This window comes from Carassius auratus, unplaced genomic scaffold (assembly GCF_003368295.1).
Source record: "Carassius auratus strain Wakin unplaced genomic scaffold, ASM336829v1 scaf_tig00217025, whole genome shotgun sequence".
NCBI lineage: Eukaryota > Metazoa > Chordata > Actinopteri > Cypriniformes > Cyprinidae > Carassius > Carassius auratus.
In genome coordinates this window covers 315,229-459,407 of record NW_020528858.1, presented here as the reverse complement: position 1 = coordinate 459,407, position 144,179 = coordinate 315,229, and the positions used below count along the sequence as shown (strand labels likewise).

The 144,179-nt window shown below is 36.0% G+C and overlaps 4 protein-coding genes and 2 pseudogenes across 4 annotated transcripts; 2 read left to right on the top strand and 4 right to left on the bottom strand.

Moving 5' to 3' along the window:
• Positions 1-8,017, bottom strand: part of LOC113099739 (alpha-1,6-mannosylglycoprotein 6-beta-N-acetylglucosaminyltransferase A-like) — a 59,708-nt pseudogene extending 51,691 nt beyond the window's left edge.
• A 9,833-nt stretch (positions 8,018-17,850) lies between these two features.
• Positions 17,851-40,690, top strand: LOC113099723 (parathyroid hormone 2 receptor-like; annotated as a pseudogene).
• A 15,160-nt stretch (positions 40,691-55,850) lies between these two features.
• Positions 55,851-64,235, bottom strand: LOC113099721 (ras-related protein M-Ras-like). The gene is made up of 6 exons (XM_026264654.1): positions 64,078-64,235; positions 59,773-59,979; positions 57,803-57,956; positions 57,628-57,727; positions 56,812-56,891; positions 55,851-56,728 (listed from the first exon to the last, which is right to left on the bottom strand). The coding sequence occupies exons 2-6, from the start codon at positions 59,963-59,965 to the stop codon at positions 56,629-56,631; spliced, it is 627 nt and encodes a 208-aa protein (XP_026120439.1). The 5' UTR covers positions 59,966-59,979; positions 64,078-64,235; the 3' UTR covers positions 55,851-56,628.
• A 5,440-nt stretch (positions 64,236-69,675) lies between these two features.
• LOC113099716 (tyrosine-protein phosphatase non-receptor type 4-like) lies at positions 69,676-109,575 on the top strand. The gene is made up of 27 exons (XM_026264647.1): positions 69,676-70,001; positions 76,329-76,483; positions 79,886-79,993; positions 80,445-80,487; positions 80,581-80,659; positions 81,507-81,551; positions 81,643-81,695; positions 88,877-88,997; positions 89,191-89,278; positions 90,087-90,175; positions 90,315-90,378; positions 90,696-90,868; positions 92,353-92,421; positions 97,487-97,621; positions 97,722-97,880; positions 103,780-103,939; positions 104,016-104,096; positions 104,908-104,964; positions 105,083-105,239; positions 105,337-105,509; positions 106,789-106,879; positions 106,957-107,018; positions 107,116-107,262; positions 107,868-107,996; positions 108,078-108,226; positions 108,339-108,474; positions 109,129-109,575. Exons 2-27 carry the CDS (start codon positions 76,346-76,348, stop codon positions 109,225-109,227), a joined length of 2,805 nt encoding a protein of 934 aa, XP_026120432.1. The 5' UTR covers positions 69,676-70,001; positions 76,329-76,345; the 3' UTR covers positions 109,228-109,575.
• Positions 109,576-111,537: 1,962 nt separating this feature from the next.
• LOC113099738 (keratin, type I cytoskeletal 19-like) lies at positions 111,538-114,728 on the bottom strand. The gene is made up of 8 exons (XM_026264666.1): positions 114,283-114,728; positions 113,836-113,918; positions 113,018-113,174; positions 112,482-112,646; positions 112,277-112,402; positions 111,941-112,161; positions 111,812-111,861; positions 111,538-111,644 (listed from the first exon to the last, which is right to left on the bottom strand). Exons 1-8 carry the CDS (start codon positions 114,691-114,693, stop codon positions 111,538-111,540), a joined length of 1,320 nt encoding a protein of 439 aa, XP_026120451.1. The 5' UTR covers positions 114,694-114,728.
• A 17,324-nt stretch (positions 114,729-132,052) lies between these two features.
• On the bottom strand, positions 132,053-135,092 carry LOC113099717 (keratin, type I cytoskeletal 19-like). The gene is made up of 8 exons (XM_026264648.1): positions 134,611-135,092; positions 134,160-134,242; positions 133,741-133,897; positions 133,080-133,244; positions 132,875-133,000; positions 132,535-132,755; positions 132,412-132,455; positions 132,053-132,255 (listed from the first exon to the last, which is right to left on the bottom strand). Exons 1-8 carry the CDS (start codon positions 135,031-135,033, stop codon positions 132,149-132,151), a joined length of 1,326 nt encoding a protein of 441 aa, XP_026120433.1. The 5' UTR covers positions 135,034-135,092; the 3' UTR covers positions 132,053-132,148.
• Positions 135,093-144,179: the final 9,087 nt, after the last annotated feature.

The following is a 144,179-nucleotide window of genomic DNA, read 5'->3' as shown; positions in this document are numbered from 1 at the left end:
AACCCCAAAAGCTTGATCCGATCACCACTAACTGTTCCCTTGAGAAAGACACCTCAGGTTACTGAGTAATAGCTACACATTTAAAGTATTGTGGTTATGGACCACACTGTAATATCATGATATTTCTATATAATTTTTTTCCACTTAACTAAATAATTAGCATATTCAAATACCACTGTGTTTACAGGAGGCAACTAAAAAAAATACAGTAGTAGGCTTCAACTTGATTTGCATTTACCATGCCATTCTAATGTAATGTACCATGGTATAGCCCGACATAAAAAGCACTAAATGGCACGGTTTGGACATAATATCATGTACTATCATGGCTTTTTAAACATGTACATTTGTAGTATCATGGTATTGTAGAAAGTACCTTGGAGTACAATGTCAATACCATGAATTTAATTCAGTACCATGGTATACATCAAAATGCTACCATCACTTTAAGACGGAAGAGCCACATTAGTGTTGCTGTAAGGCTTATCTGTAAATGTATAATAAAAACCAAGGATTAAACACATAACGCGTTTGTGAACGATAGATCTGAGTGCATAAATAACAAAAAAAATTAAAGCTGCAAGCAGCGATGAACGGGCCCTCGCACCCGGGCTCACCGGCAGCGAGTGGCTTTAGTAAATAGGTGAGCGGTGAGAAATATGCATTTAAACTCATAAATATAAGTGGAATATATCAAAGTTATTCCATATATGTGTCAATCTTCCTGTTGCCAGCAGGTGGCGCTATCATTATAATGGAATATTGGCATTCAGTTGTGTTCAGGGAAGGACTCTTATCGAACATGTGAAGTTTGGGGAAGATCGAACATTTTATGCCTGAGTTACAACAACTTCCTTTACTGTGGCGAGACATCAAATTTTGTCATGGCGCCATGGACACGCCCTTTAACAAAATCTAAAGATCTCCACAATTTAACATTGCACAGGCCTTTAGATTAGACTGACCACAAAAAACATTAATGTCATACTATTTCTAGGAGTAGTTTGTCGCAGCGTAAAACATGTCACTTCCTGTTGCCAGCAGGTGGCGCTATGACTATAACTGAATATGGGCATGTTGATCTGTTAAGAGCAGAAGTCTTATCTAACATGTGAAGTTTGGGGCAGATTGGACATTGTATGTCTGAGTTACAGCAACTTCCTTTTTCATGGCGAAACATCGAAATTTGTTAGGCCGCCATAGACACGCCCTTTAACGAAACCTCAAGATCTTCACAATTTAACATCGCAAAGGCCTTAAGATTTAACTGACCAATTTTGGCGTTGATCTGAATAAATCTCTAGGAGGAGTTCGTTAAAGTACAACCCCTGAAAATGGCAAAAACAACGCCAATTTCGCAGAGAAAATTCTAAATAACCAACTTCCTGTTGGGATTCGGATTTCGTACCAAGAGACTTTTTTGTAGGTATTGGTGTGTTACATGTGCGTACCTATTTTTGTACATGTAAGTGAAACATAGCCCGAAGCGCACTTTGTTGAATGTGTATAGGTGGCGCTATCGAGCCATTTTGCCACACCCGATGGAATATTGGCCTTCAGATGTGTTCAGGCCAGGACTCTTATCACACATGTGAAGTTTGGGGAAGATCGGACATTTTATGCCTGAGTTATAACATCTGTTATTCCCATGGCGAGACATCGAACTTCGTCACGGCGCCATGGACACGCCTTTTAACGAAAACTCAAGATCTTCACAACTTAACATCCCACAGGCCTTTAGATTAGACTGACCACAAAAAAGACATTGATGTCATAAAATTTCTATGAGTAGTTTGTCGCAGTGTAAAATATGTCACTTCCTGTTGCCAATAGGTGGCGCTATGACTATAACTGAATATGGGCATGTCAATCTGTTCAGGTTGGGAGTCTCATCAAACATGTGAAGTTTGAGGCAGATTTGACATTGTATGTCTGAGTTATAGCAACTTCATTTTTCATGGCGAATCATCGAAATTCGCCAGGCCGCCACAGACACGAACTTGAACAAAAACTCAAGATCTTCGCAATTTAACATCGCAAAGGCCTTTAGATTAGGCATACCAAATTTGGTGTTGATCTGAATTAATCTCTAGGAGGAGTTCGTTAAAATACAACGCATGGAAATGGCAAAAATGGCAAAAAATTTGCTCATAAAATAAAAAATAACTGACTTCCTGTTGGGTTTAGAATTTTGCTCCAAGAGTCTTTTTTGTAGGTCTTGGTGTGTTACATGTGTGTACCGATATTCATACATGTGCGTGAAACGTAGCTCGAGGCGCACACCGCTGAACGTGTATAGGTGGCGCTATCGAGCCATTTTGCCACGCCCACTTCTGAAACCCATATCAGATGTAAATTTTCGCCAGTTCGGAGGTGTGTGCAAATTTTCCTGACTTTTTGAGTATGTTTAGGCCTTCAAAAAGGCGATTCAGTTGGCACCGTAATAATAATAATAATAATAAATATAGCTGCAAGCAGCGATGGCGGGCTCAAGCCACCAATGCCATCGCCACCCCGGTGGCATCAGGTAAGCTGTGTCCAGCGGGCACATGCATTCACAATATCCCTCTGGCAGTGAGGTTTTAAGGGATATGGCAGTTAAAGGGTTAATCCGAATCATCTAGACTTTAAAATCACATTCACAGAACAATATATATATATATATAACTTTAGTAACACTTTACAATAAGATTCCATTTATAAACATTATGTTGACATGAACAATATTTATATAGCATTCATTCATGTCAGTTAATATTCCAAACTTAAACATTAAAACATTGTTTTATTGTGATTTTTTTCCAAGCACATTTTACCAATTCCAAACCATATCAATCTTAATAACTACCATTATTTTTTATTTAATCATTTATGAGTGCTATACAATAGTCCAGGAAAGCTGGAAGAGAAAAACTCCTTATATTCATGTGTGCAGAATTATTAGGCATGTTTTCTTTTACAGATGAAATGCGCTAAAAAAGAGTTTTAACTCAAACTGTAAAGTCGAAAATTATGAAATACCCATGATAAATATCAAACACAAATGCAATAACAGAAATGGATAAGTTAAGACTTGACCATTGTACAAAAAATGCTGACTGGGTCATGAGGTCAGAAAAGAAGAAGAAGAAAAACAGGTCAAGAAGAACTGACAAAAAGAATTGCAAAATAATTAGGAATTAATGTGAAGATTAATTTTTAGTCAATTCTGCAAGACAGACTTTTCAGGAAAGGAGGTGGAATAAAAATGAGCTCCTAAATCTTAATCCCGGATTCTGGAAGATATATTCCTCAAACCATCGAACAAGAGGAGGTGGCGCTGGTCCTTCACGAGTCACTCTAATCAGTTCATAAAGCCTATATATAAAGCCTTAATATTTAGTATTTCACAATACTTCATGGTATTCTAATTAAATCATTTTTTGGAATCTTAGATCTCTCAGAACCTGACACCGAGTAATTCTGAGACTCCAGGAAAGTGGCAGTTCTGTAAAATGTTGGCGCTGGAGACTAAATGCTCCCTGATAGTTTCACACCTAATTCACTTAACACACACACAAACAAACACGCACACACACACACACACACACACACTACCCACTGTGACAGAGGGACAGAGTGACATCAGATGTATGATAGTTTTTTAATTTTCTATCATCCATATAGTGTTGTATAGTCATGAAACTATGCATATTTCCTCAGAATGACTTGTCTTCTATGTGTAAATTTTTTAGAAGTGTTTAGAAGCTGCACTTTAAAAAAATAAAAGACATTTACTGGTTACTTTTTTACTGTTATTTCAAAAAATCACCATGACAAAACCATTCAAGCTATCCAAAATAAATTTGCATCTGTTCTGTAAGATAAATTCTTTAAAAAGTGGTAAAAGAGGATGTGGTGCTGATCCTTCAAGAGTCACTCAAAACGTGTCTGTCCATAAAGCCTATAAAGAATTATTCTTAATATACAGTTCACAATATTTCAGCTTGTTATTCTAATTAAGTGAGGGTCATTTTATCAGTAAAATACATAAAATTCATATTATTTTTCTTTGAAAGATTTCTATAAATGATTTAAATCATACTTGTTTCTACAATAATTATTTAAAAGTAATCCTATACCTCCATCTGGTGGCCATTATTGGTACTAAGAATCGCAAGCTTCATTTATAAGTTATGATAGTTTTAATTTTATGCTGGCTCTTGAAAATGATAAAGCTATGAAACTTACTGTGCTTCCTTCAAATGATGACTTCGACGTATATAAAAAATTATGAAGAGTTTGGAATGAAAAAATTTAAAGATATAGTAAAATAACTATTGTATTTTTTTATGTTACTTTAATAAATCGCTATGGCCACACCATTTAAGCTATCCTAAACCCATTCACAATTTAACATCTCAGTATATTGGCTTCATGTTAAAAAAAGTTTGGTGTGAACTACTTGTGTCTTCTTGGAGGAGTATGAAATCATTTACAGGCTGATTTTATCATAAATCCACAATAGAATTTCTGAGTTCTGTATCTATCTGTGTTGTTGTTTGTTTATTTTTATTTTTTTATTTTTCATAGGAAGATAACTGATCCTTTACTCTCCTTTTTAATAAATGTGCTTATAAACCAAAAACAAGCTATTTATAGCTGTATTTATAAACTGCTTATTACTGACTATTAATATTGGGACAAGGCTTTATAAAGCATGAACTGACTATTTACTTTTTGAGTTTGAAATTATTATTTGCAGCACAAATAAGGTTTTTTAGGATTTTTAAAAATCCCTAAAACTGTCAGAAAAGGATAAAGCCTATTTCTATGTGAGTGGCTACATTTATTTGTTTTCATAACTATAATGCATAAACTATGAAATTATACAAAATGTATAAAAAAGTACAACAGTTATTGTTTTCCAATGTTTTTTATTATTTTTTTATTTTTTTGGATTTACATTTAAAAAAATTAGCCTACTGCAATCATTCTAAACAGCTTGAATAAAACCTGTTAATATTTATTATAGACCACTGTAACTGTGTATAATCTAACAAACAAGTTTATTATGAAAATAAAAGTGTGTACACCAGATAAATTGGACGATAAAGAAATTGCTAAAAAATAGTATAATAGAGCATGTTTTATGTTTTTAGGCGTTTAGATGCAGAAATGGACAAATAAAATGTAAAATAAAATGTAATTGATTTAATTAAATATAGATTAATTCTTGTTAGAGCAAAATAATAAATAAATACGTACACACATTAAAAAAGCAGCCAAGATGAATGAATTTATTTTTTATATAGATTAAAATTGAAGACAGAAGCAGCTGGTATATGCGGTCACTTAATATTCAAATCCAGTAGATTCACTTCAGATATATTTCCCAACAGTTTATGTTCACGTGGCTGTTTTCGTTTATATTCGCTTAGCTATTATGTGTTTTGAAATAATCTTGTCCGTTATGTGTTCGTTCGTACGACGAAAGCCAGAATCCTGCAGCTCGAGAGATATGTTATTCTGCCAGTCGCGGTGTCAAATAGTCTTGCACACTTAAACGAGTCACAAACACCTGCATTTAGCTCTTGTAGTGTTACAATGGGTTTATTGTGTGCATTTGTGGTAATATTTTATTTAAAAAAGCTCTTAAACAAGAATAAATTCGTTTGTTTTGAGCTCGACACTGTACGCGCTGATCGGAGGCGTGATTTTAGATAGGCAGCCACAAATATTTCATTTTCACACAAACAGTTCAAAAACATCTGAATTTAGCTCTTGGTGTGTTCTAATTGGTTGATTGTGTGATATCGCTGTAATAATTTATTTTTAAAAGCTTTAAAACAGGAATAAATTCGTTTTCTCTGAGCTCTTTACTCCAGACGCTCGTGATCACAGCGGTGATTCATCTCTCCTATTTCTCACGTATCTCTGGCCAGAAATAATTTATCCATGAGCCCTGAACCGGTTATAATCAGATATGTTGGTTTAGCTTGTCAGTGTGAATTAAATCTAAGTATTTATTTGTATTTTTAACCGATTTAAAAGTGAAAGTAAAAATCCGGGAATTGAACCTGTAGGGGCGCTATTTCTCTCAGACAATGGAAGTCTGAAGCACATATACTCAAACAGAGGGACAGAGTGAGATGAGATGTCTGACAGTTTTTTAATTTTCTGTTATCCATACAGTGTTGTAAAGTCGTGAAACTATCCATATTTACTCAGAATGACTTTTTTTCTCTATGAAAAAAGGTTTTGAAGTGTTTGGAATTTAAAAATGCAGGACAATTAATAATTTCATTTTTACTGTCATTTAAAAAAATCACCACGACAAAACCGTTCAAGCTATCCGAAATCCATTGGCAATTTAAGTTGTTTAAAATGTTTTGGCATCATGTAGACAAAGTTTGGTGTGTATAGTGTTACTCTCCTCTGAGCAGTATGCATTAATTCACAGCTAAATGTAAAAAAAAATCCACATTCAAATCAAAATAGCTGACTTTCTGTTCATCGTAGCTGATGACTGTGAATTAGAAAGTTGTCCGTCTTGATAAGAACAATTTATGTACCAAGTTTGGTGTCTGTAGCTAAAACTAACCCCCCCACTTTTGACAAAAGGTGGCGCTATAGAGTGCCTCATTCACGCCCTTTTAAAAGCTTTTGCCATTGTCTAGCTATCACTAATACTGATATGTGTTTTGAGTTTCATGTAAATCTGAGCTTGTTGTCTGCCTCAAACTCACCATAACAGAACATTCAAGTTTGACACGTTGCCATGGCAACACTATATCAGATATCAATATCCCCACAACAGATTTACATCGGCCGTGTTTTGTCATTATTCTGATGAAGTTTTAAGTAAATCGAGTAAACATAAGATGCTGAATTCAAAGCATTTGGAAAATGACACACTTCCTGCTGCCAGTTGGTGGCGCTATAACGTTGACTCTTAATAGTCACATATATACAATCAGTATCATACAACGAACAAACCCATGAAGTTTGATCAAATTCAGGAAATGTATGTGGATGTTATTAGACATTTCCTGTTTCTCATTTCTCGCCATAAGTTCCACGCCTCGCCATGGGCAAACCGTTCGAGATATCAAAAATCCCCTCGCAATTTTTCATCCACAATGTCTTGAGATCATGCTCACCGAGTTTCGTGGCGAACGGGTTGAAAACCTCAGAGGAGTATTTCAAATTCCAGAGCATGCTTTTTTTAAACAGCCCTGAATAGCTGACTTCCTGTTGGGCGGAGCCTATGACATAAAGCGCGAAAGTTGTTCAGCTCAATGAGATCTACAAGTGTACTGAGTTTCATATAAATATATGCAAGTGTGTGTGAGCTATGGTTCAAGATTTCTGACTGTGTTCCAGGGGGCGCTGTAGAGCCCCTGTGCCACGCCCGGGTCCCAGCCTCTGCGGCATCCTGATGGCCGCAGATTCCAATGTGTGTGCCAATTTTCAAGAGTTTTTGAGCATGTTAAGGCCCCCAAAAACCCCCGGAAGGTTTAATAAAAAATAAAAAAAATAATAATAATAATAATAAGAATAATCCTTAGGGGAACAATAGGGCTCTTCGCCCCTTCGGGCTTGAGCCCTAATAATAAACGAAGCAGATACAATAGGGTCCTCACACCTTCGGTGCTCGGGCCCTAATAATAAACAAAGCAGATACAAGAGGGTCCTCACACCATCGGTGCTCGGGTCCTAATAAACGGAGCAATTCCAATAGGGTCCTCACACCATCGGTGCTCGGGCCCTAATAAAGAAGTAATAACATATATGCGCGTGTTCCGCAGTGAACTGCATCGCACCAACGCGCCCCGCTTTCATTCTGTACGCTTTTAGAAGGCAAACCAACCAAACACTAACCTGATTAAAGATTTAAGGTGGTGATATGGATGTTAAAGGCTGTAAAAAAGCCGGTGGTTGCGATGTGGTCGGCGTCGGTGTGATTCAAGGCACCTGACAACGGTCGGTGTGTGTCGTTTCGCTGTCTGATCACATTCAACACAAAGATCGCCGAGACGCGCAGGAGACCGCAGGGAGCGTGGCGATTTTACCCACGTCAATGAAAAGCGTTAAAACCCAACACGGCGCTCGCCAAGGGTCCCTAACGTTATAGAGCGTCTCAGGTGGTAATTTTTTTATTATTTAGTTATATTATTCTATAAATTGATACAATAAACGTAGATCTAAATTAATCTCACAAAATAAAACACCAAAAAATTAAGGAAAAAATGTTTAAGAATATATTTTCCGTTCAATAACAATTAAGTGAGTGACAAAATACCTAAAAAATGAAGAAAACCAGATATGTCAGAAACCAACTGGTCATAAATTTACATTATAAAACAGATAAAACAGATCCTTAAATCTAATTGGTTGAGCCGCGTTCGAATCTGTTGTAAATTATACTATAAAAATACACATTTGTTTAATTCTGTGTGTTCCACAGCAATCAAAACCAATAAGTCCCGCGAAGCTGTGGTTTAACGTGAATTTATAACAGATAAGGGGGGTTTAGGCACTCCAATTCACTGTAAAACCATGGCATCTTGGGGCTTATTGCATAGGTAGAATTCTGGCTGATTTCTCACAACTGATTCGTGAATGAATGATTCGTTTGAGTCGACTCTTTGCAGGAATCACTCGAGGCCTCAAGTTCAACGGTCAACCGCCCACTTGAAGGCAATATTATCAGAGAGTGTCAACGTAGGCCTAAATATCAGTTTGTTCCTCAAACAAAGCTATGGCGTGATTTCTGATAACGTGAAATATAGTCATAAGGACTGCTTTTATTGTGATTTCCTGGGCGTGACAAATTTATACTTTTGTATCCCGAAAAATAAAGAAAGTCATACGGACCTGTAACGTGATGGTAAGTAAACATTAACAGTGATTTTGAGGTGAGCTATGCTTTTAATGTTGAATTTGACAGAGAGTTGGACTACAATACGAAAGTATTGGTGTATTCTGACATCTATTGGACATTCAATGAACTTGCAGTTTAAAAGCTGTTTTGGTTTGTCGTTGACTTTCAAATATAAAGACTAAAGTAAATCTTGAAAAACTAATAAAATATTATGAGAGTAAAATTGGCTTTATAACAGTATAAAGATTTCACAAAAAAGATTGTTCTCATTTATTACTAATTCCAAAACCACTTTTCTTCATTTGTTTTGGTTGAAGGTAATGGGTAAGTAAACAGTGACTGAATATTTATTTTGGAGTTAAATTAACTCTGGAGTCCCTTTAAAACTGAATTTTGGACTTAAAATGAGGCCAGTTTGAATGTACATTTGTGCTTGGACAGGAAATGTAACCTGAACGACTGCTTCTCTGAGACAAAAAAAAACTGAACAGAAGTGTATTTAAAAAACAAAAACAAAAACAAAAAACCTACTAATAAAACATTTCTACTATGAAAAAGTACTTCATGGTCCAAAAATTCAGTCTTTTGTTCACAAATACAATGAAGGTATCCGGCGTTCCTTGATGAATGTCCTACAAGGACAAAAAGACGTTTGCTCAAAAATCATGCTCTCTAACTTCCTTTCAGGATGAAGAAATAGTCATATATATACAGGGGTGGCTTTATTGATTTGGGGGCCTCAGGCAAAATATATGAATGGGGCCATAAGTATTTGCACACATTTACAAATTTAGCCTTCAGGCTCCTTTTTTGTTGTGATGCATGCTGCTGCATAATGGTGTCCCACAGTTGTGGCCAGTGCTTCTACATTTCTCATGTACATGTTATAATGGCTTTCTTTCATTTTGTAGACCAAAATATAGCAATTGATTTAGGTTTTCACTTTCTTTCTATCTAACTATCTATATATATATATATATATATATCTATATATATATATATATATATATATATATATATATATATATATATATATATATATATATATATATATATATATATACACACACACAGTGGGGCTCGAAAGTTTGGGCACCCCTTACAGAATCTGTGAAAATATGAGTAATTTTCAAAAAATAAGAGAGATCATACTAAATGCATGTTATTTTTTATTTAGTACTGTCCTGAGTAAGATATTGTACATAAAAGATATTAACATTTAGTCCACAAGACAAAAAAATTGCTGAAATTATAAAAATAACCACCTCAAAAGTTTGGGAACCCTTGGTTCTTAGTACTGTGTTCTGTCACCTGATGATCCTCGGCTGTCTTTCTGTTTTGTGATGGTTGTGCATGAGTCCCTTGTTTGTTCTGAACAGTTAAACTGAGCAGCGTTCTTCAGAAAAATCTTTAAGGTCCTGCAGATTCTTCAGTTTTCCAGCATCTTTGCATATTTGAACCCTTTCCAGCAGTGACTTTATGATTTTGAGATGCATCTTTTCAGACTGACGACATTTGAGGGACTCAAACACAACTATTTAAAAAGATTCAAACATTCACTGATGCTCCAGAAGGAAACAAGATGCAGTAAGAGCTGGGGGTAAAAACTTTTGTAATTTGAATATCAAGGTAAATTGTACTTAATTTGTGTACCAGGAAACATACAAGCATCTTCTGTTGCTTACGAAGGGCAGAACTAAATTTTCAATAAAATAAGACAAATTTGGCCATCTTCATCGTGTTCAAAAGTTTTCACCCCCGGCTCTTAATGCATCTGGTTTCCTTCTGGAGCATCAGTGAATGTTTGAATCTTTTTAAATAGTTGTTTCAAATTCCAAATTCTGAATAATTTGTAATGTATATTTATTCACGGTATTTAGAAGGTGAGTTGGAAGTATGAATTATGATATTAATTTAAAACAGGGTTTTGTGGGTGGATTTTCACATTGGTCTGAACATAAACTGCAGATGTGATTATTGAAAATGCACATTGATTCTCTGCCAGCAGGAGGCGCTTTTGGAACATCAGAAATACAGTGGTTTCCCCAGTAACGACTGTAAACAAAGCAGCACTGTGCTCATAAATGCTGCTTTATCAGATAAAAAGAAAATGCAAATGTCATGGAAAGTTTTCTGAAGACAGTCGGTTCCCTCCGTTCATTCATATAAAAACTTGAATTAGTGAGAATGAGAAAGGATGAAAAATAAAGCCTATATGGAGGAGGAAAGTCCACTGATGACTGATGATTCACCAGCATGTACCTGTGTGCCAAAGGCTGTCTAATTCTAAACTTTAAAATACACTTATTTTAGTTATTTTTACTACAAATTGAAATAATAATAATAATAATAACAATGAAAAGGAAATTATACATTTACACACCTAAGGATTATATCAACCAAATGAACTGCGTATGCATCCTCTACTTGGGTTCTTATGAATAAGTATGCAGCATTTAAAACAATAAACATATAATATGCATTGTTGCTCAATATTTTATTACAGCTTCAGATGCATGATATTTTCACGTGCTACGAGCAGGGTACACTAGATCAAGTGTTCAGCTTGGACATGCTGACGGTTGTCGTTGTGATAAACATGGTAAAAAGCAACCATTCTCGTGTCAGTGCTTAATATGCATTTTAGGGGGCCCTTGGCTCTTGGGGGGCCCAAAGCAGTTGCCATCCTTTTCCTAATGGGTAAGTCTTACTTAGTCTTCCTCCAACTCTTAACAGGTTACCGTCTTAACGAGTTCTGCGATAGCATAATTACACATTTTTAGTTGAAATTACAGCCCCATTCCCAGACATCCCATAAGTCTGAGTGTAATACACTTAGAGCAGTAATTCTCAAAGTGTGGTCCGCGGACCACTAGTGGTCCGCCATCGCCCCCTAGTGGTCCGCGAAACGATTACCTAAACTAGGCAAGTGTTTGGAGCCAGACATTGATGTGTGATAAGCAGCACCACCCGTCTCATTAATATTCACGTTAAGTTTTAGATGGAAATCTCAAAATCTAGAATCCACAGATCTATTAGTTTTGTAATGTACTAGTTTTTGTTTCATGTGTGAAATCACAGTAATTTCAGTGATATTGGACATTAAGGGGAACATTCTTTTCATCATTTTATTGTTACCATAGTTACAACCATAGACTTCCTATACCCACCACCTCAGTTTTAAACTAATGGCTCTTTGGAATGGCATTAAGTGGGACCTAGGGTGTTACAGTATGTTTAATTGCAGTTTTTTTTCCCACATGTGCAGTTTGTTGCTCATATTAAGCTGCAACTCATTTCACATTTACTTTTTCAAATTAAATAAAAATGTATATAATAATTTCTGATCATATTATTGCATTTGTGTTTGAATAATTCGTTTTTGACTTGAAACAGTCACATATTAAACTTAAATGTAGCTTATCCTTCCTATTTTGTTGGTTTTTGGGGGCGTGTTAGAGTGGGATTCTGTTAGGTGGTCCTCAGAAAAAAATTGGAAGATAAAGTGGTCCTTGTGCTGAAAAAGTTTGAGAAACACTGACTTAGAGGGTGTCTTAGAGTAGATCTTCAACATGAATTCATTAACCTGAACAAGTTCGCACAGCGCTGCATCATTTTATATAACTGTGTGTATGTCACAATCAAATATGTAAAACATGGAAATTGCCTTTGAACTCTTGTTCACACGTCCTACTGAAACTCTCCTCCTGTATATTTCGGAAATTTCTGATCGGTGTGCATGTCCTCAAAGTGTGTCTGTGCATTTCAGATAAGCCTCCTGCATTGTTCACAGTAAGGAATGAAGGAGCTGGGCCATTTTTTGGTGGGTTTGTTGCTATGGAATTGGACAGTGAGCACTTGGGTGAGTCTACAAGTCAAGCAGACTTTAAACAGTAAGAGATCTCCTAAAAACTCTCAGAACATTTTCCTGAGGGTCATCTTACAGTTTGAATATCTTCATTCTATTTAAATACACAGATCATTCACATTTGAAGTCGGTCTCTCCTCCTTGGCTTTCTCTTGGCCCACTGAACACCCCTGAGGAGCATATTATTGCTCAAAGTTTGCTGTTTCAGTGCTCAGGAGACTTAATGAAGTTCTCTGTGAAAAGCAAATCAGCTTTATTTTTTATGTCCGAAAGTCCTCAGAAAAAATACAATTGTTGGCGCACAGTAAGAGTAAAAGACGCACTCATGAGAAAAAGATCATGATAGATGTGACAGCTTGATGTCTACAGAAACTCTTGCCACGTGTGAGTCTTTATCTCAGGAGAAATGTCTAAAAAGCAGGATTTACTGTAAGTAAACTCTCCATTTAATCTCATTACAGTGTTTGAGAAGAACTGACATATTATCATCTGTGTTTCCTTTCCCTGCAGAGTGGTGAAAATGAGCACCAAATTAATAACATCATATGAAAATGTTATTGCTTAAAAGTTGCTCTTTTGCAGCTCAGATGTCATGAAGATCTCATGTAAGTATCCACTTTGTTTTAGATCTTTCTCCTAAAATTCCTTTGTGGAGAAACAAAAATTGATCGATAGTGAGATGTCTGACTTTTGATTGTGGACTTTGGTCATTTGACTACTCGGAGCAAAAACAGAAACATCTAAGAAACAGGAAACTTCTTTGGAAATCTTCATTTGCCCTCCAATGAATCTCATTTCAATATGTAGATAATATAAAAGAGACATGGATCAGATATTGTTTATATCTCAGTTGCTTCTCGTATGATATTAATGATATCTCATTAATGTTTTTGGTCCCTATATTCTTTTGGAGAAATACAAATTGATCAAATGATTTGATGAGAACGAGTTCAGTGAGATCTGTGACTTTGGTACCTTGACAAATATTAAGATATTTCTGATGCTCTACAGGGAACCATCCAAGAAGCAGAAAACTTACTCTCAACTTGATTTGCCTTGCATTTATTCTCCTTGCAGTTGAAAAGCAACAACCGAAAGGTTCATGGGGTCTCATTCACGCTTATTTAATGGAAATTTCTTCTAAGTATCCTCTTCATTTTAGCTGTTTCTCCTGGCATTTTTTCAGTTTTCATGAGTTCATAGTGAGATTTAAACTTTATATGGTAGACTCTGGAACCTTGACAAATCTGAGCACAGTTTAAGATTATTGTTACTGTACAGGTGTTATTTCTACCTGAACTGATTTCTCCATGTGCTCTCCATCAGCTGAAGAACAGCAACCGAGATAAAGAGATCTCATTTATGTTTCTTTCCCCGCAGAGTGAAAAAATCAGCATCAGATGAATAATAAAACATGAAAATGCCGCTCAGAAGCTGCTCTTTTGTAGCACAGGAGCTGTGAGGTTAAGTACCCTTTTCATTTGAGATGTTTCTCCTAAAATGCATCAGGGAAATAAAATGAAATCAAATCAGTTATTAGTTCATAGTAAGGTCTCTGACTTTCTATTGCAGATTCTGGAACCTTGGAAAAATCTTTCCAAGTGTTATCTTTAGAAGAAACTCTCCATGTGCTCTTTGTTCAATCTCCTTGCAGTTGAAGAGCAACACTTGAGATATTAAACAGATATCGTTTGTGATTTTTCATTTCTGTGGGGCTGCAAACACAACCCTGAATGTTCATTAAGCAACCCCAAAAATGTAATATAGTAAGTCTGGCGTGAAGTGGAAAATGTGACTCTGATCTTTAGGAAAAAAATGTTGTTGGTTCCCATAACAACCCTTTTGTGAGGAAAATATATTCAGGTACCATGTCATGCTAACATTTCAGAAACAATTGCAAACAGTGAATCAACTTGACATATTCCATTGACGCTTTCGCGATTTTCATATGAATGTCATTTCACGTCACACATTTCTGTTCAGCTTGTGGTCTAATATGTGGCGGAAGGGATTCTTACACAACATCCTCTGTGCTCACGCTTGGTTTAGTGGAAGCAAAAGGTTGTTGAGCATGGGCATGTGGGCAGGCACACATTATTTCATCAAAACACTCACTTTTCCTTTTACAGCTACAAATGCACTGTTAATGCAGGTCTTGTTCTCTTGCTCTCTCTTTCTCTCTCTTTTTTTTGGCTCACAAGGGGCAGTACACTAACAAGGAATTTTGCTACTATTTTTGCAGTATGGATGTAGCATTGCATACTATTTTACAGACTATGAAAATATAAAAATGCAATTAAGAAAAATATATATATATATATTGAGAGAGAGAGAGAGTTTGATTAATATGGATGTAAATAAATTTGCCTTATTCTTAAAGGACTATTTAAATAAAAATACAAACTAATAAATAATGTTTTAATAAATATATATATATATATATATATATATATATATATATATATATATGTATGTATATGTATATGTATATATATGTATATTTAATATATTAAAAAATTAACAAATCTGAAGTAATTTCAATAAAAAAAATCTAAATAATGACAAATTAAAAGCTGTTTAAATAGAAAGTACTATTTTTATAGAATATTAAAACAAAAATGAACTTTTTAATGAAGAAAAATATTAAAATACAATTTTTGAAAACTTTAAAATAAAATACTATTTTAATAAACTGAAAATAATAACTTTTAATATATTTTAAATGCTTTTTAATATTTGTAACAAAATATAATAAAACAAAATAATAAAAATTAAAAATAAAATACAATTTTAATTAACAAAATAATATTTTAAACAAAAATTTGAAATATGTTTTAAAAAACCTTCATAAAAATAAAATGAAAAACAGTAAAAAAAAAAAAAATAGTGCACTTTTCGAAGGTATCCTAAAAATAATGTGTCCCTTACATGCAGTGGTCCAGCACTAAGCTGAGATGGATGGGTGACCCAAATGAACACGATTCAAATAAAACAATGACAACATGTGGTACTCTGCCCAGAATGCAGAGGAGGGTGAAAATCCCAGCACAAGAGTCCAACAGAAAAGAGGATTTAAACAGAGACAGGCAAGGGAGACAGAGAGAGGAACTTCTGAAGTTGTCATATTTTGAAAGTGGTCTGATAAAGCTCTTCACACGCACTCTGCCAAAAAACGGGCTGCCTTCAGGGCAGAGTTCTACTTCTTGCAAAGTCAGATTTGAAGTAGAAAAAGATTAATGATGAATATGAAACCACGTGAAGGGCAAGATGAAAGAGGAGAACATAGGCTAATAGAATGATGGGCTAGAACTGAATGGAATAGAAATAGTTCTGCTGAGGGTAGTTTTGATTACGTAAAAGCCCTGTATTTTCGTGAACAGAACAGAATAACCTCAGTGTAGTGAGGAGAATAAAAGATGTCTCTTTGAGACCCATAATCAAGGTAGTTTGAATTAAATCAGTGTTCAAATCAGTGAAATTGCTCTCAAATTGCTGTGTATTCTCTCATGTCTCCTAGATGCAGACGGTTATGGAAAGTGATGCTGTTCACCTATGAAACACTGAATGCACTAATAGAGTTGGCTCTATGTAACATATAAAATATGAGTCATCTGTGGTCAGAAGCTACTATTGTGTATTTCCCTCCAAAATGAACAGAGAAATAGCACACAAACACCCACACTAGACTTGGCTCATCTCACATGGACAGATCGAGATGAACAGAAGGAATACACAACTTTACGCTCTATTTTCACGAGAAAGATCAAGTTTTCTAATGCTTTGGAAATTGGAGAGGAAAAGTCTTCCATGTGGAACGATCCGTACGTTCTTGCATAATTGCAGCGCTTTGGTTAAGAGGATTCCTTTCAGCAACCATCCATTCATGAGGATGTTGTCACGGTGCAAATTATTCACCGATATAAGTGGAGCAACTGGAATCGGGAATTCAGGAATTTTCCGCCTCGTTATCTTTTAAGGTTCGCCTCACGCAATTCAGTCTGTCTTTTGGCGCCCTTTAACTGCCATTTAACCATCGACTATAAAGACGTTAGGCCTATAAACAAAATACTATACCATTATAGATTTTGTGATATATTTTTGATTTATAATAATACATAACAATGTGAATTCGAGTAGGTATGCTTATGGAACTGTTGCTACAACTTTTTTGTGCACAGCATTTGTTAATAACTAAAATAAATAAATAGTTAGCCTATATATGATTTGTTTGTGCAGCGTAAAAAGATTATCTTATCCGAAAGCATTTGAACGGTGTAGGCTACTGTAGCTAATACGGTACCTTCCTATTGAACGCAACTTAGCAAGCATAGGCAGTGATCCTGGACCAATTTAAATATAATCTGAAAATTGGCTGAATAGCCATTGATGTATGGTTTGTTAGCATACAGGAATATTTGTCTGAGTCTACAGCTATTTGAAAAATTGCAATCTGAGGGTGCAAAAAAGTCAAAATATTGAGAAAATCGCCTTTAAATTTGTCCAAATTAAGTTTATAGCAATGCATAGGTCTTTTAATAATCAAAATATAGTTTTTTGATATATTTACGGTAGGAAATTTTGAAAATATCTTAATGGAAGACTTATTAGGCTAATCATGATCCTAATGATTTTTGGGCATAAAAGAAAAATCGATGAATTGACCCTCAGTGTATTTTGAGCTATTGCTAATATACATGTGCTACTTATGACTGGTTTTGTGCTCCAGAATCACATATTTACTGCACTATGACTAACGTTAAGTCACAAAAGGCTACTTATAGGATTTAAATTGTGTAACGTTAGCGAAAAACAACAACATAGTGATTCTAACCGATTCCAACGACGTAGGCTACTGTTACTAGGCTACAGGTGGCCTATCTTATAGTTTCGGTCTTTTTTTATTATTGATATCAATTTACGGTTAACATTTCTATTCATATTTTTTAAGTAACTTTTGATGTTTTTGACGAGTTCAAGATAAACAAATGTAAGTGGGAAAAAAATAATACAGCTGGGCAGTTGTGATTATGTAAAGTTTAGCCTATTAATTTGAATTTTGCGTAGTCATTTCAAGAGGGGGTTCCACCCCACCAGTGGATTGGGCAGAGGTGCACCATCTCTCTTGTTTGTCTGAAGGAGTATTTCTGCAGTAGGTGCTGGTGTTCAATTCACTCCGCTTTCAGCAGATGCTGAGCTCATTTTCCAGGGTAAATATGGAGCTGGATAAAATCACCGGAGAGACAGGAAAGGCGCACATTGAGCTTCACGCGCTGAGGAAACACATCATCTGAGCAAATACAGTCAGTTTTCATGTATAAGTAATTTAAATGCTATTAAACCGTCCGAAATGTGGATAACACTACTGTGGATATTTGTCCAAGTTTTGCTTGGCACTTCAGTCGAAGCACAGGTAAGATGTATAAACAATTTATTGCATTTTTTTCGTCCTCGTTTCACCTCGATTTAGAGTTTTTATTTAAATTTGAAGCCCAACGCATTTATTAATTATTTTATCTTAACAACTCTGACATATCTAAATGTTTAGCTTCCTATCAGGTTCCTTGTGAAAACTGACAATAGGAAATGTTTCTATCGTATTTAACTTTTAAAATCCGTGACAACGACGCAACCTATCGTAGTTAATTCAGTCATTTGAAATCATATTTTTGACTTACATAAACCAGTTAATTTAGATTTTACCCCAGAAAACATTTGAAGCTTAACCGATTAACATTGTAAGGTCATGTATTATGTAAAGTCAGATGTTACAAATATGACAGAAATATACAAATACGACATAACTGTGTGAAATATTTCAGAAATATTCGAATCTGATGGCTTAATTGTTGGATTTAATGCTTCACGATGAAGCTTTGAAGGTCCAGCTGGTGGCTTTTGAAACTCCAAGACACCTCCAGATTGTCTGATTGGGTGGTTTCTAATCAAATCTTAAATACTTGAGTCCAACTGTCAGACAATCAATGTCCCTGTTTTTGTCTCCATGCAGCATGTGGACCCGGAAGTGGGCTTAACAGCTCAGGAACAAGTTCTCCTGCTTTACGACATCAAACTGCAGTGCCTTCTCCGAACACAATCCTGCTGGTAAGACCTCACCTCTGGAGTCTGTTTGGTCATCTGGACCTTTTTCTCTCTAATGAGATGTTAAGTGGGAGCCCAGAGGATAGATCATTTGCATAACTGATAGAAATATGAGGGATCAAGATGAAAGTCACTCGCACTGAAACACATTTATCTCATTAGTTAATTAGTTCATTCGTTTAAAAGCATGTGAATTCACATCTGACGCGTAATCCGCGGAACAGAATGTGACATTAGAATCTGCTTAGAGGACTTCTGTCGATATCTGCCTCAGAGAGATCCAAGATCCGTTTCAACTGATGAATCTCAGATCTCAGATCATTGGTTCGAGTGGTTTCTGTGCTTGAATCTGTCTTGGTCCTCCAGTCCAAGTGTCTTTGCTCTCTCTGCTTTGAAGCTTTATTTAGATACTGAAACACCTTACTGTCATATAACGTCTGTATCTGCCCACTCATATAAGCGTCTGAGCATATGCAGTGGAGTCCAATGGCACTAGTGGAAATGTGTCTGCTTTGCATTTGATTTAATGCAGATTCAAGGATATCGATCTCAGCTGTGATGGATTTGTTGCTATTCAAGTTTGAATTTTATTTTTTATTTTTTACAGTAAATTACATAAAGGGGACAGTTTCCCAGCTTAAATGCAAGTTGTTAAAAAGCTGGATTTGTAACCAGTAGGTTGTGGGTTTGAATCCCAACAGGATTGTTCATGCATCATCACCGCTGAGCAAGAATACACTGGCATAGGATTTACTTTGAAATATTTTACTCAGAATTTGCTAATAAATTTCAATAATCATTACAAAGAAATGACACATTGAATGAAATTTCAATTTCAACTGTCAAAAAAAAAAAGACTGAAATAAGATTTTCTTCTAAAACCTACTCCTAATAAAGGCTGCAAATGTACTGAAACTCTTAAGGGGTGCAATTACTTTTGGATGTGCCGCAGCAAAAATACTCCACTTATGTACATCCAATCTAGTCCTTTTTAAATCTGAAGGGAGTTTGTGATGTCACAGATTAATTGTGTAGTGCGGCCTGTGAGTCACCCTGCTGTTTACAGAAGCTGACGCACATTTATTGTTTTTCTTCCAATGTTCCCATTTTTTGCTGTTTTTTCTCCCTTTCTTCTTCATTTATACATGTTGGTTCTAGCATTAACCATGTGTTAGATGATTTTGTGACTAGGCATACCAAGTTAAGATTGCGAAAGGTTCCTGGTTACCTGCGTAATTCTGAATTAGGATGCTGAGGAAGGTATGATTTACGAACTTGATGAATTAAGTAGATGATTCAAGCATATGTGAATCATCCCAGAGACAAGAAACTCAGTGGTGGCCCCTCACACCTATTAAAAAATAATCTGAAAATAACTGAACTCTAAACGCTCTTGTGAATTGAGACTCTACCATTCAGCTGCACAGGATTATTCATGTTTTGAGCTCAAGTTCTGATATATTCGGCAGTTTCTCCCACAATTCTTCTTATAAACTAATGATCTAACACATGCCGGTGGCATAGCCAATAAAGATGAATATTTTTAAATCCAACAATCACAAATGGCATGTTAACAGATTTTGCTAATATGAAAATACATTGATGTCAATGGGTTTGTAAAGGTAATTAAATAATTACAGCAAGGATTTTCTGAAGAAAATTTGAAAGGTGTTTGCTTCTCCAAAACACCACCAAAATGCTGGCACGCAAAAATGGTGTAGGATTTACTTTGAAGCAGTTTTCTTTTAGAAATTGCCAGGAATCTCACAGATAGTTACAAAGAAACATCACGTAACACATTGAATTAAATGTCAAATGTTGAAGTAAAAAAGATGTACTCCAATAATCTTTGTTTTACTTGAAAACTGGGCTCCAAAAGATAAGCCACATTTATTCAACAGTTCAATAAACAAGACTTAAGTGCTATTTAAATATGCTTGAGGCTCAGTATTGTAAGCTACTTTTCCTTTCTAAAGTGTGTATTTATATATATATATATATATATATATATATATATATACATATATATATATATATATATATATATATATATATACATATATATATATATATATATATATATATATATATATATATATATAAAATGTATATATATTTAAGAAAAGTTTATGTGTGGTGTAAGAATTTGAACCTTAACCATTATTTTAAATAAGAAAGACCAGAATGAGTTGTGTTTATGAACAAATCATTTGTTTGAATGATTCACTGACTCGTTGAGTCAATGAATCATTCATACAAATGATTCATTCAGAACCACCATGTATTAATATCTGGTTTAAATGTTTAGTAATCAAAAGTAATCAATTGTAATCAATAAAAGTAATCAAATGTAATCAATTAAATGAATAAAGTAATTGAAATAGTTACAATATTTGGGGAAGTCGTGGCCTAGTGGTTAGAGAGTTTGACTCCTAACCCTAGGGTTGTGGGTTTGAATCTGGGGCCGGCAATATCACGACTTAAGGTGCCCTTGAGCAAGGCATTGCTCCCCCGGTGCCGCGGCGGCTGCCCACTGCTCCGGGTATGTGTTCATGTCACTTTCACTGATTACATTTTAAATATGGTAACTTGTAATCTGTAACCTATTAAATTTTTCAATACTGAAAAATACTGAATTGAAATAATGTAATACTACCAACAATATCAAGCAGCATAGTGCATTGTTTTTGTACAGGCAAAATAACTGGAAGTGAACGACACCGGAAGTGTCGCACATTTGCTCTTACATAAAAAAATACCTGGACAAGCGCTCTTGAAACGCCGCTCAGCTAATCATATTCAATGACCAGAATGAACTGTTGCATAAACAGCATAAACCTATATCTTTCATACAGACACACCAATTGTAGGGTACTTCATTTCCTAACCCAATTATAAAGCACCCACCCCATATTACATTTTAAAATCTCTAACCCGCTGTAAAAAGGGCTTTTATCAAAGGTTTTCCTTTGCAATCATTTTCTTTTCATTTGGATATTTGTGCTGCTGTTCAAAGGCACGGTAAACATGAAGGCTATACCAAAGTCTCCTTTGTTTGAAAACATTTGCTAATATTGGTTATTAGAGTTAATTATAGTGTAGCCGTCGTCATTTGCATTTTGTAGAAACGCTCTCGCTGAACCTTCATTTGCCATGGCAACTCTCAGAACGTTCTCAGAATGTTCAAGTTAATATCATTTATTATGTGTGGGCTCTGATATTACTGTTCTGTTTAAAGTTTATCCAGTCAGCTCAATGCCAAAAAGTAACCCAATTTACCTGAACTTACCCCATATGTGACCCTGCCTGGACCACGAAACCTGTTCTAAGTAGCACCGGTATATTTGTAGCAATAGCCAACAATAAATTGTATGGGTCAAAATTATAAATTTTTCTTTTACGCCAAAAATCATTAGTATATTAAGTAAAGAACATGTTCCATTAAGATATTTTGTATGTTTCTTACCATAAATACATCAAAACTAAAGGAATATGCATAGCTAAGGACTTCATCTGGTCAACTTTAAAGGCAGTTTTCTCAATATTAATATTATTTTTCACCCTCAGACTCCAGGGCCCGTATTCATAAAGAATCTTAATGCAAAAAGTAGCTCCTAGTGACAAAATTCTAAGAAAATTCTTAGAAATGAGGGCGTTTACTCTTAAAATTAAACAAAAAATCCTAGTAAAGAAAAAAGTAATTCAGAAAGCATCTTAACCCTTAAAAGAGGTCTTAAGGTCAAACTTAAAGTTTCTTTAGCAGAGGAGAAAATGGCAGAGAGACGAAGAGACAGAAGAAATGTGTTGCAGACAATGGATGACAGTGAGTTAATAAGTCGGTATAAATTATATAATCATTTATAATTTAATATATAAATTAAAGTAATCACTACATTACGATATTTGGCAACTGGGAAAATGCAACAATGCAATAGTGATGATTTGGGTCTGTCACAACCTTCTAGTGATCACACAAACAATTACAGCATTTTCAGAACATCTTATTGTGTCGCAGTTCATTTAGTTTCCACTGGACCTTCCCACCTTGCAGGCTCAAAAAACTGCATTTATGAATATAGCAGGCTTATAGGTGCGCATAAGCAGGGGGAATGAACCGTTAATAGTTTGTGCTATACGCTCCCATGTCTGCTTCTTGTCCCTTGCTGTGACATCCACTAACTGGGCTAACAGTAAACACTGTTCCTCTGTCCAGTTTGGCTTTCTCGCCCTTCTTGGTTTTGATTCCATGTTTGATACATTATTAAAACCAACATTCAAACCGCCACTTAAATAGGACAGCAATCACTGTAATTGGAAAGAGTGGAACAATTTTTATCATTCTAAGCCAATCAAATACCTTATAGGAAATTACAAGCATGGTAAATAAAAAAAGGATTTATATACACACATATAATGTGTGTGTGTGTGTGTGTGTGAGAGAGAACAGTCAAATAGGATAAATTACACATGAAAATTCAAAGTGAGAATTAGAATAGAGCCTATACTTAAAATCACTCTTTTTTTCCTTCTTGGACAACCAACCAATCACAGTCTTCGAAAGATTGTGTCATACATAGCAACGGGGTCAACCCCGCCTCCTCACTAAGATGAAAGTTTTTGTCTTTTCCTTACTCAGAGATGCTCTCAGATCGGTCCCGAATCGCTTTAAGCTAAGACTCCTACATAAAAGTTTTTAAGCTAAATTAGGAGTTTTCTGAGAAGATTCTTAGAATCTTTATGAATACGGGCCCAGATATTCAAATAGTTGTATCTCAGCGAAACATTGTCCTATCCTAACAAACCATATATCAACTGAAAGCTCATTTAATTATTTTTCGTATAATATATACATTTTCATTTCGAAAAATTGACCCTCATGACTGGTTTTGTGGTCCAAGGTCGCTGTACATATGAAGTCAGGACCTAAAAAAAACAGTAAATGTGAAAGTGTGAAAGACGACATCTCACCCCAGTGACCATAGGAATCTACAAATAAATATACTGCACAGTTTGTTGCTCTTTCTTTCTACCATTTTCAGCAAACCACCATGCTGAATCATTCACTCTGAATAAAGCTTCCAAATAGCATCATGCTCTTGTAGCACTGCAAACCCTCTCTTTTCTTTTCAAGAAATTGACCGGTTGGTGCTTCCAAACAGAGACTCTGCCCTTTTCCCACACTGATCTGCGGGGGTTTGGATCAATGTGTGACTGAATACTTGCACTTAGAACGAAGACATACAACAGCTTCAAATCAATGAGCCGGAAGGCAAGATAAACCGTATATGGTTTCGAGGATATTCCTTCCATAATACATCATGTTCACTTTGCAAGATTATAATGAATGTTCTTCTTCATTTTCTTGAAAGCGTTCTGTTTTCAAACGCAAAGTAGCACGACGTATTTGATTAATAATGCATCTTTTGTTGTGGAGCTTAGTTAGTTGTCATGAAAATGTGTGAAAATTGCTGAGGCAAATAGAGCTTTTATGCTTCGATGAAGAAATTGTTGTCGCAGTTTGAAAGTCTGAGAACGTGAGGTGACAAATCTCACTTAAGATGACCCTGTTATCTTCCGTTACTAAAGAAACTATAATTACATTAGACATTCCCAGAGAGACTCTTAACAGCTTTAATTAGGTTTTGCTTTGAGCGAGCAAGCAGACCAGCAATGAAACACATGCAGAATTAATTTCGAGAAACTATCAACGATTTCAGCTAGAATAGGGCTGGGTATACAGTTTACAGACTCGATTCATATACATATGTTATTGTAAGGGCCGTGTTTCGGACAGATTTATTTCAGATTAGTAATCAGTTGGAATTGGCGCTAAAAACAGCCGGTCAATTTGTTACAAAATCACTGTACAGTACACAAGTCCCACTGTGTATTTCTGATTAACTAAAAAGAACTAAAAGTCGATTGCTTTGGAATCTTCGTACATTGGTCCCCATGTATATTTTTGATTCACTTAAAAGAACCGACACATAAAGAGTCAGTTGCTTTGGATTCACCGTACCATATGCTTTTGATTCACTAAACAGAACTGGCTCCTAAGAGTCAACTTTTTCAGAATTGCCATATACTGGTCCTGTTGTATGTTTCTGATTTACTAAAAAGAATGTAGTGGTGCTTTGTGATTTTGTGTCACTAAAAAAGGTTGGTCACAAGAATCATTTGTTTGAGAATCAGACCTCAATTGTGGTGTTTGTTTTTGCAAGCAGCTTGTGAGGACAATTCAGTTCAACACAATTTCTTGCCATTCTTTTTCATTATGTGCCACTACTTAGATGTCTTAGATGTTTCTCCTTGTATGTTTTTCCATTCCTAGGAAGGAAACATACAGTATTAGAGTATTGTTGAGACTGTATTGTATATAAGTGTTGTGTGACAATATTTTCTCTTGACTGCTGACAAATCTGAGCTGATGTTGTTGAGATATTTTCTGAGAACCATGACTCGAGAAGGTTAAAAAGGTATACATATTTATTATCTCTCTGTACATTTTGACTCTATTTCTTTTTTGCATTTCTCATCTTCTCTAGCTTGCTTGCTAATTTAGTTACCTTGGCATTGTGTATTATGAATATATTTGGCTCTTATAACAATAAAGGCATCTGCTATGCATACATTTAATTGTTTTTATTACAATAATTTAATTATTTGGCAGTGGAATTGGATTTCTGTTTGTTTTTGGATTTCCTTCTCAACAGTATTAAAAGACTCGTTAATGGAACCATTAATGAAATGGAATCGTTTAGGGAAATTGGAACCAGAACCAAAATACAGAAACAGAAAATGTTTGCCAAACAAAATCCATCCACTCTCTTTTTAGTTTCACTGCTAGGAGAAACAGTTGAGATGTTAAAGCCGTTTCATCTGTGATTTGCATTTCCACCCTATGAAGTGTGATCGTGGTTTACACATTTTGTGCACAGATGAGGTCTGTTCTCCTGGATGGGACGGGTTGGTCTGCTGGCCTCAAGGTTCTCCAGGAACCGTCAGCAAAGTGGCGTGTCCCAGCTACGTGTACGACTTCAACCACAACGGTACATGCAAAACTTCTTCGAACAGATTTCCCTGTGTCTTCACAACAATGTCTAGTCAAAGTGTTCTGTTTCTTGGCTTTCGCAGGATTTGCATACCGTCATTGCAACTTGAATGGATCGTGGGTATCGGTGGAGAACAGAACTTGGGTCAATTATTCAGACTGTCTGCGGTTCTTGGCTCCAGGCATTGAAAAGGGCAAAGTAAGTACAATTAAACAGGCTGGAAGAGTTTGAGGAGTCTTATTGACAAGTTTCGAAATCATTCAAGAGTGACTTTTTGATAACAACGCCCCAATGAGATGTAGTTGGCTTGGTTTCTTCAAACGCAAAGCTGTAAAGCTGCATATATAGTTTCATATGCCACTGGTCTATCAAGTGAAACGTTTTTGGATATGTTTAGGATGTCTAGTTGCATTCATTGAGATGACTCAAGTGTTGTTGTGTTTCCAGAGGGACTTTTTCGAGCGGCTGCACATCATGTACACAGTCGGCTATGCGGTGTCCTTCAGCTCGCTGCTGGTGGCCATTTTCATCATTGGATACTTTCGGTAATTGAACATTGGTCCCAGAAGACTTTTGTCCCACACAGCAAGTTAAAGAAACACTAATAACTCCATGTGTTCATTGGGAAGTTGCACAGGAAGCAAACGTATTATTCTTGTTCCAAACAAGTGGCTGCTGTTGAGGGACTCATGCACGACAGTTCGCATCAGGCTTTCATCTTTAAAGACCCTCAGACATGAAATTAGCTTGAGAGTTCCCCATTGAGTTTCTGCTATGACTGAACAACTTGTACTTTACTTTTTCTAATTAAAAGCCTTCACTGAAGGATGTTATTGGGTCCACATTTATGCATAATTATTAGATTTGTTTTATTTTATTTTTTAAATAAACCTAGCAAAATTAAAACCACAGAAAACATTTTAATTAATTAAAAGAATATAAATATTAACTGAAATAATTCATAAAAAAAAAATTTTTCAGCCAAGGTGACAAAAGTACATAACACAATTACAAAAAATACTATAAATGAAAAATAATGTAAAAATTAGAATAAAAATAAAATCCAAAAATGTAATTGAAAGTACAATTTAAAAAACCTATAGTAAACCAAAGATACTAAAATAACACTAATATGAAGGTCAACTCGAAATTGTCTTGAAAACTTTTTACCATATTTTTTTATTTGTTTTATTCTGTTACTTTTTAAATGTCATTTTTTTTGCAATATTTTATTGCTACTGACCTTTTTCAGTCCCATAATCTCAATCTTAAAATATGAAAATCAATCATAAAAGTATTACTTATTAAATTGCTAAAATAAACAGAGTGAAATTAACATAACATATTTAAATATTTTTTTTATTTTATATAATTTTCTAAAAAAAAAGATAATAAGAAATCCATCACAACAAACTATATTTATTTGTTTGTTTGTTAATTCATTCAGGCAGATATGACATTTATTCATGCTGGTTTGAAGGGGAAAAAATGACAAAAAGTGTCCCCTGCGATTAGCTGAAATTTCTTTTTTTTTCGTCTTCCAGGCGTCTCCACTGCACCAGAAACTACATCCACATGCACCTCTTTGTGTCTTTCATGCTGCGCGCAGTCAGCATCTTCGTGAAAGACAGAGTGGTGTACGCTAATGGTGTGCTACAGGAGTACGACACCATGCTAATGGACAACATCAGCACCATCTCCATTTCCCCGCTTGACAAGACTCAGTATGTGAGTGCAGTGTATGAGCTACATTAATGAATCTGGCCAGGTTTAATTAATTTTTATTTACAGTTGAACTAGTTTTGGCTAAAATTACTTTAACTTTAGTTAAGTTACGTTAACTTTTCTCTTCTCTGGATGGGAATTTTTTTTTTCATCTCAAATGCAGCTAAATGAGCACTTCCGGTGAACTTCCAATGAACTTTGATATTTTTTTCATCAATAGTACACAAAATGCTAATTGAAATTTTTTTTTTTTTTCTAAAATATTGTTAATGTTTCATTGTGTCATTTTTCGTTATGTTTTCACCAACAACAAGTTTAAATAAAAGTTTTTACAAATCTACACAATGCGTCTTCTTGGCGCCTTTGTTTCTGTAGATGAAATTGAAAAATGTGTTTTTTTTTTTGTTAACGAGATTAACATTTAAAGTGTGGCTATATTTACTGCTTTTCTGCTAATTTTCATTGACGAAATCCAGTCCTTTCAACAGGAATCCACAAGTTATGGAATTTTGCGTTTGGGCGAAAGATTTCCTAGCATGAATTTTACAACGGGTTTAAGTTGTTCAAGTGAATTCAGCATTTTTAATAACAGACTTTGATTTGTATATTGCTGAATTATTAATTACATTACCACTAAATGTTTTTTGCAAAAATCTAAAAACTCAGAATACAGTGGTGTGAAAAAGGTTTTGACCCATCCTGTTTTTTTATTTTATTTAGCATATTTGTAACACTTGAATGATTCAGATAATCAAACCAATTGTAATATTACTCAGAGATAAATACAAAATGCGGTTTTGAAATACTGATTTTTAATTTATTAAAGGAAAAAAGCTGTTCAAACCTGCCTGGCACAATGTGAAAAAGTAATTTTCCACTATATCTAATAACTGGTAGTGCCATCCTTGGAAGCAACAACTGTAGTCAAGCGTTTGCAATAACTGCCAATGAGTCGTTCACATACTGTGGAGGAATTTTGGCCCACTCCTCTTTGCAGAATTGTTTTAATTCAGCCACGTTGGAGGGTTTCGATTGTTTGCATGATGTATTGCTCTTTAAGCATGCTTCACTTTGTCAGGCAGGATCTATTAGTGATTTCTTGATTCAACAGGTCTGTCAGTAATCAGGCCTGCGTTTTGCTTGTGAAATTAAACTCAGCTTTCTAAAATAGTGTGGTTAGTCACAGTTCTTTCATGATTTAACAAGAGGGGGCAATTAATTTTTAAACAGGGCGAAGTAGGTTTATGAATTCACCGTTTAAAAACTGCATTATGTGTTTACTTGTATTACCTTTGTGTAATATTCAGATTTATTTGATGATCTGAATCTTTTAAGTGTGACAAATATGCAAAAAAAAAAAAAAAAACAAGAAGGGGGCAAAAACCTTTTCATGGCACTGTACTATGAAAGCCCATATCATATATTTTTTTTCCCGAATTGCACTTTATAGCTCTTGTGGTGGCATTCATGCACATTCATCTTGTAAATGCATTCATTCCAACTAAAAGGTTGCATAATAATGAACAGTTGTGCTGTGACTTTCTGAATGCTCATGGTTTGAGGATTATGATTGGCTGAAGCCAGCATTGTTTGTACTTTCAGGTTGGCTGCAAGATCACAGTCCTGTTCTTCATTTATTTCCTGGCAACCAATTACTACTGGATCCTAGTGGAGGGCCTGTACCTTCACAGTCTCATTTTCATGGCGTTCTTCTCAGACTCCAAATATCTTTGGGGTTTCACTCTCATAGGATGGGGTAAGTGCACAATGCTGCACATGTTAAGATCAATCATTGCTTGATTTTGTTTTTAAACATCGTTTATTCTACCCTGCCCAGATGTAACCTAGCTAATTTTCCAGCTTGTTATGATAATTCTCATCTGAGGCTTGTGTTACGTCTGCCTTCAAGAATCTTAGTTGAGTCGTTTTGGTCTCCTTTGAGTCGGCAGCACTTACTTAAAACCTTATTTATTTATACTTTATGTTGGATGCATAATATTAACCAGTAAATCCAAACAGACACCTTTGATGTGCAAATCCTTTTGGGAAGGTTCCCGCATTCTTAGATACTTTGTTGAAAGCGGGATGACAGAGAAGCCCAAACATGTTTGTCCTACTTTAAACAGACCGACAATGACACAGAGCCAAGATTAAACAGCTTTGAAGTCACTGATAATGTGTGCTACTTAAGCAACATATTGATCTTCCGAACATATTAATCAATAATGCATAATTAATGTTCCTGGCATCGATGGGTTTGTGGGTGAGTAAACCACCTAATGAGGGTTAAATTTTCCTATTCAAGCACTCTAAAACATCAGATCAAAAACAGATTGCTGGAACTTGTTTGCTGAGGTCTGCTTTTGACTTTTTAATAATTAATAAACTCAGTATTTAGGGAGACACATCATTATAAATCAGTGCCCGCTTGGTCTTGTTCTCAGTGTGGTTCATATAGCCAGATTATTAACATCTGGAAGTCGAAGTGTAACTTTCTCAATATTAAAATAATATGGCCATATAATGCGCAGTGGCAGCTATAAATAAACCATCAGTATTTGAATCTTGTGAAATTCTTATTCTTTTTTAAGGGAATTATTTATATATATATATATATATATATATATATATATATATATATATATATATATATATATATATATAATGTGTGTGTTTGTATGTGTAATGATATTTATTTTTGTCCGAATATGACTGAACAAATATTTAATAATTTTGTTTGAAATATTACATATATATAAAACTACGGATACACTTTATTTTAAGGTGTCCTTATTACAGTGTAATTATACATTCATATACTGAGTAATATTAATAAACTAAATATACTTATTATATGTGTTATGGGTAGGTAATGATGATGCACACGGCGAAGGGGTATTTCAGAATAGAATCTTTAATTATAAATCAAGGACCAAAACACTGGAGAATGTAGGAGACAACTACTACAATACAACTTAAACGCAACACAAGGGAGCGGAGGAAAACCCAGGGCTTATAAACACAGGGAATGTAATCAGGAAGAACTGAAACAGGTGTGGAACAATTAATAAAAACAATGGAAACAAACAAAGCAGGAGAACAGAAACATAGAAAACTAAACCAAACCAGAACATAACCATGACAATATGGTTTAGGTAAGGATTAGGTTTTGGTTTATGGTTACTTGCATGTAATTACGCGTAATTAAGTCTTATTATAATAGTAAGTACATGTAACGTGTAACAAAGACACCTTACAATAAAGTGTACCAAACCTATACATATACATACATTACATATATATATATATATATACATACATATATGTAAAACTTTATATAGACTCTATATAAATATATAATGTATAACTCTATATATTATGTACTATATATTATAAATATTTTTTTATAAATTATAAAAAAAATACATTTTATTACGAAAACAATTATCATATGTGTGTGTAATCATATAAACTTAAAATGTAATAATTATACAAAAATCATGAAATTTTACTACATAAAATGTATAATAATAATAAATATTTTTCATTTTATGTCATTTTTCATTTTACATTTCTATATTTAAAAATTTTAATATGGTCATAATATGTTATTTTTTATTTTTTATTTTTTGGCCAACATCAGGTGAGGGGATTGTTCGGAAAACTTCATTTTTTTTGTGTGTCCACACAGAAACTATAGACCAGGGGTGCCCAACCCTGCTCCTGGCGTCGACTGTCCTACAAAGTTCAGCTCCAATCCTAATCAAACACACCTGAAGCAACTAATTAAGGTCTTCAGGCTCACTTAAAAATTAAAGGCAGGTGTGTTTGATTAATGTTGGAGCCAAACTTTGCAGGACAGTCGATCGCCAGGAGCAGGGTTGGGCACCCCTGCTATAGACTTTACTTTTCATTCATGGTCTGGAGGGTCAAGGAGACTTTCAGGAGGCTTTTGACTTGTTGGATCTCATCAGTTCAAAATAAAACAAACAGAAAATACTGTTGTTCCGGTGAATTTGTGGCAATTGTTGGACATGCTTCTGTGCTTGTATGCTGCATTACAGTTGATATATCTTGTCATTTTTATAATTTGTGCGACCACAGGTGTTCCTGCTCTCTTCGTATCAACCTGGGCTGTCGTCAGGGCAACGCTGGCGGATGTAAGGTGGGTTTCCCAAACATGATCCAGGTTCTCTGTAAGATAAAAAGAAAAAAGTCACACAGTTATACACACAGAGAGATGCACAAGCTGTGCTATATATAAAATGTAATAGAATATTTCTGTCTTTTTCCCTAAGGTGCTGGGAGTTGAGCGCTGGCAATATTAGATGGATTTACCAAGTTCCTATACTGACAGCAATTGGGGTGAGTAAATAAGCACTTTACCAACAAACTGAAATTATTTGTTAGACACATTGAGTGTTATTGTATACCAATTTCCAGAATTTATATTTGTATGTTTTAATTTATAATTTTAGTTTAAGTTTGACTAATTTTGTTGTCTATTTCAATTTAGCATTAATTTATTTTTGGTTTTAGTAATTTTTTAGTGTTTTTTAGCGAATATTTATATGTAATTTTTTTATTAGTTTAGTTAAAGGAGCGGTTGATTGTGATTTCACTTTTTAAACTTTAGTTAGTGTGTAATGTTGCTTTTTGAGAATAAACAATATCTGCAAAGTATTGACACTGAAACTTCTATACAAACGTAGATATTGTCTTTTAAAATTATGCCATTATGGCGGTTTAATGGCTAAAAAATGGCTCGTAGGGACTACAACGAGCTTCTTCCCGGGTTAGTGACATCATAAACCCTGAAATTTACATAAACCCCACCCCTGGGAACATGCAACAAAGGAGCGCGTGGTTGTTGCCACGCAGTCAAAACTAGGGGTACACAAAAAAAATAATTCATATAAAAATTGCAATTCTGTCTCTACATCTCTCTCTCACCTGGTTTAGAACATTAGCTCATCAACTCCATCAATGAAATGTGTTCCAATTATACACTTTATGTGTATAGACAAAGATATTTTTCATAAAGCTACAAGAAGTGTTAAACATGGTGTTTGCCACTGTAACACTTCTTACTGTTATAAAATAAAAAAAATACTTTACAAAAATCTACAATGCAATCATGTATTCTGCTGTATTACAGCTTTAATCAGGATAAAAGCATACATTAAAAGCTAACATAAGCAGTAGCATTTACAAATAACAGCATATCTAAAAGTATGAGACTTCTGCACGATCCTCTTCACTAATATCCTCTGGGTCTCAATCGGGCTCAAATTGATAAACGATTATCAAGGCCATTGTTTACAAAACAACCGGAGAACACCCTTTAACAATAACACTGAACATATTTTATAAATGTGTACAAAACTCTTAAAAAACACAAAAGATTAAAACACAATCTATACACAATTTTGTTGTTTTCAAATGACAAAAAAAAAAAACATAGTTGTATAGGTCCGCTTTGTTTTGTTGACATATTAGAGACAAAGGGTTTTAGAGAGGGTATTTTTTATATGTATTTTTATCACTATAAAATCAGACATATTATATATATATATTAGGGCTGTCAAATGATTAAATTTTTTTATCAAATTAATCAGAATTTTCAGTGGATTAATCAGGATTAATCACTATTTGCAATTACACCTGAATCCTAATCATTTTTTTTTTTTCTGAAATGCATACCAAAAGATAAATAACAGGAAACAGATACATAATTTTCATGTATTGATTCATCAATATGTGGTTCTTTTTTTCTGAATTTCAAAAGTTTAACATTTACTTAATCAAATTTACCTGAGCACTATATCAAACCATGCCATTTAACTACAGATAGTGTAAGAGTTTTAGGTGAACCAGTGGTTAAATATAGCCACATATCTATGACATTATGCATAGAGAAACTCGAAAGAATGAACTCAGAAACACAAACATGCGCCCTCTGCACTCTGGGCACTCTTGTTTTTGGGAGGTGGTCATTTGCTCTGCCACAATACTTTAGGATCGATATTTTCACGTTCTGAAGGCTTCAAGTGCCAGTAAAACCAAGTAAAAATGCATATGCTTTTCCAAACAGCTGTAATTTTCGCTGCATTGCATGTAGGCGTTCTGCGCATGCACAGTGTGAAACACAGGACGCTATAACAGGAAGAAGCTCCAGTGTATCAACTACCAAAGTCGTCTCTGTTTATCGAGCTTGGCATAAATGTATTTGAGAGTAACTGGGATAAAACCTTAAGCTTCTTCTGTGTTTTCGTCGCAGCGTTCGCCGCTGGTTTTTACTATCTTGAGAATTCAGAGATCGGCGAGACTTTCCTGACCTGAATAATTTGTCACACTGCGCATGCGTTAAATGCGTTAAAAAATTTGACGTAATTAACGACAAACAACTAATTAACGTCGTTAACGCGCTATTTTTGACAGCCCTCATATATATATATATATATATATATATATATATATATATATATATATATATATATATATATATATATATATATATATAAACAAACCCCTGTATAAAAACCTTCAGAATAGAGATGGGAATAAAACTGCTAAGTTTGGTGTATGTAAGTGCTACTGATGTGGAGAAAAAGCACATTTTGTGAAATCAGCCTTTATAAATACCATTATACAGATGCCATTTAACCCTGTTACCAAAGTTACTGTACGATAAAAAAAATACTTTTTATTTAATTTATGTGAAATATGTTTATCAATAATCAGTTATTTTCCTGTTTCTTACTGTGAAGCTGGTTTGAAGCAAACAACTGTATTAAGCACTATAGAAATAAAGTTGACTTGACTTGACTAGTCTGACAGGACCTTAAAAGTTATTTTACTGTCATAAAATGAGCAGATTTAAACTATTTAAAAAGATTTAATTGATGGATACAGTCAAGAAGGTCAAGACTGCTGCAATGGGACAGGCCAAAACAACCGTTTTCGAGTTAGTGGGTCACAAACATTTGAGAAGTTTAAAACAAACTACTAATTGTAAGTTGGTTAATAGTCTATTTAAAGTGTCTATCAATTCTTATTGCAAAACATGGGATTAGTGCCTCATGGGCCGCCAAATTGCATCATATTGGTGAAAAGTGCCAACTAAGCAGTTGTTAAGAGACGCAGCTGTCTTTCCATTAACCCCGAATTCAACCCCCCGCTCCGAATGCGATAAGCACTGAAAGAGCTTGTCAAAGTCCTGTTATCGGGCGTGTCAAAAGGTTGATTTGGATAGCGGTGTGCTGTCGTTTGTTGACATGCCGTGACTGAATGTGATTGACCAGTTAGTGGTTGCATGCATATATTTATCTGATGGATGGGCAGACGGAGACATTATGCTGTTAATTATTGGCTTTGCCGAGCATAAGCGCTTTCCACAGTAATGGAGCTCCCATTTCAAGAACCTCTGGACAGTTGCGCACCAGGAGAGCTGCAATTATGTGACAGAATGCAAATGTATTTTTGTCCTTGCTGCCTGTCAGCAAAACATATAAATTAGGACTTAACACACATGGATGAATTCACACACAAGCGCTCATGAATAACAATTTCTTTGGTGTATTGATTACGATGTCTAAGTAGAGTAAAGCGCAATATAAAAAACTGTCTAAACCTGTTGAAACTTTCACAGATCGGATGCGACAGAAGCTCATCACGCATTGATGGAATAATTCCCAAGCGTAACAATATACGCAGAATGAAATTAGCATTTTTAAAATGAGTTACACTAAGGAACCTTTTTCACTTCTTTTCACTCGCACTAGTTCATTAGAATCATCCAAAACAAGAATTTTGTCATTTCTTTTGTCTCAGTTAATGTCTAGAGTGGAAAATACATTTTAAACAATTTTGGAATAAGATTGCTTAATTGTCCTGTAAATGTTAATTTCATAGCTGTCCCTAAACACACACAATTAAATATTTTCACACTTTTTGGCCAATTTGACAAAATAATAGCTTTTCTGGCAAATGACAAAACCGTAAAGATTTTCTTTTTATAAGTAATATTTACCTATTTGTTTTCTTCGTCTACTTTTATCTCAATAATAATTGTCATAATTATTCATTGATGATTATTTTATTATTTTCAGGCTGTCATAGTTTTTAAAATGTAATATGCAAATATATTTTTATAAAGTGTCTTTATTGTTTTATTATGGATATTAAAAAAATATTTGTCAAAAAAGATAGATGTAGAAAGTTTTTGATATGTATATATACATACAGTTATATATATATATAATTTTTTTTATTTTATATCTTTATCGAATATGTTATACACTTTAGTCAAATTACTAATGTAGCAACATAATTTTAAATGAATCCTTTGTTTCCTTCTTCTTTCTTGCAGCTGAATTTTATTCTGTTCGTAAATATCGTACGAGTTCTGGCCACAAAGATCCGAGAGACTAATGCGGGGCGATACGACACACGTAAACAGTACAGGTGAGTGCATGAAATGATTGTTACGCTGGTACATGACCTCATAAGAGAATCTATACTGTACGATATTTCTCCAGAGACAAATTATACGCAAATTCAACCACATCCCCGATTCCCCCGAACCCAAAAGTACAGGTGTTACTTCATAATATATGAAATAGCAACTGGATTCTGTTTGCCTGTTTTCTTGTGGTTGTTTTCGGCAAGGTGGAGTGTTTGGACATCATTGGTGAGATATCCAGGAGAGGACTGTAATTTTCCAGATGGTGTTTGAAAGGCTTTCTCACAGCGAGAGAAATAGAGAGAGTCACAGAGAGAGAGTGTGCTTTCATTAACAGCATGTCTGCCTTTAGGTAAAAGTCACAGGCTCTATCTGACTAATAGTCTGCGAGTGGAAGCAACTGTAAGGTCTGTCTGTATAGTCTCTTATCAAAGCTGCCCGTTGATCAAATCAAGCTAATCCCTCTTGTCTTTGTTAATCATGTTCTGGCTTTCCTCTGAAGTACAGTTTTACTGTCTGTGGCTCCTTAATGATTCTCAAACTATTTTGTATTTTCTTAAGTGGTGCATATGCATAAAAACTCACTGACACCGAGCTAGGGTGTTCTGGGTCATTGCCAGCCAGACACTCGGATGTTCTGGGTGGTTTCTATGGTATCTGTTTGTTTGCCAGGATGTTCTGGGTGGGTGGGTGGGTGGCTTGATTCTTAACAAACCTTATAAATAGGAATGCACCGATATATCGGCCAATAATTGGTGTCATCTGTTAATTTTAACCTCTAATATGAATGCACCAAACAAAGTATTAGTTGGAAGAGATTTTTTTCCTTAAGGAAACCAAATTATCGGTATCGGCATTGACATCTGCAGATGCCATTATAAATTATCGGCCAAATTTAGTATTGGTGCATCCCTATTTAGAAATAGGCTATAATTTGAGGTACCATGTTTATAAGAGGCACAAGTTACTTATTTATTTATACAGATGTGGATTTAATAAACTATAACTAATGGTGACAATTTCCTACACTTGAAAATCCTGAAAATTCAGGATAAAGACTAGAATGATAAAAAATTTTGACAGTGTAACATTTTAGTTTCCAGTTGATTTTGTTAATGAACATTCTTAAAAGAAGTTAATGGAATGCAAATGGGATAGACTGATCTGCGGTTTAGTTTTTTTATAAAGGGAAATATAGATTAGTAGATATGTATTATATCTTAATAACGTGTGAAAGTATTAGAGTCGCTGCTGCGAGTGTTTTAAACCTACAGGGGTTTGATAACCTCCAGTGAAATTAAATCCAGGCAATGAACGCCATTAAAGACGTTATGGATGAATGGACACAGTCACATTTTACTTTTAATGAGAGTCAGACTTGTGCTTTGAACTTGAAGTAATTAAGCAATTTCCATGTGATGTGAGCTTAGCGCAAGGTTCCTCTGCTTCTGTGATGCTTTATCGGAGTATGTGAAAACAGCAGAAAGGCTCAGCTCATCTTTTCTCATTTTCTGGCCTGCAATGTAAGAATCAGTCTTTAGAGAGACGTTGATTCTTACTCTTAGTGTCTCGCTCTCATTTCAATTTCAGTCTCTCAGAGCCGAAACGAAAGTCCAAAACCACAGTAATATTGTGATTATTTTTGGAACTAACTTGATGTACCATGTATTTCAAAGTTCCATAAAAAATTTTTTTTGATTTTGGAGCCCACTGCATTGTGCATTGTCAGCATAGTTGCTGATATGATGTTTTGGTGATTTTAGTGTGTTGCAGCACTGTGGGAATTGGTGATCCTCTGCCCATCTTGACTTCTGAGAAACACTGACACTCTGAGAGACTCTGTTTATACCCAGTCATGTTGCCAGTTGACCTAATAAGTTGCAAATTGCTCCTCCAGCTGTTCCTTATATGTACATTTAACCTTTCCGGCCTCTTATTGCGACCTATCCCAACTTTTTTGGAATGTGTAGCTCTCATGAAATCCAAAATGAGCCAATATTTACCATGACATTTCAAAATGTCTCACTTTCAACATTTGATATGTTATCTAAATTCTATTGTGAATAAAATATAAGTTTATGAGATTTGTCAATTATTCTATTCATTTTTTTACTCACAATTAGTAGTACAGTGTCCCAACTTTTTTGGAATCGGGTTTGTAGTTGATATAGTGTTCTGATGTTTCTTAGGGTGTTCTGGTGTTTTTGGTTATTTTTATGGAGTTCTATGTAGTTTATATGGTGTTCTCGTGGTTTTAGGGTGTTCAGAGTGGTTGATATGGTGTTTTTAGGATGTTCTGTGTGGTTGACATGGTGTTCTGAGTGGTAACTGTGGTATTTTGGTGGTTTTTAGGGTGTTCTGGGCAGTTTATATGGTGTTCTGGTGGGTTTAGGGTGTTCTGGTGGTTATTAGGGTGTTCTACGTGGCTGCTGTAGTGTTCTGAGTAGGGCTTAGGGCCTTCTGGTGGTTTTTGGGGTGTTCTGAGTGGTTTATATGGTGTTCTGTGTTGTGTTTAGGGTGGTTTTTAGGGTTTTCTGGTGATTTCTATGGTGTTCTGATTGGTTACTTTGGTGTTTTGTGTGGTTTCTTGAGTGATCTGAGAAATTGCTATAGTGTTCTGAGTGCTCACTATGGTGTTTTTTTCTTGGGTGGTTGGGGGGGGGGGTTCAGGTTGAAAAATCGCTTGTGATTGTTTGATTCTCAATAAACCTTACAATTTGAGGTGTCATGTTTATTATTTCTTTATATTGATGTGAATTTAATCACTGTGAATTTAATCAAGTGTGATATAGTATTCAAATATTCTAACCAGAAAATGTGTCTGTGTGTACAGGAAGCTGGCTAAGTCCACTTTGGTTCTGGTTCTGGTTTTCGGCGTGCACTACATCATGTTTGTGGGAATGCCGCACACGTTCACAGGTTTGGCCTGGGAGCTGCGCATGTACTGTGAACTGTTCTTCAACTCATTCCAGGTGACTTCCTGACTAATCAGCTATAGTTTCACCTCTCAGTACTCACTAATGTGATGTGATAACACTGAGTATAATGATCTGTCCCTTTGCATTCCGGTAATTTGCTCTGCTGGCATGATAAATAACTGCACTTTCATATTTCGGAAGCATTTTGCAGCTTATCTGTAGACAGTGGGAAACAAATAGCAGCATGCAGGGAATGAATTAAGGGAGATAACAAAAAACTATTCACAATATAATTGAATAGATAAACTAAACTAAAATGAAAAGTTAGTGCTGAGGTCCGTAAGAAGCATTTTCTTTGTTTTTGTTTCCTGTAATAAGTTAGAATACATTTAAAATCGTCTTTCCACTCTGATTTTTGTCTTTACTGTGAAATAAAAGTTAAAATAAAAAATAAAAGTTAGTGTTGAGGTTCATCAGAAGTTTTCCCTTTTGTTGCTTTTCAGTCTTCCCTGAAATAAAAGGTAAATTAAATTAAATTAAAATAAATTAAAATTAAAATGGTGCTGACGTGTATCTATCTATCTTTCCTGTAAATTAAATTTAAATGACAAAAAAAATAAAAGTTGAACGCATCTCAGACGCAAATCAGCTTTTTTCTTTGCTACTCTGTCTTTCCTGTAAAATGAAAGTAATATAAATACATTTAAATTAGTTAAATAGTTGGTGGTGAGGTACAGTAAAAGAAAAAATGAATTTATAATGAGAAACCAAAAGGTTTTTTTTTAAGTATAAGAAAGTGCAAAATTAATAATAAACAGTTAATAAAGTTTGGCAAGGAACTTTTTCTTACTCATGATATTATATTATGTGTGTTGTTGAGGCTTTCTGTTAATTTGTCTTTCTCACCGTTATTTATTGCTCTCTTTCAGGGATTTTTTGTGTCCATTATTTACTGCTTCTGCAATGGAGAGGTAAGTTTGGGTGGAACAACATTAATATTTCAAATACTGTCACTTCAGCAAAGTTTGTATTCAGAGTGATTATTCATTTTCTCTCAAACTTTCAAAGGTTTTGTAGCTAGTCAGCGCACAACATTCATTTTGCTCCTTATTGTTCTCTCCCAGGTCCAAACAGAAATCCGGAAGACCTGGCTCCGCTGGACGCTTGCATTAGACTGGAAAGGTCCTTTCGTTTTAGCTAACTACCGCTATGGGACGGTCCTGAACAGCAGTGGCGCCAGCGTCCAATCCCAGATGACCTCAGTGACCCGCAGTTCTGCTCTCCTCACCAGCAGGGTGTACCGCTGTGCCGCTCGGCCCAGCGTCGGCTCGCTTGTGCATGGCTCGCAAATACATACCACCTTGCCTGGATACGTCTTCACCAACTCAGACATCGAAAGCCTCCCACCTTCCATTCCAGAAGAAATCGAAGAGGAGGCCAAACACATCGACGACATCACGCTCAAAGGGGTAAACAACATCGCCGTACGACAGGAAGCCCTCAGGATCTGTTTCGAAGAAAGCGGACAGAGCTCATCCCACACAGATTCTGATGATGTCAGATGTCGTCCTGATGACATCATCACTACGGAAATCTCCAAATGCACTGATAAAATGTCACCGAAGGATTCTTTATCGGTGAGGGACAACAGTTTGGATCAAGAGGACGAGGAAGTACTTTAAAACGCAGACTTAATTTGACGCGAATTGCCTTTTGCAACCAATTTTACTTAAAACAACGAGTTTAATAGAAAAAAAAAAACTATTTTATTATTCGGGAATTGATTTGATTGTAGAAATTGGGCGTTATATATCAGAATGGTAGATAATTTGCTTAGAAATACCATAGAAGAACCTTTTGTTTAAATGGTTCCACAAAGAACCTTTAACATCTGAAGAACCTTTCAAAAGGTTATTTGTGGCGAAAGAAGGTTCTTCAGATTATAAAAAGAACCTTTGACTGAATGGTTCTTTGTGGAACCAAAAATGGTTCTTCTATGGCAGTGGTTCCCAAACTTTTTTCAGCATGCACCCCTTTCTAGTGTTTGGCACCTGTCAAGCACCCCCCAACACCTTACTCTGGTTAGATTTCACATTTTTAATTGCAATAACTAAATACAAATATTCACTGTAAATTAGAAAACATAATAATAATAAAAGATCACTTCCTTTTTTTTGTGAGATGGATGGGCCTGCATGTTTGCACACAGATCATATACATTAAATATATATGATATATACATATAAATATTTAATTTCTTTAAAGTGCCTGTTTTTAACCTGGATTCACGAAAACATTCTTAAGAAGAAATTTCTTCTCAACTTCCATTTTCTTCTTATTTTTTAATTTAAGAAAAAACTTAAGGATATTTTGTATTCCCAAAAAAATTCATTTTAAGAATATTCTTATCTTTTCTTAAGATTGTTGAAGATAATCTTCTTAAATTTAGGACAGCCCCAGACTTTTCTTAAATCCAAATAATAATAATTATTTAATTAATTTATTGGGTTATTTGAAATTAATTGTTATATTTGAACATTACAGCAACAGCTACATATAATACATAGGAGGACTAGAGATGTGCACAAGTTTTCTGAAGGGACAGCGATGACTGTTAATGTAAACATGATCGCTCATGATTAGCCTGTGTGTGACGCTGCTTTTTGCTGACTTCAAAACTCATTAGCAATACCGGAAGCGTTCACTCAGATGAAAGTGCAAAAACACGACACAAAAATTAATGAAACATATTGCTGCAGCTTAAGACAGGCTATTTTAAAAGTAACTGTTCAAAAACAGGCCGCATTAAAACATGAAGCTGAGCGCCATTCAAAGTCGCAACAAAAATATACAGTCTGGTGCGTGCTTATGATTAAGATTATTAGGGTAATCTACAGGAGTGAGTTTAGCAGCAACATGTATTTATTCAGATAACGGCTGTTAATTTCTTCTTAAGAAAAAAAATTAAGATGTTCTTAGGAATATATTTGAGAACGTTTTAATATTTTAATTTATTTCTTAAGAAGATTTTTGTGAATCCGGCCCCAGGTGTCCATTCTGTTGAATGTAGTAAGTGAAAAAATGAACGAATTATCAGTTAGCACCTAATATGAACTAAAAGAACAGGGCGGGGCTATTGTGACACACACGTGCTTGTAAAATGAAATGAAATCAATTGTAATTTATACAGTAATGTAGTGTGTAATGTGAAATGTGAAATTTTATTTCTTAATAAAACCTTTGCATGTAAAGTTTACCTCAGTTAAATACATAAAAATAATAAAGAGCGATCTTTTTCCCCGCCATTACAAACATTCTCTTGCGCACCCCTGGTGGTCAGTCTGCGCACCACTAGGGGTGCACGCACCCCAGTTTGGGAACCACTGTTCTATGGCATCGCTGTGTAAAACCTTTTGAAGTACCTTTATTTTTAGGAGTGTAAATAGCTTTTTGGCTATTTGTTAGCATTATCAAATAACAAAATAAAGGTGAAAACGCAAACTATTTTTTTTTCCTCAAATTGCCTTTTGCAACCAATTTTACTTCTGTAAAGGATTTTAATAGAAAAACAAAAAAAGAATTTATTGTTTGAGAACTGATTTGATTGTGTAAATTGGGCGTTATATATTATAATGGAATGTAATTTGCTAAAATAGTGCCTAAATAGCTATTTGGTTATTTGTGAGCGTTGTCCAAAAACAAAATAAAGGTGAAAACGGCTTTAAAGTAAAGCCACCTCAGAAGTAGAATAAGTTTTAATTAAAAAGTAATAAGGCAAACAATTTTTGGGGGGAATAACATGCATTGATTCACAAGAAGACCTAAAACATGTCTTAAAGGGATTGTTCACCCAAAGATGAAAATTCTGTCATTAATTACTCACCCTCATGTTCCAAACCTGTTAGACCGTCACTCATCTTCAGAACACAAATTAAGATATTTTTGATGAAATCCGCGAGCTCTCTGAACCTCCAATAGACAGCAAGGGTACTACCACAATCAAGGCACAGAAAAGTACCAAGATGATCAACAAAGTAGTCCATGTGACATCAGTGGTTCAACTGTAATGTTACAAAGCAACAAAAATACTTTGTATGTATAGCACTACGGGGCCTGAGTGTTAAGGCTGTACTCACCTTCAGGCCATCCAAGATGTAGATGAGTTTATTTCTTCATCAGATTTGGAGAAATGTAGCATTACATCACTTGCTCATCAGTGGATCCTCTGCAGTGGATTGTAAAAAACATTAAAAAAAAATAATAATAAAAATACAAGTAAATCATTGAGTCCATTTGGATTTTCATGTTGACTTGTTAAAGTATCGCAAATAGTCAAACTAAGATGCCATACGTGCCGTATAATGCATGAAAAAAAAAGTTCAGTTGGTTTTTCACTCATTCTAAGCCTTGCGAGAAAGATTTGTGTTGAAATTTGCGCTCTTTTTTTGCTATAAACTAGTGCCATCGCACTGCCGTATGAGACTGTTTACATTGTTACGTTTGGTAAATTAACTATGTGTAAATATATCCTTCATCAAGTGTCAAGCCCTGGGTTTATTTTTGCGATCAAATGATGTTATTCGGTGAAATCAAACAGCGGGACTCATTCATGAAACACAAGCGAAAAGATTTTCTGCTGAAATAGTTTGTAAAACATGTTCCCTTGTAAATTGTCTTCATTCTCTTACAGTTTATGCAAGCGTGGTTCTACATAGCATTCAAACAAATTCGTTCTGCTTCTGTTTTTTTGTCTGTAAAATTGTTTGCAAAACTGTCTGTGCGTAAAATGTCATGATGTAGATTTTCACCGACAGATTCACATAATATTAATTCTGCTCGATTTTCACGAATGCAACCCAATACATGCTTTGCGGTTTAGATATTTGATTACTACTTCAGCAAAAAAGAAATCAGTTGGGCATTGCTTGACATAAATGTTTTGATCGTACAAAGTTTACATCAAGCTATTTTTTTACTGTTATTTATGAGTAAATGTTTTTCGTAAATTGTTTTAAATGTATTGTGCATTGATGTTGTATTCAAAAGTGTAATAAACGCACTTAATCATGTTAATTTTTATTTCCGTTTTAGTTCTTTCCATACATCAACTTAGAAACGCTGCATTGCCAACTAGATAAAATTAAATACATTTAAGAAAAAATGTTAATGAAACTGTCACTTATATATATATATATATATATATATATATATATATATATATATATACACACACACACAAAATAATATCCCTGATATAAACCTAAACAAGAGGCTTCATACTGAATGTTACATCTTGAAACTTTTTAATCTAGCAATATGATTTATGTAAAAAATTGAAGCTGTTCATATTTTAATACTGTATGTATCATTCCATATGTACAAAATCAATTCATAAGCCAAACCCAAACAGTAAAATATTCTACAGCATGTTACTTTTGAATAAATATGAACACTAATGAAGTCACGTTAAAGTAAAAGTCCCAGTGAATACGGCAGCTGTGTTAGAAGATCACAACAGGTTACACACACACACTTGTGAAATATAATGTAATCTAAATTTGAGCCATAAATGCTTTATCTGGAATAAAAGCTTTAATAGACTGAAGTGTTTACCATTGGTTTCCCCTGGACGCTCTTAATGTGTCTTGCTTCTGAGTTGAAATCGATTGCACAGCCATTAATGGCCCTGAAGGAGTCGGGTTATGTGTTCACACTGTGATTATAGTTACATAACCTTCTCAGCAGGACTCCTGTTCAATCACACAGAAATATTAACTATAGGAAAAATAGGTCAAAATACAAATCCACATATGTGAAATATTAAGCAGGCCAGAAAGGGCAAATTATGTCTCTTTTATTAAAACTTAAATGGATAGACAGTTTCTTGCATCTTGAGATTTTAATATGAAGTAAAATATTTTTCAGCAAATTAGATTATATAAACCAGAAAAGTTTTTACTGAGGTTCAGTTTTCCTTTTTTTTTTTTTTTTTTTTTTTTTTTTTTTACTAAATTGTAATATATTTACTTATTAATTCTCATGCCATCATTTCAAATGAGGTCTCAGTAATGTCTCAAACTGTGCTCAGAAAGATCTGAAAAATTGCAGAAGCAGAAAACTTATCAATAATTGTCAACAGAATTCTCATCAATGTATATTTTTGTGTTTTTTTAAAAAAATACATTTAATTTAAATGATTGTATTCCTTTTATTTATTTATTTTTAAACATTTTTGTTATATATTTTTGCTATTTTGTCTCGGCTCTTATCTCTCTTGGCAATTTTATAATTCCTATTTTATTGAAACAATACTTCAATGCAAGACTACATCTCCAGTAAGCTTCCTGAGGACTGAAAGATCATCTGAACATCGTCCTTTTTTCAGATCATATATGCATTTGAATTGAATTTAGATCAGTCGGAGGAAGACTTTCTTGCCTAAACTGCAAAAATCAATCTACATCCATCCAATTTTTCCTATTATAAAGCTGAATAGATGTCTTCAGACCCGTGCCAATATTGATTTGCCTTGTGTGAAAAGCAACTGATGCTTTGCCCTTTTGAACATGCACACAAAGTCTTTTCATGGAAAGGAAAAGGGAAATGATTAACTTTAATGGCCATTGTGTAAGAGCAGCTGACAAAATGTTGCTTTCTCTCAAATCACGCTTGTACCTTTTTATGTCCCTGCCATCGTTAATGTTGCGAATTTCTGATGCCATTAGCAAATGCATCAATGCAAAGTGCCCCACCTCCCCCTTCGCCTTTTTATCTTCCTTTTCCAGCACTTCCTGTGCTTATTAGCCAACGACAAGCTTAGCGAGTGAAACCCATGTTAATGGTCTTCACGTGTACCAATCTTTAAATACACTTCAGTGAGGTCCCCTGGGTTAAAAACAAAAAAAAAACCTCAATGTCAGATTCATTTTAGAAACCCTCTGAATGCTTGATCTTGTGTACGTCTTGTGTAAAAGTTACGTCAGCAAAGTATTTTTCCACACAATCTGTGAAAAGATCCTCTCTCTCTTATTTTGGGAGGGATATTTCAAGCAGACGATGGCAGAAATCACATTTTCCTCAGATCACCAGTGCAAAAAATGATGTTTTCAGTCATTGTAGTCCATTGTCTTGTCTAGCATGTAATTAACGGCTTGAGGTAGTTTTTGTATGGCTAAAGGCATTACTACCAAGCCATGCTTTCATATCTCATCATGGAATCCAGTCAAGTGTTTACTTGCCGATGATGGCTTCATTACCGGCACCGCCGCACTTCCACCGTTCAATCACAGTTTTATCTCATCTGAAGGGTTTCATTTCTGCAGATGTTTTTTAATCTGCTGTTTTATTTGTGGGTGCATCATTTCCCCTTGGAATATGTTGCTATTTCTTCTCAGTTATTACTCATTTAAGTATCAGCTTTGCCTCAGTGGTCAAGTATGCATGATTTTAAGACAAAAATATACAGAAGTTCTAAGTGAATATGTCAGGGTTTTTTACCAGCAGATGGTAAAAGGAACTATTAAAAATGTCATCCGAAATGATGATAAAATGTCATCCTTTTTCTCATGTATCTTTATATTTAAGGAATAGTTCACATAAAAATGAAAATTGATTTCCATTCTGTTCTATCTTAGGTGTATACTACTTTCTTTTTTCAGACAATTACAATTGTAGATATAATGTCCTGGCTGTTCTAAGCTTTATAATGGCAGTGAATGGGTAGTGAGATTTTGAAGGCCAAAAAAATTGCATCCATTCAACATTAAAAGTGCTCCACACAGCTACAAGTGGTTGGTTAATAAAGACTGTCTGAAGTGCAGCATTTGTGTAAGAAAAATATCCATATTTAAAACTTTATAAACTGTAATCTCTAGCTTCTAGTGTTTATGAGAGAGTGGCATCTCAGCGGATGACATAGGACTTAGGCCTAATATTTATAGATGAGGATTTTAATATGTCAAGTGGAGACTTGTTTTCCTTGGATGTAAACAACACTTGGGTTTCGCAACACTAGCATATAATCATCCATTGGAACGCCACTCTCTTCGACAGTTGGAGATTACAGTTTATAAAATTTTAAATATGTATATTTTTCTAACTCAGACACATCGCTTTTCTTCTGAAGGCCTTTATTAACCCCCTTGAGTACTTTTTTGTATGTTAGTTTGCTTCAGAATCTTGACCACCATTCACTGCCGTTATAAATCTTGGACTAGGCAGGACATTTTTTTATATAACTCCAATGTCTGAAAGAAAGAGTAATATATACCTAGAATGGCTTGAGGGTGAATAAATGGGATAATTTTAATTTTGGGGTGAAATATCCCTTTAAGGAAACTTACATTTCTAAAATCTTACAAAATTGCACGAAAACGCTTTAGGTCAAAATCCAAAATGGCGGAGTATTTAGCCTACCTGGTGTAAAACAAAATGGTTTTAACATACAGTTATAGAGTCACAAAATTAATGAAAATAGTATTTCCCAGAAATATTTATAATAGTTGTGAAATATTTCTGACTTCGCTTGCAGACTTTAGTAACTTGAAGACTCTTAGAAAAGTTAACTTTGTTGAGATTCTGAAATGTGGGGATTCGTTTCACTAGGAAATTCTGAAGCACAAGCCTTAAAGCTCTTAATTTGCTCTCCAGCTGTGAACTTCAGAGCTCATTTGTGATTTCTTTCTTACAGGATGTGAAAACCAGCTCCAAATTAGGAAATACTAACCGTCCTTATGAACGTTCCTTTATTTTTGGCACACACACTCATGGACAATTACGTGCAAAAAAGAAAAAAAAAACAACACAACCAACTATATAAAATAACACTTCAGATAATGAGATTGCACTTGTACACGCGCATATATAACGAGTTCTCCATTTTAAAACCTTGAACACAGGGTTTCCAAGTGCTCAGTGCTCTTTCAGCAACAGCCACGCAGAGAAAGACTGATTAATGCAATTAAATGAAGCTTTGCATGCTTTGTTGTGTTGTGATCTGGGACATCAGAGATTCTGATCTGCATCAGGTGGGTGTTGGGATAGATGGATGGTATGTATGGGATTTGGAAAAGAATTTGAGGATAATTGACAGTAATGAACTGAACAGGCCCGGGGGCATGAAAATCAACAAGTCTTCAGGGAGCAACTCCTTTGTTTTCTGTACTTTGATCATGTTGTTCTCTGGCCAGTGGGGATCTGTGTTAAACAAAGTTTACAAATGCAGATTCAATTAATGTAAAGGGCTGGTTGGACCTGATTTACCAGTAGCCCCTCACTGCAGTACACAAGATTCAGGGGGGCGGGGTTACATCCGTATCCAGCAGGTGGAGATGGGTAAGTTTAGGGATCAGGGAGTGGAGATGGTTTGGTTCAGGGATCAGGGAGTGGAGATGGGTAGATTTAGGGATCATGGAGTGGACATGGGCAGGTTTAGGGATCTTCTGTTCTGCAGTGAGGACCATCTCAGGACTCTTTTACACAGGTTTTTTTATGAATCCTTTTAGTGAACCTTAATGTCTCATTCAAAATGACTCAGTCATATTTATATTTATTATTTATTTTATATTTATATATCATTATTTAGAATAACTTAAGATAGAATTTACAGAGAATTTGATTGTTAATTATTACACATTCTCTGACTGTGTTCCATAGAAATCTGTCCAGTCTTAAAAAGTAAAAGTACTATATTGGCATTGAAAGTTCATGAAGAACCTTTAACATCCATAAAAATGTTCTCTGAAAGGCTTTTTGGGGGTGTGCAGGTTTGGAACCACACAACGCAATTAAATGATGATATAATTTCCATCTTTGGGTAAACTATTCATTTAATTTCATGTGCATCCATCACAATGGCCTGCTGTCTGTCTTATTACAGTTTTCTCGCTCCAAATGACCTTGTCTCTTCAGCCTGACACCCTCATTAACACCATTCACACATGTTCTTCCCCCACAATGCATTTTTAGGGAAGAAGATTTGGTTCACTATTCTCCCAAACGTCCCTCTCATTCAGGTATGATAAAAGATTGTGTAGTCAGCATACTAGCACATATTCAGATAGACAATACTCAATCACACCGTATTGACGTTCTCCCATGATACTCCATTTGTTATGCTGCAATGCATTGTGGTTCATTGATTTTCTCAGTCTTGTCTTTATTGGAGGAATAATTGAAAATGAGAGTCGGTATGTGCTAGAAACAACACTTGGCTAAAGAGATCCTATCCAAGAAGAAGCTGACAAACAAAGAAGAAAACAAGTGTTGCAGAATAAAGAAAAACTAGATGTATAAAAACTACCCATAAGCCCTCGGGGTTTCTTCTAACTGGAAACAGACTGACAACAGACAACATCTAAAGAACCTTACAAAAGAAGCTTATATTCTTTGCAGTCACAGTTCAATTCCCCTGAACAGTGAGTGGAAATTCAAAAGGAAATAAGTCGTACTGCCCATTTTTTTGTTCTCCTTGAAGGTTTATTTGAAGAGAAGAGCACTTGAATGAACTCCGTTGTTCTTTTAACTCTGGTCTGACAGAGAGCATCATTATCAGAAGAAAACCTGGAAGAAGCAAAATCCTCACTGTATCATTACGCTTTACAGTTAGAGATCAATTCTTTCAGTGCTAAATTTGAAGAAATGTCCTGGGATCAGTTAGACCAGAATCAGGGGCGTTTACTTGACACTGTTTTCAACTAAAAATATAGACAACTTTTACACATTTTAACTGTTCATTTATGGAACAACAGCATTTTGGGGGTCTGAAAACTTTTGAAACCGATTTCAGGGTGCACGTTTTTGGAAACGATAGTTTTGTCGTCTTGTGTAAACTAAAAAAGCTAAATAAATAAATTGATGTCATGCACATGCGTAGCTTATTGTTTTCGATCTTCAGGGAAGTGTATGCGTGCAGGCGTTTAGTGTATCTTTACAAAGTGACATTGGCAACTACTGTCCTAGCATGCAAAACACTGTTTTTAGTTGTTAGGGCTGATCAGTGTGAATGAGCATTGCTTTGACAACATTGTCATCTGTCCGTGACTCTTTTCAGTTTTTAGTACAATCATTGTTGTGTAAACGTACATTTAGTCTTCATCACTTTATTTTACAACATATTTTCAGCACACAGCCCCATTGTACATATATACAATTTTTATACATACAAACATGAATCAAGTAATACATAGATACTTACTTATAAATAAAAATCTATAGATAAAAATCTAGCATGTCATGAATTGAAAAAAGTTTTAAAAAGGCTAGAAGTAGTGCATGTAGTTTAACAACATACAGACTGTACAGCTGATGAATCATCTTTCTGAGAAAAAAAAAAAAACGTTCTGTTCTAAAAACTCCATAAGACAGTTTTGAAAGTTGTGAGTTGTGAAAATTATATTTAAGAGAACCTTTATACAGTGTGTGCTACTTTAATATTTAGGCCTATCCCTACAGCATCGCCTTAAATTCAATATGGCGTCTTACCTGATTAGATGTGTTAAGCTTTCTTGCATTAACGCATAACTTTTCTTCTATCAGTGATTATGCTCAAACATACAGTAAAAATTTGAAGTCTTTCAAGGCCATTTCAAAGTGTACCCGTGAGAGAGAGAGAGAGAGAGAGAGAGAGAGAGAGAGAGAGAGAGAGAGAGTGATCGCGAAGCAATACAGCAAAATCTTTTTAACAGTGAAGATTTACAAAAATATAGAGCAGTCAATGCCTAATATAACATGTACAGTAGAATATTTAATACATGAGATTTTACTTGTGTATTTTACTGTCTGTTTGCCATGTTACCTCATTTTGTAGACATTTATTCAAAAGTTCAGCGCAACATGCGCAGTTTATGTTTGAATTGTATTTTACCACAGAACACAATTTGGATTCGTCTCTCGTAGTGTTCAACTTTTACTGCACTCAGAATACACCCTTAAAGGAACTTTAAAGAAAGATTTTTATATTCTCATGATGGTTTGAGGATCTGAAAAGTCAAGAGATTTAGCCTTGTGACTTTGTTTCATAGTGCAAATGTGACACTTAGATTTTGGGGACAAATCCTCACAAGTTTAACAGTTTATTTTTGTTGTCTGAAAGCTGGTTCAGTTGATGAAATCCTCTGAAGATTAAACGTCAAAATCCGTCCATCAGTTATGAAAGGAATGAGGAATAGACTACATGCAGAGAAAAGACATTAAAAACAAAATACATACTGAAGTGATCGTGCTGTGAGCCGAATACAAATCTCTTTTTGTTGTAGGCCTACAGGAACCTTGACCTTGAATTGCTTTCTTTTGTCACAGTGACTCTGTGACTGGCACAATAACAAGAGCCAAATCACTAGCTTTCCATTCTCAAATCCATTAAGAAAGTGCTGAAGACCTTTCATCAACATGAATATAATGGTTTGTGATCAATTAAGAACACTTAAGCATTTCTTCTGTTCACTTATTGCGTTTGGGTGTGGGGTTGTTGGGTCTGCCTGTGAATGAGGTAAATATTATTATAATAATTATTAACATTAGCATGTGTAGACATTAGTATGTGTTCCTCTCATGTAAAGTAGGATGTTTGTGGATAAAAGGGATGTTTGAAGTGACTCGAGGTGTTCACTTTGTGTGAGAACTAGTGTTTTCTAGTAGATAGCGCCATCGTGTGGCTGAAATGGTATAATATAAACAAAGGCTGGTTGGAATAAAATCTTATGGAAACATTAAGAGTAATATGGTAAAGTAGTGTGCTATTTATAACAAAGCCACATTTTTAGTAGGCCTATTAAGTATTATATAGCTATGTGTAAACACTTTCTAAGGAAAATCCAAAACAGTGCACAATTGATTTATTTGATTTTTATTATAAAAATGTTTATATTCCACTTTACAAATTCTTAGAATATTCCTGATGCAAAAATCCCTTCTTTTTCAGAGTAGTTTTTGGCCTTAATTGGTCTTAATGATCTTCATACAAACATAGTCACAGAATACATGTAATTTGTATAATAAATTACTTCAAAAAACAATAACAAGAAAAAAAAAGTCAGTATAACTGAACCACAAAATTTGCACCAAGTTTCAAGCAAAACTAAAAATCTAAGGACAACAACCGTCTTTTTGAAACAAGATTCTAGAGTTAAAATAACACAGAAAACAAGAGCAGTATACAATCACAAAATGCCTAAACGGGCTTCTAGAATGATGTTCCTTTAATATGCTAACACTAAAGGCCTTTGGCATATAGAATAACATATGATACAATCAAAACATCAATGAGAACTTTGAAATGAGCAAAAACACATTCAAAGTAAAGTGACGATGCATTCAAGACAAGCAGAAAAACCACCCCCACAAGATCATTGCTTGATCTAATGACTAAAATGTAACAATGTAATGTTTTTGTGCAATTACTGATTGACTCAGTTTATGGCAACATAATTGAGATCAGGCATCAAATGTACAAAACTTTCATCGTAATAGTCTTGATCTACAATCCTGATTAATGGCATTATATATTGTCATCAGTGTGCTGATTTAAGAACAGCAACTTTCTTTTCTTTTTTTATCGATACAAGCGACACATCACACATTAGAGCATTAGAGGCGTGGTTTAACATTGGGATAAACAAATCCAGGTTACCATAGTTACCCATTCATTTCTAAGTGGATAATAAAAGTGTGAGGGCGACCATTTTTTACTTGAGGTATATAAATATAGATATATAAACTCAGAATTGAGAGATATAAACTCAGAATTGAAAGATATAAACTCAGAATTGAAAGGTATAATCTCTGAATTGAGATATATAAACTCAGAATTGAGAGATATAAACTCAGAATTGCAAGATATAAACTCAGAATTGAGAGACATAATCTCTGAATTGAGATATATAAACTCAGAATTGAGAGATATAAACTCAGAATTACGAGATATAAACTCAGATTTGAGAGATATAAACTCTGAATTGCGAGATATAAACTCATAATTGAGAGACATAATTTCTGAATTGAGATATATAAACTCAGAATTGAGAGATATAAACTAAGAATTGAGAGATATAAACTCAGATTTGAGAGATATAAACTCAGAATTGAGAGATATAAACTCTGAATTGCGAGATATAAACTGAATTGTGAGATACAAACTCTGAATTGCGAGATATAAACTGAATTGTGAGATACAAACTCAGAATTGCGAGATATAAACTGAATTGCGAGATATAAACTCTGAATTGCGAGATATAAACTGAATTGTGAGATATAAACTCAGAATTGTGAGATATAAACTGAATTGCGAGATATAAACTCCGAATTGCGAGATATAAACTGAATTGCGAGATATAAACTCTGAATTTTGAGATATAAACTCTGAATTGAGAGATATAAACTCAGAATTGCGAGATATAATCTCTGAATTGCGAGATATATAAACTCTGAATTGCGAGATACAAACTCTGAATTGCGAGATACAAACTCTGAATTGCAAGACATAAACTCAGAATTGCGAGATATAAACTGAATTGTGAGATACAAACTCTGAATTGCGAGATATAAACTCTGAATTGCGAGATATAAACTCTGAATTGTGAGATATAAACACTGAATTGCGAGATATAAACTGAATTCCGAGATATAAACTCTGAATTGCGAGATATAAACTGAATTGTGAGATATAAACTCTGAATTGCGAGATATAAACTCTGAATTGAGAGATATTAACTCAGAATTGAGAGATATAAACTCTGAATTGTGAGATATATAAACTCTGAATTGCGAGATACACACTCTGAATTGCAAGATATAAACTCAGAATTGCGAGATATAAACTGAATTGTGAGATACAAATTCTGAATTGCCAGATATAAACTGAATTGTGAGATATAAACTCAGAATTGCGAGATATAAACTGAATTATGAGATATAAACTCTGAATTGCGAGATATAAACTCTGAATTGTGAGATATAAACTCAGAATTGCGAGATATAAACTCAGATTTGAGAGACATAAACTCAGAATTGAGAGATATAAACTCTGAATTGCGAGATATAAACTGAATTGTGAGATACGAACTCTGAATTGCGAGATATAAACTGAATTGTGAGATAAAAACTCAGAATTGCAATATATAAACTCTGAATTGCGAGATATAAACTGAATTGTGAGATATAAACTCAGAATTGCGAGATATAAACTGAATTGCGAGATATAAACTCCGAATTGCGAGATATAAACTGAATTGCGAGATATAAACTCTGAATTGCGAGATATAAACTCCGAATTGAGAGATATAAACTCAGAATTGAGAGATATAAACTCTGAATTGCGAGATATATAAACTCTGACTTGCGAGATACAAACTCTGAATTGCAAGATATAAACTCAGAATTGCGAGATATAAACTGAATTGTGAGATACAAACTCTGAATTGCAAGATATAAACTCTGAATTGTGAGATATAAACTCTGAATTGTGAGATACAAACATCTGAATTGTGAGATATAAACTCAGAATTGTGAGATATAAACTCTGAATTGTGAGATATAAACTGAATTGCGAGATATAAACTCTGAATTGCGAGATATAAACTCTGAATTGAGAGATAATAACTCAGAATTGAGAGATATAAACTCAGAATTGAGAGATATATAAACTCTGAATTGCGAGATACACACTCTGAATTGCAAGATATAAACTCAGAATTGCGAGATATAAACTGAAATTGTGAGATACAAACTCTGAATTGCGAGATATAAACTCAGAATTGCGAGATATAAACTGAATTGCGAGATATCAACTCAGAATTGCGAGATATAAACTGAATTGTGAGATACAAACTCTGAATTCTGAGATATAAACTCAGAATTGCGAGATATAAACTGAATTATGAGATATAAACTGAATTATGAGATATAAACTCTGAATTGCGAGATATAAACTGAATTGCGAGATATAAACTCTGAATTGCGAGATATAAACTCTGAATTGAGAGATAATAACTCAGAATTGAGAGATATAAACTCAGAATTGAGAGATATATAAACTCTGAATTGCGAGATACACACTCTGAATTGCAAGATATAAACTCAGAATTGCGAGATATAAACTGAAATTGTGAGATACAAACTCTGAATTGCGAGATATAAACTCAGAATTGCGAGATATAAACTGAATTGCGAGATATCAACTCAGAATTGCGAGATATAAACTGAATTGTGAGATACAAACTCTGAATTCTGAGATATAAACTCAGAATTGCGAGATATAAACTGAATTATGAGATATAAACTGAATTATGAGATATAAACTCTGAATTGCGAGATATAAACTCTGAATTGTGAGATATAAACTCAGAATTGCAAGATATAAACTCTGAATTGCGAGATATAAACTGAATTATGAGATATAAACTCTGAATTGCGAGATATAAACTCTGAATTGTGAGATATAAACTCAGAATTCTGAGATATAAACTGAATTATGAGATATAAACTCTGAATTGCGAGATATAAACTCTGAATTGTGAGATATAAACTCAGAATTGCGAGATATAAACTGAATTATGAGATATAAACTCTGAATTGGGAGTTATAAACTCAGAATTGCAAGTAATAACACAGAAATGCAAGATATAAACTCATAATTGCAAGATATAAACTCAGAATTGAGAGACATAAACTCAGAATTCTGGTTATAAACTTGCGAGAAACATATATATATATATATATAAATATATATATATATATATATATATATATATATATATATATATATATATATATATATATAGAATTGCCAGATATAAACAGAATTACGAGACATGAACTCAGAATTGAGAATTATAAACCAAGAGTTGCAAGATGTAAACTGAGAATTGCAAGGTTTCAATTTAAATTTTGAGAGGGAAAATTGTAGGACATAAACTCAGAATTGTGAGACATAAATGCAAAGATGATGAATGATAAATGTTAATTGGTTAACAGTATGTTACATTATCATATGTAGTAAAACTGTATATTTAACAAGCACTTTTATGGTAAATAGTTGTTGAAGTAAAATGTATAAAACTTTTTTTATGTAAAAACTTTTACATACTTTGTGCTATTAATTAAGTGTTTTACATGTTTAGCGTTATTTTAGTGCCTTGTGTGACCTTAATGCCTTTTTTCTATTATTAATTTCTTCATAAAAATAATTGCTTAACTATGGTAACCAGTATTTCCCCCGCCTCCTGAGCATTCGCCAGATGTGCAACTTGAATCCCATCTGTTCCCTTGTTTCTTCAAAGCCGATATGCTGTATTAACAATCACTTACAATATAGAATTCAGCACAATAAATATAGAAACACAATACAAAACAAGGCCTCAGAAAGTGTGTCTCTGAATTATTCTCTGAGAGATAACATGAGTGAACAGCGCTAGAATCCTGTAATTTCATCCAGGTATCGCCTGCTGAGAAAATCCCATGTAAAATAGCTAATAATCCAAATTTTAGGGAATTTCACCATTATTTATGGAATATTCAAGCTGTGTTCATTAATTCCTGGATATTATCAAAGCTGTGTGAGTGTGTGTGTGTGTATTTTAACAGTCCGAGTCACGGAGTCATCATCGCGGCATTGACGCAGCATTGAGAAAGAGGGTGTGTGGTCACAGTAAGATACAGTGCAGCCTCTGCGAACCCGAAGGTCTGTCCGCCCGCCATTTGACTTTCCTGTTCTTCTTCAGGCCCAGTTCGGGGATCTGCTGACTGTAAACCGAAATGAACATCAAAGCTATTTGAGACGAATGGGAATGCTTACACACAGCAGAATCGTACAAAATTGGACTCACCGTATCACTCTGACGAGCTCGTGAAACGCTTTTTCTACATTCATGGGCGGATCCTTTGCACTTGTTTCAATATACGCGATCTGTGATGAAGACATAAAGATTCAACAATTAGTAGACATATATAATTATAAAAAAATATAATTATATAATTATAAAAACATAATTCATATTACTACTATCAATAATAATTATTTATTTTATTCCTAAAAATATTAGTACATTAGAAAATGTAATGATAATATATATATATTGGTTTGCATTGTTGTAATAAACATTTGTTAACTTTAAAATTAAACAAAAGTTTAAATTACAAATGGATCAATAACAACAACAATAATAAAAAAGAAGAAAAATTTAAAATATAATAATAATAATAATAATAATAATGACATTTCAAAACAATTATAATGCAGAAAAATGAAAAAGCCCACATAAAATAAGAATTGACATAATAACATTGCTAGTCTTATTTTAAACTAGTTATTGGTTTGCATTATTGTAAAAAATATATCTTTTAAAAATAATAAGAGAGTACATAACAACAAATGGGCAGATAAATGGCAATAATAATAATAATAATAATAATAAACATAAAAATATTATTTAAAAATATAAAAAATAAATAAATGGATTGATATATCATTATTATATATTTAACATTTTATAAAAAACAATAATTTTTTTAATAAATAATAATAACCGTAATAATAATCAACATTACAACCATTTAAAAGTATTTAGAAAAAAACATGAAAAAGTCAACATGAAATCAAAATGTCACTTTCTTTCACAGGTTAAATGTGCTAAATGACTTACACTGTGTTTGGAGGCCATCTCTCGTCCCTGCTCACTGGTGATCTTGCGTAAATGCAGCAGATCAACTTTATTAGCCACCAGAACCATAGGAAACGACTCCCTGCAGCACACGCACAATAAAAACACTCAATAAATCACACTGGAAACTCAAATGTGTGTTTATGCGTGTTCATACCGGTCTTTGACTCTCAGGATCAGCTGGTGGAAACGATCCACGTGTTCAAAGCTGGCTTTATCAGTGACTGAAAACACGATGAGAAAGCCGTCTCCTGTCCTCATGTACTGCTCTCTCATCGCACTGAATTCCTCCTGCCCCGCCGTGTCCAGAACTGCACACACAGCGCCACAATATACTATTTACTGGTTAACATTACTGTAAAAAAAAATCAAATTAAAAAATAAATAAATTAATAAAAAAAAAAAAAAAAAAAAAAAATATATATATATATATATATATATATATATATATATATATATATATATATATATATATATATATTAATAAAAGATTAAATACTGGATAAAATAAGCACAAATACAAAATATACACAGCAAAAGCTGATAGTTTTGCATTTACTTAATTTATTTACTTAAATTTCATTGACACGTAAATTAAATAATTATATATATATATACTGATTTATTCATTAATGTGAAATATCTTATATTTTTTAAACAAATTATGATCTCTAAAACATTCTCTGAAAATTTACAACTCTTTTGTTTTACACTATCTACAAATGTTAAATCTTAAAATAAAATGTTAAGGTTACAACTGCATCTTTCTGGGAAGTAATGCAGTGATTTATATATAGTTTATTTAGTTATTTTCATAGATTCAGTGTACTGTCATTATAAAACTTCATTACTGTTTATTTAATTCGTTCTTGTTAAAAATTACCTAAATTAAAAATAATTTGCTTTAATAATTTAATAATTTCAAACAAAAGGAAATATACCTGTATCTGCATTGGCTAACGGCCAAGATGAGTTGAAAATATCGGCATATCGGATATCGGCAAAAAAAAAAAAAAACAATATTGTGCTTCCCTAATCTATCTATCTATCTATCTATCTATCTATCTATCTATCTATATTAAAAGGTAAAGATAAAAATATTTAACAAATTAATAAATATTATATAAATTAAATCTAATTTAATTTAATTTTTAAATGTAATTTCTTAATTTATGGTTTATCTTTGTAAATCTTTGTAATTGACAAATATATAAATATGTATTAAATTAAGCTTTTTTAAAATGTATTTCTTAATTTATGATCTCTCTCGGTATTACATTTAGTGTCATATTACTTATTTTAATATATTATATTATATTACATTTATTTCTAAATTTATGATCTCTTTGTATTGCACTTGGTATCATATTTATTTTTGAATTTTAATAAAAGATAAACAAATGTGTAAATATACATTCAATTAAATAAAGTTTAAATTATTTATTTATTTTGCATATTTTTGTATTGCGGATTATAGTATATTAAAATACATATTTATTATATATTATAATAAAAAATAAAAAAGTATTATTTGACAGATTTATAAATACACTCAATTAAGCTTTAAAAATAACTTCTTAATGTATGACTTCTCTTTGTATTGTACATTGAACTACTTATTCATAATACCATTAGAGTTGTTATTGTTAACTAAAACAAAAATGTATTGACATAAAATTTAAAAATCTTTATAAAATATAAATAAAAACCTCAAAATCTAAAAATAAAAAAAATATGCCTAATCAACTGAAATGAATCATTCCACTGATAAAAATGACAAAGCGCTTAAAAAACTAAAATAAACACATAAAATAAAAAGCAAATTCAAAATATTTAAGAACACTACAATAGTACATAAATAATAATAGCACTTATAGTATAAAAATAATATCAAAATAACACATAATATTCTTGTGGTATATAATACCATTTTTGAGTTATTTTTCCTTGCAACTTTTATGGTTTTAATGTCTCTTGTGTCTTTATTATTTGTCTTTAAAATGTCTTAAATATTTATCTGTTTCTTAATTTAATTGTTACTAATATTTGTGCTCACAGAAATCTTCATTGTCAGAAATGAGGACTGTATGGTTCTCTGTTGTGTATGTAATAAGGGAAGGCCCTCACCGTCCAGAATGGCCCACTGGCCGTCGATCTCGGTGTGTTTGAGGTATGAGTCCTCGATGGTGGGGTCGTAGTCCGGGACGAAGATCTTCTGGAAGAACTGTATGGTGAGCGCGCTCTTCCCCACGCCGCCGTCTCCCACCACCACCAGCTTATACGTGGGCAGATCGTCCCCGGGAACCACGCTGGTGGCCATGAAGACAGCTACACCTGCAATACGGAGGAAATACTGCGTGATGAGATAGAAACACGAACAAACGCACAGTGTGTGTGTGTGTGTGTGTGTGTGTGCTGAAACAGAGAATTAAACAAACCTGTTTCAGATTATGGTTATTATGATTTTTATTGTTGTTACTGGAATATTGAGTTTAAAGTTTAAAAATAATATTTATTATTGTTGTTAAAATATTATTTACAATAACTATTTTTTGGTTTGCATTTTTGTAAAAGAAAATACTGTATATATGAAATAATAATAAAATGATGTATCAGTAATGATGCTAATAATAACAGAATAAATATTAAAGTAATAAAAAATTATGTAAACGAAAAATAATAATAATGTAAATTTATGAATATATAAACATCCAAATAATATTGAATGATATATTATTTTATATAAGTAGTAGTAGTAGAAGTAGTATATGAATTTAAATTCTTATGATTATTGTTATTATTTAAATATTTATATTACAAATAACAATGTATTGCGTAGCATTTTTGTAAAATCAGAATTGATAACAAATGGACTGAACAACAATAACAAAATCAATATTCAAATAATAAAAAATTATGTAAAAGAAAAATAAGAAATATGTATGATGTCAAAATATAATACAAAATAATATTCAATTATATTATTATTAGTAGTACTATTAGTAGTAGTATATGAATAAGGATTGTTATGATTATTGTTGCTATTATTCAAATATAACATTAAAAATAACTTTATTGGCTTGCATTTTTGTAAAAAGAAAAATTAATACAAACTGACTGATCAATAATGATAACAATAATGATGATAAAAATTAATACTAAATCAATAAAATATATGTAAAATAAAAAATAAAAATAATGTATTAGTAATGCAAAAATGTAAACTCATATGCCTATTGTAAAAATATTATTAAATAATATATTATTTTTATTTATACTACGGGGTCGTTGAATGCTTGAATCTGATTGGCCGATGAACGTTCTGAGGCGTGCAATTGTTTTTTGGGAAATGCACGGCGAACGTAGTTCCAGGCAGCTCTCCTGACCGCATTACAGTTCTGTATCACTTTGCATAGTTAACTGTAATAATGGTCACGCAGTTTGCACAAAGAGGTGTTGTCAGCGATGCCCTGATGATTTTATCAGTTAGCATATTATATATAGTGTAGCAACATAAAGGTTACACATGACAATTCTCACTAGCGATGTAATAACAGCGCTATTTAGAGACGCTGCAGCAGAAGAGTGTTTAGAGATGCACAGAGGTACGTTAGCCTAATTCACACAAGCTCTCTCTCTCTCTCTCTCTCTCTCTCTCTCTCTCTCTAAATCATCAGATCGATGTCTTGAGGTGTGGGAACCGCAGTAAAAGCGGAATAATTGAGTGCATTATTTTTATAATAGTTCAACGGCCCGTCGTCAATTATTCCTTACATAAGATATAATATTTTTTTAAATATATATAATTAATTTTTAAGTAATAATAATAATTAATAATTTTTTATTGGTTTGCATTTAAAATAATTAATGGATCTATCAATGATAATAAAAGTTATAATTATAATAATAAATTACAATTACTATTATGTAAAATAAAACCTAAGATTAATGTAACAATAAGGTAAAAATATAAATAAATATATTAAAAAAATGTCAAATAATATAATGATATTATATAAACAATATAACAATTAATATATTTAATAAATAAAAACATTTAAATATTATAGGGTTGGGCAAACAATATTAACTAATAATATCTTAACATTTCCAATACAATATTCCCAATACAATCAAATCCCTGTAAATATAATCACCTTATTTCCTTCTGAGTATTCTGGTTCATATAGAATAATATCATAGGAAAACACTGAGTCAGTGAGTTGAACCAAAAAACAGGAAACGTGCGATTCACAAACGAATCATTAATGCTTTGTACACTGATTCACTGAAAACAAAAACAAAACATCTGACACAAAAGAGCCAGAACATTCTTCAAAACATAAACAAAGTGAGTTTAGAACAACATGAGGGCGAATAAAAGCTGATAGAACTTTCATTTTTGAGTGTGCCGCCCCTTTAAGAAGACAAAACAAACAGACTTTTAATGTCTGAAATGTCACAAACGGACTCTACACTGGCATAAAGAAGCAGTGTGCAACGCGAGGCTTGTCCCAGACATCCAACTAGACCATCACACACAGGAAATACGGTCTAGACCAGACACTTGGATTGCCACGCTGTGATTCTGCAGTGTGATCTCAGCTCCAAACTGCCAACAACAAGAAACACTCCAACAAACTGAGCTAAAACTGGACGAATAAAATCACATCAAAGACTTCCAAAATACAGAGCGTGACAAACACGAGCTCGTCTGTTAGGACTCAACACCCTGAAGTGCTGGATCTTTAGCCCTGATGTCAGATGTCAGTATTACACGTCTCCTCCAGTCGCGCTTCCTGTCAGCCACAATTCAGGGAAGTTCATGATTTCCTTTCTGTAATCTTCAGGAATATGACTAAGGAACGCAAAAACACCTGGATCTAAATCAGGCCATTTATGATTAATTTGATAGGAAATTCTAGATGATATGTACAGTTAAGTCCGTGATTTCATGCATGACTTGCTGAATTTGAGATTACTGACGAATGTTTTATAAGAAAATACAAGATAATTTCATTCTTTCTATGTTTAAACTGTATACTTAATTCAATGTGTTACTTGCCATTTCTTGGTAATTTCTGGTTTAAAAGTGTTTCTACATCAGTTTTTTTTTTCCAATATATACCGCAGTGCGACAAATTGGCTTGTTGAGTGAGCGTTGTGAAAAATAGTGGTTGAACGATACTTTGTCATAAAATAGGATGTACACTGCAAAAAATATATATTTTCAAGTTTTAAATAAAACTACTTCAAAATGTTTTTGTTTTCTTTGTATTACTTGTCGTTTCTTTGAAATTGTTTGTGGAAGCGTTTTAGCAATTATTAGAGTAAAAATTATTTCTTCACCAATTTCAGTACCACAGCATAAAAATTTACAAAAAATCAGTTTTTCGAAAATCGAAATTTTATTTCGCAGTTAAGATGCATATAAAATCGCTCAATTCAATTATTTTTTAACTAATATTTAATTAAATATTCACTTAAAAAAATAAACATTCAATTAATTTACTTAATTGTATATAGTTTTTTGAACATCTTTATTAAACATAAAAATATGAATAGTAAATAATTTTCACAACAATTGCTCACTAAAATTAGCTGAAAACAAAACATGAGTAGGCCTATTGGAATATTTGAGTAAATTTTCACAATAGCTGTTCACATATTAACCGATTTTTTTTTTATACTTATTTACTTAAAAGATGAATTTGATTTACCTGTGGGTGCATGCATGTGTAGAGATACAAAGAGATAGATATATAGATAGATTTTTATTGATTTTAAAAATATTTTGAGTACATAATTTAACACACTAAAATTAAATGAAAATAAAACATTAGTATCTGAATAGCTCATAATGGACGCTAAGCGAAAATCGAGTACAGCTATCTCTAAATTTGATTAATTTAAATAAATCGGTCGATTAATCGGCTTTCTACTAGTAAAATATAAATATGTATATAGCCTATCTGCTCATGATATGCAAAAAATGTAAATCAGGCTTCAGTAGGCGCATATCAATACACCCACCTTGATCATTCTGTACGGGTTGCCTATGCATTACCCATTAAGCTTTATCTCTGTTACGTGCATGTCTATGTTCTCCATTACATGCAGGTGCAATGCAAAGAACGCATCTTCCTGGCAAAAAGGAAACAGTGTCTTTTGCATTTTGAGATTTGTGTGATTTGCCTGTGGTTGCATTGCAATTCACCAAAAAAAAAAAACACTTAATATGTTCATGCATAATGCATAAACGCACGATTCAACTGGCAAAGCATGCATATCTCCATAAAAACAACCCGTTATCACAATAAGCGCACGTTTAATATATAGTCACCTCAATTTTATTCCTTTGTGCTGTTGAGAGATGTAATCAGCATGCATTTAACTGTCATACAAGATTTAATGATAAGCATTCAAAACTACCTTATCACAAGACGACAGCATATGCCAGTAGCCCGTTCCGTTTCCACAGATGTTGCTTCCGACATTACCGAGTAAATACAGACGCGGAAACGTTTGTCTGTTTGTTATACAACTTGATACAGTGTCTTATTATCGGGCCGCGCGAAGAGCGTTTTCAGTTCCTCACACACACCTCGAGAGCGTTCACTGTTAGTTAACACAGATTTACAGCGCTGGCAGGGGAAACAGGCCAGCTCTGAGACAATTTGCGCGATTATTTTAAATATTTGGCGATATATATATGCGAAGTTGATTACTTTAGAATCATATATTAAGTAAAAACGAGTAAATAGATTTTATTAAGACATATTAATAAAAAAATGTGGAAAACAGATAGTTGGACACCCCTCTTCCTCTCGGTTTTGGTACGTTCCACTGTCAGAAATTCTCGCACTAGTCAATTCCTTTTAATACAGTCTTATTCCAGACAGTCCATATGTGTAAATGTTATTATTGCTTTGTAAATTTGTTTTTTTTTACTCATTTTATCTGACATAAATGAAAACTGTAGCAAGAATTCCGACTAAATCATTAAACAACTATATAAAGTTGGTAGGCCTATTTAAATAAGGGAATGTAACCGATTTTAAAAAGGCTAACGTTACACTGTACTTTATTGGTCAAACGGTAGCAAATTATATATTATATATTTAGTACACATACAATACACATTAACTACCTGTCAAATGTCACTAAAAGATGTTGTCTGACGCCTTTCTCTTAAGGTACAGATAAAAAAATAAAAAAGGAATTAGGGAGTGGCACGCGCTTTTTAGTCAGAAACGCTCTACGCCTGTCAATCATTTTAAGCGTTCAGGTTTGTTGATATGATTTTTGCTGATGAGGGAACTTTAGATGGACGTGTACAGTGGGCTTACCAACTGGTATATGCTACATGATCAAAGAGAGAGAGAGAGGGAGAGAGAGAGAGAGAAACCTATGGTTTATATTAACAAACTATAACAGTTATTATAAAAATGCATCCATTTCAAACTGTCGAGCTGATGGTGTGGTTTGACTGAAAATGAACATGCTTATTTCACAGCCCACGCTGCTTCAGCCAAAGATAAAGAGAAATGTTGCTTCCCGGCTCATTTGTAGACAAACACATTATGTAAGTTACTCCAGGAGAATATTCTGGAGACAGATCTGTGACGGTGATGTGTTCTAGAACCGCGATGTGACTTCATAACGGTTGCCTAGTAACAGACAGGCGTTCTCTTGAAGTGCTCGGGTCGTGATCTGGACTCTAGAGCCGCTTCCCGCGCTCAAGCTTCTGGAGCTGCTGCTGGCGTCTGTAAAGTGTTAATGTGATGTAATTGTGGCAGAGGTGCAGATCCAGGTAACACCAAAAAAAAAAAAAAAAGATCCAGGTCACACCTTGGAAATGAGACGCGTATAGATCCTCTCCAGTAGATGGAGCTACAAACACTAAGGCTGGAGGCTGGTGTGGGTAAACATGCAGCGGTTAGGTTGTAAAGTATGTGAGATAGCTACAATACTTCATCACAAACTTTAAACCATTTACTAACAAATACAATTACCAATTTAACTTAACTTAAAGTTAATGTACACAAATGACTTCCAATAATCAATAAATCTATCTATCCTATCTATAAATCTATCTATAAATCCATCCGTCTGTCATCTATCTATCTATCTATCTATCTATCTATCTATCTATCTATCTATCTATCTTTCTGTCTGTCTGTCTGTCTGTCCGTCCGTCCGTCCGTCCGTCCGTCTGTCATCTATCTATCTATCTGTCTGTCTGTCTGTCTGTCTGTCTGTCTGTCTGTCTGTCCGTCCGTCCATCCGTCTGTCATCCATCTATCTATCTATCTATCTATCTATCTATCTATCTATCTATCTATCTATCTGTCTGTCTGTCTGTCTGTCTGTCTGTCCGTCCGTCTGTCTGTCTGTCTGTCCGTCCGTCTGTCATCTATCTATCTATCTAACTGTCTGTCTGTCTGTCTGTCTGTCTGTCTGTCTGTCTGTCCGTCCGTCTGTCTGTCTGTCCGTCTGTCCGTCCATCCGTCTATCTATCTATCTATCTATCTATCTATCTATCTATCTATCTATCTATCTATCTATCTATCTATCTATCTATCTGTCTGTCTGTGTGTCTGTCTGTCTGTCAGTCCGTCCGTCCGTCCGTCCGTCTGTCTGTCTGTCCGTCCATCCGTCTGTCATCTATCTATCTATCTATCTACAAACCAATTCCGAAAAAGTTGAGACACTGTACAAATTGTGAGTAGAAAAGGAATGGAGTAATTTACAAATCGCATAAACTTGTATTTTATTCACAATAGAATACAGATAACATATCAAATGTTGAAAGTGAGACATTTTGAAATGTCATGCCAAATATTGGCTCATTTTGTATTTCAAAAGAGCTTCACAGTCCAAAAAAGTTGGGACAGGAAGCAATAAGGGGCTGGAGGACCATTTTGCAACTGTTTAGGTCAATTGGCAACATGATTGGGTATAAAAGGAGACTTTCAGAGTGTCAGTGTTTCTCAGAAGTCAAGATGGGCAGAGGATCACCAATTCCCCCAATGCTGAGGCGAAAAATAGTGGAGCAATATAAGAAAGGAGTTTCTCAGAGAAAAATCTCAAAGAGTTTGAAGTTATCATGATCTACAGTGCATAATATAATCCAATGATTCAGCGAGTTTTGGAAAAATCTCTGTGCGTAAGGGTCAAGACCGGAAAACATTGTGAACACAATTCACCGTGCCATTTGGCGTTGCTGGCTAAAACTCTATAGGTAAAAAAAGAAGCCATATCTAAACATGATCCAGAAGTGCAGGCGTTTTCTCTGGGCCAAGGCTCATTTAAAATGGACTGTGGCAAAGTGGAAAACTGTTCTGTGGTCAGAAGAATCAAAATTTTAAGTTCTTTTGGAAAACTGGGACGAAAAAAAAAAAAAAAGTTGTTATCAGCGCTCAGTTCAGAAGCCTGCACCTCTGATGGTATGGGGTTGCATGAGTGTGTGTGGAATGGGCAGCTTAAACATCTGGAAAGGCACCATCAATACTGAAAGGTATATCCAGGTTCTAGAACAACATATGCTCCCATCCAGACGTCGTCTCTTTCAGGGAAGACCTTGCATTTTCCAACATGAGAATGCCAGACCACATACAGCATCAATTACAACATCATGGCTGCATAGAAGAAGGATCCGGGTACTGAAATGGTCAGAATGCAGTCCAGATCCTTCACCCATGGAAAACATTTGATGCATCATAAAGAGGAAGATGCAACAAAGAAGACCTAACACAGTTGAGAAACTAGAAGCCTGTATTAGACAAGAATGGGACAACATTCCTATTCCTAAACTTGAGCAACTTGTCTCCTCAGTCCCCAGACGTTTGCAAACTGTTATAAGAAGCTTTTTGAGATGAGTTGATGCCATGAAATTTAAAATCAATTTATTTTTCCATTAAAATGATAATTTTTCTCAGTTTAAACATTTGATATGTCATCTATGTTGTATTCTGAATAAAATATTGAAATTTGAAACTTCCACATCATTGCATTCTGTTTTTATTCACAATTTATCTATCTATCTATCTGTCTGTCTGTCTGTCTGTCTATCTATCTATCTATCTATCTATCTGTCTGTCTGTCCTTTTGTTCTTCTGTCTGTCATCTATCTATCTATCTATCTATCTATCTATCTGTCTGTCTGTCTGTCTGTCCGGATATTATCTATCTAATAATGTATAAAAATGCAATATGAAATAGTGTAAAATAATATCTAGCTGTCTATAGGTGAGCTGAAGCTATGTATCTGTTCATTCGAGGCCAGTCACGCCCCCGCGTGCCGGTCACGCCCCCACGGCAGACCTATGAGAATGTAGGCGGGGCGTGAGCGATTGCGCCATGTTAACGCTGCACGTTGCAGCCGCCATAGACATCATACAAGTAGACGCCCTATTGGCCGCTGGGCGACGAGATTTGCGGCCGCCATCTTGAACCGGTCGTACTCCTAGTTTCGTTGCATAGCAGCAGTTAAGATGCCAGAGCACTGTGCAGCATTTTCCTGTTCTAATCGGCGGACCTTCGCAAGTACGGCTCAGGATTACTTTTCACATTTATTACAACTATTGCTATTTGTGTTTGCGCACGTGATTTCAGGAAGTAATGTATATTAACCCTCTGATGGTCTTCGTTTCCTGTCCACACTCGTGTTTTTTGACAATAACATTTAATTTTGTAACAAGATAATATATATCTATATATATCTTTTTTTTTACAAATGTAATTTTACTCTGTTTGTTAATGTTTTTACTCAACATTTGTGCAGTTTTTGGAGGATTTGTGATATCTTCTAAATTTCTATAAATAAATAAATATTTATTTAAATAGGCTTTTTACAAAAAATTTTATGTAAAATTCACTTTATAAAATACACAGATTTCATTCATGGGGATAACATGGATAATTTTAAATGATTTAATGTAACATTTATACCCATTTTTTTGGAAAATGAAGTTTTAAAATAAAAAAAATCACTTCAACCACTAGATGGCTATAGAGCTCTCCTATATGCTATTTGCTATTTGACTACCTGAAAGATATCTTTTCACAAGTTGGATTCAGTTGGATTCATATCTAAATATTATAAAATCACAATTATAACAAAAATAAAATATTTTTGTCAAATTTTAGTAATTTTATTACTGCAAAACCCCCAGTTTTTCAATGTTACATTACAATGCATTAGAGGCAGTAAGCATGGTAAACTGCATGAATTCTGTAGACGGGGTTGGAGCAGGTTTGTGTGTGTGTGTGTGTGTGTGCTTGCTAAATTGTTTTGTCTCATCCTGTCATCTCACTCTCTCTCCCTCTTTGGTGGTTCTGCATTTTGCATGATTTTTTTTTAAATAATTATAAGAGGGCAGTTGTTTTATAACCTCACAAGTGTGTGTGTGTGTGTGTGTGTGTGAGATGGAGAGAGAGGGAGGGAGGGAGAAGTGTGTGTGTGAGATGGAGAGAGAGAGAGAGAGAGGGAGGGAGAAGTGTGTGTGTGTGTGTGAGAGAGAGAGAGAGAGAGAGAGAGAACCAGAGAGAGTGTATATGTCACAAATTATAATAAATTGTTTCTTCAACTTATTAAAATATCTTATTTTACTGCAACTATCTGTTTCTGCTTCTTTATCATATTTATAGTGTGTGATTTATAAATATCCTACCTCACATATTTAGATTTTGGGCGTCTGGTCACTTATATATTATATCAGAATATAAAATGTCACTGACTACTATGAATATTAAAATACGCTGAATCATGTGTCCTGTATCATAGCTCCATGAATGACCTTTGCAGCAAAAAAAAAAAAAAAAAAACCCGCGTCAAAATCAGTTAGGTATTCAGTGAGATATGATTAATTTAATGCGCTAACAGCTCATTGCACCTGACAAACAAGTTACACTGAGTGGAGCTGGCGACCGGTCCAAGATGGCGGCTCCACGGCTCGTTCGTGCCAATAGGCAGTAGCGTTCGATGGGGCGTCTACCTATATATATGTCTATGGCAGCCGCTGCAGCCAGTAGCAGCAATACAGAGACATATGCGGGATTATAGCGCTAAACCCGGCCAGCAGCCACAGAGAAGATTGCAATTGCGTCTGAGGTTTTTATTTAATGCACCGCACCCAAGAAGAAGTCACGATTGCGTTCCCGTTTCGGAATTATTATTTATTACTGTGCCAGAGGCCCCTTGAACTGAATGTAATGTGAACATCTACAGCAATGTGGTTATTTTCCTGCAGATGAGCTGCCGTTTTGTCCTCTCCTCCCCCCTCCTATTCTCCTTTCATCATAATTCAAGATCATCTTCAATTCACTGGACTCTCCTAGACCTGTATATGAAGGTAAGCATGCATTATGGTTGCATTTCTGTATTGGTGTCACCATTCCTGCATGCATGCATGCCCTGTCTTCCTTTTATATCCCATTGTATAGCAACCAAACCAGCCAATGCAAGCTTCCAGATCCCTGAAATGATGCACAGGCATAAAGCGTGCATTCACCTTGCACCCTGATTTTAGGTACAGGTTTGTTTCGGATGCCATGCAAATGCCTTTATGTAACTTCCAGGGTTTCATTTCTGCTACATGTAAAGATATAATCCATCCATATGATGGCCAAATGCAAAGTGCAGCCGGGCAACATGGATTGCATGCATAGTGTGTTTCGTTCTGTTCTGATACCTGGCAACCCTCTCAATGGCCTCTTTTCGAGATCCTTCAGCTGTCATGTGAGATATATTTGAGCTTTTGTGTTTGTTTAAGGTTTATGTCACATCTGTACATCTCAGCTGCTCCCCATTGTGCCTTCTTTTCTCTGCAAGATCATTACATAACCTCAGCTCTCATCCTTTGCATGCAAATAATCTGCTTAAATACAGTTGGATCCACAGAGGACCTTATATTGGCACAATGTATCACCATAAGGTTTTGTTCTAATTGTTTTCTGGGCACTACGCATCTCCCCTGGTTGAGTCGGTGACATCATCTCCTGTTCTGTCCCCCTGGTGTGTGAGCGTGTGTGTAAGTGCGCATTCTTCAACAGACTGTAATGCCAGATTTGGATGTGTCGTGTTCTTCTGATGATGCACAAAGCCCTTTTTCATGAGAAAATTGATGTGTCGTGCAACCTTGTGTTCAGCTGAATGGTTTTTATTGCAGTAGGGTTTGATGTTTCTGCAAAGCTGGCTTTGGTTCAGGTGGAATAGGTAACTTGAATGAATGAATGAATGAATGACAGCCTGTTGGGCTGTTAGCATCTTTGTCTTCTCATCTTCTAGCTCAGTGGTTCTCTCCTGGTTTTGCTTCAGAAATGTGATCTTGTGTTTGAATGTTTACAATAAAAAATTTCAAGTATGCGTGCAATTACAAAAAATATATACTTGTAGTTTTATAGAGAAGCATGCTATTTTACTTGTAAAATGTGATTTGCAATGTCCATTGCGATGTCTTGTAGGGTACTATTTTGGCCTGCCACTTGATGTTCAAGGCTAATCATATATTTACAAGCAAAGTTTTAATTGCCCTTGTAATTAAAAAAAAATTACACAGTTTTACTTGTAAAATGTACCTTCTAAGGTACTATTTTGGGGTGGCACCTGATGCAACATCCGCATTGGATATTTAAAGCATAATTTTGAATATGCATGCATTTGTAACAAAAAATACTTGTAACATTTTAACAATGCATGCAATTTTACTTGTTAAATTTTACTAATCAGGTCCATAAGTATCTTGTAAGGTCTGTTTTAGACTGCCACTTGACATTCAATGCAAGATTTTCTTTGGATGTTTAAAAGCAAAATATTCAGTGTGCATAAAATGTAAAATAAAAATTACTTGTAAGAGTTAAGAATGCATGTAATTTTACTTGTAAAATGTTACTCTTAAGGCCCAGCGGTATCTTGTAAAGAACTTTTTTGGTCTGCCAACTAACATTATTTGCAAAATCTGTAGATAATGTTAGTTGGTAAATTTTAAGTACACATGCATTTGTAATAAATAAAATAAAAATTACTTGTAATTTTTTAAAAGAATGCATGCAGTTTTATTTGTTTAATTTGTTCAAAAGTGCCTTCAAAAGTGCTTGTTTGAACCGCCAATCGGTTTTCAATGCAAGACCCACATTAGAATGTTTACAAGCTAAATTTTAAATATGCATGCCACTGTTAAACAAAAAAAATCTTGTAAATTTTTAAGAATGTATGCAATTTTATTTGTAAAATTTTACTTATGAGGTCCAGCTGTGCCAAAAAAAAAAATGCTGTTTTGGGCTCCTTCTTGATGTCTAATGCAAGATCTGCGTCTTAAAGCAAAACTAGTTGTGAACCACTGAACGTACTTGTAAAATTTTACTCCTAAAATCCATTTGTAAAATGTCGTAAGAATTGAGCATTAAAATGTGTTGAAAACACAGTGAACTGCAAACATCCAATAAATCACAAAATTTGACTGAATTGAGTATTGACAATTTTGTAAGTGCCTAAATGATGACAGAAGTCTGATTTACCAGGCTAACGTGGAACAAATAGTGGGTTGAAATCTTGTTTTAGTATTGGCCAAATTACCAAGTAAATTTGTGGGAAAATGTCATAAAATTTGATTTAAACATGCAGTTGACATGAACAATAAAATATATTGGAATTTAATTGTTATAGTTTAAATGTATAGTATAGTGTATATACTGGCTTTCAGCATTTGTATTTTTGATTGATTGTCACAGAACTTAATCAGAACACTAGTTGAAAACCTCTGTAGCTCATTATGCATTATAGGATATGATGGCTTCACCTTAGAGAGAAGGATGGAAATATTGGTTTAGGGGGCTGACCGTGAGAGTATTTTTGAGGTGGGGGATAAACTCATTTTGTAACCCCATTGTCTGAAATCTTCTGAAGTGTTGGTGGTCTGAACCCCACTCAGCGGAAAACTGTAAGTGCTTCAGTGTTTGTGGTATTCAGTGACATCCGGGGAAACTTCTACAGAAGAGAAATGTTCCACCACACACATTCTCTCACACACACACATCTCACATCACAGTTTAGCTAGTTATACAAAGAGATTATCCTTTCTGCATTGACACGCTGGACAAATAAGACTGTGCTGATGTAAGTATCAGATATAACCGTTATTTTTAGGACTGATTTGTGTTTTTGTGATCTTACGATTGAAAATCTTTGAGTTTTTTTTTTTCACTAAATATCTTTTCATTCTTCATCGTCACAATAACCGTGACCATAAATGTACGCTGGTGTAAATTTAGTCATACGGATGTCAAACGTTTAGGTGCGCTGAAACACATTTGTTATTGATGCAATCTTTCCATGTAGATTGTGTCATAGATTAATGGTTGTAATCAGTTTGGTGGAGGAGTTTGAATAAGCGAATGTGACTGTCCAGGAAGGTTGCATGTTTGTTCCTACAGGTCATGAACTCTGACCCCCTGTTGTTTACGCAGCTGCCTTGAAGTGTTATGGGAGCTTGTTTCGTACAGCATGAACATGTGTAAAGAAACTTAGGTGTGTTCATTTTTAGAAATCACAAAAAAAATGTAAAAATAAACCACGCGGCAACTGCGAATGATAAATTATGTAAATGCCATTTCAAAGGGGAAGAGAAAGCTTAGTGAATCCTAAAGAAAAGACTTGTTTTATCTTATTTGTTTGTAAAAAAAAAAAACATAAAAGGATAGTTCAACCCCAATAAAGAGAAAAATGTACTCACCCTCATGTCGTTCCAAACCTGTATGACTTTGATCTTCTGTGAAACACAAAAGGAGATATTTTGAAAGATGTCCTTGTGATTCGTTTCCCGTCTTTACAATGGGGTCCTATGGGTTTTTGTTTGGACCCCACTGACTTTCATTGTAAAAACAAAACGCAAGCATAAAACAGTGACTTAAAAAAAAACAATCTTGTTTTTTGTTCCAGGATTAAACAAGGGTGAGTACCCGAAGTACAACCAGTTAATGTTAACCCGCGGTCACACTAGACTGAACATGCGTAATTCGTTCGGACGGAGCTGCGAAAAAGGGGTGGGAGGAAGATATAACATCACGCGTCAAAAAATAAACTCACTAGTCATTATTATTTTCTATTTAAGTGGTTACAGTCAGTCACAAGTATAGTTAATCAATTACACACATGCACACATACAAATCTCATGTAATAAAAAATCACGTAAAATTACACGGTTCACTGTTCAAACATACCATCCGCTCCTGTTTCCCTTGCCACCACAAACCAAACCGCTTCTCTTTTTGTGATTTTTGCAATCTTTTAAAGTTGTGTTGTATAAAACAGCATGATGCGACACAGCTAAATATAGCGATTCCTCAATTTCTGTACCGAGAGGTCTCACGCATTCATGTTACGTGAGTTCACAAGTCTGAGTTCTGCAATCTTGAACTTTGCTACACAGAGAAATATCTTTGCATGGACTTGCGTTTCCAGTCTGATGCATTCGTATGTGTATGAATGGAAGTCAGTGGAACCAAAAGTCTAGTTTGATCACAGTTTTTGTCACCCTCTTCCCTGACCTTAGCACCAGTAAACGTGCTGCGAATGTGTTAAGCCAGTGTTCCCGGAAAGAGACTTTGTATACGAAATCACATAAGCTCATAACCTGCTCCCTGTCAGCTGCCCTGTGGACAGAAATTGTCCTCTCCACCAAAATTGTGGTTACAACACACAGAAAAGTAATTGGAATGAACAGATTTTTCAAATAAGAAGAAAACAAAGACTCTAGATTGGGTGTTTTCGAGTCTGAGACCCTACAGTGAGCTAAAACTCTAAAACAAACTCCTTAGCATTGGAGTTTTTTGATCTAGGTCTAGGAGACTAGACCTGTCAGGTCTTTGATTCTACACTACCCAGTCTAGAGTTTTTGGCTCTGGATATTCTGCTCTTAAGAGTCCAGAGTGGGCTGTCTAGGGCCAATCATTCTAGAATATGGGGCCCCCAAAGTCTGAGACCTTATAGTGGGCCGTCCGATACACTACTTTGATTTTTCTCTTGACCCTAGAGAGAAATGCATAAGGCAAAAAAGTTTCCATTACTTAGATTTAAGTGTCCATTTTTACACAGTTTTTTTAGTTTTAGTTTTTGTCTTTTGACCATAATATCCCTTAGATTCAGTGGATATATTGACATGTAAACTTCATTCATGTTAGTCAGTTTTTAGTGATGCTCCAAAATTGATTTTGTTTTACCAAAACACAGAAAACTAAATGTATGTTTTCATTTCGGCTGAAAAACAAATTTGGGTTATCCGGTAACTGACCATTTTTTATGTTCTAAATCTAGGTTTGGTACACAAAATAGATGCTGACACATTTGAAGCATGTCATTAGAGAAGCACTATATAATCTAATATAATATGCATTATTATTTTGTTATGTTTTTTCTGAATTTCTTTTAGGTTTATGTTGGATCAAATAAGTAAAATAAAATTTTCAATTAATTTAAACCTTAACATTAAAAGCAATATTGCAGTTACAAAAAGTGCACATTGATAACATGACTTGCATGTTCTGCCTAGCATGTAACTTAGCTTAAGTCCATTTGTGTGTTTGCAACATTATATTAAATTAAATGTATGCATTTATCAGATGCTTTTATCCAAAGCGACTTATAGTGCATTCAGGCTAACAGTTTTAACCTAACATGTGTTCCTTGGGAATCGAACCAACAACCTTGCGCTGCTAACACAATGCTCTACCACTTGAGCCACAGGAACACTATGCAGAAGAAAATTGTAACATTTGTTGTATATTTTTCTGATTAACTATATGTGTATAAGATGTGTTTTAGTTAATTAACCCTCTTGAAAAGTGCTTCAGTTTACAACTGTTGAATATTAATGTGAACATTGTAAGCATGGATAATATTTTGCATTATTTTCTTGTTGTTTATACGTCGACAGTGTTAATCATCATCTTAAAGTATAATCAGTCGGTATCAGTATCAGTTAGAAATTAAATTAGGTGTGGGATATCATGGTTGTAACACACTACGTCTCTTTTTGCTAGGAGTTCAGGAGGATTCACTGCATTCTACTATGTAGAAATTCTTCCGTCTTTCTGTGTCTGATTGAAACTGCTCGACCTTTTCTAATATAAATAGGTTTTCAACAAGGTATCTTTTGAAGGACTCTTCAGTAGACAGATTGTCTTGAGGAATCTATCTGAACATGACCTTGTTTGCTTTGAGAAGAGCGTTTAGTATCACTAAAACCTTGAATGAAAGAGTTCAATATTAGAGGATGAATGTCAGCAGTTTTAGAAGCTGAATTAGGTTAGCTCACAGAGAAAAAAAAAAGAATAAGTAAATATATTAAGCAGTTTCCTTTCGTGAGTTTTGAATGCAAATTATCTTGACACCAGCCCTGAACTCTATTTCCTTTACGAGTTTCTTCAATTGAAAGACTATTTTCTAAGTACCTTGTTTTAATTTTTGCTTTCCTGTCTCTACTAGTAGAACCTGAAAGCTAAAATCTTCTAAACATTTTCCCTGCTCGCTTTATAGCTGTTTACAGGAACTTTTAGGTGGACTGCAGACGAATGTTTGTGAATAGTGTTTGCTGTAGGATCACATGGGCTAGTGTGTGCTTTATAATGTTTACCGTGGTCAGGTGAGGCATGTTGGTGACCTTTAGCCTCTGTGTGTTTGTTAGACTGAGTGGGGACCGTAATGACCGCACGCTTCCGGTTGCCTGCTGGCAGATCTTACGATGTGGGAGCGTTGGAGGAGGCCAGAGAGAGACAGCACGCGCAGGTGGTGTGTAACGTTTTACTGCTGGACAACACAGTACAGACCTTCAGAGCCAATGTGAGTATACTGTGAGTTCATCATTTATGTGTAACGTTGGTGAAGGAATAGTTCATCCAAAAGTGAGGATTTGCTGAAAATGTAGGCTACTCACCATCAGGCCAAGATGTAGATGAGTTTGTTTCTACAACACTTGCTCAGCATTGCGGTGAATGGGTGCCGTCAGAAAGAATGAGAGCCAAAACAGCTGATAAAAACACCACTCCAGTCCATCGAAAAGCTGCCTGTTTGGAACAAATCCATCATCCTTGTTTGGACTCTCATTCTGGTGTCACCCATTCACTGTATAGGATCCATTGATGAGCAAGTTATGTATTGATAAATTTCTTCAAATTTGTTCCGATGAAGAAACAAAGCCATCTATATCTTGGATGGCCTGAAGATGAATAAATTTTTTACTTTTGCTGAACTGTTTTTTTAATTAAGCTAATCCACCCTCAGCACTAGCTATTTTCCTAAAGAAAACTTCAAAATTGTGTATTTTTGTTTAGTTTTAAACTCCAGTGCTGTTTGTGCTACATTCTTGGATATCATGAGAAGTGTGTTTTTTATTTTGTAAGTGATCAGAGCTTGGATTTACACTGAAGGTCACAGGGTGGATTTATTTGGACTTTATTTGCCCAATAACAAACCATCTGCCCATTTAACAGCCACTTAGAAGTCTTCCAACCAGATGCGAAAACCAATCAAAACACCTTAGCGGCTGCATACAGAATGTCCTACAGAATTTTTTTTTAAGGGTCCAGAAGGGCTTTAAGGAATGCTTTAAAATTCTTGATAACCTGTGGAAATAGATCTACAGAGTTTACATTTTCTTCATAAACCTCTTGTAGAACTAATAGCAGAATAACCTTGAATAACAGTGTCTCCAATGACATGGCGGCGGCAGTGACAATAGACCTCTTTTGCGCGGACGTCATAGGTACGTCACGGCGCTAGCTGGAGGCAAAACAAACGGAAAACTGGAGGCGGCTAATACAAACCAACACAGGGTCGGCTACTCAAGGAACTTAAAATGTCGTCTTGTTGTGTTGTTGGTTGCCAGAATCGACGGAGAACATTTTATATACATTGTTGTGATTAATTGTGACCGGAATTTAAGAACATGGTAAGAAAGAATAAATACAGAAAGTTTATAATTAATTTGCAGTCTTCAGAATTTTTTTTTCTAGAAAATATTTACATCTTAATAATAATTTTACTGTAATGTCACTCTTTATTTAATCTAAGGATTTATACGCCCTCAGTTTCTCTTTACTATACACGCTCGGTTTCTCTATCAGGTAAGTGTAGATATCAGGCCACTCAATCGGAGGTAATCCTGTCAGATCGTCCATCCAATGAGTGATTGTGTACGGGTCGACCAATCTGGTTCCGTCCATTAAAGTTAACTTTTTCAAATAATTATCGCGGTCCCGGACAGTGAGTGACCTTAAATATTCAGATAAAGCAGATATATTCAGATTTTCTCCAGCCATTGTTAAAAAAACAAGCTAAGAAAACTCGCTAGCTACCGTTTGTTCAAGTGTTGAGGGGAATCTTTCTGCCTCCAGCTAAGCCCCGCCCACACAAATACGTCACCTTGTTTACCAACTGTAAAAGGGTCTATACTACACGAGAAAAAAAAGTTTCATTTAGTGGTCGACCGATATATCGCCAAGACCGATATATTGGCCGATATTTGGCATTTTGCAAATATCGACATCGGCCATTTAGTTTTTCTGGTTGGCTGATGTGTTTGAAGTGGTTTGAGAGTTTAGTCTTTGCAACTTTATGGATTAATAACTTGCATATGCATGAACAGCTTTTAACACTCCAAAGACAAAGGAAAACTTGAATTTGCATCATATGACCCCATTTAGTCATACGAATAGACCGAAATTTAAGCCGTTTTTCCCATTGAAAGTAAAGAGCACCTTGAACATTCAGCAAATTATCTTCATTCGTGTTCCACAGAAGAAAGCAAATCTTACAGATTTCGAACAACGTGTGAAAATGCTGACAGGACTTGTATTTCTGACTGAACCATTCTTTCAAAAACTGTGAGCACATGTTAGAGTTGGGTGGATAATGATCTTCCGGAGGTTACAAGTTCAATTCTAGGTAGAGGTGACCCAGAAACCGCAAAGTAACTGATGTCTGACTTTTGCTGTATCAGCGTTTCACTCCTCCGTTGCAGTGCTGCCGTTAAGTGTGCAATAAATTGGTTTGGATGAAAAATGTCTGCTAAATGGCAGGTCGGTAAGAATCACCACAGGAGACCAGCCGTCTGTGAGGTACAATAGAGGCTGACTGGAGTGATAGGATGTGGCGGCTGGGGTTGGTTTTGCGCATGCAGCTCACAGTGGCTGTTTCGGGCAGATGCTTCACATTCCTGGGTTGGACAGAAGCGTGTCCTGAGGCCATGGCTGTCATGATCATTCATGTTACACAGATGATCTGGGTTGAATGGTTAAGCTAGCTTGGAAACGTTTGTCTATTAAAACTGCCTCAAATTCAGAGGTTTTTGTACAAGCTTTTTATAAGTTTTTATTTGGTAATACAGTAAGTTTGTTTTACTGTATTTTGCACACAAACATAAAAAATAGTGGAAATACTGTATTTGTATCTGAATTCTATTAAGAAACATGTTGTTTAAAATGTACTTATTATACTTAAACATGGTGTTGTCATGACTGAAAGAAAATTAAAGCATTGAAGTCTTTAATGTAATCGAAAAAGATATTAATTAACTTGCTTAATTTTCAAGCAAAATTGTCTTCTTTTCTTTTGGTTTTATTTGGTCTGGTTTGGTTTTGTTTTTTCTTTTGCTTTGGTTGTTCTGGTTTCGTTTGGTTTCTTCTGATTTGTTTTTGTTTTAGTTCTGGGTTTGGTTTGTTTTGGTATTTGGTTTGATTTGTTCTTGGTTTTTTGTTTGGTATGGTTTGTTCTGATTACCGTAGTTTCCGGACTATAAATCACACTTTTTTTCATAGTTTGGCTGGTCCTGCGACTATAGTCAGGTGCGACTTATTTATCAAAATTAATTTGACATGAACCGAGAGAAATGAACTAACAGAAAACATTACCGTCTCCAGCCTCGAGAGGGTGCTGGAGACTACAGCGAGACTACAGTGCTCCTGTAGTCTACACTGAAGACATAGAGCGCCCTCTCGCGGCTGGAGACGGTAATGTTTTCTCTTGGTTCTTGGTTCTAAATAAATGCGACTTATAGTCCAGTGCGACTTATATATGTTTTTTTCCTCGTCGTGAAGTATTTTTGGACTGATGCGACTTATACTCAGGTGCGACTTATAGCCTGAAAAATACGGTAGTTTTTTTTTTTTTTGTTTTTATTCTGTGTGCTTTCTTTTGTTTTTAACAGTCCAGAACTGATATCAAAACACGTTCTGTCTCTTGTAGAAGCAAGATCAGGGGCAGGTCTTGTTGGACGTAGTGTATAAACACTTGGAGCTAACAGAGCAAGACTATTTTGGCCTTCAACTAGCAGACGACTCTTCTGACAGCCAGGTAGATGCTCACCTGTCACTCAGTTGTCCCCATCGGCAACAGATCACCCATAAACCCTTTTTCTTTCAAGTAGCACAATATGTCAATCTGAAAATTTAGATTTTTTGCATAACAGCAATAAGAAGATACAAAATATTATCCCATGAACCTTTTTCTATTTTTTATAGTGAGCAGTTTGGCAGTTATTTTGATCTCTACACACACAGTGTCAGTAAAAACAGGAAAGTTAATTCTCATGTCACGTATTTGAAATGCTGATTACAATTTTTTCTGCTCATAGTAAAACGAGGTGAATGTTTAATCATTGCAGTTGATGTTGTTTGGTTTTGATTCGACGAGCAGATTCGGTGACTTCCACATTGCTGAGCTGATATTTTTAGCAGTTTGTGTGTTCATCCTGAAAATGTTGAGTAAAAAGTGTCCTAAATTTGGTTGTGACCTTGTGTTTCAGAGGTGGCTGGACCCAAACAAACCTATTAGAAAACAGCTCAAAAGTAGGTCTTGTTTTAAAAAAATAAATAATTTGAAAGTGTTTGCTTTGAAGTGTCAGAATAAAATGTTCGACGGTAATTATTTTTCATTTTTAGGGCCATCTCCAAATAATCTGAGGTTTAGAGTGAAGTTTTTTGTATGCGACCCTAGTAAACTACAAGAAGAGTACACAAGGTATAGTTTATTTTTTTATTTTTTAATAATGTTTTTGCACATATGCTGTCCTGGGTCTATTACTGACAAATTGTAGTCTGTTACTGATTACAAATTACATAATAAAAGTTATAGTCACTAGTGTAATCTGGATCACTCATTTTATGTCATGTATATTACTTTTGGTTTACTTCTATTATTTTTGACCTAACTTGATTTATACCTTAAAAAAGACCATTAACTGGCATGAGAGAACATGCAAATGTATTGTTAAATTACTGAAATACTAATTAATTTTAAATATGAGTACATTTAAGGTCAGATGGGTTTGACTAGCAAAAATATTTGGGAATACCTGTGTCACATAAACAATTATTTATCAATTTGACAAGAGCAGTGACATTGACAAAGTCTTCCAGGTTATAAATATTTTGTCTGTTTATTATATATATATTTTTTAATAATTTACAGCCATTGTTTAAAAACTTTAAAATCATGTAATCCATTAAAAAGTAATTTTAATCTAATAATGAGTATTAAAAAACATAATATACATAATACATACTGATCAAAAACAAATGTGTAGCCTGAAAGCACTGTAAGACGCTTTGGATAAAAGCGTTTGCCAAATGCATAAATGTAAAATGTAAATAATATAATTACATGGACTACATTTTTGACATCTGATTATGTAATTCAGATTTCATGTAATCAGTTGCTACCAAGATTTGCACAATTCTAAGTATATTATATTATATATTTACATAACTTATACCTGTGTAAATAGTACAAAATAACACATTTTCTCTGTCTGTATGCTTATTACGGATCTAACAATCATTTTGTTTGTGATGTTTATTTGTTGCAGGTATCTGTACTTTTTGCAACTGAAGCAGGATATTCTGAGCGGCAGGTGAGCTTATACAATTTATTTATTAAAACCTATTTATTTTCCCTCCATAAGCAAATGTCAAATAACACTTTACTTCCTGTTTCTCTGCTAGACTTCCTTGCCCACAAAATACTGCAGTTCTTCTGGCTTCTTATGCTGTTCAGGGTAAGTATTAAAGCTTATTTATGCACTAACAATTAGTGGTCCAGTGGGTTTTCAATGCCAATGTCTAAAAAGCATGGTAATAGCAAATAAACATGAGGAATCTGTAATGAGGTTTTCTGTTAATCGGGTGTTTTTTATTTTAAATGTTAATGCTGTAAATTAATGCATTATCCTAAGTACGTGCTTGCCACCGCTGATGGTTTACACATCAGTTTGAATGAAGCAGGTTTTGAGGAACTGATTTTAAACTCTCTGACCTGTGTGTTTTGTTTGGTTGGTGATATAACCATACACACAGGATGAACAAAAGCTCTACACTTTGCCAGATAGGCCAAGATCTGCCTTTTGTCTCTTTCCTGTCCCTGACTGACCCATTTCCAGTAATAAGGCTGAAAAATGTGTCCAGTGCAGATTTATTACATAATTACCAATCTGTTGTGGTAACCGGTCATGTTACACTCACCACAGCTGGTGTGTTTTACTAGTAGCTTCATATTTGATCATTATGGAATGGTATAACTTGTTGCATAAGTTTCCTATTTTTGTTAGGGTTTGGCTGTTGTATAATTTTGTATTAATGCTTGGCTTTAATTTTAATTTTAATTTTGTTGTGCAAACCTATTTCTGCGTAGATTTCCAAGTTTTTGATTACCTATTTAGTGCGGACTTAAAAAAAAAAACTAAAATAACAATACAAATAATTTAATAACAAGGTTTAATTAAATTTCTAAATGTATATCTGTCTTATTCTTTAATTCTTCAAGTTATAGTGTTAAGATAAAAGTACTTACTGTACAACTGTTTTTTTTTTTTTCTGTTTTGAGAAAATCGCACCATATTATTTAATGATACAAATGATAATGTCAAGATAAATATACTTGCAGCTTTCATTTTAGTGTTAAATTTTTTGGTAAAAATTGTATAACTGTTTAATGCTTCAATTTACAGTATAATGTTCAGATAAATGTTCTTGCAACATAAAATTTTTTGTGGATTTTTTTAAATGACCAAAATTAAACAAAATTACCGGTGTACAATATTGAGATGAAACATTAAAAATAAATAAAGTCGATTTATCTCAACATCATCATTTGAAGCGTTAAAAACGTCTCCGGTTACTATCGTAACCTCGGTTCCCTGAGAGGCGGGAACGAGACATTACGTCAGCTAAGACGTATATGGGAACTCTTCCCTTCTCCACTTTCACTGAAATCTTATTGGCTAACGCCAGCTGGGGACAGCTGGCCAATTGACGCGAAGCATGCAAATACTGGCGGGTAAGCGTGCAGTATAAATTGCATGGGCGCGAAAATTACGTCAGAATCACGACTGAACGCTAGCACAGCTGATCAAACAGCGACCACGGCGGCTAACGTAATGTCTCGTTCCCGCCTCTCAGGGAACCGAGGTTACGATAGTAACCGGAGACGTTCCCTCTCGAGGCGGTAACTCAACATTACGTCAGCTAAGACGTATATGGGAACTGTATAAAATCCCGCCGTGAGAGCAGTGAAGATAAGCCCAGAACGGAGTCAATCACCCTCACACAAGCAGTACAGTTCTAGCCAATGGCCGTGTCGCTAAGAGTGCTTGCATTTGATAGGCGGAACTAGGCCAATGAGACATCTGCTCCGACCCTAACAAAATATGCATAACTTCAAGCAATATATCGAAATCTGCACTAAACAGGGCAGACACAAAGCAATAAGCACTCAAGCATGAGAGTTAAACAGAGTCGACGGCGTTTGCGGTGACTGCTGCATAAACCATTTAAACCATAACACAGAGTTAGCAGCCATGGTAACTACTGTATAGCTGGTTATAACAGCTTTAAAGAATAAAACTTAACTCACCGAAAAACATGTGACGCTACAGAGGGAACATCCAGCTTGTAAAACCTGGCGATTGTGTTCTGGGAAGACCAGCCAGCAGCAAAACATAAATACTGGACAGACATACCTCTAGACCAGGCCCATCAGGAAGCATTTATAATGTCCTCGCAGAATGAGCTCTGATGTTGAGGGGGTAATCCTTCCCCTGGCATTTGATAGCGTCCACGATCCAGTGAGAAAGTCTCTGTTTAGAAACAGCACGTCCCTTATACATCCACCAAGCACACGAACAGCTGGTCCGACTGACGAAAGGCGGCCGAGCAATTCATATACATCCGTAAAACCCTAACAGGGTCCCGGCTCTCTGAGTATCAGCGTCACGCGAGGCTGACGGCTCAACAGATAAGGCGGGCAGGGAAACAAAACGGTGTATTGAGTGACTTCGAAACGAAACCCGGTCTCGGCCGGAGAGTGACATTACAGTCGCCAGGCCCGAAACCAATGCAATATCGTTCACCAAACACTCACGAAATTCTCCAAGGCACTTCGCTGAGGCGAGAGCAAGAGGCAAGGCAGTCTTCAGGGAAGCTCCTTAACCGCAATCGAAGCTAATGGCTCGAACGGTAGTAAGAGACAGAGCCCTCAAAACTAGAGCGAAATCCCACGGCGGCACGGATGGCGGCCATGAAGTACACAATCGACTTGCTCCCCTGAGAAAACTGAATACCAGAGCGTGCTTACCGATCGTTTACCCGTAACCGGGGAACGAAAGCGGCAATAGCGGTCACATACACCTTCAGCGTGGATGGTTTCAAACTCCCGCTATCCAACTGTGCTGTAGAAAGCGCAAAACATCCGACACGGAACAGGTCCCCGGGTCAATATAAATGTTCTCGCACCATTTTGAGAAAACTCACCACTTCTGCGCGTAGCAGCGAATGTTTGATGATGCTCGCGTCTCAGTAAGTATGTTTAGCACTCGTCAGTGCAGAGAGTCCCGCTCATTAGGGTCCCCGCAGCGGCCACACATGAAGGTTCCACAGCTCGGGGCTGGGGTGCTATATTGTGCCATTCGCCTGAGACAGCAGGTCCTGCTTGAGGGGGATTCGCCATGGGGGAGCCATCAGTAACTCTCTCAGGTCCGCGAACCAGGGCTGATTCGGCCAGTTCGGGGCCACGAGTATAACTGATGCTTTCTCCTCCCTGATTTTGCACAACACAGGCAGAATCTTCACAGGAGGGAATGTGTAAGCCTGGCTTCCGGCCAGCGCGATGTCAGAGCATCTCCCAGCAGGGGGGAGTGAGATAGCAAACGTGTTCTCACTCGTGGCAAACAAATCCACTTCCTCCCTCCCAAATCATTAGATCTGATCTTGGGTGAAGCCAACATCTCCTTGAGGAATCCCGTTCCTCAAAAGCATGCTCACTCCACGGATCAAAGTACCGGGGATGTGCGACGCTCCTATGGAGATTAAGTGTCGGTCCGCCCACAACAGGAAACTCGCTGCCTGTTTGAATAGAGCTCTGGAGCGCACGCCGTCCTGGCGATTTATGTACGAGACCACAGACGTGTTGTCGGTTTGAATCAGTACATGTTTCCGCTCCAATCTCGACCGAAAGGCTTGCAGTTTGGATATTAGGACACCGCTTCCATTATTCCAAACGGTTTATGTGTCACCTTCTCTGTGACTCCGACCACAGGCCCAGACGCACTGCTCCCCAGCCTAGATCGCGTTAGCAGAGAAAAGAACTCCTGGGCTGAACATATCCGGGCTGTTCCACGGTCTCAGAGTGCTGACACAACTGTGAATGACCGTAAGTGCTTGTGGACCGAAGACCACGCCCTCGGCGGAACTCGAGTTACAGCCAAAACTGTAGCGGCCGCAATGTAGCAGACCCAGATGGCACACTGAAGAAGCCGCCGCCATCAGTCCCAGAAGCCTCTGAAATTCCCTCAGTGCAAACGACCTGCCCAGTCAGAAACGGCGCAGAGTCGATGAAATGCTCTAGAGAGAGATGGGCTTGTATCGCCATCGAGTCCGACTCGTAAAAACACGCTCTTCTGCATATTCACACGCAGTCCCAACGTATCCAAACGTCGAAGCATTGTTTCCACGTGACTGATAGCACATCTCTTGAGTGGGCTAAAATCAGCCAATCGTCCAGATAATTCAACATGCGCATTCCGCTTGATCTGAGGGGAAATTTCGCTCTATCGCTCTCTCTCGAGCAGACTGAGAACTTCCTGTCGCAGAACAGGACGGTTTTGGGGCAAAGTCAGTGACGGGACCACGCCAGAAGCGGGGAGGTCTGCGTTTGAATTGGAGAGAATATCCGTCGTGAATTATTCCCAGTATCCACGGTGAAACGCCCGGGATAGCCCTCTTACCGTCCATGAGATGACACGGCGGACGCGTTACCTCTAAGCCACTGATAGCTTCTTTAATCAGGGCCCCGCCCCCGCGAGGCTGGAAGCACTGGCGGGAGGGCGGGCCATGGTGTGACACTCTTGCGCCATCCTGAGGCCATTATAATCATGGGCTGTGGCTCTGCGCTGTTTGAGACAGGGCGAGTGACACAACGTAGGGTGCAATAATTTGTATATATGCATCTTTAGTACAATTTTTACTCACAAAAACATCATTTAAACACATATAGCAATCGTCACCCATAGTGATGTGGGGGACATGATGCATGTGTCTTTGTGGTGTTGGCACTCTCGCTCCTTCGCGAGGCCATTATAATAATAGGTTGTGGCTCTGCACTGTTCTGAGACAGGGCGAGTGACACAGAGATGAGTGTAAGAGGAAGTAAAGCTCTTTTGTTGATTGTAACATGCTTTTATTGTGGAACTCACACAAACAGCATTCAAACAGACATAGCAATCGTCGCCCGAAGAAACATGGGGGACATGATGCATCTGAACATTGAGGGTGACACCGTGTTTATGTGGTGTTGGCACTCTCGCGAGGCCAGTATAATCATGGGTTGTGGCTCTGCACTGTTCTGAGACAGGGCGGGTGACACAGTGATGAGTGTAAGAGGCAGTAAAGCTCTTTCGCTGATTGTATACCTGTTTTTATTGTGGAACTCACACAAACAGCATTCAAACCGACATAGCAATCGTCGCCCGAAGAAACATGGGGGACATGATGCATCTGAACATTGAGGGTGACACCGTGTTTATGTGGTGTTGGCACTCTCGCGAGGCCAGTATAATCATGGGTTGTGACTCTGCACTGTTCTGAGACAGGGCGAGTGACACAGAGATGAGTGTAAGAGGAAGTAAAGCTCTTTAGTTGATTGTAACATGCTTTTATTGTGGAACTCACACAAACAGCATCCAAACAGACATAGCAATCGTCGCCCAAAGAAACATGGGGGACATGATGCATCTGAACATTGCGCTAGGGGGCGGGGCCTCCCGTTCACTCACTCTTTCACCGTCAGGGAGACGGCTCGTATGGCGCGCTGGCTCTCTCGCGGCGCGGGGTCCTCAACTGACCCTGACGTTACCTTCCAGGCTCTTACCACTGCTGGTTTCGACAGAAACGAGCGTCCGACTCAGAGCGGGGTGCCTTTTTACTGCGGGTTATTTTAGCTGGTTTAGAGCCTGGCCCGGTGCATAAGAATCTCGCAGAAGAAGACTGGGGTGAGCGACGGGGTATCACATGGCTGATACTTTGGCGCGCTTTCTGCGTCTCTGAGAGTAGCTCCATGACGTCACCAAAGAGGCCGGAGGGAGCAACTGGAACGTTTAGGAGCGGCCTACGGTCCGCGTCTTTCAGGACAGCTAGGGTAAGCCCTAAGGGGGAGGGTTTCCGTCCCGTCCACGTGCGTGATATGGCCTTCGTAGCAGAGTGGGTGCGCGCCGATTGGGGTGCAGCCCACGATTTCACCACGAGCTCTCGCACGCCTCAATGCCGTCTGGTAGCAGCTCGACTGGAGGAGCCACGAGTCTAGTTACCTATCACGGGCTCGTCATGTGCGTTGCAAGCGAGACTCAGCTCCGTGACGACCTTTCCGAAGACCCTGACGAGCTTCTCCTGGAGGTCTCAGGGCCCTCTTGGTCGGGGCGGTCCCACTGAGAGGCCCAAACCTTTTTCGACGTCGAAGCGACATGGAGTCGTTCCCCTCGCCAGCTCCGAAGAGGACGAAGTTCGCGGAAGCTATAGTCCACCACGCCGACGTCAAACTCGTCTTCGGGCGGGTGAGGGCCCACCAGCGGCTCGCTGGCGGCAGTGGGCCTCATTCCCGCCGTCCTCCGAGCCATTTTTCTTTTCTCTGACTCTGAGGGCGCGCACTGGCAGTTCGGTACAGTGGGCGCAAGTGTGGTCCGTCTGAGAATCCCAGGCAGGTCACACAGAACTGGTGAAGGTCCGAATCTAGCATTAGCAGCCATCGGATGCGGAGAGGAAAAACAGGGTGAGTAGTCCTCTATTGCAACTTCCACGATGACTTAGATAAGACTTCTAGCGTGAAGAAAGAGATTCTGACGTAATTTTCGCGCCCATGCAATTTATACTGCACGCTTACCCGCCAGTATTTGCATGCTTCGCGTCAATTGGCCAGCTGTCCCCAGCTGGCGTTAGCCAATAAGATTTCAGTGAAAGTGGAGAAGGGAAGAGTTCCCATATACGTCTTAGCTGACGTAATGTTGAGTTACCGCCTCGAGAGGGAACTATTTTGGGCAGTTTTCTCAAAAAAAAGAAAGAAAAAAAAGTAAATTTATTTTATTTTTTTGAGAAAATGGTGTCAGATTGTTTAATGCTTTAAGTTATAATGTTAAGATAAATGTACTTGTGATAAAATTTTTAGTGTTTTTTTTTTTTTAGATAAATTGAGAAAATTGAGATAAAACACTAAATAAAGTCTCAATATTATGGTTTGAAACATTAAACAGTTTTGTGCAAATTCTCTAAAAAATCAAACCAAAAAAAGAAGTCGCAGGGACATTTAAGATTTTCTTTTTTTTTTCAGAAAATTAAGAAAAAAAATGTATGCTTAAAATGATAATGTTAAGATAAATGTACATAAAACCTTATTTTAAGTATTATTTTTTTTATATATAATTCATGTTAGATTAATATATTAATTATCAGTATTTATTGTAAGTTTTATTAGGTTTACGTAACAGAATTAAAAAATGTTTATATAAATTATCAACTTTGTCAGTATCATCAAAAATTTAATTTTGTGGGGGGGGGGGGAGCGAATGAGTCAGTCTGCTCACTTAGTTCTTGAGGAAACTGGAAGTCTGACTCTTTGAAAGGGTGAAGGACACATTGTGCCCCATGTCTCACGCTGACAGACATGCACACATGGATTTTTGGGCTGTTTTGGTTTCAGCTGAGCTGGGGGACCACAGTCACTCCGAACATTTGCCTGGGTACCTCTCCGAGTACAGCTTCATCCCCAACCCACCACAGGACTTTGAGAAAGAGGTCGCCAAACTTCACCAAGAGCACAAGTAAGAGACCGCAGACATGTCCATGAAATCCTCCAGTGTGTTAAAGATTCTTATATTTAACCGAGTGTCAGCGGAGACTGAGGAACAAAGGGTCACAGCTGAGCACACACACACACACACGGACAAATTTGTGGAACAAGGCGGTTCATTGTTTGTGGATCTGTGAGATTGAGTCTCTCTCTCTCTTATGCAGTGGACTCACACCAGCTCAGTCCGAGTTTAACTACTTGAATGCTGCACGGACGCTGGAGCTGTATGGTGTGGAATTGCACTATGCTCGGGTGAGTGACTGGCCCATCTTACCCCACCGTCTGCCCCTCCTGTTTCAAGTGGATCAAAACCTTTAATCAGAGTTGTCCTAAAACCTCAAAACAAAATGGGCAATTGGCTTAGGACAACTTTTATTAACTTTTTTGATCCACTTCAAATGTTTACTACTATATACTAAAAACAAGAGGCTTGATGATGTCTGCTTTTGCTTACAACTAGAGATGGAACCTTGTTTTCTTTCATGTTTTTCCTTATTTAGATTTGTGTTATATATTTTTTTTTCTTGTATTTTTCAGTGTTTTTAAATGTTGATTTTTGTTCTGTTTTGTTAGTTTTTAGTTTTGTTGGTTTTTAGTGTTTTGATGATTTGATTTTGTTTGTTTTTAGTGTTTGTTTTTTGTGATCTAGGCCTAATAAATCAGTGTACTACTTCTGTAGCAAAACATGGTCAGGCCAAAGTGTCTGAATAATTTTTGGTTCCAATTTATTTATTTTATTTTTTTACTGGTAATTAAATTGCTAGTAAAGTTTACATTTAATTAAAAAGAAATGAAAAAAAAATAATAATGTGAAAGTTTGAAGTAGAAAGCAGTGGTAGTATTTTCGTACATTGCTAGTATGTTGTTTTAGGTATCTGTTCAGTCGTTATACTGTTGTATCTTTTAACGGTTCAATCCATCTAGCATTATTGGTCGATACTGAAACAGTCACCAGTATAAGCATCCCTTCTTAAGTGAATCAAAAGTTTAAGCACCCTTTGAAACAAAATGTTTTTTTTCTTTCTGCATCCTTATGGTTTCCAACTCTTGATGATTTCAGGACCACTGTAACACAGAGATTTACGTCGGAGTTTTGTCTGCCGGCATCTCCGTCTATAAGGACAGGGTACGAGTCAACCACTTTCCATGGTGAGTGTCATTCTAGCTGTGGATTTCTCCTTAGACCTTAAATGGGGAATTTCATTGAAATAAACACAACTGACAGCTTGTGGATGCGAATTTGTTTAATCTTTTATGTCCCCTTCCCTCTCTTTTTTTTGTATTTCAGGTTGAAAATTGTAAAAATATCTTTTAAATCTAAACAGTTTTTTATACAACTAAGAAAAGAACTGGTATGTACAAAATTATGCATTTGTTTAGATTTGTGTTTCATTTAAACTCTCTTTACTTGATTATTGTGTCTAATTATGTTCATTATTACCTGCTGTTTACTTGAGAAATAACAGAAGACTACAATATAATTGATATTTAAAGTTTTAAATTTGAAATCACATATTTAGCTGTATCAAAAATACAAGTTGCAAAATTGTTATTGGTACTAAAAACTGAATCCGTTACATGCTTAAATAGATCATTTGCTCAAATCTACTCTGAGCTCAACAAACAATTTTTTCTCATTTTCTCTTTTTTTTCGTAATGTGCTTCACAGGCTGAGAACAGAGAATCTTTATTGGGTTTCAACATGATGAGCTACAGAGCTTGTAAGAACTTATGGAAGGCCTGCGTGGAGCATCACACGTTCTTCAGACTGGAGCGGCCCGTTCCTCCGGAGAGAAACCTCTTCCTGCAGTACTTCACCCTCGGATCCAAGTTTCGCTACTGGTGAGAACGTTAGAAGAGTCTGCACTTGTGTGTTGGTTTTTTGTTTTTTTTTGGCGGTAGGGCTGCACGATTAATCGAACGCGATTAATCGTGATTGTCATGCACATTTAGTCAGTAAAGCCAGTTCTGTGATTAGTAGTAAATCTCCATCATCTGTTTTCAGGTGGAGCAGCATTTACTATACAGAGCCATAGTTCTCTGAAAAGCTATGCGAAATCGCGTTCATATTTGCAGACGATATAATTGTAGGATTACGAAATCGTTATCGTGATAATGACAGCTGTTTGCTCATCTTCTCAGTGAACTATGGCTCTGTGTATTAAATGCTGCTTCATCTGAGAGCACGTGAAAATACAACATTTAATAACATTTTAACTAAAAATTCGCCAGTCGAGTGTTTGAACTAAGTTAAGATGATGTGGCTTCTTAAACTGAATAATTAAGGCACACAATATTTCATTGTATTCCAAGCAGTGATAAAGGCTATGTCGATTAGCATTTCATTATAGATATACTTTATTAAGGTGAAAATGATAATAATAAGAAACCGTCGTGCGTTTATTAGTCACGTTAAATCAATGAAAGCAGTTTAATTTTCTGTTTATTCAGCTGCATTGAATGATATGCATGACAATCGCTGCTTCTGCCTAATCTCGATTTATTGACTTTGTGATTTAATTTCGATGAATTGTGCAGCCCTAGTATTTAGTGGATATATGAGCAGGCCATGGCATTTTGAACCTCCCATTTATAGACTAGATGTCCCACCTGATCATTTTATGCCAGAAAACCAATAACAAATTATTTTCTTAATCTTTCTCCTTGTTTTGTGACTTGCAAGTATGGGAACGTGCAAATTGGCTCATATGATCTGAATGAATTCAGTAAGCTGGTTCAAAACACTGGTTTAGCTATTCATTATCAGTCATTAATTGTTTCTTTTTTTCTCATAAATGTTGAAATTTTGGGCATTAAAAAAAATTAAGGTATGTTACTTATACACAAATTGTGCTTTTTCTTCACTCAAAAACATGCATATGCTTGGGTCAAGCTTAGATTTGGTGACAATATAGCATAACTAGAGTAATTTGTCTACATTTATAACCAGAAACATCAAATTAGGTAAAGGATTTTCAGTGCAAGTCAAGTAAGTAAAGTATGTTAAGTAAAGTTAGTATTTTTAGTAAGTAAAGTTAGTTAAGTAAAGTTTGTAAAGTATTTTAAGTAATTTTGCTTGTATTAAAATGTTTTTAAACTTCATATGCATACATATCAAAATATTATACTGAATTTAATCGAAAAGCTGGAAATTGTACAGTAAAGCTATATAACTTGCCACTATTATCAAGTTATTGGTTGTTTCTGAAGTTTTGGTCACAACTTTAAGTAATTTTCTCATCTGTTGCACAGTTATCTCTAGTGATTCTTACAAAAATAGGGGTTTTGAGAGCCGACAATGACACTATATTCTGGATTTTTTTCAGTGGGAGGACAGAAGCACAGTCTGTACAGTACGGAAAGGAAAGAGGCAACAAGAACAGAGTTTTTGCAAGGTAACACACTTTTTAATAACCAGTAAGCGAGGAAATAACTTGTGCAAGCAAAATGCAGTACGTATCAATTTGGAAGTTAAAAGTTATCCGGTAGTAATACTTAACCATTGTGTTTAATTGTTTATAGCAGTGTTATTTTAGGATCTTTGAGAATTTTTATTAGTATTTTTAATTTGTTTTTATTTAGCATTTTATATTTAATTAGCTTTATTTATTTATTTATTGTTTTTTTTTTAATGTCTACACAGCTTTCAATATGTAAGCTTTAGATTTTTAGTATTAAGTTTTTTTTAAATATCTAGTTAAAATAAATGTAAAAGTGGAAATGTTTCCTGGACACTTGGTGATTTATATATATATATATATATATATATATATATATATATATATATATATATATATATATATATATATATATTGTGACGAGTCAGCTGCCTCCTCCCTGATTATCACCGGCACCCCGTCCTAAATCGCCGCCCTTCACCAGGCTCCCGACTGGAGTGGGTGTGTGAGAGGAGGGGCGCTGGACGAGTCAGGGCTGGCGGCGTGTGATGGGGCACACCTGAAGGAAATGAAGCCTCATCACCACCGCTGTTTAAAAGCCCAACGCGCCTCTCCTCGAGAGACCGGTCTCTTCCCTGTGCATGCACGCTGGTGTCCTCGTGGGTCCAGGAAGGGTGCGTTGAGGGACTCCCGCGCCACAAGAGACGTGAGCTGCCGGACCCGCGATCCGGAAGAGAACTGCACCCGTTTACACGGCCGACGGGCCAGGATGCCGGGCCGTCCATCCCCTGACAGCGCCGCGGCCAACGAGAGTGATGCGGCCGCTAGAGGAAGCCGCCGCCCCTCGCGCCCCGGACCGAAGAGGGGAGCGCGTGCGGCCACCGGACTCCGCCCCTTACCTGGACCCTTCCTCCATGAACACTGCCCAACCCACACGAACCCTGCAGCACGACGAGGACACCAGATTCCCTGTTATTTTGGACACCTTTCCCCTTTGGTCACTTTTATCCCCCTGTTTTATTAGATTTTTGTGTTAATAAAAGCCTCTCCGAGGCCTGACGCCACGCCCACTGTGTCTGTCTTGTGCTCCTCCCGTGACTATATATATATATATATATATGTATGTGTGTGTGTGTATGTATGTGTGTGTGTGTGTATGTATGTGTGTGTGTATGTGTGTGTATGTATATATGTATGTGTGTGTATGTATATATGTATGTGTGTGTATGTATGTACTGTATGTACTGTATGTATGTATATATGTATGTGTGTGTATGTATGTGTGTGTATGTATATATGTATGTGTGTGTATGTATATATGTATGTATATATGTATGTACTGTATGTACTGTATGTATGTATGTATGTATATATGTGTTTGTTTTTTATGAGTTTTTTATATTTTATTTTGTTTCTGTTAATGGTTTATTTGAAGCAACAAAAGTCTATTTGTATGGTTTTGGGTCCTAGTTAACTATAATAACCCTGGTTCACCACACTATAGACACTGACGTGGATATTCTTAATAGTTATATCTGAAAATCTACATTTTAATTTAGCTATAAATAGGCTATATTTAACTGTATGTGCCGATGTATGGGTTTTGGTGTGTTGCATTATGGAAAGGCTCCCACCTATCTCGATCCCTGTGGTGTTAGGTGTCAGTGTGTATATGTATATGTGTGAGTGTGTGTGTGTCATTATGTGGTCATATGTTCTCAGAACGACACCCAAACACAGGAAGTGTAAGCAGGGCTGTGTAGCACACGGCTGTGAAGGGTGTGCACATGTCATGCACATGTTTGTGAAAACACACTCAGACGTTTGCTTCGAAGATGTTGAGGCTGAAAGTTAAACTACGATTTATGGTTCATCATACTTCTAGGAGGTATTTCTTTTGACTACGCTGACCTTTTCTCTGTGAAGGGTGTGATAATTTTGTAAAGTTTGACACTTTGCTTTTGAGGAGTATTTCAAAGTAGATCTTTGTGGTTTTTAAGAGCAACCTGTGAACGAAGATCGCAGCCGGAAAGGGTAAACTTGTGTTAGTGTATTGCTTGCTACTTTTTTCTGATATTTTCATTGGAAAAAATATGTTACTTTTTAAAAATTTTACGTTCATGGTGGTTTATGTAAATTCTGAGAAATATCACAGAACGAGTTGAAAAGGAAATGTTTTTCACAGTATTTATAAAATGTACGAAATCCAATAAGTTTTATTTTATTACTTTTGAGGAATGTTTTCAGGGCACTTTGTAAGAAAATGCTCAGGATTTTTAGATGTACCGTGTTTACAAACGTAGCAGGAAAACATGATGGGTTGTTTCACGATATAAAACAAAAATCGTTGTACAGTGTGCCAGGTTGGTTTATGTAAATGTAAAAAAAAAATTATAAAACATTTAGTTACAATCGTTATGTTTTTCAAAATATTTTGTATGAAATTCATTAAGATTATTATTTTTAAAACTAGTGTTTGTGTAGTGCAACTATAAAAATCTAGTATGTTTTTTTTTTAATGAGTGGCTTAGTGTAACAGACGAGCAATTTCTTTGTGAACTAGTGGGATGCTTTTTTACGAAAACGTGTTTAAAAATCTGTTTGATATTTATGGTTTTTAGGAGTATACGTAACAATGTTTGCAAACTAGTATTGGTGTAATGCTAATAATATTTTATGTGTTTATGTGTTTTTTTTTTGGGGGGGGGGGGCATTGTAATGTGTAAAATGTTTCATGTTGTTTCATGTAATTGCTAAGAAATGTCGCAGAATGAGTTGAAATGCAACTCATAATGTACAAAAACCAGTAAGGTGTCTTTCTTTACCTTTGAGAAATGTTTCAGGGCACTTTGTTAGAATATGTTCAAGGTTTTTAGACATAGTAGCAGAAAAGCTTGTTAGTTTGTTGTTTTGACCATCTAAAACAAAAAAAAATGTTGTTTAAAATGTTGGTTTACGTAAATTCCAAAAAAAAAAAAAAAAAAAAATATCAGAGACTGAGTTAAAATCGGTCCTTTGTTTTCTAAATATTTGTATGAAATTCACTAAGATTTCTTTCTTAAATTTTCTGAAATGTTTCTGGGCAGTTTATTAAAAGTTTTTAGAAGTAGCTACAACAAACAACCTAAATGGAAAGATTGTTTGTTTGTAAACTAGTGTTTGTGTCGCGCAACAACAATAATCTGGTCAGTAAACACAGTAGCTTAAGGTAACAGAAAAGAGCAATTTCTTTGTAAATGACATTCGGATATGAAAAAAAAAACAGGTTTTAAATTGTATTTATAGTTTTTAGACGTACAGTAGCATGTGAACGAACATCGTAACAGGAATGCTAACTTTTGTGTTTTCATTGTTTTCCTATAAAATATCGCAAAATTGAAATTGAAAATTGAATTTTAAACGTTTATGTTACAAGGTACTTTGTTATAAAAGGTTTAAGGTTTTCAGTAGTAATAAATGTAACCGCAAATGCATTGTTTGTTTGTAAACTAGTGTGTGCTCATCGCAGACTTGCTTTTGAAATGTGTAAAATGAACCTTGTTTATTTACATATTAAAATCAACATTAAATTTGAAATATTTGGGCTTTTCACAATATTCCTAAAGTTTACGATAACCAAGACTTTTGAAATAGTCACATGTGTATGAACCAAAGATAACAGGAAAGAGTGATTGTTTGTAAACTATATGTAAAGGGCATTTTTGCTGTCAAATAAATTGTAATAGTTTATAAGGATTACCAATTGAAATTGTAATCGTTACGTCAAATGTGGCATGTTGTTTTATGTCAAGGCCACAGCAGTAACAGGGCTCCAGACTGCCACCAAATGGTCACATTTTGCGTTAATTTGCTGTTGCGACTAATTTTTGTGGACGGTCGCACTGGTGTGACCACCGCTTTGCCCAACTCATAAGCTCTTCCATTTCTGTTGGATTTGAGAAACATCAAACAGCAAACTAAACGAAAGCTAATCTAAACCGTGCTACATTTCAGCTGCGCAGCTTGGACCGCAACGCAAACAAACTTGTCCGAGCTCAGAACAGCTTTACCCGGGAGTTATAAACAGCGCTGACATGCGTCGTGAAACCAGAAGCGGTAATGCTAACTGTAACCGTGGTGTTGTGGTAGAAATAGGTATTATATCATTGATTTCAGGGTTTGTAAAACCTTTTTAGAGTGAAAATCAAGCACTTTTTGATGACTTTCAAGCATTTCACACAACTATTTCCAGCACTTTTAAGCTCTAAGATGATCCAGTTTGAATGTTATTTTTAATGGGATGAACAAAATATATTTGTGGTAAACAAACACTCATGTAAAATTAAAAAAATACATCAAATCACAATTATTACCAGGACACAGCAGCAGAGGAGCACTTATTGGCTTATTAGCCATTAATTTTTTACTTTTTCTCTATATTCTGAAATTATAAAATCACTATTATAAAATCAAGATATCAAATTTTTGTCATAATTTGACACTTTTTTGTGTATGAAGTAAGATAAGTCATGAACTTCTCTTCAATTTGCTACTAAATCACACATAATCGCTGAAGTTGGTCAGTTACGTATGCTGGAAAAATGGAACATTTAATAAGAGTGGAATGTATACATTTTCTTTATATAAAAACTAGATTTTGCACCTGTTACTGCTGTTAAAAAAAAGTAAATTTGTATACATCTTAACTCGAGCTTAGTGCTTTACTGTCGAATCTGTATAAACAATAAACAAAAGAAAAATAAACAAGAAATGTAAATGAAATATTATTAGTAAATGCACCTGTTAATGCAAAACAATAGTAATTTTACAATGAAATGTTCTTTTGTTATGAATACCCCCACAAACCACTCCCAGTGCTACCAAATCTGCTCCTGGCGCCACCATCTGTAAAATTTAGTGCTGCTGGTGCCCCTCCTCTCAAAAGTTAGTCTGGAGCCCTGAGTAGTGATTACATTTTTTTACGAATGCAAAAGTTTGTATCAAATTTTGCATTAGAAATTGAATTCCATTGTTTCTTGTGGTTCTGGTTGATGGATCTGTTGTGAATCGAATGTGATTCCAGGTCGCCGAGCAAGCCTCTGGTCAGAAGACTGATGAGCGGTTTGGACTGGGAGACCGTCAGCAGGAATTCCCTCTCGGACGACCGGCTAGAGACTCAGAGTCTGCCGAACCGTTCCCCACCAGACTCGCCCGATCAGTGAGTTAACACATACTCACAAACTAACCCACATAACACAAGTTCACCCAGTCTGTGGGTTAGCGCTCCATTTATGTTTTTCGTTTCTTTCTTTACTCAGCAGTAACTCAGTGTTCACCACAGACGGGGCGCGGGTCAGGCCGTCCTCCATTGGCCACCTAGTTGATCACGTGATCGATGACTCGCCATGCCAGACGTTCAGCAATCACAAGTCAGCATCCTCCACACAGGCCAACAGCATCAGCCTGGACTCGACACCGTGAGTTTTGAACTTTCGGTCAATATAAGTGAAACTGTGCTCATATATTCTAGTCAATAACTCAGGGAAAGAAACAATCACAATTCAGTATGCGAATATGACAATATTTTATTTTTGTATACTGAAAGTTATTAGTAAACTATTAGTAAACTTTGTAACTTTTAAACTGTTTAGATTTTTTTTTATTAATTAAATGATTACTTAAATCCATTGTTATCTCCAGTATTTCTTGTACAGTGTGTCAAGTTGATGGTTGTAAAACATTTAGTCTAAAAAGGTTCAAATACATATTTATAGATTTTATTGCTTTGTATTTGTAGCCCTAACATTTTGTTAAGCATTTGTAAAAAACAATTGACCTATGTAAAACTATTTAATTTATTTTAATTCATTAGTTCATAGGTTGCATTTAAGCAAGTTTTTCTTGTACAATGTGAAAAAATGTAAGTTGTAAATCAAAAAATATAAATATACACTTTACATTTTGTGCAGAAAAGGTTTAAAATATAAATGTTAATCAATATTTACATTAATTTTCAGTGGTTAATAGTCCCAGTCTTAACTATACATATTTAAACACACATAAACTATATATATACATATATATATAAACGATTACTTATTAAATCTAAATGTTACAATATAATTGTAAAAACACTTTTTTCAGTTTTTTCAGTTTTCAGTTGGCATAAACTATTGCATTGAATTTAATATGTAAATGTATAGTTTATGCCTGCATGTAAAAGGCATACATCTGTTTATCACAAACTTTCATCCTCTTCAGTGTTTCATACAACTCAGTTTTTTGACAATTTCTTTTTATTATCAACTTAAGCCGTTTGTTTTTTTGTTTGTTTTTGGTCCTGGTTACCTTGGTGTTTGGCAGTGTGTTTCAGCCTATTGTGAAATTAAGCCACATGAATCTTTCCCCCAGTCCAGCTACTAAGCAAAATGATATGATGCCAAAACATCCACATTGTATTCATGTTTGCCTGTGTTTCCTGTAAAAATTCTACTTGGTATAATAATGATTTCTCTTTCAGCCTTTTCATCTTTTCATGTGCAGTTGGCTCATTTGATTATTTGTTTTCAGGATTCTAGATTCTGGTCTACCCAGTGATACGTTTTCAGCACACAAGGGCTGGACTGACACACTTTGAGTCATCAAAGTTTCCGCTGCGAAATGCCGTTCTTATTTTAGCATCACATATTAGACGCACACTCTCGCTAGCAACCTGAGGTTTAATATTGTGTGACCACACACCTCTGACGAAATGACACGTTCGTGGTTCGACACTGTTTTTCGCACACATTTCAGTTTGAGAAACGGCGAGCGTTTGAACCAGGGGAAATTGCTTTCAGCTTTGTGGTGGGCACAGTTCAGTGTGTTACGGTGGCACGACTGATTGAATTTACTCTGATAAACCCAGCACCATTTTCCATTGGAATAATCTGCGACCACGCATTTCCTTTCTCAGATCATGCCATCTCATTTCGCAATGTCAGAATTTCCAGATCTAGTCTGTCCAGTTCATTGTGTGCCTCGATTGCTCTTTGATGTGGAGTTCTCATGTTCTACATAAAGATTAGAGTTTTGAAGATTCTTGCTTCTTATCTCTTTTTTCACCTGATTATGCAAAAAAAAAATAGCTTTGCTTGTTAGGTGAAATGTGGCGGTAGATGAATCACAGTTTAGTTCAAAATTCAGTAGATGTAAGCAGGAATAGCCTGAACAATTCAGTATGTATATAATTGGAAGAAAGTCCAATTAAAATTCATTATGCAAATATGACAATGATATCATTGCTAAGTTTTGGTAAGTGTACACTGTAGATTTTGTGTGCAAAGGATTTAAAATGTAAATGTTAGAATGTAACAATAATGGTTTTCCTAGTCATTTTTATTGCTTTGTTTTTGTAGTCATTCACATAAACACGATGCATGTACAAATTGTCACATTAAAATCACCAAAGACTATACCAAGACATGTCACTCGTATAGTTTTGAATCAGGAATGCAACGCATAATATGGCTGCTGAATCACAGGAAGCCCCGCCTTCTGAATGAAAGAGCCATTCGCTAATCAGTAAAGTTATCGTATTGCTATAAAAATAGTCATCGCTCTAAGACATGCTTTTAGGACTGAGCATGGCCACTGGTTGATCCAACCTGAAAAACAAACTTTTTTTAACACTATCTGTGGAAAAGAAACAACATTTATGACAAAGTTGTTGTCAGATTTCTTTGGTGATTTCAAATATGAAATTTAATCGTAAGCTTAGTGAACAGTTTTGGAGAATTTGATGTTTCCCCATTCAAAGAGATGGGTGTTCCACTACAAATATGGCCGCCGAGTGACATGAATTGTCTTAAAGAGACTTAAAGAGAAATTACTTCATAAGTTTAGAGTTAATGTGTAAACATTTTTTCAGTTTGAACTCCTAGCAAGTGAAGCCCTGTAGTTTAGTTTGCACAAACTATAATATTCAAATGAATATGTAAGTTAATAGTTTAGTGTAAGTATGTTTAAATGAATCAATATTGACATTTATTGACAGTTTGCATTGTCATCAATTTATATATTTGCTATACCTAGTGTTTGGAGCCCTGTAGTGTAGTTAATAATTTGTAAAATCATTTTACGTTAAGTTTTATTAGGCTCATTGTTTGCAAAAAAAGTTGAAGATATAAGTGCTAGAGTATAAGACCCAGCTAAGTGATTTATTACAGACTATTTTAATTATTAGTGTTTAGGGATGTAATGATTAACCACGAGCTGATTGAAAATCGATTCAAATATGTGATGATTCGAATCGTTTAAGATGCTAAACAAATTGTGATTCCATTAGTGGTAGGAGTTTATATGAATATATGTCTGAGGGGAAGTAGTCTTGCATAGCCAGACCTTCAAACTGATGTAATACATGGACGCTTTCATTGACCATGAGGCCGTTTGAACGACATGTCAAACAAGCAATCATGGTTCGTTTCGTTCAGCGTCACGTTTTTGGGTTCAGCCAACAGTCCGTGGGCATTACATCTAAGGCTAGACTAGAGGGGAACTTACTGTCTTTAGAAAAGTTTAGATGCTATTTTTTCTTCTCATCTTGCCTCTGTATAATGCATATTTAAGTTAATAAGTGCATTGCTGCTTTGTTTACAGCAGAAACCAAGGAAACGCTTAAAACGCCACCTGCTGGCAGAGAGTGAATCTGCATCTTTTTAAGCTCGTCTGCTATTTCTGTTTCATGCAGATATTTTTTTATGTATAGTTTCACAAAACTGCAGTCAAACCATTCTGTTTTTGCTTCATATTTAAACATTTTACAATGTAATTTAGATTAAAAACTGCTCATGTTGCATGTATGCAGCATTTTTGTTTGGATCATGATTAAATGCAGTGGTTGCCATCAGTCATTTTAATTGGAAAGAGCATAGGCAAAGCCTTATTTTGTTTATATGAAGAGATTTATTTTATTTGTGTTATTTATTTGAATTGGGGCTTGTTTTAAAATTTAAATTTAGTTTTGTTATTTACATTTTCATTATATTTAAATTGTATCATTTAGCAGATGCTTTTATCCAAAGTGACTCACAAATAAACACTATAGAAGCAATCAAAGCCAACAAAAGAGCAATAATATGCAAGTGCTATATTAATATATTATTATAGTGTTATATATTAATTTCACAATAATATGCAAGTGCTATATTAATATATTATTATAGTGTTATATATTAATTTCACAGATAAACTTGCAGCATTTTGTCCAAGCAATAATAAAAGGACACACATAATTTATCATTTTTCTTAAATCTCATTTTGTAAAACAAATTATAATTGTGAATCGAATCGTGAAATCAAAACCGTGAATTGAATCGAACCGTGAGTTGAGTGAATCGTATATCCCTATTAGTTTTCATTAATCTATTAGTTATCTAACTTATAAAAAAAAAATCTTTAAAAACAATGTTTGAGTATTAAGCAAGTCTAAATGTATATGTTTAGCGGATCAGGCAGCCTGTAGACTAACTTTCATTCATTTCAACTGGTTAATGCAAACAATTTTACGCTATTCAGCATTTTCGACTGAGCACATTCAACTGTCACAACCCACAGTTATTACACAAAAGACGAATCGGATATCTCTCCCTTCAGCCTGACAGTCCAAACAATCCTGGTCTTCGTTCTAACAGCATATTTTTTTAGCCTCGTTTGTTTTTATTATGTAAATGTCCTGGAGGCCGGGGCGCTGACAGCAGTCTGTAGACTGCAGAGCAGAGGGGCTTTCATGCTTGAAATCTGAGCATTCATAATGAGATCCTGTGTGTGTGTGTGTGTGTGTGTGTGTGTGTGTGTGTTGTGTGTTGTGTGTGTTGTGTGTGAGACAGACGTGGCTTCTCTCTGAGCAACAGTCCCGGGTCTTAATACTCTTCGCCTGCTATGCAAATAGGCAGAGCTTTGATGAATTGTTGGAAATCTTTGCTAAATACCCAGCAGATATACAGCGCTGCTCATGCCTCCTGCTACTTACTTACAGAACATAAATCATCGTTGTTGCCTAGGCTACACCGTTTTATGAAAAGTCTGAAAATGGGGGAATCTGGAGGAATCAGGTCATCTTACACATGATCCTTGGATGGTTTACAGTTCAGTTTATCCCTGTTTACGGACAAGGTTCCCACGGATATGGGGGAAAGGGGATTCTGGGTTCAGGGATTTTTTTTTTTTTCTTTTTCTTTTTTTTTTATGAATAGTTTAAAAACATAAACAATTTTTAGGCTATAAAAAAACTTTGAATCAAACTTATCTACTTAAACTCTAATCTAAACTCTAAAATCATGCATAACTGGAAAAGTTAAAGTTAAAATTTCATAAATGAAAAGACGTGTGAGAGGTCAGAGTTTGTCATATCTATAATTTTGAAGTGAAAAAAAAATGCACAAAAAAGAGATCAAAATTAAATAAAATTATGGAAATAAAATAAATTAAAAAATAATAATAATAAGAAATAATTTATCTTATTTATCAACCTGTATTGGATATTTAACTTTGGATGTTTGTTCATATATAGTGTTAAAAATTTAAAACAAAACAAAAGTGTGAATATATAGTATGCATTTTATGCACAAAAATGCACCGCTTTATGCACAGCTTATAATATAAATGTTACAGTGTTAGAGTAAAAAATTACTTGCTATTGACGTTAACTTTTGTTTTACTGTTCATTTCATTATTGATTTTATTGCTTAGTTTTTGCTGCACTAGGATTTGTTTTATTAATTCGTAAAAACCTGTGTGGAGAAACTATTATATTAAATTTAACGCTTAAGTTTATAGTTTAGGAAGTTTGTTTTATCGTACAGTTATTCAGTTTAATAGGTACTACCAGATAATTCATACTATACATTAATAATATTGTAATACCTAACATCAATCTATTGATTTATGTTTTAAGTATTTTAATTAAATTAGTTTAGCTTGAGAATACTGTATGTAAATGATACAAACTGGATTTTTAATAAGATATTCTTTCTTGCATCTAAATTGATAAACAGATTGGACAGGTTTTAATAAGTGCATCCTAAGTATAAAAACTACATAATCTGTAAATTACACAGTCTGTTTCTATATTAATTGGAGGAGGTGTGATGTTTGTCTCTCTAAAAATGCAATAGATGGCGCTAAACACTTACACAAATGCTCCTTCATACGAATCAAACATACACTCTTACACAGGTTTTTTTGCAGACTTTTTGTTTATTAACATGTAATTTGTTATTTATGTATTTATTTGATGAATCTTGCAGTTACCAGCTCTGACATCTAAGCTACACTGCCCACAAATGCAATACGTGGTGTATTTATAAATGCATTTTTGCATGAATGTTTTTCCAGGTCTCCTGATGTGACGACAGACGAGCAGCCGCCGGCTCTGCCCCCAAAACAGTCCAGAAGAGACCCTCTGACCCACAACGGCAGATCCCAGTCTCAGCACGAGCTGGACGAGCACCTCAGCGAGCTATACAACGTACCTGCGGCGTCAGGAAAGAGCATGGTGAGGAAAACACTTTCTCACATGTGTTTGTTCATCTCTCGTTCATCGTTTGATTCACTTGTGTTATCTTCCACAGAATGGAGCCGTGCCTCATGATAATCTTGTTCTGATTAAAATGAGGCCCGATGAAAACGGACGATTTGGATTTAACGTTAAGGTGCGTTTTTGGTTATCCAACTACAGCTGCACTTTTTGGAAGCTGGAATTGAATATCATAAACCGAAAAGAAAAAGAAAAAAAATCTTCATGTGGTTTCTGTATCTGGAATTGTTTAGATGTAGCAGATATTTAACGCACATTTTGAATGATATTTTTTAATTGTTTGTCATTTTACAAATAAAACTTGTTCAATTACAGATTTGTAATTATAATCAAACAGCAACATGTTTCAAATATGTGTTTAACATAATATATAATGATTAAAATTGGTACAAAATAAATAACAATATTTCATATTGTTTATATAAAATTATATATTTTTAAAATGACAGAAACCTTTCTGTAAATTTAATAAATAAAAAATAAAAGAAATTTTAAAAAATACTTTCAGTTTTAGATTCTTTGTTTTATTAAATTATAATTAAATTATTATTACATGATGATAATAACCACAATAATGACTATTTTATATATATATTATTAAATTAATACTTTATATATTATTTTAAAATCTCTCTCTCTCTCTCTCTCTCTCTCTATATATATATATATATATATATATATATAATTCTATAATGTTTATATATTATGTTAATTTTTTAATTATGTAATGTATACAGTACTAAGAACCACAATAATAATTGTAAAATATGTATAAATGGTATATGTATATATATATCTGTGTGTGTGTGTTTGAGTTTGTATAATTTATTTTCTTTCTTATTTTTCTACTAAAATGTGTTTGTTTATTGTTAAGCATGCATTAATGTAAGTTATTAGATGTTAATAAATCTGTTCTTCATCCACAGGGTGGCGCTGATCAGAGGATGCCCATCTTAGTGTCCCGTGTGGCTCCAGGAACTCCGGTAAGTTCATGCATTTCTCAGAGATCAGATGATATGTGTCTTTATGTCAGGTGACCTCATTAAAGTCACGAGGCGCTTCAGTAAACTCTTCTCACCTGTGACCTTTGACCTCTGTCAGGCTGATATGTGTATGCCGCGCCTCAACGAGGGCGACCAGGTGGTGCTGATTAACGGCCGTGATATCTCAGAGCACACTCACGATGACGTGGTTATGCTAATTAAGGCCAGCTGTGAGGACCAATCAGGAGAGCTCATCCTGCTCGTCAGGCCCAATGGTACGGTCCATCCAGAGGGGGCTCCAAATATGTCGTAGTTTAAATTATATGTGAAATCTAAAATACTCTTTACTTTCTTTCCTTCCTTCTCCTTCAGCCATCTATGATGTGGACGAGGAGCAGGAGAAGCTGGATCTGGAGCCAGATTTCCAGTATATTCCGGAGATGTCTGGTCTGGAGCTGAGCCACTCAGAGGCTGATAGTTTGAGATCCTCCATACAGCTGCTGAGAGATGGGCTGGCCAGCGGGACTGTGGCCGCACAGTTTGATGTAAGTTAGACAATATTATACTAATAAATTATTTGGATCATAAACTTGTATTTATGTGTTTGTATGTATATATACACACATGTATATGTGTGTGTGTGTGTGTGTGTGTGTATGTGTGTATATATATATATATATATATATATATATATATATATATATATATATATATATATATATATATATATATATATATATTTGTTAGATTTTCATATATTGATGATATTTTCTCTACACCTTTAATACATTTCAACATGTCATAAATTAATTTAATAAATCACAATCTTATGTGACAGATATATAGATAAATTCTAAATACAAAGTTTATTTTAATGTATTACTTTATATTTATTATAATAATATTTATTTAGGTACTGTAGATTCAATATTAAGATGATTTTTATTTATTTATTTCTTATGTATCAGATTGATTGCTACATTATTTTATACATTATTTTATATGAATAAACGTGTATATAAAAGTTTATTTTAATATATTATTATATATTTATTACAATTATTATTGCACTGTAGATCCAGTATTAAGATGTCAGTTTTTTGTACAATGGTGTTTGAAGAAATAGAAATATTAGAAATTGATTTTAAAGTATTTAGTTTTTATTTACCTTATTTCCATATGTACATTTTTATAAACTGTTATTATATAAGGTTATAATATACAGTATGTATAATATATTTATGTGTATTAAGTCATTGTAGATTAATTTGTATGATTTAATACATAGTATTTTAAGACAAAAAAAATATTTTTATATTATATTTTATTAACTATAAATAATCTAAATTGTTTATTTAGTCTAATGCATTTAAAAAGTTGCAAAATGTTATGAATAAATATAATAAATTGCATTGCTGGTCTTATGTATTGTAAATAAATGTATATGAATTGCAAATTGTGTGTGTGTGTGTGTTTTTGTGTGTGTATCACATATCATTTTGATTTTGAGTTTTGATTGTGTTGCTGTCTGTATCTAGAAATCTTATATTGCACCGGGTTGCTGGCTGCATTACATTTTAGTTACATAATTTCCTGTTGCTCGTTTCAGGTTGTCTCAAATACTTCCTGTTTGCTGAGCTTGCTATTTTGATGTCAGGAACTTGTACTAATCGCAAGCTAAATTTAGTCTGTTTATTAACAATCATAATGTAAATAATCGCTAGGAAATTGCACAGTAACACACGGTATGAAGTCAAGTTATTTTGGTTTAAAACTCAGCCAGAAACTGTATTTAGTTAACTTAAACATTTCCTTTGTTTACAGCAACTGTACAGGAAACGTCCTGGGATGTTCATGTCATGCGCCAGATTGCCACAAAACGTCTCCAAAAACCGCTATCGGGACATTTCTCCATGTGAGTTCACACAGCTTGTGTTTGTTTTGGACTTGATGATTAGCTGGATGCTCATACCGGTTTATTTCCTGACACAGATGACACCACTCGAGTCGTGTTGAAGGGGACTGATGATTATATCAATGCAAATTTCATTAATGTGAGCATTGATCATTGATTATAGTTATTTAAAAGTTATTTTGTTAAAGTTTTGTCATTTAGTTAATTGTCATCTGTATATATCTATGTGTTTTCAGATGGAAATCCCCGGTAAAGGTGAAGTAAAGCGGTATATCGCCTGCCAAGGGCCTCTTCCTGGGACCTGCTCTGACTTCTGGCAGATGGTGTGGGAACAGAGCGCCGCCCTAGTGGTCATGCTCACCACACAAGTTGAACGGGGCAGGGTATGAAGATATTTCTTAAAAAATGTCAATAAAAAGAAATGATTCACAGACAAAGGTGGTAATATACATATTTTTTAATAATATATAATATATATAAGAAATAAAGGATAAAATAATACAAAATAATACAAAGTTCTAGAAGTAATTTTCAAGTTTTCTTGAAAATCCTTTGTTTTTATATTCAAAGATTTTTAATTAACTATAATTAATCAACATTAACAATTGGCCATTTATTACATTTAGTAAATTCAAAATGTATAAGTTAAAAATAAATGTCTTCCCTGCTCATATGTATGTGCCAGATTCATTGCTTAATTTTTTTCAGTATCTTTAATAATCTAATCTAATTGTATTATTTGTTTCTATATGAAAAATGCAAAGAATGTATAAACAATTTCCTTTCTGCTAGTATAGCCATGACTTTGAGGGCGGGGCCTAAATATTAACCAATGAATTTCTGGTTTAGTGTGTTCCAAAGTCAAACAATCGAGTCAAATCCTGACAGATAAATCAAGTCCAGCCCTACATTAGCTCTCGTCCTCCACAGATTGTGTTCTGAATTCTATCAGTGATTATGCCATATATCTTGACATTTTCTGTTTTAGGTGAAATGTCATCAATACTGGCCAAACGTTTCGGCAAGTGGCACCTATGGAGGCTTTCAGGTTACATGTGTGTCAGAGGAAGGGAACTCCGCATACCTGCTCAGAGATTTGACGCTTACTCACTTGGAGGTGACACATCTCTTAAAACGTTTCTTATTGTCAGTGTAAATAGATTTCTGTGCTAATATCAGTTTGGAATTTTTTGTTCAGAGTAAAGAAGAAAGGCAGATTTGTCAGATGCAGTACTTGGCATGGCCCGATCACGGAGTTCCAGACGATTCGTCAGACTTCTTGAACTTTGTCAGTCAAGTACGCAGCAAAAGAGCGGAGACGCCAGAACCTGTAGTGGTTCATTGCAGGTCATTGCCTAAAAAATGTCTTGACAGTATCCATAATCAACATCTCATAATCTAAAGAAAACATCATAATGGTCAACAAAATGTTTATTAACTCCACGCCTTTTTCTTCTAGCGCTGGGATTGGTCGCACCGGGGTGCTTATCACCATGGAGACAGCAATGTGTTTGATAGAAAATGGTCAGTCGGTGTATCCTTTAGACATCGTCAGAACCATGAGAGACCAGCGTGCCATGATGATCCAGACCCCTGTGAGTAGTCTAGTCCACCTTGCAGCTCCTTCTGGCCAAGAACAGCCCACTGAGATACTGTAGGAAGAGACTGTTTGATTGACAAGTAATGTTTCGTTTAGTATGTAGAGGCGCATTTAAATTCAAAAGCTTTTTCCAAAAACAATTACATATAGCAGTGGGTTAATACAGACAGACTCTAAAAACCGTGTCAAACCAGTTGATTGAGTTGCGTTGAATTGATCCACTACTGTTAACGTCACATTCAGATGCACATTAATGGCAAATGCTTTTTCCCCAAAGCAATTTATAGTTCAGTCATGCGCTACAGGAACAATTTAGTTAAATTGCTATTAAGTAACTCAAAGTTCCAAGTTCCAAAATTCCATGCTACAAAAGATAAAATCTTCCCTTGTTTATTAATATTTTTCCCATGACTATGACTATGATCTACAGGAACAATTTAGCCAACTTGCTATGAAGTATCTCAAAATATCTAAGATTTGACAATACAAACTTTTTTGTAAAATTTTTGTTAATTCAATTACTAGTTCTTTCATTTTGGAAAACGGACTTTCAGAGATTATGTAAAAGCAAATCTTATTGCGTTTGTGCCTACATGCAGCTTTGTTTATTCGTTAAACGTCACTTGAAATCCATTTTGTTTGATTTCAGAGCCAGTACCGTTTTGTCTGTGAAGCGATTCTGAAAGTTTACGATGAGGAGATCGTAAAGCCGTGCAAGACTGATCCACCAGACGAAAAGGAAGAATGAACAACCGTCCTTCAATGTTTCTGGGGATCTTTCTGTGATTTACAACTACTGCCAGTGAGATCTGCGCACAGCCCGCTATCGCCCCCTGCTGGAAGGCGGTGAACCGCTAGAATACAGACGAAAAAGCACTATTGCACTTTTCAGCGACAAACAATGACTTAAGGGGATTTTTTTGTTTAAAAAAAAAAAGTATCAGGTTACTGATGAGTTAGGTACTGTTAATAATGGTAATTATTTGGGTTAGAGAAAGAAATGTGCTTTTGATTTTGTGCCAAAAGCTGAAATGAGCCACAGTCCATGTCAGAATTAACTCTCGCAACTAACGACAGCACGTTTTGTGTTTTATTTGTTTTGGGGGATTTTTAACAGTTAACTTGAAAAGCAACAGGTGCTTGGCCCATTCTCTTCCCTTTTCCCGATTGGGACTGTAATTGTTTTAACGTTTATGTTTAAAAACATAAGTTAAAATCGTTAACATACTTTTTTTTCCTTTTTTTTATCGTCAAACAAAAACGCTTTTAACGATACACATTTAATTTGTTTTAACCCTGGCGCTTTAAAGATAGTCTTTCGTAAAGTACTTAGATTTTTGTAAAGTACTTTCGTTACTTGATAAAGTTTCCATGGTAGTGTTACAGTTCTCTCTAAACTAAGCTAAATTAACAGGCCACCAGCTGAGTTGACAAAGTGGGCCATGGTGACGATGTTTCTTGCTGCCAAATTTCACAGCAGTTTGCCTCTAAAACTAATTGGTGTGTCGCTCTGGCTAATCGCTATTTATTGCAAGGCTCTGTGTAGTATGTAACGGCTGACGTTTGTATCATTAAAAATGCATCAGGCAGCTGTTCTTCTTTCAGATCCATGTTTGCCGGATCTTTGAAGCCTTTTTATTTAGAAAATAAAGCTGTGAATTTCACAATAGCTTCGCTGGCGGAAACTGGATACTTGATAAGTATGGACGCAAATGAAATGTTTAATGTACGATTTAGTCTAGCGTCCTCTCTGGTTAGTGTAACATATCACATATTAACAATTACCAATTATCTTCCATGTTTACGATCAAATTTTCAAAACTTCTACTGTTAGAAACTGACTACCTTCAGATTTTAGTTCATCTTGTATGAATAGTTTTGTACTTTTCATTGAGAAAATGTATCTGCTCCACTCCTTGAAGATACCGGTTTATATTTCTGCTTATGATTGGTTATGCTTATCCATATCTCCTCTTCTAAACTAGTCACCTGTTAGCAATTACCTGCAATATACTGGTTGGTGGTCATAGTTCATTTAGTTCTTGCTATGACTGTAGAGATGATGGCATTTACAGAACTTATTGGCCACGTTAATGTTTTATTCACCACAAGTGCAAAATTTTACGATCAAGATCCTGAAGAGAAAAGATACGTAAGAATTATGGAGCGAAATGTTTTTAATTTGACACTCCGGACCATCGTAATTGTTTGCAAATGGCCTTTATGAACATTTCCCCCATTCAATGTTTTGCGGTGCCATTGCACAAACGATTTGGCATTAAGGACCAATCACGCCCACCGTTTTGAATGTGAGCCGATTTTGCTTCAGTGTACGACGTTATAGCGCCGCAGCTAGAAATTTACTCCCGACGATGCGTCGGAAGTGGTGGTATTTTTGTATTTAACAAAAAACGAATGAAAGAAAGGACAGCACTTTGCAACTGACTGTGGTAGTCAGCTGTGCTACTGTAGAATTTATACTGTAATCGTGTGATGGGGAAAAATATGCTGTTTAATTATTTATGTTGAACATTTTGTCAAATACGGACACCTGTGTGGGTGGAGGGGGTCTCTTAACTACATAGTGTCATATGTGAAATACTTGTAAATACAATGTTATATATTAAAAGTGTTCTCAAAAGATAACGGTGGTTATTTTTGTTTTAGTATGTTTTTAAAATGTCAGAGAAGTACACAGGAAATTGTGCAATGTTTATATATCTCCCAGTTGTGTTTGTGTTTGTGAGAGAGCGAGTACGTCTTTTGTACAGAATGTTTTGTTTCTTACTGGCATACCTTTTGAAACTGTGCTTAATTAAGCTGACTCGTCTTTTGGCGCTTGTGACACACGTCAAATCAAATATAATCAGCTCAAACTTCCATTTTCAGTGTTGTTTTTGATGAATGTCGACCTGCTACTGGTACAGGAATGAAAGAACAAACATTTAATTTCGCAGCTTGTCTTTTTATTTTTTCTTTGCATTTTCTTTGATGTTGAACAGGGATAAATTAATCAGCCGAACTCATGCCGACTTTATGGATCTCACTGCCATCGTTTTTACTTGTTCACGACCTCAACGTCCACATCCTCTGTTCGAGAAACGACCTTTCCATCAACCACCTCTTCGATTATTGTCCGAACACGCTTGGACACCACAGGTTCGTCTGGAGAGGAAAAAATGAAGAAAAATAGTAAGTTAAAACTACACAAGCGCATCTAATTATCAACATTTTATTTGTATTTAAATTGAATAAAAAAAAATAATAAAAAAAAATCATATCTATAATACATTTTTCCCACCCAAAAAAGGACACCCTTTAAAAACACTTACGCTTGGGAGAAGGAGGAGGTACAATCTCTACAACTTGGACTGTCTGTTTCCTGTAACAAAAAAATTAAAATAAATATCGTACAACTTTTGTGATCTTTATAAAGACAAAGTTTATTTGTAAGAACTTACTGAATGCCCTCTCCATCTAGAAGTCTCCTGTACTCAGCGATCTCCAACTCTAGTCTGGTCTTAATGTCCAGGAGAAGTTTGTATTCGGTGCCCTGTCTTTCGATGTCAATGCGCACCTGAGAAAGCTCCGCCTCCAGGCTGTTAATGACGCCCTGCAAATGGCTGAGCTGGATGCTGTACCGTGACTCTGTCTCTCCCAGTGTGCCTTCCAGTGCTGCTTTCTGTCAAATCATAACACGTAGAAGAACGGTGAGGGTGCATAATTAATTGCGCAATTGGCTCCCTCTAGAGGCAGCTATTGTAAAATGAAATTCAAAGAGAAAGAAAGACTTTTACCAAGCTGAGCTGTGACTGCAGTTCAATCTCCAGGCTCTGAAGTGTCCTCCTAAGATCACTGATTTCACTGCGGGACAATGTGAGGTCTTCTTGTCTGGTGGTTACCTGCTTGTTCAGTTCGTCGAACTGTTGGGACAGAGATTTGCGTTCAATGTCGGGATAATTGTGCATGTTTTAGCCATCGAGAATAAAAACAAACACTTACTTTGCTCTTGTACCAGGACTCCATATCTCTGCGGTTCTTATCAATGACGCCTTCATATTGCTGTCGGATCTCCTCCATGATGCGGGCCATGTCTTGCTGAGGTGCAGCGTCAACCTCAACGTTTACGCTGCCGGAGGACATTTGAGCGCGAAGAGCTGCAAGTTCCTACAGAACAATGATATTGCTGTTAGCTTATACACCTTTTCGTAAATTGCACATTTTCCGAAGAATGGTTAGTTCTGAAAAGTGGCAATTGATGTTGTAGGAGATATAAGAAAAATAAAGCTCCCCTAGTGGTAGAAATTTTACATGAACTTTCACACAAAATTCCCAATTGCAGATTCCTATTGTTGTGGTAAATGTGACCGCAGCATAGCTTCAGGTAACATTTAATTACACGACTAGTGTTTCTAACAGTGCCTAATTTTTAAAGCTAGACTTGATTGGAGAAGATTATTGGTTTGGTGAATTATCTGGTAATGATCTTGCTTCACTGCACCAGGTTCGCCCAGCCCATAAAATGTTTTTGATCTCACCTCTGCATGGTTCTTCTTCAGGTAGACCAGCTCTTCCTTCAGACCCTCAATCTGCATCTCAAGGTCTGAGCGAGTCATGGTGAGTTCGTCCGCAACCTTTTTTAGACCGGCGATATCGGCCTCCACGGACTGACACAGCGCCAATTCATTCTCATACCTGAAGCCGCCAAGAATAACAATGATTAGGTTAGGAATCTAAAAAAACTCAAGGGTTAAATTGTGGGGTGTGACATTAAAAAGCAAATAAAATGAGGGGAAACCCATGCTGGGAATGAAAGATTGGTCTACCGGTCTAGACTAAGCTGTTTTTTTTTTTTTTACTTAATTACTAGACTGGAGTGTGATATCAAAGTTATATAAACTTCATTCTTCTGCACGATCTGATTTTGCTGGAGCCTGGACTTGAACTACTGGTTTCGTCTGGTCAGAGGAGAACTGGCCCTCCAAGTGAGCCTGGTTTCTCCCAATGTTATTTTCCCTATTCTGTCACCGATGGAGTTTCGGTTCCTTGCCACTGTCGCCTCTGGCTTGCTTAGTTGGGGTCACTTAATCTATAGCGATATCATTGACTTGATTGCAAATAATGCACAGACACTATTTAACTGAACAGAGATGACATCACTGAATTCAATGATGAACTGCCTTTAACTGTCATTTTGCATTATTGACACACTGTTTTCCTAATGAATGTTGTTCAGTTGCTTTGACGCAATGTTTTTTGATTAAAACTCTGTATAAATAAAGGTGACTTGACTTGACTTCATGAAAAGAGGTTTTAAATGATGTAATTAGAAGGTGAAGGTTTTTCTTGTACTAACTTGACTCTGAAGTCATCAGCTGCCAGTTTGGTGTTGTCAGTCTGAAGGATGATTCTGGCATTGTCCATGCTGGCGACGGCGATCTAAAGACAAACAGATAAAGAATTGAAACTTCCTGACCTTAACATTAATACATGTCCATATAGATTATTACTTTTTGTTTATTAGATATATTTAGTTGTTGTTCCCTTATTACATAAATATGATTTATGTCAGTTGCCAAAATAACATTTCTTCATTTCTAGTTTATATATATATATATATAAAACAACACTGGTGAAATTATTACATTATTATTAATTGTATTAATTTACTGTTTTACATCAAGAAAATATAATGGTTATAGTAATATGGTCATAAGTAGAGTGGTTCACTTTTCATTTAAATATTATCCACGTTCCACGTAATCACATAAATGTTATAGTTATGCAATGTACAGTTACTCACTTTTTTGCGCAGATCTTCAATGGTGACGGAATAGTGGCTGTAGTCTCTGGAGACGGGGGTTCTCTTCTCGTGCCACTCCTGGATCTGGAACTCCAGCTGCGCGTTGGCTTTCTCCAGGGAGCGCACCTTCTCCAGGTAGCTCGCCAGACGGTCGTTGAGGTTCTGCATGGTGGTCTTCTCGTTGAAAGCCGCACCGAAGCCATTGTCACCGCCGCCGAGCGCGCTGGCAAGGTCGAAACCGCTCTTGCTACTCTGAGCGTAAGAGACGCGCACGCTGGAGTCCCCTGCACCTGCGTAGACACTTGGCGCGTGACCGACGGCGATGCGCTTGGAGTATCCACCGCCGAACGAGAGCGAGGAGAAGGGACGAGAGCTGGAGCCGGACAGGCTCTTGCGTGAAAAAGACTGCATAACCTGGTTTGCGTTCCTGTTGCCTTTGCTGGACACTTCTGACAGCTGCTTAATTGTTTTGGAGAGCCAAGGACCTTTTTATACAGTTTGATCTGGTGGGTGTGGTTATTTTAGCTTATTTATGGCAATGATTTTTGGAAAAATATCAAACAGGTGTTTCCAAGGGGCGTCTGTAAAATGGCCCAGGACGAAGCCCTGAGGCACTCCTAACCTGATCGACAAGATTTTATCAATAAACATTAATTCTTGGTTAATTCCCCAAAATTTAGAGTTTGATGGGTCAGGATAGACATAACAAAAGAGTATCACTTTATAACGTTTGCTAACAGTTACAGCCATTTAACATTACATAAGGCTATAAAGGTCAGTAGTTCATACTGTCAAAGGTATTACTTTATATAATTCATAAGTACTGCGGTGGGACATGCCATGATTAATCTCAAAGTGTTTTAGAAAATTACCTATTATTATTCTTGCATTTTAATGTATGCCGTCTTTATAACCACATATCATGAAGACTCAATAAAATATTTGTAGTTAATTTCAAATTTAAAAATAGAACTTTTTCATTTTTTAGAATTTTGAAAAACTAAAACTGTAATTTTGACCAATTATTCTACCATTTTTATGTGCATGCATTTTTTTGGTCTAATATATAATAATGTAATAAATGAAAATATGAAGTATAACATTTTATAAAATTTTATATGCTTTTTTATATAAAATGTTACTTATTTATTCAAATAATAATCGAAAATAAACAATTTTAAATATGCACACTTAAATATGTAAAAAAAAAAATCTGGTTTATTTCGACCCAACTTTGGGTCAAATTTGGAATAACCCAACTTTTGGGTTAAAAATTAAATGTAAAAATTTAACCCAACGATTGGGTTAGTCAATATTTCACCCAAAGTTGGCCTGAAATAACCATCTGCCTTTTTTAGAGTGTAGGCTATAATTATTTTCATATTTACTAAAACATGTCTAAAATAAGCAATTATTTCAAATTTAAATGAATTCGCTTTATGTCAAGCTTTGTTGAAATGTACTAGTAACATTTCAAATGAAAGTTGTTGTGAAGGATTTCTCCTTCACCTGTGCAGTGACTGTGACTGTGTCTGATAAGGTTTATTGCCCTGTTTGGTATATGCACAGTGAGCCGGCTATAGCCTACTAGTTCACTATCAATTTCAGTATACAACCTTTATGATTAGATGTGAACGTATATGAGGAATATAAGCCTGATTTAACTGAATACAATAAAACAAGCGTACTTTAGTCACCAATCATAGTATGATCTTCCCCAAGGAAAACACTAAACCATTAATTGGATTGCGTTCACATCACTAATATAGAGATTACTAAATTAATATTTGTTATATTACAGTTTTAAATATATTAAGGCACTTTTAAGTGTTTTGTCGCACCGTTTAACAATTGAAATATTTCCGCGGGTACTCAATATGGATTGCAATTGGCCAAAACTTGCATTTTGTACGCACATTAGTTTTATTCTTTTGAGAGGTGAATGTGAACTTTACTTTTTCCCACTCATTTAGCCAGGGCCACTGCTGGCCAAATGGGTGCCCTAAGAGGGATTGTATTGTCCCCCCCTTCCTCAAATATGATGATGGAAAAACAAAAACAAATACTATAAGGGTGAAAATAGAATATTAATAAATATATTTATATATTAAATAAAATAAAAAAGTAAATGAATAAATTTTATTATTTACAAATTACAGATTTTGTGGTGTTATTGTTAAAACCATGGGTAATTTTTGCACGGGAACCTGAAAAAAAGAAAAAAAGAAAAACTTTCACAGGAATGTGCCTGAAAGTGATAAACAGGCCTTGTTTTTACCTAAATGATTTACAATTTATTTTAATATATATTAAAAATGTATAAGGTGTGCATTGTAGCTGACACCTAAATGAACACATTACAATTGTTTTATGACTGCAAGTCTTTCTCCTCAAAAGCTATTGAGCTTCAAATTTGCGTTTGAGCCCATGTGAAAAAGTAGCATAATTTACATATGATTTACAGTTTATTTTAATAAATATCAAACATTCAATTTAATTGTGCATTATAGCTGACACCCAGATGAACAATTACAGTTGTTCTTATCACTGTAAGTCATTCTCCTCAAATGCTACTGACGTTAGAAAAGTGTATACCAATATCGCATATAACTTTAGAGACGGTCCCTAAATTTGAAACTCTCGAAAGTCCAACCTCAAGCCAACTTTATGCCTATTTTTTTTTTTTTTTTTTTACTTTTAGTTTTCTTTTCTTTGCACCGGATTGCTGATGTCCTTTACCCGGGCATAGATGTCCATCCATCAATTATGAACATTCAGCCACAAACATGAGGTGTGTTTCAAATTTTTTCAAATTTTTTTTTTTCAAATTTTTTTTTTTTGTTTTTTTGAGCAACTTGGATGGTGCCCCTTCTGGGAGTTGGGTGCCCTACGCAGACTGCGTACTCTGCGTATAGGGACCGGCGGTACTGCATTTAGCGTCATTACCAACCTATTCTAGTGAAGTACACTTTAACCAGCCCAAAGGCATGTAATTACAATGTGTTCGAGTCATGTGGATCTGTGATTATATGTCCCAGACACACCGTACAAAGGTGAGGTATAATTAGATTGTGTTCCTTATGATCCCTGTACATAATTATTTTGTCTTTCACCTTTCGCTTTCGTACCTGTCGTAGCTTAATGTCCTCATTCGCAGCTCTTTTCTCATGCCCTAATGAGGGAGTGTCTCATTCTGCGCTTTATCTTTCCACATAGCTCTTCTCACCCAGACCGAGTCGAGCTCGTATCTGAGGCGGATGTTTGGCGGTCTCTGGCGTGCTTCACTCTCTCCCCTCTCACACACTTTCTGTCACCGCTCCCTTCAGAGTCATGACTTTTAAAAAACCCTTTTGTTGGTGGTGGGTTTACTCATTTCAATCTTTGAAATTCAAGTCGTGGCCTAATGGTTAGAAGGTTGGACTCCCCATCGAAGGGTTGTGAGTTCTAGTCTCGGGCAGGACGGAATTGTGGCTGGGGGTAGTGCATGAACAGCTCTCTCTCCACCTTCAATACCACGACTTAGGTGCCCTTGAGCAAGGCATCGAACCCCCAACTGCTCCCCGGGCGCCGCAGCATAAATGGCTGCCCACTGCTCCGGGTGTGTGTTCACAGTGTGTGTGTGTGTTCACTGCTCTGTGCGTGCATTTCGGATGGGTTAAATGCAGAGCACAAATTCTGAGTATGGGTCACCATACTTGGCTGAATGTCACTTCACTTTCACTTTCACTTTTGTTTTGATTCAGGTTGGTAAGGAATAGGAGACAGAGATTTTAAGAGGTTTTACAAGTCGCCTACAAGAGAAACGACAGAGGTCAAACTTATTAAAGTAAACTTACATTTGAGCAAAGTGTCTATAACACACACACACACACACACACACACACACACACACATATATATATATATATATATATATATATATATATATATATATATATATATATATATATATATACTCACTGGTCACTTTATTAGATACGTCTGTTCAATTGCTGGATAACACAAATTGCTAATCAGGGACACTAGGATTGCGATTTGATTTGCGATTTTAAATTTGCAAAGTCATGCTTATGTGCTTATGTGCAATAATGTGCAGCAAAGTATGAGTATCATTACCCTGCTGAAAAAGAAGAAAAAAAAAAGTTTCCATGAAATCATTACAAAATTCCTTTTTGTTTTTGGCATTATTCCAATAGGAATTACTGTTGTTCTATCCAATACAATTCCCATTATAACCCTGAAATCCTTTCAATTGTGTTTTGGGAGGGTGTTCTATACGGCCGAGAGAGCTCAACGCGCTGCAATTTAAGAAAACACATGCAAATTTAAAAAACACATGCAAATTTAAAAAAACACCAGCAAATTAAAAAAACACCAGCAAAAAAAAAAACAAACAAAAAAACATCTTCAACAGTTTGACAACACAAGTGCTGCAAATCCTCACAACACATGCATATAACGAAACGCACTGCAAATCCTCACAAACCATGGATATAACGAAACACGCTGCAAATCCTTCACAACACATGCATATAACAAAACACACTGCAAATCCTCACAACACATGCATATAACAAACGCTGCAAAATCCTCACAAACCTTGCATATAACGAAACACGCTGCAAATCATCACAACACATGGATATAATGAAACACGCTGCAAATCCTTCACAACACATGCATATTAAGAAACGCTGCAAATCCTCACAACACATGCAATTAACAAAAGCACTGCAAATAGCACTGACCACAATGGAAATGTTTCAAGGAGACCCCAAAAAGTGTCAGACCCGGCTGGGATTTGCTTATCGTGCAGTGGCTACTGGTCAGTGGAGTTGTTGGTGAACTGAAAGGTGTGTGTTTTTTTTTTTTTTTTTTTTTTTTTATGGTGCTTTTTTAAACACCATGATTCCTTTATCTTTTGGATATTATTAGCCTGAATAAGCTGAATAATTACATGATTAAATGTAAAACGTTACTTAAGATGGCTAACTTTAATATCCTAAATGTAAATATAATTTATATATATAAATATATCCTAAATATAATTTCAAGGTTAATGAAAATAAATTTGCAATGCTTCATTAATTGTTTCTTAATTTGCATGTGTTGTGAATTATTAGCAGCGCGTTTCGTTATATGTATGTGTTGTGATGATTTGCAGCGCATTTCGTTATATGCATATGTTGTGAAGGATTTGCAGTGCGTTTCGTTATATGCATTTGTTGTGAGATTTTGCAGCGCGTTTGGTTATATGCATGTGTTGTGATGATTTGCTGCGCGTTTGGTTATATGCATGTGTTGTGATGATTTGCTGCGCGTTTGGTTATATGCATGTGTTGTGATGATTTGCAGCGCGTTTGGTTATATGCATGTGTTGTGAAGGTTTTGCAGAGCTTTTCATTATATGCATGTGTTGTGATGATTTGCAGCGCGTTTCGTTATATGCATGTGTTGTGATGATTTGCAGCACGTTTGGTTATATGCATGTGTTGTGATGATTTGCAGCGCGTTTGGTTATATGCATGTGTTGTGAAGGTTTTACAGAGCTTTTTGTTATATGCATGTGTTGTGATGATTTGCACCGCGTTTTGTTATATGCATCTGTTGTAATAATTTGCAGCGCGTTTCGTTATATGCATGTGTTGTGATGATTTGCAGCGCTTTTCGTTATATGCATGTGTTGTGATGATTTGCAGCGCGTTTCGTTATATGCTTGTGTTATGATGATTTGCGGCGCGTTTCGTTATATGCATGTGTTGTGATGATTTGCAGTGTGTTTCTTTATGTGCATGTGTTGTGATGGATTTGCAGCACGTTTTGTTATATGCATGTGTTGTGATGATTTGCAGCGCGTTTCCTTATATATATGTGTTGTGATGATTTGCAGTGCGTTTGGTTATATGCATGTGTTGTGATGATTTGCAGCGCGTTTGGTTATATGCATGTGTTGTGAAGGTTTTGCAGAGCTTTTCGTTATATGCATGTGTTGTGATGATTTGCACCGCGTTTTGTTATATGCATCTGTTGTAATAATTTGCAGCGTGTTTCGTTATATGCATGTGTTGTGATGATTTGCAGCGCTTTTCGTTATATGCATGTGTTGTGATGATTTGCAGCGCGTTTCGTTATATGCATGTGTTATGATGATTTGCAGCGCGTTTCGTTATATGCATGTGTTGTGATGATTTGCAGTGTGTTTCGTTATATGCATGTGTTGTGATGGATTTGCAGCACGTTTCGTTATATGCATGTGTTGTGATGATTTGCAGCGCGTTTCGTTATATGTATGTGTTGTGATGATTTGCAGGGCATTTCCTTATATATATGTGTTGTGAAGATTTGCAGTGCATTTCGTTATATGCATGTGTTGTGATGATTTGCAGTGCGTTTCGTTATATGCATGTGTTGTGATGATTTGCAGCGCGTTTCGTTATATGTATGTGTTGTGATGATTTGCAGTGCGTTTCGTTATATGCATGTGTTGTGATGATTTGCAGTGCGTTTCGTTATATGCATGTGTTGTGATGATTTGCAGTGCGTTTCGTTATATGCATGTGTTGTGATGATTTGCAGTGTGTTTCGTTATATGCATGTGTTGTGATGATTTGCAGAGCGTTTGGTTATATGCATGTGTTGTGATGATTTGCAGTGCGTTTCGTTATATGCATGTGTTGTGATGATTTGCAGCGCGTTTTGTTATATGCATGTGTTGTGATGATTTGCAGCGCGTTTTGTTATATGCATGTGTTGTGATGATTTGCAGCGCGTTTTGTTATATGCATGTGTTGTGATGATTTGCAGTGCGTTGAGCACTCTCGGCCACCGTAGTTCTATATCGTATATCGTATAGTTCTATATCATATATATTATATATATATATATTTTTTTTTCATTTTTTTTTTTTTTCAGCAGTTAAGATTATAAAGGTATAACTGATTTTATAGAATTAACCTCAATTGTATTAGTTTAGTATTTGGGAACAAGTAGAAAATATTTTTAAATGTTTCATTTCATAGAAGTGCAATTAGCAACTAGTTAGACTGAATTTACATTTGTTTTAAACACAGAGCCAGGCGCGAGTTAGTTGTCTTTCTTTTCGAAGCTTAAGACCCTGTAGATGCCCTAATCCCACTCTGTCTTAGAAATCATGGACAACTGAAAAAGTTATGAAAATGTAATAAGTGAAAAGATGTGTGAGATGTCAGAGTTTGTCATATCTAAAATTTTGCTGTGAAAAAAAAATACACAAAAAAGATTAAAAATTTAATAAAATTATGGAAAAAAAATAAATTTAACATAATAATAAGAAATAATTTATCTTATTTATCAGCCTGTATTGGATATTTAACTTTTGATGTTTGTTCATATATAGTGCCAAAATTTTTAAAACTAAACAAAAGTGTGAATATACAGTATGCATTTTATGCACAGCTTATAATATAAATGTTACAGTGTAAGAGTAAAAAATTACTTGCTATTGACGTTAACTTTTGTTTTACTGTTAATTTCATTATTGATTTTATTGCTTAGTTTTTGCTGCACTAGGATTTGAAGAAACTATTATATTAAATTTATGCTTAAGTTTATAGTTTAGGAAGTTTGTTTTATAATATAGTTATTAAATTTAATAGGTACTACCAGATTTAACTCTTTTAAGAGCATTTTTTTTATAGTAGAAACCTCAGCTCATTAATTGTAACTGTAGTTATTGATAATTCATACTGTACATTAATAATATGTAATACCTAACATCAATCTATTGATTTATGTTTGAAGGATTTTATTTCCATTAGTTTAGCTTGAGAATACTGTATGTAAATGATACAAATTTGATTTTTAATAAGATATTCTTTCTTGCCTCTAAATTGATAAACAGATTGGACAGGTTTTAATAAGTGCATCCTAAGTATAAAAACTACATAATCTGTAAATTACACAGTCTGTTTCTATATTAATTGGAGGAGGTGTGATGTTTGTCTCTCTAAAAATGCAATAGATGGCGCTAAACACTTACACAAATGCTCCTTCATACGAATCAAACATACACTCTTACACAGGTGTTTTGCAGACTTTTTATTTATTAACATGTAATTTGTTATTTATGTATTTATTTGATGAATCTTGCAGTTACCAGCTCTGACATCTAAGCTACACTGCCCACAAATGCAATATGTGGTGTATTTATAAATGCATTTTTGCATGAATGTTTTTCCAGGTCTCCTGATGTGACGACAGACGAGCAGCCGCCGGCTCTGCCCCCAAAACAGTCCAGAAGAGACCCTCTGACCCACAACGGCAGATCCCAGTCTCAGCATGAGCTGGACGAGCACCTCAGCGAGCTACAGGGCCTGTTTGAAATTGTTTAATTTATATGTTCATTCTGTTTATTTATTTGTGCTAATTGCACAATGTTTAAGTTGTTTCATGTTTGTAGGTGTCCAGGTACAGAAAAAAAAAATTAAATATAAAATAGCACTGCATAGTCTTCACTGTAAAAATTAAATTAACTGTCAAAGCAAAATGTATTCAGGCACCTTCAACATTTCTTACATTATCACAGTTTATTTGCTCTAGATTATAAAATGGTAATAAAATATGATGAGAAATCAGAGTTGAACTGTCAGAACAAATTCATCTTGATAATATCAGTTAACTTTGATAGAAAGATATGTAATGGATAACAATCAAACCAAACTTTAGACAACTGTTAGTATGGCAATATTTACAATATTTAAAAAAATGTATCAATACTTTGTTGAACAATTACCAAGCAATGCTTAATTTTGTTCAGTCTGTGATGTGAAAAGGTTGCATTAGCAATTTAAGAAAAAAAAAACACATAAGCAAAACATGAGGTCAGAGTGTCTGAATAATTTTTGGTCCCATTTTTTTTTTCTATTAGTTTCACTAGTTGTCCACTGTATGAAGTTTTTTGGGGGGTATAATATGTCACAGTTCGCTTTATTTTGCTATACTCACTTACCTAGGTGTCCTGCACCTATTAAAACTTTTTTTTTTTATAATATATGGTGTCTGAATAATTTTTGGTTTGATTGTGCACTCATTCTTGTTAAAACTACGGAGTAATTCAGTCAAGAGCAGTGAGTGATTTTCTTTCTTTCATTTTTTTGGATCGTAATAACAGCACCTAGTAGCTAAATTAGGCGCGGTCACTTTAAGAGACAATGAATGCATCCAATATAATACACATCCAATTTTTTTTCCCAAACTGTTTACTTTCACTTAAGACATAACCAACAGTTTTTTCGAGCATAATTTCCAAGACGGGTATTTTGACATATTTTGTATTTATTTGTCGGCACAAGAGCAAAAAAAAGCAAATTCTGTGTTCAAGTGTTTTGAGACGCCTTTCTCTGCATGAACACTGAACACCAGAAAACAGCGGTGCTGAATTGGACTTTTTCAAATCCTTTTCTGTTTGTTTAAACTGCGATTTGTATTTGTTCGTTCAGGTGCAGGAGGAAGTTTGAGGAGAACTTCGCAAAGGAGATCTCGGTTCAGTGTCACTGTCTGTGAGACGCGGCTCTGAGACTGTGAGATGCGTGCGCACCGAAAACAGCGCGCAAGTTACCAGTTCAGCTTTCTGCGTCTTGTGTTTGAATGATTTAAACGCTTTTCAATGTTTAAATTGGAAAGTGGCCAGGCTTAAAAACATATGAAAATGATAAGCTTTCGTGACGACACACTGCAGTGGCCTGTCAACTGTCCTGATCGTCATTTTAGGCTGGCCTCAGCCAGACGGTTGAGATCGCCGGGGGGGGCCCCTATCGTCACCACCTTTCACCTTACTTGCGACGACCCTGGCAAGCTATACAACGTACCTGCGGCGTCAGGAAAGAGCATGGTGAGGAAAACACTTTCTGACATGTGTTTGTTCATCTCTCGTTCATCGTTTGATTCACTTGTGTTATCTTCCACAGAATGGAGCAGGGGCGTGTGTAGGGGGAGGCTGGGGGAGGCAGTGCCTCCCCTAGGATGAGCCATGCCTCCCCTGAGAAATGGACTGTCCATCTGATGATAAATAAAAATGTAAATCATCAGATGGACGCTTCAGGTATACGCGCTCAGAAAAAGTTAATTAAATATTTACCTGGCAGAGCTTTAAAGCAGTAGCATGTCCGCAAGGGGGGCACAAATGAGCTTTGCCACCCCAAAACAGCGTATGGGATCGAAGTGCATTGAGAGCGGAACAGCGTGATTTTGACTGAAACATTTTTTTTTTAAGTCACAGAATTCTGCGACTTGCGACTGCGACTTTGAGATCGAACGCAAAAGTGCCCTCGCTGCCTGGTCTGCCCCCTGTCCTCGATTTCTGTCGAGGGTAGTACATTAATATTTTCGGTTGTGGATGATAAAAATGTCTCCACGATCTGCTTTTGAAGAAATATTGTTGTATTGTGCTGCAGCGCACATTGTATCAGCTGCTGTTCTGACTCAGCGGAATTAATATACTGTGACATTAACATCAGTGTTAACTCAGTGCTAGAGTTACTCAGGGACATTGCACTTATTCACAAACTATTTTTTTGCATCTGCTTTAAATCCTTACTGGCTATTTCAACGTTTCATATGTGCTTTTATTACAAACTGTTTTTTCTGAGCCCAATCTGTCAGGGATACGCAGGATTCAGTTGCAGGTAACAAAAGGTTTATTTAGCCCTCACTGGGCAAACAGGAAAAACAAAAGAATGGTCACTCCACAGAGCAAAAGAAACCTCTCAGCGGAGACCAGTCCAAGCATCTTCTGTGACACAATGTCAAGTCACATCAACCAGAGCGTCATTGGGGACGCAATGTCAAAGTCACACTGAACTGAGAATCCTTGGGATACAACGTCGAAGGCTCACCAAAGTCCCTGAATGAGAGGATAGAGTGCAGAGAGGAGCTGGGGTCAAGTCTTAGAGGATCCCAACAGAAAAGTGATGCAAGGACCGGAGGCAGAACCAGTCTAGTCTGACAGGAAGAGAGGGAACAGTTCCAGACAAAAAACAAAAATAAAAAAACACTTACATAACAAGGCAGGACTAGGTAAACAGGACAAGACGGTCACCAGCGAAGCATTAAACAATCACAACGGTCTGACAAAAGACAGAGCATGAGATGAACTAAAATAGAGGAGAGCTAATGAGGAAAGAGTGGCTACAGGTGTGACAGAACACAGGGAATTAAGGGTAATGAGTGGGAGGGGGAAGAAACACTGACAGCAGAACACATGAGCTGCCAAAACAAAACCCATGTGTTCTGAGACTAGACACACAGACAACAAGACAAAAATACAGCAACTCAGACCTAAGTCATGACAGTACCCCCCGCTCCAGCAGCACCACCAGGAGGGGCTCACCTCGTCGCCGGCGGAAGTCCTCAATCAGAGTCTGGTCCAGAATATCCCGAGCCGGAATCCAACTCCTCTCCTCAGGACCGTAGCCCTCCCAGTCCACTAGATACTGGAAACCCCGACCACGGCGTCTAACATCCACTAGACGAAGGAGGGGAGGGGGTAAAGGGGAGGAGATAACGGGATTAAGGGGGGACCTAAACACAGGCTTAACCCTGAACACGTGAAAGACAGGGTGAACCCGACCAAGCGTGGGAGGAAGCTTGGGCCGCACTGCCACCAGACTCAGAACATTGGTGATGCGACATGGCCCAATAAACCTGGGTGCCAGCTTACGAGAAGGCACCCGGAGAGGCAGGTCCTTGGTGGAAAGCCATACCTTCTGACTACAAACGTACTGGGGAGCCGGAGTCCGGTGATGGTCAGCCGCCATTTTGATCTGTCTGGAAGCCCGGGCCAAGGCCTCCTCAGCCCTCCTCCAGGTGCACCGACACCTACGGAAATAGGCAGGCAACTCTGGACTCATGACCCCACCGAAGGACCTCAGGACGCAGCGCAGCCAGTACAAACAACTGACCCCCCGGACACCCCCTTGGGACCTCCCCCTCCCGCACCTCCACTTCTCCGCCTTGAAGTACAGCTGGTTCTCCAGCAGCCGTTGTAGCACCTGACGGACATGTTGAGGGTGGACCTGCAATGAGGGAGAGAAGATAAGAATATCATCAAGGTACACAAAGACATCTGTTCACCATGTCCCTCAACACATCATTCACCAGGGCCTGGAAGACAGCTGGGGCATTAGTAAGCCCAAAGGGTAGGACCAGGTATTCAAAGTGTCCCGTCGGGGTGTTAAATGCTGTCTTCCACTCATCCCCTTCACGTATACGGATCAAGTGGTAGGCATTACGGAGGTCTAGCTTGGTAAAGATCTTGGCTCCCTGTAACAACTTAAAGGCTGACGACATCAAAGGCAGAGGATACCTGTTTCTTACAATGATGTCATTGAGGCCACAGTAGTCAATGCAGGGTCGCAGGGAGCCATCCTTCTTCTTAACAAAGAAGAACCCAGCCCCAGCAGGTGAGGAAGAGGGCCGGATGAGGCCGGCATTTAAGGAGTCCTGAATATACTTGTCCATGGCCTCTCTCTCAGGACCAGACAGGGAATACAAACGAACCTTGGGCGGAGAAGTGCCTGGGAGGAGATCGATGGCGCAGTCATACGGCCGATGAGGAGGCAGGGATGTGGCCCAGGACTTGCTGAAGACCTGACAAAGATCACGGTACCCCTCCGGGACCCCGGCAAGATCACCCTCCTCAACCTGAAAAACAGAAGACAGAGCCAGGAGACAAAGCAGAACCAAGACAAGACGCAAGACATGACTGACTCCAAGAGAACACAGAATTGCCGGACCAATCCACATGAGGGTTGTGCTGCACCAGCCACGGGTGCACAAGGACAATAGGAGCACCCAGGGAATCTAGGAGGTACAACTCAATTACCTCACGGTGATTGCCGGATACAGTTAAACTTACAGAGGTAGTGTGATGGAAGAGATGAGGAGACCATTTAGGGAGCGAACAGAAATAGGAGAAGGAAGAGGAATGGTAGGAATACCCCACTGTGCCACAACAGAGGCATCCGGGAAGTTGCCTTCGGCACCAGAGTCAACCAGTGCAGAACAGGAATGAATGGAGTCCTTATGCTGAATAGAAACCTTTAACAGGGTATGAGAGATGGGGGAGTCAACATGAGGAGTAGCACCCACCAGGGTCCCCCGGACTACTGATGGGCTCTGGCTTTTAACGGGCACTGGATAGCTCGATGGCCTGGCTTTCCGCAGTACAGACACAGGCCCCGAATCAAACAATCCTGCTTCTCTTTAGGGGTAAGGCGAAGACGCCCCACTTGCATAGGCTCAGGGTCTGTTGGTGGAAGCACTACTAGGGGCACCCTCCTCCAGCATCCAGGAGGACAGATCCAGAAGAGTGTCAAGACTTTGAGGCAGCTCGTGAGTAACGAGCTGATCCTGGATGTCATCATCCAAACCTTCCCGAAACCTTGCACGCAAAGCTGCCTCATTCCAGTCACAGGAGGCTGCCAGAGTTCTGAACTGGATGGAGTAATCGGTGACTGAACGTCTGCCCTGGCTCAACCGCGCTAACTGGGCAGCTGCCTCATCGCCCTGTTAGGTCAACGGCAGATAATGGATAAATGTTCCAGACGAGGCAAGCAGGAGCAGGACAGGGTGGAGATATTCCTGGGGTCAAACCATTTCTTGTTAATCATGAAACACACTCCTCCACCTTTGGATTTGCCGGCCTTGGCTGTCCTGTCCATCCGTAAAACAGAGAAGTTTTCAGACTGCTTTACAGCAGGGTCCGGGACCAAGGGCGTCAGTCATGTTTCATACAAACAAAGGATGTTACAGTCCCTAATGTCCCGTTGGAAACTTATCCTGGCTCTAAGATCGTCCATCTTATTCTCCAGAGACTGGACATTGGCGAGCAGAATGCTCGGTAGAGGAGGACTGTGAGCTCTTTTCCTCAGTCTGTTGCATATCCCGGCGTGTTTCCTGCGGTGTTTCTTGAACCGTCGCCTCGGGTGGTTATTCAGGTGGCCATTGTTCATCTCAGCATTCCAGAGAATCTCAGATGGCCACGATGGGTTGGAGGATAAAGTGTCCTGAAACAGGTCAGTGAAGCGGTGTCCAATGTCCAAAAATGTTTATTTGTCGTAAATGATCAGTGCAGAGGTTATGTGTGTAGAAAGAGAAAGGAAAAGTAGGTAAAAAAGTAAATAAAAAAAGTAATGTTATGTTTAGTATGTAGATGCGCATTTAAATTCAAAAGCTTTTTCCAAAAACAATTTATAGCAGTGGATTAAAGCTGCAGTAGGGAACTTTTGACGCTCTAGCGGTTAATAAACAGAACTGCTTGCGTCTTGCGGAAGAACATTGTAGCCGGAGCTACTTCTCTCTGTTTATGTCTATGAAAAATCACAAAGGTACTGGGTTACTCCGCCGCGGTACCCCCGAAGCAATCTAAAATAGTCAGAATATAAACACTTATTATAGGTGTACCCTAGTGATTCAGGACAAGCTAAAAACACGGTTTGGAAAATGGATTCATGATGTACTTGCTTATTATGTAAATTTTTCTATATTTTGAACACAAACAAAGTTACGGACCGCAGCTCTGATTGGTTGTTTTTTACCGGGAGCGGATGACTTTCTGCAAATGGCAATAGGACCACTGGGAGGAGCCAGAGGAGCTTGATTTTTTTCACAGATTATCTGTCTCATATTCTACTGTCAGGTAATAATAATGACAGGTTTAAAAAAAATTAAAAAAATATATTTTTACAAAAGTTTCCCTACTGCAGCTTTAATACAGACAGACTCTAAAAACCGTGTCAAAGCAGTTGATTCAGTTGCATTGAATTGATCCGCTACTGTTAACGTCACATTCAGATGCACATTAATGACAAATGCTTTTTCCCCAAAGCAATTTATAGTTCAGTCATGCGCTACAGTAACAATTTAGTTGTATTACTATTAAGTAACTCATACAAAGTATATATATATATATATATATATATATATATATATATATAAAAGATTCCATGCTACAAACTTTGCAAACTAATCAAAAGATACATTTCCTTGTTTATTAATATTTTCCCTATAAAACATTTTTGAGTTCTACTATGATCTACAGGAACAATTTAGTTAACTTGCTATGAAGTATCTCAAAATATCTAAGATTCCACGCTACAAACTTTCAACAAACTTTAAGCAAAACTTTCATTTTGGAAAACGGACTGTCAAAGATTATGTAAAAGCAAATCTGCATTTGTGTGTAAATGCAGTTTTGTTTCTTTGAGTCACTTGAAATCCATTTTGTTTGTTTTCAGAGCCAGTACCATTTTGTCTGTGAAGCGATTCATATATATATATATATATATAAAAGTATCAGGTTACTGATGAGTTAGGTACTGTTAATAATATTAATTATTTGGGTTAGAGAAAGAAATGTGCTTTTGCTTTTGTGCCAAAAGCTGAAATGAGCCACAGTCCATGTCAGAATTAACTCTCGCAACTAACGACAGCACGTTTTGTGTTTTATTTGTTATGGGGGATTTTTAACAGTTAACTTGAAAGCAACAGGTGCTCGGCCCATTATTTTCCCTTTTCCCGACTGGGACTGTAATTGTTTCAATGTTTATGTTTAAAAACATAAGTTAAAATCGTTAACATACTTTTTTTTATTTTTTTTTATTGTCAAACAAAAATGCTTTTAACGATACACATTTAATTTGTTTTAACCCTGGCGCTTTAAATATAGTCTTTCGTAAAGTACTTATACTTTTGTAAAGTACTTTTGTTACTTGATAAAGTTTCCATGGTAGTGTTACAGTTCTCTTTAAATTAAGTGAAATTAACAGGCCACCTCCTGCGTTGACAAAGTTGGCCATGGTGACGATGTTCCTTGCTGCCAAATTTCACAGCAGTTTGCCTCTAAAGCTAATTGGTGTGTCGCTTTGGCTAACCGCTATTTATTGCAAGACTATGTGTAGTACGTAACGGCTGGCATTTGTATTGTTAAATATTCATCAGGCAGCTGTTCTTCTTTCACATCCATGTTTGCCGGATCTTTGAAGCATTTTATTTAGAAAATAAAGCTGTGAATTTCACATTAGCTTCATTGGCGGAAACCGGATAAGTATGGACGCAAATGAAATGTTTAATGTACGATTTAGTCTAGCATCCTCTCTGGTTAGTGTAACATATCACATATTAAAAATTACCAATTATCTTCCATGTTTACGATCAAATTTTCAAAACTTCTACTGTAAGAAACAGACTACCTCCGGATTTTAGTTGTTCATCTTGCATGAATAGTTTTGTGCTTTTTGTTGAGAAAAAGTATCTGCTCCACTCCTTGAAGATACCAGTTTAAATTTGTCATGCTGGACTGGCATGAGGTGTCTGAGGTGGGTCTCAAACCCAGGTCTCCCAGTCAGGGAAAGCTAGTTCTCTACCTCTGGTCTACTGGGAAGAACAGTTTATTAGAAGATAAACTGTGCAGAAGGAAGGCCAAACTCAAAGGCTCAGGTAACTCAAAGGCAGGCAGTCTTTACTTGATCTCAGTAGTCAAATATAAACAAAATATCAGCTACAGCTTTACAGCAGAAAACAGAAGGTAGTCCAATTGGCAACTGGAAAATGAAACTTAACAGTTCTACAACACAGGTAATATGTACTGTGTAGGCTCAAGACTGAACACAGCTCAATGAAACTGCCAAACTTAAACAGGTCAAAGTACAGGTGGAACACGTTAACTTAATGAGTAGTCTTAATTAAAGAGTTCACAGCTGTTAGTGCCACCTAGTGGCTTGGAGAGTTATCTCATTAAGGGGCAGGGGGTGCCCACCAATGGTTGGGAGAGTAATTACACGTGGTAGCAGACTCCCTAGTGGCTTGGAGAGTCATTACAGGAGGAGTCCTACAAAATTTAATGTTTTATTCACCACAAGTGCAAAATTTTATGATCAAGATTTAACTGCATTCTGAAGAGAAAAGATACATAAGAATTATTGAGCGAAATGTTTTTAATTTGACACTCCGGACCATCGTAATTGTTTGTAAATGGCCTTTATGAACATTTCCCCCATTCAATGTTTTGCGGTGCCATTGCACAAACGATTTGGCATTAAGGACCAATCACGCCCACAGTTTTGAATGTGAGCCGATTTTGCTTCAATGTACGTCGTTATAGCACCGCAGCAAGAAATTTACTCCCGACGTTGCATCGGAAGTGGTGGTATTTTTGTATTTAAGAAAAAACAAATGAAAGAAAGGACAGTACTTTGCAACTGACTGTGGTAGTCAGCTGTGCTACTGTAGAATTTATACTGTAATTGTGTGATGGGGAAAAATATGCTGTTTAATTATTTATGTTGAACATTTTGTCAAATACGGACACCTGTGTGGGTGGGGGTGGTTGGGGGGGCTCTTAACTACATAGTGTCATTTGTGAAATACTTGTAAATATAATGTTATATATTAAACATGTTCTGAAAAGATAACGGTGGTTTTTTTTGTTTAAGTATGTTTTTAAAATGTCAGAAAAGTACACAGGAAATTGTATGTCATGTTTATATATCTCCCAGTTGTGTATGTGAGAGAGCGAGTACGTCTTTTGTACAGACTGTTTTGTATCTTACTGGCATACCTTTTGATACTGTGCTTAATTAAGCGGACTCGTCTTTTGTCGCTTGTGACACACGTCAAATCAAATACAATACAGCTCAAACTATTTTCAGTGTTGTTTTTGATGAATGTCGACCTGCTACTGGTACAGGAATGAAAGAACAAACATTTAATTTCGCAGCTTGTCTTTATTTTTTCTTTGCATTTCACATGAGATGTTGAACAGGGATAAATTAATCAGCCGTACTGAGGCTGAAAATTCATGCCGACTTTATGGATCTCACTGCCGTCGTTTTTACTTCTTCACGACCTCAACGTCCACATCCTCTGTTCGAGAAACGACCTTGCCATCAACCACCTCTTCGACTACTGTGCGAACACGCTTGGTCACCACAGGTTCGTCTGGAGAGGAAAAAAAATGAAGAAAAATTAAAACTACACAAATCTAATTATCAACATTTTATTTGTATTTAAATTGATTCATGTAATATATTTTTTTCATATCTATTATAACAAATTATTTCCACCCAAAAAAGGACACCCTTTATAAACACTTACGCTTGGGAGGAGGTACAACCTCTACAACTTTGACTGTCTGTTTCCTGTAACAAAAAAATTAAAATAAATATCGTACAACTTTTGTGATCTTTATAAAGACAAAGTTTATTTGTAAGAACTTACTGAATGCCCTCTCCATCTAGAAGTCTCCTGTACTCAGCGATCTCCAACTCTAGTCTGGTCTTGATGTCCAGGAGAAGTTTGTATTCGGTGCCCTGTCTTTCGATGTCAATGCGCACCTGAGAAAGCTCCGCCTCCAGGCTGTTAATGACGCCCTGCAAATGGCTGAGCTGGATGCTGTACCGTGACTCTGTCTCTCCCAGTGTGCCTTCCAGTGCTGCTTTCTGTCAAATCATAACACGTAGAGGAACGGTGAGGGTGCATAATCAATTGCGCAATTGGCTCCCTCTAGAGGCAGCTATTGCAAAATGAAATTCAAAGAGAAAGAAAGAAAGACTTTTACCAAGCTGAGCTGTGACTGCAGTTCAATCTCCAGGCTCTGAAGTGTCCTCCTAAGATCACTGATTTCACTGCGGGACAATGTGAGGTCTTCTTGTCTGGTGGTTACCTGCTTGTTCAGTTCGTCGAACTGTTGGGACAGAGATTTGCGATCAATGTCCGCATGATTGAGTATGTTTTAGCCATCGAGAATAAAAACAAACACTTACTTTGCTCTTGTACCAGGACTCCATTTCTCTGCGGTTCTTATCAATGACGCCTTCATATTGCTGTCGGATCTCCTCCATGATGCGGGCCATGTCTTGCTGAGGTGCAGCGTCAACCTCAACGTTTACGCTGCTGGAGGACAATTGAGCGCGAAGAGCTGCCAGTTCCTACAGAACAATGATATTGCTGTTAGCTTATACACCTTTTTCATACATTGCACATTTTCCGAAGAATGGTTTGTTCTGAAAAGTGGCAATTGATGTTGTAAGATATAAAATAGTTGCAAATCACTCCCTCTAGATGCAGCTAGCAGGAAATATCTTTAACATTTATAATAAAAACTAGTTGGAATTTGAGCGGAAAGTAATGATTAGGGGTCTGACTATGCAGTTTGATCAAATAAAGCTCCCCTAGTGGTAGACATTTTACATGAGCTTTCACACAATATTCCCAATTGCACGGATTCCTATTGGTGTGGTAAATGTGACCGCACCTTGAAGCATAGCTTCAGGTAACATTTAATTACACGACTAGTGTTTCTAACAGTGCCTAATTTTTAAAGCTACACTTGATTGGAGAAGATTATTGGTTTGGTGAATTATCTGGTAATGATCTTGCTTCACTGCACCAGGTTCGACCAGCCCATAAAGTTTTTGATCTCACCTCTGCATGGTTCTTCTTCAGGTAGACCAGCTCTTCCTTCAGACCCTCAATCTGCATCTCAAGGTCTGAGCGAGTCATGGTGAGTTCGTCCAGAACCTTTCTCAGACCGGCGATATCGGCCTCCACGGACTGACGCAGCGCCAATTCATTCTCATACCTGAAGCCGCCAAGAATAACAATAATTAGGCTAGGAATCTAAAAAAAACTCAAGGGTTAAATTGTGGGGTGTGACATTAAAAAGCAAATAAAATGAGGGCAAACCCTTGCTGGGAATGGTCTACCGGTCTAGACTAAGCTGTTTTTTTTTTTTTTTTTTTACTTAATAACTAGACTGGAGTGTGATATCAAAGTTATATAAACTTCATGAAAAGAGGTTTTAAATGATGTAATTAGAAGGTGAAGGTTTTTCTTGTACTAACTTGACTCTGAAGTCCTCAGCTGCCAGTTTGGCGTTGTCAATCTGAAGGATGATTCTGGCATTGTCCATGCTGGCGACGGCGATCTAAAGACAAACAGATAAAGAATTGAAACTTCCTGACCTTAACATTCATATATGTATATGAATATATATTATGCCAGTTGCCAAGATATATATATATGTATGTATATATATATATATATATATATACACATATACACATACACACAACACTGGTGACATTATTATCCAATACAGACATGCAGTCTACAAGGATGGATCCTCTTTTAATTTTGTATTAATTGTATTAATTTACTGTTTTACGTCAATAAAATATAATGGTTATAGTACTATGGTCATAAGTAGAGTGGTTCACTTTTCATTGAAATATTTTCCATTTCCACGTTTCAAATCACATAAATGTTATAGTTATGCAATGTACAGTTACTCACTTTTTTGCGCAGATCTTCAATGGTGACGTAATAGTGGCTGTAGTCTCTGGAGACGGGGGTTCTCTTCTCGTACCACTCCCGGATCTGGAACTCCAGCTGCGCGTTGGCTTTCTCCAGGGAGCGCACCTTCTCCAGGTAGCTCGCCAGACGGTCGTTGAGGTTCTGCATGGTGGTCTTCTCGTTGAAAGCCGCACCGAAGCCATTGTCACCGCCGCCGAGCGCGCTGGCAAGGTCGAAACCGCTCTTGCTACTCTGAGCATAAGAGACGCGCACGCTGGAGCCCCCTGCACCTGCGTAGATACTTGGCGCATGACCGACGGCGATGCGCTTGGAGTATCCACCGCCGAGCGAGAGCGAGGAGAAGGGACGAGAGCTGGAGCCGGAAAGGCTCTTGCGTGAAAAAGACTGCATAACCTGAGTCATGGTTTCCGTTCCTGTTGCTTGCTCTTTGCTGGACACTTCTGACAGCTGCTTAATGATTTTGGAGAGCCAAGGACCTTTTTATACAGTTTGACCTGGGGGGTGTGGTTATTTTAGGCAATGATTATCGGAAAAACATCAAACAGGTGTGTCCAAGGGAGCGTCTGTAAAATGTCCCAGGACGAAGCCCTGAGGCACGCCTAACCTGATCGACAAGATTTTATGAATAAACATTAATTCTTGGTTAATTCCCCAGAATTTAGGGTTTGATGGGTCAGGATAGACATAACAAAAGAGTACCACTTTATAACGTTTGCTAACAGTTACAGCCATTTAACATTACATAAGGCTATAAAGGTCAGTAGTTCATATCTGTCAAACGTATTACTTTATATAATTCATATAAGTGTTTTAAAAAATTACCTATTATTATTCTTGCATTTTAATGTATGCCGTCTTTATAACCACACATCATGAAGACTCAATAAAATATTTGTAGTTAATTTCAAATTTAAAAACAGAACTTTTTCATTTATCAGAATTTTGAAAACTAAAACTAATTTTGACCAATTATTTTACCATTTTCATGCATGTGCATGCAATTTTTTGTCTAATATATAATAATGCAATAAATAAAAATATGAAGTATAACATTTTATAAAATGTAATATATAAGTTTTACTTATTTATTAGAAAATCAACTATTTTAAATATGTAAATAATCTGGTTTATTTCGACCCAACTTTGGGTCAAATTTGGACTAACCCAACTTTTGGGTTAAAAATTAAACGTAAAAATTTAACCCAACGGTTGGGTTAGTCAATATTTCACCCAAAGTTGTCCTGAAATAAACCAGCATTTCTTAGAGTATATAATTATTTTTATATTTACTAAAACATGTCTAAAATAAGCAATTATTTCAAATTTAAATGAATTTGCTTTATGTCAAGCTTTGTTGAAATGCATAACATTTCAAATGAAAGTTGTTGTGAAGGATTTCTCCTTCACCTGTGCAGTGACTGTGACTGTGTCTGATAAGGTTTATTGCCCTGTTTGGTATGTGCACAGTGAGCCGGCTATAGCCTACTAGTTCACTATCAATTTCAGTATACAACCTTTACGATTAGATGTGAACGTATATAGGGAATATAAGCCTGATTTAACTGAATACAATAAAACAAGCATTACTTTAGTCACCGATCATAGTATGATCTTGATGCAACATCGCTATAGTTTTCACCTGACGTCACACCCGCATAGGAACGCTCACCTGGAGGACAAAATGAAGCTGCTCCAGTTTGCATTAAGTAGTAATGTAGAAAAAAGCAGACATTAAAAGGCAAACACCTTATTGATGATGTAGGCTATATTTTATACATGCAAGATTAACCCAGAATATAAAAGTTTCACCCCTAAACGCTTCCCCAAGGAAAACACTAAACCATTAAGTGGGTTGCGTTCACATCACTAATATAGAGATTACTAAATTGTATATTTTTATATTACTGTTTTGTATTAAGGTACTTTTACTGTAAGTGTTTTGTCGTACCGTTTAACGCTTGAAATATTTCCGCGGGTACTCAATATGGATTGCAAGTGGCCAAAACTTGCATTTTGTACACACATTAGTTTTATTCTTTTGAGAGGCGATCTAAATATCTGTGAAACAGTTGTGTGGCTGTTTTGCCCTCGCCCTTGTCTTCGAGCCGGTCATGTGACTGAAGGGATGAGTTGCACAATGAAACGGATGCACTTTTAATCCAGCTCGAAATTAAAGTTTTGAAGGAAAATGTGACTCAGGTGATGATTCAGGTATTGGGGGGAAAGGCGCTCTTGCAAGATCTTTGGCCGTGACAATGTGAACTTTACTTTTTCCCACTCATTTATCGTCATTACCAACCTATTCTAGTGAAGTACACTTTAACCAGCCCAAAGGCATGTAATTACAATGTGTTCGAGTCATGTGGATCTGTGATTATATGTCCCAGACACACCGTACAAAGGTGAGGTATAATTAGATTGTGTTCCTTATGATCCGTGAACATAATTATTTTGTCTTTCACCTTTCCTAATGTCATTCGTCTCTCACTTTCAGCTCTTTTCTCATGCCCTAATGAGGGAGTGTCTCATTCTGCGCTTTATCTTTCCACATAGCTCTTCTCACCCAGACCGAGTCAAGCTCGTCTTTGAGATGGGTGTCTGGCGGTCTCTGGCCTGCAGGTCTCGGCCCGCGCCTCTCACACACTTTCTGTCAGCACTTTCGTGCATCACCACTCCCTTCCTTCAGAGTCATGACTTTTTAAAACCCCTTTTGTTGGTGGTGGGTTTAGGCTACTCATTTGAGTCTTTTGTTTTGATTCAGGTTGGTAAGGACTAGGAGACAGAGATTTTAAGGTTTTAAATGTAGTCTACAAGAGAAACAACAGAGGTCAGACTTATTAAAGTAAACTTACATTAGAGGAAAGTGTCTATAACACATAGGCTACACACACACACACACACACACAATGGGGAGGAAAGGGGATTTAAGTGACTTTGAACGTGGACTGGTTGTTGGTGCCAGATGGGCCAGTCTGAGTATTTCAAAAACTACTGATCTACTGGGATTTTCACGCACAACCATTTCTAGGGTTTACAGAGATTGGTCTGAAAAACTGAAAATATCCGGTTAGCAGCAACTGTGTGGATGAAAATGCCTTGTTGATGTCAGAGGTCAGAGGAGAATGTGTAGACTGTTTAGAGATGCTAGAAAGGCAACAGTAACTCAAATAATCACTCGTTACAACCAAGGTATGCAAAATACCATCTCTGAACTCACAACACATTGAACCCTGAAGCAGATGGGCTACGGCAGCAGAAGAACACACCGGGTGCTGCTCCTGTCAGCTGATAACAGGAAACTGAGGCTACAATTCACACAGATTCGCCAAAATTAGACAATAGAAGATTGGAAAAAACGTTGCCTGGTCTGATGAGTCTCGATTTCTGCTGCAACATTCAGATGGTAGAGTCAGAATTTGGCGTAAAGAACATGAAAGCGTGGATCCATCCTGCCATGTCTCAACAGTTCAGGCTGCTGGTGGTGGTGTAATGGTGTGGGGGATATTTTCTTGGCACACTTTGGGCCCCTTCATACCAATTGGGCATTGTTTAAATGCCACAGCTCATCTGAGCATTGTTTCTGACCATGTCCATCCCTTTATGACCACCATGTACCCATCCTCTGATGGCTACTCTTTATTTTTTGGTCTGGCATAGTTTACCATTAATCATCTAAAATCAAATTTTACACCAGTTATTTTATTTTAATTGACTATACTTTAGTCAGTGGGACAGTTTGCAATGAATCATCTGACACGCTTAACACCATAAATATTTATTTTATTTTATTTTATTTTATTTTATTTTATCCATTTGCACAGTTTGCCATGAAGCATGACACACTTTACCCCACAGCTACTTTAAAAAAATAAAATATTAATTAAATAAATAATTAGTTACTAAATAATTTATAATTTAATATAAATTAATAATGATTACCTTATCAATCTGCATTTTTACATCTAGTAAATATTAAATCTAATAAATAATTTTGCTTTGACTGAATTAGTTCAACCTGCCCATTACAAAATGTACTTTTGCCTGCAAATTTTTTTCAGAAGGCTCAAGTGCACCTCTGAATCACCAAAAATAATGTGTTGTGTGTGGAGAAATGGTTCCCACTGACACATCTTACTTCAGTCCCATACAATACGTCATCATTCATGTATAAAGGTGTTTGTTTTTGTCCTTAGTGTTGGCCCTCAGCCTAAAGAATGACCTCTGAATGAAATCTTTGCAGCATTCAGGTGTAAAGGCGATACTGGGCCGTGGATTTGTGTGGGTAAGATGAGACCAGTAGGGGCAAAAACAAAACAAGTGTAGAGTACGACAACAACAAAATATTGCGTCAGGAGCCAGACTGAATTGCTTTTTCAACGCAAGTGTAAACACTGAATAAGTTTACTATCAATAATAGATTTAAGTGTTCACGCTGTGTAAAACACTCATAAGCATTTTTTAAACGATTTTTCTCGTGTGCTGCTACTGCACCTATCAGCCGACGTCCAATTGATTAACCCTTAATATGGTAACGTTTTAACTGTTCGATGCGTCGCTTCTGTTTACACAGCAAAGGTTATGTGACTTAAAGGTCAAGATAACGCTTCAGTAAGCCAAAAAGCAACGGTTCATTCCGCCCCTCTGAACCTGTCGGACGAGTCTAAGTGTCGTTTAAGTTATGCGCCCAACCTTGGTTTGGTTTTACTCATCAAAGACACTCCTCAGCATAATTATTTTCTGAGACTCGCAGTCTCTTTTCTCCCCCGAGGCGAATGCCAACCAGTGTCAAAGCAAATTGAAGAATTCCTTTGTGAAGGGTTTCACTTCAGTTGAAACTTGAACCCTTTACATGCAGGGGTTTTATTGAGACCAATGTCCTGGGCTCTCAGGTGACACTGCATTGTGTTTGAAGCTTACAAGTAGTTTTTCCTAGAAAATAACCAGTTTTCTTTGTCTTTTTTCATTTGAATTGCTTTAAATGCTGACGTAATAGTGTAAATTATCATATTGATTATGATTGATGCAGATATTTAATGAGCAAGATAATTATGCCGAGGTCATCATTCACTATGACAAATAGTTAAATTACTCTTAGCTTACTTTTCATTCTGCGGTTAGTTGGTTTAGTTTTTTTATTTGTAATTGATGATGTCTCCTCAGATCAATTAACTTTTTCTGGATTGATATTTATTAAATCATTCTTGTGTGTTTTATATATATATATATAATATTACATAACCAAATTACTAACATACAAACACAATGTATTTTGAATAAATTATATTAATTTGGAATAAAAATACTCATTTTAATTAAAATGAAATACATCAATAAATACATAATCACATTATATGATACATATCTGATGTAAATGCTTTTGTTTTGTGTTCATTCGTATGGACTCTAACACCCTCTGTCTCTGTTTGACTCGTGCGTGTATTTTTTGTTAAATCTGTCTCTTGATGTGGCTGTTGTGAAGTTGGCGTTTCTTCTGATCATGTTTGGTGTGGTTAGTGTGGTCACATGCAGTCACATTGTCCGATACTGAAGCAGACGGACGACGTGATGTTGCGTGTTTGCGGAACAATGTGGCTTTTTTTTTTGTTTTGACTGATATTTCGTGAAAGATAGTTGGGTGACTTTGCTGGAGTCCTTATCGGCAAAAGACCGTTGACGGTTTGTCTCTCTGTAACACTTTTGCCTTTTTTTCAGCTAATCCTTTTGGGTGTTTGTTTATCTTGCCACACAGTTCTGGAGAAATTGAAACATCTCTCTTTGAATGACCTCTTCATGAGCTCCTAAAAGAACAAGTGAAGTGTAAAATTAAACTGCTTTAGTGGCTCAACTACTTTTTGGTCCAAATTTTAAGTTAATAACAAAACATTCATCACACCTATCAACTGAATGCTAATGTTAACAGCTAACTTTCGCCTGGATTTATAGACTTTGTTAATCAGAAAAAGCTAACCAGTTGAATATTTGTGTTAGCAGCTAGCTTTTTGCAGACATTATCCTTGATCAGAACAAATTTACCAAGTGAAAGCTAATGTTAACGACTAGCTTTAACCAGGCATTACAGATATCTTTGATCAGAAAGACTCACTGGTTGACTGCTAATGCTGACTGCTAAATTTTTCCAGACGTTATAGACATCCTTGATCTGAACATTTGTACCGGTTGGATGCCAATGGTTGGCTTTCTCCAGATATTACAAAACTTCTTTACCAGAACACACTGGTTGAATGCTAGAGTTAGCCTAAAGTCTAACTTTCTTCAGGTACTACAGACCATAGATATATAAACGTAGATTAGCGTTTCTACGGCCCGTGATACCTAAGCCAGCCACAATTTTTGGAAAGGTATGCAAACCCAGCGCAAGTTGACTGTGTGCATCTCAACAAGCTACATGCACATATAATAGTATATTACATATACATTTACATTTATTCATTTAGCAGACACTTTTATCCAATAGTATATAGTTGAATGCTAATGCTAACAACTTTCACAGACATTACAGACCTCCTTGATTGAAAGGAACACCTGCATACTATGTTAACATCTAACTTCTATCAATTATTTGACAGAAACAAATTTGAATGCTGTTAGCGGTTAACTTTCTACTGATGTTACCCCTTACACAAAAGTAGTGAACTTCAAGGTTAATATTTTAAGTATATAAGTATATTTTAAGTATACTTTATGTAGCAAGCATACAAATATCAGTGTTCTAGTAGTATACTTGTAAGTGTACTGTTTTAATACTCTTTGGGACTAAATCGGCCCACTTTCTAGTATATAAAAGTATACTTTTAAGTATACTTTAAGTATAACAGTCATAAACTTTGAGTACACAACTAGTTTACCTCTGTCTGTAGTTTGTATTGCAATTATACAAAAAAGTGAACTTATAGGTATACTGATAGTTTACTAATTAAAGACTTTGTACACTATAGTCTCAGTGAGCTACTAGTTTAGTAGTTTTATACTGCAAGTATACACATACGTTTTCTTTACATCTGAACATCTGAACACACAAAGCATCCAAAGAAAGAACAGGGTATCTTCCTGTAAACAAAATTAAAAAATATATATATTCTAGCTTCATGCATTTTTTTTTAAACACTTTAATGTGTTTCATAAAAAATAAAGAAATAACGTTTTGAACAAAAAGCTGGATTCAGAAGGATAATCAATATGTAGATGGACTCGATCAACACCCCAAAGCTTGACTGTAATTATTACTTCTTCATTTGTCAACTTTTTATTCCATAACGTTACAGTTTTGATGCTAGTGTTAGATCTGACCTCCTTGAACAGAACAGTCTCACCAGTTTAATTCTAATGTTAACTAGATATCTAATGCTAGAATACTCTAATGCTAGTAATGCTATTGTTTAAAAATAGACTCACCAGTTGAATGCTATTGCTAACAACTTACTTTCTCCAGTTGTTATTGACCTCCTTAATACAAACACACCCACAGTTTGAAAATGACTGGTGTTTGCTAGCCTGCTAATCTTTGCAGTGAAAGTCTAACATGACATTGTAAAACCCAATTACCTACAGTAATCTTTATTAATAAGTTTCTCACGATCTGACATGTTTATATAAATCAGCTGTTGTTTCTTCATTGTTTGTTTGAGCTGTGGCAACGCAGCTATGTCGAGTATCCAGGGGATGTGTCTGTGCATTGTAACGTCGCATACCTGGCGTGGTTGTACTTGTAATGCACAGGTGTGTCCAGGTGGGGCTTCCACTTTTCTTTCTGCACACACTTGGCGATTAGACGTCTGATTACGTTTTGAAGAGGTGACGACAATAAATTCACGCAACTGTACATATGTACAATAAAGTGGCCTGTTAGCGCATGTTCGGGAGAGATCAGTCATGGAAAAGGAAATTAATCATAACTTCCATAATCCCAATGGAAAGTCATTCGTTTCAAAAGCCAGTTGTACAAAAACATACTGCACTTATTTATCTTTATAACTCTTTCCATCCATCTTTGTATACAATTATATTTCCTTTCTCACATGACTAAGTCCAGCTCAGCTATTTTAATTAAAGCTCTTTCCCAACAAGTTGTTTAAAATGGTGCAGAGGTTATATTACCTTAACAGTTTTCTTTGTTATTGACATATACATGATGGTGATGGATTAATGCTGAAAGTGCCAGCGTTTCGCATTAGTTTACACCTGAGATGATGTTGATTAAGCACTTAAAAACAGATTACGAGGAAGACCGAACAAGGCTGTGCAAAGCTGTAAATTCTTTGAAAGCCTCTAACTGAGACGTCCATATGTCAAAAAAACACGATGACACTGACATACCATGTCTGCTTAAGAGTTTAAACTGAATTATAGCCTATAATTATAGTCTCAAGTGTAAACGGAGCTGGGAAATTGACATGCTTTTTTTTTAATGATTTATATGAATATGATGAATAACTTTTTTTGTGAAGATATTATGAATTTATTCAAAAGGAATATGCAAAATGTATATTAAGTATATATATGTAAGTTTATTATTGAATAAACCATTAAAATAGATGGCGTATGTGTGTGTGTGTGTGTGTGTGTTTGTGTGTGTAATGATATATAATTTATATTGGAAGATATATTTACATTTTTTAACTAACTAATTCTATGTTGTTGTTTTTTTTATAAAGACTGCATTATACTTTACACATAGATAGTTTACTTGCAGTTTTCTATTAGATCTATATGACTAAGATGAAAAAGTATTTATTTTAAGATATTAAGTATATTTTAGAAAATACTTTTGTTATATGTGTGCGTAATTTATAATTCATGAAATACAAATTAGATTATATGTGTGTATATATATATATATATATATATATATATATAAATGTTTATGTGTGTGTGTGTGTGTGTGTATAACATTTATATGTTATATAATTAGATTATTTAATCAACAAATTGTTATATCTATACTAATTTGTATTTACAGGTTATATATATATTATATACAGGTTAATAGATTATTTTTGCAAAACTATCCGAACTTTTTCTGAAAATACACGAGAACACTACTGTTCAAAAACAGATGACATCACAAATACATATGAATGAACGAGGTGTTTGTCATCTGCACTAGCCCAAAAATATGACTACAACTATTGCTAAGTACATAAAGGACAAAGCTAAAGTATGAGCTCATTTGGCTGAGGAGTGTAGACAGGTGGGGACGAGCAGGAACTTACGGGCCTCATAAAAGACCGTAGGTAGTGTGTCACCATCTGGATATCAAGGTTTGCATGTCCGAATTGACAGCTTTTCTTATTCTTTTTTTTTCAGTAAGCCACCTTGTATTTTAACTGTCGGACAGGTAGCTGCATGCCTGCAGTCTTTACCTGTTTGTAATTACCTGCACTCCCTGCACTTTCAGACAAAACTCATGAGGCCAAGTTGTTTTCTCATGGAGCAGTGCCGGGGGCTAGATCAGGTTGGGCAGCATTCCCTGTCCCATGACTTCTGAGGTGCTCAAGCAGCCAGATGTGTCGACACCCCAGAACCAGACC

What these genes read in the sequence shown, in the direction of transcription:
- LOC113099721 (XM_026264654.1), bottom strand. Translation starts at nt 59,965, where the DNA reads ATGGCCACCAGCGTGGTTCCCGGGGACGATCTGCCCACGTATAAGCTG. An exon ending in CCAGTGGGCCATTCTGGACG is followed by an intron (nt 57,957 to 59,772) that starts GTGAGGGCCTTC and finishes CTGTGTGTGCAG; the next exon opens with TTCTGGACACGGCGGGGCAG. An exon ending in AGATGGCCTCCAAACACAGT is followed by an intron (nt 56,892 to 57,627) that starts GTAAGTCATTTA and finishes TCTTCATCACAG; the next exon opens with ATCGCGTATATTGAAACAAG.
- LOC113099717 (XM_026264648.1), bottom strand. Translation starts at nt 135,033, where the DNA reads ATGACTCAGGTTATGCAGTCTTTTTCACGCAAGAGCCTTTCCGGCTCC. An exon ending in TTGAAGATCTGCGCAAAAAA is followed by an intron (nt 134,243 to 134,610) that starts GTGAGTAACTGT and finishes GTTTGTCTTTAG; the next exon opens with ATCGCCGTCGCCAGCATGGA. An exon ending in CTAGATGGAGAGGGCATTCA is followed by an intron (nt 132,456 to 132,534) that starts GTAAGTTCTTAC and finishes TTTTTGTTACAG; the next exon opens with GAAACAGACAGTCAAAGTTG.
- LOC113099738 (XM_026264666.1), bottom strand. Translation starts at nt 114,693, where the DNA reads ATGCAGTCTTTTTCACGCAAGAGCCTGTCCGGCTCCAGCTCTCGTCCC. An exon ending in AGTCCTGGTACAAGAGCAAA is followed by an intron (nt 112,403 to 112,481) that starts GTAAGTGTTTGT and finishes CTGTCCCAACAG; the next exon opens with TTCGACGAACTGAACAAGCA. An exon ending in TGCAGTCACAGCTCAGCTTG is followed by an intron (nt 112,162 to 112,276) that starts GTAAAAGTCTTT and finishes ATGATTTGACAG; the next exon opens with AAAGCAGCACTGGAAGGCAC.
- LOC113099716 (XM_026264647.1), top strand. Translation starts at nt 76,346, where the DNA reads ATGACCGCACGCTTCCGGTTGCCTGCTGGCAGATCTTACGATGTGGGA. An exon ending in CTATCGGGACATTTCTCCAT is followed by an intron (nt 106,880 to 106,956) that starts GTGAGTTCACAC and finishes TTCCTGACACAG; the next exon opens with ATGACACCACTCGAGTCGTG. An exon ending in TGACGCTTACTCACTTGGAG is followed by an intron (nt 107,997 to 108,077) that starts GTGACACATCTC and finishes TTTTTTGTTCAG; the next exon opens with AGTAAAGAAGAAAGGCAGAT.